The 103078-nt window shown below is 42.0% G+C and overlaps 4 long non-coding RNA genes across 4 annotated transcripts; 2 read left to right on the forward strand and 2 right to left on the reverse strand.

Annotated features, from left to right (window-relative positions):
• Nucleotides 1-17889: 17889 nt before the first annotated feature.
• LOC108396521 (uncharacterized) lies at nucleotides 17890-21444 on the reverse strand. Its single transcript, XR_001852971.3, has 4 exons — nucleotides 21166-21444; nucleotides 20868-20917; nucleotides 20671-20709; nucleotides 17890-18254 (listed from the first exon to the last, which is right to left on the reverse strand). It is a non-coding gene; the product is annotated as an uncharacterized lncRNA (long non-coding RNA).
• On the forward strand, nucleotides 21359-41616 carry LOC118970879 (uncharacterized). Its single transcript, XR_005059067.2, has 3 exons — nucleotides 21359-21486; nucleotides 31275-31386; nucleotides 40106-41616. It is a non-coding gene; the product is annotated as an uncharacterized lncRNA (long non-coding RNA).
• On the reverse strand, nucleotides 32311-100924 carry LOC140843195 (uncharacterized). The gene is made up of 3 exons (XR_012120753.1): nucleotides 100861-100924; nucleotides 100237-100274; nucleotides 32311-34476 (listed from the first exon to the last, which is right to left on the reverse strand). It is a non-coding gene; the product is annotated as an uncharacterized lncRNA (long non-coding RNA).
• LOC140843299 (uncharacterized) lies at nucleotides 48628-51264 on the forward strand. Its single transcript, XR_012120925.1, has 3 exons — nucleotides 48628-48871; nucleotides 49767-49864; nucleotides 51095-51264. It is a non-coding gene; the product is annotated as an uncharacterized lncRNA (long non-coding RNA).
• Nucleotides 100925-103078: the final 2154 nt, after the last annotated feature.

Raw genomic sequence — 103078 nt, forward strand, 5'->3', positions numbered from 1 at the left:
ATGCTCCTGCACGCAGGGGGTCCTCCACGGCCGAATTCCGTTACACTGAGCTGGAGAGGGGCTCAAAGTCGGCTGGAGACTCTGGGCCTCCAGCGCGTGCCTGGTCGTAAGCCTTCTCCTCCTGTGGCCCTCTGACCCCGTTCTCCACTTGCGAGAAGTTGAGGAATCCCTGGGGCAGCCGGGAAATGGGGAGGAGAGGCAGAAGGAAGGAGCCCTGAGAGGATTGCTTTGGGCGCTGCACTTTTCCAGTCACATCTGGAGCATCAGAATGTCCCCTTAAAGTGAGCGACACAAGAACTGTTGCCCCATCTGAAACGTGGGAAAACAGGCTCCCACAGAGAAAAAGTGATTAGCCTTCAGTCGCACAGCTCGTAAATGGCAGAATTAGAATCAGAACGCAGTTCTCTGGGCCCCAAACTTGGAGCCCTTAGGTGGGTGATGTACAGTCAGAGATGACTCACCACTTGGCAAAGGGGCCCTAGGCATCTCTTGGGGGCAAAAATTAAAATGCACCCGCTTAAAGGACTCACATTGAGGCGTTTTATGTGTTGACACTGTAAGATGATCACTCTGTAGAGAGAATGTCTACATACACATTTTCAAAGCAAATACAAAGGCCAAACTGCCCACCCTGGTGCCCTGGTGTTGGGAATGGCAGTAGTGGCAGGAGGATTTTCGTTTTCTCTGTATTGTCCAAATCATTTCTTACTAGCATATGAACCAGAAAGAAGAATAATTCAGTATTTCTGTTTGACAAAAAAAGTAATGCCTCCTCCTTAAGGAACTGGAGAATACAAAAGAGAATGAAGAAAAAAAATTTCTCAGAAATGTTCCTTCCCCACACCCCCATAGATATTGATGTTTTTCTTTCTAACTGTTCATGAACAACATTATCTGTACAGGAATGCTCTGAAGATTGAGGGAGAGAATGTATAGAATAGCTAACATTCCAGAAGTGTTAGCTATTTTTATATATATAACATAATCATCACCATACTATATACATGTTTATATGCTGCTGTTTTCATTTATAGCATTGCTGCACGAAGTTTCCCATGTTAACTATTCTTTTAAATCCTATTTTTAGTGATTGCCCATAATTTCATTATATTTAAGTACTGTACAATTTATTTAACCCATCCCCTATTGTGGATCCTTTAGATTGTTTCCAATTTTTTCCTTTAATTTTTAAATTTTGATATCATTAATGTACAATTACTTGAACATTATGGTTAGTAGACTCTCCCCATTATCAAGTCCCCCCCCACATACCCCATTACAGTCACTGTCCATCAGTGTAGTAAGATGCTATAAAGTCATTACTTGTCTTCTCTGTATATACTGCCTTTCCCATGCCCCCTCCCCCACATTATGTGTGCTAATAGTAATGCCCCATTTTCCCCCTTATCCCTCCCTTCCCAACCACCCTCCCCAGTCCCTTTCCCTTCGGTAACTGTTAGTCCATTCTTGGGTTCTGTGAGTCTGCTGCTGTTTTGTTCCTTCAGTTCTTGCTTTGTTCTTATACTCCACAGATGAGTGAAATCATTTGGTACTTGTCTGTCTCTGCCTTGCTTATTTCACTGAGCATAATACCCTCTAGCTCCATCCATGTTGTTGCAAATGGGAGGATTTATTTTCTTCTTTTGACTGAATAATATTCCATTGTGTATATGTACCACATCTTCTTTATCCATTCATCTACTGATGGACACTTAGGTTGCTTCCATTTCTTGGCTATTGTAAATAGTGTCATGATAAACATAGGGGTGCATATGTCTTTTTCAAACCGGGCTGCTGCATTCTTAGGGTAAATTCCTAGGAGTGGAATTCCTGAGTCAAATGGTATTTCTATTTTTACTTCTCTGAGGAGCTTCCATACTGCTTTCCACAATGGTTGAACTAATTTACTTTCCCACCAGCAGTGTAGGAGGGTTCCCCTTTCTCCACATCCTGGCCAACATTTGTTGTTGTTTGTCTTTTGGGTGTTGGCCATCCTTAATCGTGTGAGGTAATAGATATCTCATTGTGGTTTTAATTTGCATTTGTCTGATGACTAGCGATGTGGAGCATCTTTTCATGTGCCTGTTGTCCATCTGAATTTCTTCTTTGGAGAAGTGTCTGTTCAGCTCTTCTGCCCATTTTTTATTGGCTTATTTGATTTTTGTTTGTTGAGGTGTGAGAGCTCTTTATATAATTTGGATGTCAACCCCTTATCAGATATGTCATTTATAAATATATTCTCCCATACTATAGGATGTCTTTTTATTCCACTGATGGTATCCTTTGCTGTACAGAAGCTTTTTAGTTTGATATAGTCCCACTTGTTCATTTTTGCTTTTGTTTCCCTTGCCCAGGGAGATATATTCATGAAGAAGTTGCTCATGTTTATGTCCAAGAGATTTTTGCCTATATTTTTTTCTAAGAGTTTTATGGTTTCATGAATTACATTCAGATCTTTGATCCATTTTGAGTTTACTTTTGTGTATGGGGTTAGACAATAATCCAGTTTCGTTCTCTTACATGTATCTGTCCAGTTTTGCCAACACCAGTTGTTGAAGAGGCGGTCGTTTCCTCATTGTATGTCCATGGCTCCTTTATCGTATATTAATTGACCATATATGCTTGAGTTTATATCTGGGCTCTCTAGTCTGTTCCACTGATCTATGGGTCTGTTCTTGTGCCAGTACCAAATTGTCTTGATTACTGTGGCTTTTTAGTAGAGCTTGAAGTCAGGAAGCATAATTCCCCCTGCTTTATTCTTCCTTTGCAGGATTGCTTTGGCTATTCGGGGTCTTTTGTCATTCCATATGAATTTTAGAACTATTTGCTTTAGTTCATTGAAGAATGCTGTACATATTTTGATAGGGATTGCATTGAATCTGTAGATTGCATCAGGCTGGATGGCCATTTTGACAATATTAATTCTTCCTAGCCAAGAGCATGGGATAAATTTCCATTTATTACTGCCTCTTTAATTTCTCTTAAGAGTGTCCTGTAGTTTTCAGGGTATAGGTCTCTCATCTCACTTCCTTGGTTAGGTTTATTCCTAAGTATTTTATTCTTTTTGATGCAATTGTGAATGAAATTGTTTTCCTGATTTCTCTCTCTGCTAGTTCATCATTAGTGTATAGGAATGCAACAGATTTCTGTGTATTAATTTTCTATCCCGCAACTTTGCTGAATTCAGATATTAGATCTAGTAGTTTTGGAGTGGATTCTTTAGGGTATTTTATGTACAATATCATGTCATCTGCAAACAGGGACAGTTTGACTTCTTCCTTGCCTATCTAGATGCCTTGTATTTCTTTGTTTTGTCTGATTGCCGTGGCTAGGACCTCCAGAACTATGTTGAATAACAGTGGGGAGAGCAGGCATCCTTGTCTTGTTCCTGATCTTAAAGGAATAGCTTTCAGCTCCTTGCTGTTAAGTATAATGTTGGCTGTGGGTTTGTCATATATGGCCTTTATTATGTTGAGGTACTTGCCCTCTATACCCATTTTATTGAGAGTTTTTATCGTGAATGGATGTTGAATTTTGTCAAATGCTTTTTCAGCATCTATGGAGATGATCATGTGGTTTTTGTCCTTCTTTTTGTTGATATGGTGGATGATGTTGATGGATTTTTGAGTGTTGTACCATCCTTGCAACCTGGGATGAATCCCAGATTTTTCCAATTTTTACTGTTAAAATAACAGTGAGGTTAATGTCTTTAAACATCTCTCCCTGTCAGCATTTCTGATTGCTTCTTTAGATGGATTTCTAGAGGTAGGATTACTGGGACAAAGGGTGCAAATATTTTTCAGGCTTTTGATTCAGGTTACCAAATTGTTTCCCAGAAAGATCTTGCCAACTTACACTCCCACCAGCAGTCTGTGAGAATGCCTGTCCCACTGCACACAAAAGAAAGGTGTTTGGGGTTTGGGTGAGATTTGATTATGTAGTTGGACTGAGAAGGAGCCTTGTGGAGAGGGACAGTTTAAATTTTAGGAGATAGAGGGGATGTCTAATGGAGTGAGGTCCCTGGGAGAAAGGAAGTGGGGTTTGGAGCACATGTATAGGAATTACCTTGGACTTAAGAAGGGTCACCTCATTTTCTGAGACTGCTGAAAGAGGTATCATTGGATGTGGGCATACAGTCACTGTAAGTAGGTAGTTGAGATTCCAGAGAGCTGTCCCGAAGAGGCCTGAGTAAAGTAGAAGGCTGAGTCATTTATTCATAGATGCCACTTGATGGACTTGAGAGGAATGCCACCCTTTTACTTAAGGAGAGGAAGAGGCTTGACAGTCCCCATGAAGTGAACAACCTTGTTTGAGGTGGCACCATTCTTAAGGACTGTGTGTACTTTCTTTACAGTATGCAGCGACATCGGAAAAGAAAAAGTTGTATACTTATTAAACTAAATTCTTCAAAATGTGGTAAACAGTAGAAAACAATGGGGCTGAAGGTGTCTGAAAAGTTTACAAACTTATGGAGTTGGACTGAACCTTCAAGGGATGGTCAATTCCTAGCTTGTATAAGTTTTTCCAGAAAATTAGAAAAGCGCGAAAGCTGTCCAGATCATTTTATGAAACAAGTGTGATCTTGATTCCAAAATCGGTAAAGACAAAGCAATAAATGAAAAGAATAGGCTCATTTCACCTATGATGTAGACATAAAAGTCCAAAGTAAAATCTCAATTAACTAATCAGTTAATCTATAACCCAGTTATATATTTTAAAAAATACATTTCAATCAGGTAGGGTTTATCCCAGGAACTCCAAGTTGACTCTAATCAGAAATCACCTCATTAATAAAGCATAAAAATCATATGATTATTTCAGTTGAAGAAGAATAAGCATTTGATAAGTTAATCACCTGTTTATGATAATAACTTAACAAACTGGATATAGGAAAGGCATCCTCAGCTTGGTAAAGGTTATATAGCAAAAACTTAGAGCAAACATTACACTTAACGAAGATACTTTAAGTACATTCCATTTAAGATGTGGATAAATAAGGAATCCAACTACATGCTACCATTTAATATATACTAATGGAATTTCTAGAGAAAGTTATTAGAGAAGAAAGAATAAGAGATATAGGATTGAAAGAGAAGAAATAACATATCATTGTATAAAGGTAGCATTTTAATTTGACTTGAAAAACAAAGAGAATCAACAGATAAACTTTAAAAATGATCAAGAGAATACTTCAAAATCACTAGATATAGGATTAACCTAAAAAAGCCCATAACTTTTCTCTTCACTAGTGGTAACAAACTTCTATTCACAATTTTTAAAAAGCATGTATAATGGATCTAGAAATGAACTTAACCAAGAATATACAAGAAACCTATAGAGACAGCTTTAAAACTCTAATAAGAGATATAGAAATTAACATGAATATATGGAGGGAAATTTTATGCTCTTGGATGGAAACGACTGGATATGATGCGAGAGTCAGTTCTTTATGAATTAATCTATATACGCAATGACATCCCAATAAGAATTCGAGGTGTGTTTTCCAGGAACTTGGTAATAAATTCATTCTAAAATTTCTGTGGATGAACAGGACTAAGTCAACCTGACATAAGAAGAGTAAAGAAAAGCGTACAACAAAGCCACATAAAAAGCCAGACAGCAACACTGTTCTGGCACAAAACAGGCCAACAGACAGTGGGACAGAATGGAAAATTCAAAAGTCAGACCATGAGTATATGGGTGGGAGGCACTGCAAGTCAATGAAGAAGGGGCAGCTTCAACCAGCTTAGTCTGTGAAGAAAATAAAACAGCGTCCCTGCCTGACACCAAATAAAAGTGCACATTCTAAATTACAAAAGACAAATGTGCAAAATAAAGCTCTAAAGTTAAGAGGAGAAAATATAAGAGAGTATCTTTGGGACCTTGGGAGAGAGACTCCTTATATAAAACTTCAAAGAACAAAAGCAGTTCCCTTTATCCAGTACATCATGTCTCATTTTCAACAAAAAGTCACAACATGTACTCAAAAGCACAAAACAAAGTTTGAAGAGAGAGAGCAAATGCCAGAACCAGACTTAGATCTTGCAGAGATGTTGGAATTTTCAGGCTAGGTTTAAAAATAACTATGATAAACATGATGAGGGCACTGATGGATACAGTAGCATGCAAGAACAGATGGGTAATATAAGCAGAGAGATATAATTTATAAGAATGAATCCAAAAGAAATGGCTATAGATCAAAAAATACTGCGGCCGAAATGAAGAATGCGTTTGCTATTCTCATTAGTGGGCTGGACATGGCCGGGGAAAGGATCTCTGAGCTCAAGGACATATCAGTAGAAACTCCCAAAACTGAAAAGCAAAGAGGAAAATGAGCAGGAAAAACAATGAAGAAGATAGCTGAGGACTATAGAGCGAGTGCAAAAGGTGTGACATACACATAAGGGGGAGACTGAAGAATGAGAGGAAGGAACGGAAGGAATATTTGAAGTAATAATGACTGAGAATTTCCCAGAATTCATGTCAGACACCAAAACACAGGTCCTGGAAGTTTAAGAAAACACCATGCATAAGATTCCTCAAGGGAGGCACTTAAGACAGGCACAGTCGCAGGGGGGCCATCAGGTGAGAATTTGGGGATCAACAGAGGTGAGGCTCAGAACCTCACCCCACTGTTTTGAGAGAAATCTTCTGCATCCGTGGGTGTTTTGTTGCCCTTGTCTAGCTCGGATTAATACTTAGTCTACAGGCACAGACCTGATCATCTACATTTGCTCTGTTACAGCACTAAACTATGTTTTCTACCTTTATCTTGCATCTACCTACCACTTCAGCATTTTATTAAAAATAATAATAATAATAATAATAATAATAATAATAATAAGGGAGAAATGTGGGATTCACATATAAATCAAGTATAAAAATCAAACGAATATTCATATTTGACCTGATTGTTTATAGTTCATAATGCGTGATCAAAACTGAAAGTTTCTGTGATATGACTGCCCTTGCACTGTTCACCATGTAAGAGCTTATTCACTATGTAAGAACTTGTTCACCATCTAAGAACTTGTTCGTTATGCTTCAGCAGAAGATTGGAGACTGTTGAGAATTAGGCTTGGGGTGGATTAATGATTGTGCATTGAGTCCCCTATACAGAATTTTATTGTTGTTAACAACCATTTGATCAATAAATATGAGAGATGCCCTCTCAAAAAAAAAAAAAAAAGAAATAAAAAAAAAGAAAACACCATGCAGGATAAATGCCAAGAAAACTAGAACAACAGAAAAAGCAAAACAAAAACCCAAAAAACTACACCTAGTCATGTCATATACAAACTGCAGAAAGTCAAAGATAAAGAAAAATTCTGGAAAGAATACAAGGGAAAAAACACTACCTATAGAGGAGCAAAGGTGATTACGTTCAGCTTCTCAAGCAAGTAAGAAAAGAAGAAAAGAGTGGAGTGAAATATTTCAAGTGTTGAGAGAAAAACTCCCACTAATTTAGAATTTTGTATCCTGAGAAATTATCCTTCAAAAGTGAAACAAATACTTTCTCAGACAAACCAAAGTTGAGGGGATTTGTTGCCAGTAAACCTGCTTGCAAGAAATGTTAAAAGTAGTTCTAGAATTATTAGGTCTGCAATTTGGAGCTGCATAAAGAAAGGAAGAGCCCTGGAGAAGGAGTAAGTGAAGGTAAGGTGAAAACTTTTATTTATTTTTCTTATTCTTGATGTGACGTGCAGCAGTTTATTCAAAATAATAATAGCAGCAATGTATTCAGTGATCATACCTTGTTAGAAGTGAAATGAATGACAGCAGTGACACAAGCATGGGGGAGAGGAATTAAGAAAACTTGGTTATTATAAGGTAATATAAAAAAAAATGTAAAAAAAGCCAAACTGATACGCTAAGCAAAGAGAGAAAATGAAGACATATAAAATGCTCATTTAACACCCCAAAAGGGGAAGAGTGAAAGACTAAAACAGGAAAAAAGAACAGGGGTAACATACAGAAAACAGTATGGTAGATACTAAGCCAGTATATCAATAATCATTTTAAAGGCCAATAATCTAAATATGTGAAGCAAAGGACAGATTGTCAAAGGTGGATCAAAAAAACACGACCCAATTATGTTGTCTACAAGAAACCCACTTGAAATATAAAGACACCTACAGATTAAAAGGAAAGGGTTAGAGAAAGATACACCGTGATCACACTAATCAGGAGAAAGCGGAGCAGCTATACTAATTTCAGACAGAGAAGACTACAGAGCAAGGAAAGTTATCAGGGATAAAGACAGGCATATGTTACAATAAGGACTGATTCTCCATGAAGACATAGCACTCCTTAAGGTGTATGTGCCCAATAATAGAGCATCATTGCATACGAAGCAAAACTGACAACTGCAATAAGAAATACATGAATCCACTAGCATTGTTGGACACCTCATCCCTCTGTCAGAAATGGAAGATCCACCAGGCAGAAAATCAGTAATGACATAGTTGAACTAATACCAGGACCATCAATAAGTGGATATAATTGGCATCTATGGACTATTTCATCCAACCACTGCAGAATACACTTCTCAAGCCCATACAGAATATTCATCAAAATAGGTCACATTTTGGGCCATAAAACACATCTTAACAAACTTAAAAAATAGAAATCATACGATGTCTGCTTTCAAACCACAATGGAATTAAACTAGAGATCATTAACAAAGATAGCTGGGAAATCCCAAGATACTTGGTCATTAAACAAACCTTTCTAAGTGATGCATGGGTCAAAGAAGAAGTCTCAAGAGAAATTTTAAAATATTTGGAATTAAATAAAAATGAAAATACAATTAATCAAAAGTTGTAGAACACAGTGAAAACAGTGCTTAGAGAATAATTTAGTAGCATTTGATGCGTGTATTAGAAAAGAAGAAAGACCTAAGATCAATGATCTCAACTTCCACTAGACAAAGAAGAGCAAATTAAATCGAAAGTAAGCAAAAGGTAGCAGATCCTATAGAGAAATGGTCTAAGTTTATCAACAGGCAATTTATAAAAGTGGCAATCCAAATAGGCATATGAAGGGAATTATCAATACTTAAAATCATCCATAATCAGAGAAGTTCAAATGAAGGCAACAATGAAATACCACCTTACCCCATCAGACTGGCAAAAATCAGAAAGCTGGGAAATGCCAAGTATTGGCAGGTATGTGGAGTTGTGGACTCCTTCCTGTGCCGTGGGCGGTGAGGGTGGGGGTGGGGAGTGTACAGAACAGTCAGCCTTTCTGGAGAGCAGTCTGGCACTACTCTGGGGTGTAGTGAATTTGTCTATACAAATACAGACAAATTCGATTGATGCATAGTCTAGGACCCACCAAATCAACTCCTGGGTGGATATACCAAACAAATGACCACACGGTCCCTCAGGGGATGTGAATTAGCATGTTCACTGCTGTATCAACTCTGACAATGGACACTCATAGACAACCGGTTGTCCATTTGCAGAGGAGTAGATGGGTGAAAGGTGGAATATGCACCCAATGGGGTACCAGGCAGCGGTTAGAGAAGCAAGGGATGGGATGCATATGTTGTAATGTTAATGGACCTTTAACATAGTGCTGAATGACAAAAATAAGAAGAACGAGATAAATATCTCAATACCATTCATATCAATTAAAATACATGCACATATTTTTGTAATTTACTGTATACATGTTTTTATCAATTAAAAAAATGCATATGGGGCTTGAGTGGAGGGATAATAGGCAGACCCAAGAGGATTTTTAGGGCAGTGAAAATACTCTGCATGATACCATAAAGATCAATATGTGTCATTATACATTTATCCAAACCTGCAGCACTTAGAGCACACCAAGAGTGAACCCTAATGTGAACTATGAACTTAGGTGATTACAGTGTGTCAGTGTTGGCACATCTAGTTTTAACAAATGTATCCTCTAGGGGAGGGTGTTGTAAATGGGGGAGGCTCTGTGTGTGAGGGGGGGCAGGGGGTCCATGGGAAATCTCTGTACCTACCTCTTACTTAATTTTACTGTGAACCTAAAACTGCTCAAAGAAAAGTAAAATATTTTTTAATGTTTTTAAAAGTAAAATTTAAAGAATGAATACACACAAAACTTGAATTGTCAACCTAAAACTGTTCAATTTCTAGAAGAAAAATATAGGAGAAAATCTTTAATTATGGGTTGGGCAAAGATTTTTAGGCTAAAACACAAACACAAAAGAAAAAATCGACACATTCAGTGTCATCAAAATTAAAAACATCTGCTTTTCAAAAGACACTAGAAAATGAAAAGTCAAGCCATGGAGAAACATTTGCAAAACACACATATGAAAAAGGATTGTGTGCCAATTTATTGCAGCTCAGCTCCAAATCCATCCTTCTCCACCTGCTCCATGATCGTGGAGGTGGGCTGGACAAGTATTTCACCTGTGACTTCCGCTATGCCAGTGGAGGATGCAGGAGGAAGGAATTCTCTTCCAGTTTCCCTTGTCCTGCAGAGCGCAGGTGTGCCTGCCCTAGCTTCCTGTATGGCTCCACTTTCTCCATTCCCTGGCTCCTGCAGAGGGCAGTGCCCCTAGCTCCCACTTCTGGTAGCGCAGGGCACCTAACTGCCCAGCTGCTAGAAACTTCCCTCAGCACCTTCTCAAAGTGGTGTGCCTCTGGCAAGTGAGCATAACTGAACTGCTTCCCCCAGTACCCCTCTGATTATCCCCCAAGTTCCAGGGTATGGCATCTCCCTGTGGACAGCATCGCCAGTCCTCCAAAGCACAGATTTCCAGTGTCCACTGGTGGGCCCCCTCAGTGTCCTCCACCACCCAGTGAGTCGTGCTGTGCTCTTTGCAACAGGTTTGGAGCTCCTCCTCAGACACTGGATTTCAGCCCTGCCAGCAGTGGCTGTCCCTGCATTTGCTATTCCTGAATTCATCAGTTACCTCTTCTAAGTCAGTTCCCTCTTACTCCAGTCTCCGGTTAATAATACTTCTGACTGGACCTTGACTAATAACCAAGTTACATCCAGAATGTCTAAAGAGACCTCACAACTCAATAATAAATAAAACAAACAACCCACTCAAAAAATGAACAAAATATTTAAACAGACACTTCACCAAATAAGATATATGGATGGCAGATAAGCACATAAAAAAATTCTCAATAGGATAAACCATTAAGAATTGCAGATTAAAACCAGATACTACTACATCACAAAATGGCCCAAATCAAAAAATCTGACAGTACCAGCGATCGCTGAGGATGCAACATGACTGGGGCTCTCACGCGTTGCCGGTGCGGACACAGAATGGTTTCTCACTTTGGCAATTTCATATAAAGTTATACACTTAATGAATATATCTCATTGTTTTAATTTGTAATTCCTTGGTGACAAATCATGTTGAGCATCTTTTCATATGCTTTTTTGCCATCTGTTTATCTTCTTGGTGAGTTGTCTGTTTAGATGTTCTGCCCATTTTGAAACTGGGTTGTCTGCTCTTTTACTGTTAAGAGTTCTTTGGTTATTTTGTAAACATCATCTCTCAGTTTGTGACCTTTTCCTTCTCTCGACAGTGTCTTTTACATTGTAAGAGCATACATTTTAAATTTTATTAAAGTCCAACCAATCAGGGTTTTTTCATGAATCAGGCTTTTTGATGTTGTATCTAAAAATTGATTGCTAAACCCCAAGTGGCCCTCCTTGTCTCCCTCTAGTTTTATAATTTTGTATTTTACATTTAGGTCTGTGACCAATTTTGAGTTAATTTTTGTGAAAGGAGGAAAGTCTGTATCTAGATTTTTTTCTTTTTTTTTGCATGTGGACATCCCGTTGTTTAAGCACTATTAGTTGGAAAGACAATCCTTTTCCCTTGAATTGCCTTTGTTCCATTGCCAAACATCGGTTGACTAATATTGAATGTAAATTTTACTCCAGTAAAATTGACGCAAGAAAAATCGTGCATACCAAACAAAGATGCCTTTTCCATGTACTTCAAACACAGTGGAATGACCACTAGTATATACGGATGGCATACGATGTGGCTATAAAGGACAGTGAATGAATGGATGAATAGAAACAGGTGAGGGACCTGGCACAGACCATAGACGATAATTTTGGCAGACTTCTGTTGACTGCTAGGCCTTCTCTCCTTCTTCCTGGGACCTGACTAACTCAAGGTAGAAAGAACATTTCCCAGACACCACCCCCTGGCTGCTTGTGACCCCAAGACTGAGTTCTCACCAAAAGGATGTGAGAAGTGATTGTTCAGTTTCCAATTTCCTGTTCTTAAAGACACTTGCTTTGTACTCTGTACGCTTTGCCTTCTGCTCATCAGCAGTGGTTACAACTAGAGCAGCCTTAAAAACCGTACACTGAAGATAGCAGAGCTGCCTTGTTTGTGTGGGTCCCTCCATGACTTTGTGGAGCAGAGCATAACATGGAGGAGGTAAGACCATCTTCCTGGAAGGTGAGACTGAGCATCACCTTGTGTGGGACCTGCTGAAGCGGGGATCAAACAGTGCTGAGTGAGATCAAGAACTGTTCTGTCCTGACAAACAGCCCTGCCCACCCACTCCTCCCATGATCTTCATTCTTAATTATGGCTGTGACAGTGGTGTTTGGCCTGGTGTCCTAGAGGCCCATCAGTCTATTCTGGAACAGTCTGCCTTGGCATTTGTGACATTCTCTGGCCCCAAAGGGTACATACCCAAGTTCTGGTTGTGGTACAAAAGTTGAAAGTGAGTGGCACCCTCCTACACAGCCCCTCTACCAGCACATATGCACATTACACACACATTAACTCCTGAGCACATGAAGGAGGAGAGGAGGGCAGCCTTGAAGGGGTGAGGGATTAGCAAGCACATGTTGCTGACACAGGAGGGTCCATACTTCATCAGTATATTTTGGCATTCTAGGAGAAGTTATTTATCACCACCACTATGCAAAACTGAGAAGTAAGTGCCACGGTTACATTTATAACTCACACGAAGTTCGGGTTAAATGTTTGCATTATGTGTTCTTTTGAACCTTTTTGCAGCATTTTGTTTGGCACATGATTGATCTTTTTTACCCAAACTGTGAGTCTTTGTCTTCTAATAGGGGCTTTAACTCATTCACATGTATTGTTTACATTATGTATTTTGTTTTTGGTAATCTTATGATTCATGCTTGTTCATGACTCTAATTACTTTTTTCCTGCCTTTTGTTATACAGACTGTTTTGCTTGCTTTTATCTTGCTGTAATTTGGAAGATAGATATCCTATTTTCTAGTTCTACTAGTATTTACATTTTTTTTTCCAGGTGTGTTTGTGTGTGTGTGTATATATATATACATTTTTTAAATTAAAGTGTCATTGATATACAATCTTATGAAGGTTTCGCATGAACAGCATGTGGTTTCAACATCCACCCATATTATCAAGTCCTCACCCCGTCCCCCCATTGCAGTCACTATCAGCGTAGTAATAGAGTCATTACTTGTCTTCTCTGTGCTGTACTGCCTTCCCCATGAGCTACCTTTATTGTGACTGCTAATTACAGTGCCCCTAAATCCTCTTCTCCTTCCCTTCCTATCCTCCCTTCCCAACCTCTTCCCTTTGGTAACCACTAGTCCCTTCTTGGAGTCTGTGACTCTGCTATTGTTTCGTTCCTTCAGTTTTGCTTTGTTGTTATACTAATATTTACATTTTTAAAGATATATTTTTTGTTTCAGAAGGACCCACATATCTTTATTACCAAGCCTATTCAAAGCCTCACAAAATTTCAGGTTTCTTCTAAGAAATGTATTTATTTATACATGTCCTTAGCAAGTTGCATCCAAATGAGAAGATACAGGTTTTTTGTCTTTCTTGGCTTGGGGTAGCCTGGTAAGGATCTTGGACTTGGTGCAAAATAAACATGTAATTTATGACACACACTGATATTCAGAAGTCCACTTTTTTTTGTGGTTATTATTATTATTATTATCATTTTTTACTGAAGGGTAGTTGACACACAGTATTACATTAGTTTCAGGTGTACAACACAGTGATTCAACATTTATATGCATGATAATTCTAGCTACCAGCTATCACCATACAAAGTTCTTACGATATTTTGACTATATTCCTTATGCTATACATTACATCCCAGTTACTTATTTCTTTTACAATTGGAAGTCTGTACTTTGTTTTTTGTTTTTTGTTTTTTGTTTTTTGAGAGAGCATCTCTCATATTTATTGATCAAATGGTTGTTAACAACAATAAAATTCTGTATAGGGGGGTCAATGCTCAATGCACAATCATTAATCCACCCCAAGCCTAATTTTCGTCAGTCTCCAATCTTCTGAAGCATAACGAACAAGTTCTTACATGGAGAATAAATTCTTACATAGTGAATAAGTTACATGGTGAACAGTACAAGGGCAGTCATCACAGAAACTTTTGGTTTTGATCATGCATTATGAACTATAAACAATCAGTTCAAATATGAATATTCGTTTGATTTTTATATTTGATTTATATGTTGATACCCCATTTCTCTCTTTATTATTAGTATTTTTAATAAAATGCTGAAGTGGTAGGTAGATGCAAGATAAAGGTAGAAAACATAGTTTAGTGTTGTAAGAGAGCAAATTTAGATGATCAGGTGTGTGCCTGTAGACTATGTGCTAATCCAGGCTAGACAAGGGCAATAAAACATCCATGAATGCAGAAGATTTCTCTCAAAACAGGGGGGGTGAGGTTCTAAGCCCCACCTCTGTTGATCCCCAATTTCTCACCTGATGGCTCCCCTGCGACTGTCCCTGTCTTAGGTTGTTCCTCCCTTGAGGAATCTTACCCGTCTCTGGCTAACCAGTCATCTTCGGGGCCCTACAGGGAAATGTAAAGTTGGTAAGTGAGAGAGAAGCCATATTGTTTGAAAAGGTTAGCTTTTTACTTCTTTGCAGATTTATGCCCTGTGGCTTCTATGCCCAGCATTTGTCTTGAGGTATCTTTACCACTTGGAAGAATTATGATACTCAGTAAATTTGATATGAGGCATGAATTCTATTTAAGGGTTGTAATTAGGAAGGAAGAAGAAAAGCTATAGAAGTAGCAGGCAGAAGAAAACATGGGAAGATTGATTATTTCTTTGACATATCTTCTTGTAGAGTAACTTCAGCATGTATAGGTTTTAAACTACTAATTAAATTGCGCACACACATTGACATAATAGGAGTACAGTTACATAACCAAAGCAGACCTACAATTACCAGCCATCTCCAGTGAAACCAAGAAAACCAGTTAGGCACCTTAGACATTTATGAAAACTTATCTATGATATGGTGGGTATGGTCCAACTGAACTTGAACAGTCTGAGAGAAATCAGACAAATTAAAACAACCCATTCCTGGGGACTGTTCACATCCCATATGTTCTTTTAACAGTAGATAGTCTGTAGTTGTAAGATTTTGGAGCGCTACAATTTGCACTTCTCCTAATTCTTGGTTAAGTTCCCACAGTATAGATCCAGTCAGATTTGTTGTTTTACTGTATGCACAGGCCAGCTTAGATATCTCCTTCTTCATTCCAATGGCAAGTCCAGGAACCGGTGGGATGATGAGTGCATCTACAGCTGTAGCAGCGCGTGCATCTTTGTTGGGGTTTTTTGATGATCATCTTCTGGTATGAGTCTTCCAGAGAGTGCTGATGTTGGAAGTTCTTTTTCATATCGTATCTTAGTTCATGTTCTGGGTAGTCAAATTAGGCTTTGATCCTCTGTATAAACACAAACAGACCCTTTGCCCACACTTTGATATGCCCTTTATACCATTGTGTAGAACTCATTGGAGGTCACCACACAGGAACTGCTTTTTTTTTTTTTAAGAGAAAGGAATATTATCAGAAAAATGTACCTCCATAGCCAATCATCTGATCATCTGACACCCTTTAAGTGGTCAAAATTAAGGATATTTAAAGCATGCATTAATCATTGATTTCCAGTTAGTTTTATCCTATCAGGGAGTAATCCCCCTTTTCTTTCATTTTTTTTTGTTATCATTAATCTACACTTACATGATGAATATTATGTCTACTAGGCTCTCCCCTATACCAGGTCCCCCCTATAAACACCTTCACAGTCACTGTCCATCAGCATAGCAAAATGTTGTAGAATCACTACTTGTCTTCTCTGTGTTGTACAGCCCTCCCCTTTCTCCCACCCCCCCATGCATGCTAATCTTAATACCCCCCTTCTTCTTCCCCCCCTTATCCCTCCCTACCCACCCATCCTCCCCAGTCCATTTCCCTTTGGTACCTGTTAGTCCATTCTTAGGTTCTGTGATTCTGCTGCTGTTTTGTTCCTTCAGTTTTTCCTTTGTTCTTATACTCCACAGATGAGTGAAATCATTTGGTATTTCTCTTTCTCTGCTTGGCTTATTTCACTGAGCATAATACCCTCCAGCTCCATCCATGTTGCTGCAAATGGTAGGATTTGCCCTCTTCTTATGGCTGAGTAGTATTCCATTGTGTGTATGTACCACATCTTCTTTATCCATTCATTTATTGATGGACATTTAGGTTGCTTCCAATTCTTGGCTATTGTAAATAGTGCTGCGATAAACATAGGGGTGCATCTGTCTTTCTCAGACTTGATTGCTGCGTTCTTAGGGTAAATTCCTAGGAGTGGAATTCCTGGGTCAAATGGTATTTCTGTTTTGAGCATTTTGATGAACCTCCATACTGTTTCCACAATGGTTGAACTAATTTACATTCCCACCAGCAGTGTAGGAGGATTCCCCTTTCTCCACAGCCTCGCCAACATTTGTTGTTGTTTGTCTTTTGGATGGCAGCCATCCTTGCTGGTGTGAGGGGATACCTCATTGTAGTTTTAATTTGCATTTCTCTGATAATTAGCGATGTGGAGCATCTTTTCATGTGTCTGTTGGCCATCTGTATTTCTTTTTTAGAGAACTGTCTGTTCAGTTCCTCTGCCCATTTTTTAATTGGGTTATTTGTCTTTTGTTTGTTGAGGCGTGTGATCTCTTTATATATTCTGGATGTCAAGCCTTTATCGGATCTGTCATTTTCGAATATATTCTCCCATACTGTAGGGTTCCTTTTTGTTCTATTGATGGTGTCTTTTGCTGTACAGAAGCTTTTCAGCCTAATATAGTCCCGCTTGTTCATTTTTGCTGTTGTTTTCCTTGTCTGGGGAGATATGTTCAAGAAGAGGTCACTCATGTTTATGTCTAAGAGGTTTTTGCCTATGTTTTTTTCCAAGAGCTTAATGGTTTCATCACTTATATTCAGGTCTTTGATCCATTTTGAGTTTACTTATGTATATGGGGTTAGACAATGGTCCAGTTTCATTCTCCTACATGTAGCTGTCCAGTTTTGCCAGCACCATCTGTTAAAGAGACTGTCATTTCACCTTTGTATGTCCATGGCTCCTTTATCAAATATTAATTGACCATATATGTCTGGGTTAATGTCTGGATTCTCTATTCTGTTCCATTGGTCTGTGGCTCTGTTCTTGTGCCAGTACCAAATTGTCTTGATTACTATGGGTTTATAGTAGAGCTTGAAGTTGGGGAGTGAGATCCCCCCTACTTCAGAAGTCCACTTTTGATCTTCAGAGATCCTTTTGAATTGCAGCTGATCTTATTGTTAGTTTTATTAGCATTGATAATGTGACTTTTCTCAGCTTTTTTTTTATCCCAATGACATACAGGGTGAATGATATTCATGTACAAGGCACATTTTCCTGGACGTAAGTCTTTTTTGAGGAATACTACATTTTGTAGAGAAGTAAAATAAATAACCCCTCATACATTTTTTGGCATGGTATTTATAAAAGCATTTCATAAACATATGGATAGTAAAATCAGCTCTTTAAAAAACTTTTTAAAACCTTGTCACTTTATAAGGAAAAGGATAGAAATAGAAGCAACTTAGTTTTTAAAATATGAAGCTTTATTTAAATTAAAATTTATCTTTTAACAAAATTTATTTTTCCCACGTCTTCACAACATAGGTAATATAAGGAAAGGAACAAGTATGCACTTGCAGAATAAACGAGTTAATCTTACTTTACTATTTAAAATTATAACAGAAGTCACCCATGCGTGCTGAAGTGACTTAAGATCATGACAAACTGCGCTTGCGGCATTAGTTGGTTCGGGTTTGGGAGTCATCCTTGACAGGTGGTTCCTGGTAGAAATGCCCCTCAGGTCACGCTCTTTCCTGTGCCTCTACATGTGGCTGCAGTCTTCGCCCTTCATTCATCTCCCCTGCGTCTTCCCTAGTAAGAATTTGTCTATGGGTAAAATTAAGGAAAAAATGAAAGTTAAGTATGAGAAACACAACTCAGAGGCACCAAGATTATAGATAAACCCCACAGCTATTTGTGGTACCACTGTCAGGGGTAATCATTACTAGCGGAGGCCGAGATAAATTGGGTGGCATGTGCCCTTTCGGGCAGCTCACTATACCAGCTGCGTCTCTGCTTCTCAAGAAAGCACACTGTAAACCAAGGGAGTGAGAGTGCTTTATTATATCTGAATGCCCTCTGAGTTTTCAAGATCAGTTTGTCAGTTAATTAATTAATTAATTTCAAATGAGGAAATTTTCCAGGCAAAGCAATAGTGTGAATTTAAGACAAAGAAAAAATATCCTCTCCCTTAGCTTAAGACAGAAAACATTAGAGAGAATTAAAGCTGAGACAATTAGGTCTCTTTAAGTAAAACAAAACAACACTCCCCAAAAACTCCAACTCCCCAAAAAACATTTATTAAAGAATAGGATACATATGCTAATGTATTTATAATGAATAAATATTTTTCACAATTCAGTTCTGAACCACCACTGGTGATTGATTTCTTTGGCAACTTTGCCTCTGATGATAACATAAGGTGTTGCAGTGATGACTGCTGGACACTATTCCCTGAGCCATTAAACTCATGAATGAACCAGCGTTTTTTGAGTGCTTAATGTCAGATGTCATTTCAACACTTTGTTGAAGAGATAAATGCCAACAATTCAATGTTCAGAAATATAAGACTATAAATGAAAAGTGTGTCTCTTGCTCATCCCTGTCCTCTGATCACTCATGACCTCTTCCAGGAGAAGCAGCCCTGGCTAGTTTCTTGTGTGTCCTCCCAGAGATATCCTATGCAGTCAGTGAATTTTCAAGGTACAGATATATACCAGGGTGCTTAAAACAGAAAGGCCACTATCCTGGCTCAACCGAGTAGGAGTTTTCATTTCTTATTAATGAGAAGTCTGGAGGCAGGAAGGCAGTCAAGGTCACACTGCCATCACAGTCAAGGTCACGCTGCCATCAAAGTCCAGGCTACCTGCCACCTTCTGCTCTGTCCGACTTCATGTGTGGTTTTTGCTTTCTTGCTCATCATCTCAAAAGCACATGTTGACTGCTTCACCTCCACTCACACATTTGCATTTCAGAAGTCAAGGAGGAGGAAGGAAAAGGGAAAAGTGATGTCCTATTAAAGCAAAAACCCTCCCTGGGGCCTTCCTCTGTCTTCTATTTATATCTCTGGCCAGAGTGGCGTCACATGGCCACTTGGAAGGAGCCTGGGAAGTGGAAGATTTTATCTGGGCCCACTGTCACTCTCAACAAATGTCTCCTAGTAAAGAAGAGCCACAAATAATTGCATGCTGTTTCCATCAATCCCACTTGCTTCTTTCACTTATCTCTGTGATTCAGCATGTTTTTCCTTCTCAGAATACAGACTTGCAATTTCAGATTCATTTATTTATTTTTATTCATCTAACAAATAAAAATGTGTTGCTCACTTAGGGGCAGAGACTGCCTTCCAATATCTGTTTCTGCAGTTTTTAGAACCACTGATTTTTAGATGGACACAAGGCCCCTCAGATTAAGGTGAAATTTCCAGGCATCCTTTCAGTAAGGTGTGCTGTAGACTTCAGTTCAGGCCTATGGGATGACAGCCCAAGTGGTATGTACACTTCCAGGCCCTGCCTCTGAAGCAAACACATGTCCTTTTTCCCTTCCTGGCTAGCTACAGACTTGGTGACGCTCCCTCATGCAAATGAGATGCTTCATGTAACAGCAGCTAAATCTACATCCTACCTAATACCTTCATGAATGTGCCAGACACTGCACAAGGGGAACAGTATACAAAAAAATGATAAAATTAACTTCTTGCCTTCTGGGAGCTCAAAGTCTCCTTCTGGGGAAGCCTTACAGGGAATAAATACCTCTGAAGTTATGTGGTCAGTGCTGTGGTGGGGCTAATGACCTTTGGAGCCCAGGAGATGAAGTCGTCTCCCATTCCCTCATCTATCCATTCCTGCAGCTCTCTGGCTGTTTGTTTACATGTATTCATTTACCTGCTTATTCACAGCTGAATTCATCTGTCATCTACCCATTCAGTCTTCTGTACAGCCATCCATCTCTCACATAGCTCATGAGGACCCTGCTGTTATTTTTTGTAGAGTTATGCAGGATGCATTCTGATGTATTTTTCTAGGAATCAAGCCACTCAGAATGGCACCTGTTACCACAATTTTAACAGATGACAGGTACCAAGAACATCACACACATACAGTATCAACATGAAATTTCATATTCAAGTAAAAAAATGTATGTTCCTTTGTGAACATTCCTAGATTTTCCCAGATAATAAAAATTATATATTCACTAGTCTTTTTCAAGCAGCTCCCCAACCCCCCCTTCCCAGCCACTGTACCTGAGTCAGATGTGGTGACAGTCCACAACACAGCCGACCCTGGAAAATGCAGGAAGACAGGAGGGACAAATCCATTTGCTGCAGTCATTTGTGATGCTATAAAATGAAGGGCCACCCCCAGCTGTGTGTTCCCCATAATCTCGAGGGCTAGGGTGAGGTGGGGTGACTAGCAAAGGAAGCCAGTAGGCTTTACTCACCTCCTGGGAATGGGGCTCGTTCTCTTTCTCACTTAGGCCACTTCAACAAACTAAAAAAAAAAAAGTTCTGTTAACAATAAAGAGAAAAACAAGGATACAGATTACAGCAAGAACACAGTCAAAGCATAGAATTTGCTGTTTCATTTAGTGAGAAAATATAGCTGTTAAGAAATAAAATAGCTCACATATTGAACCCTTTTAACAAGTACTAAATGTTATTTATCAAAAATGCTGTGAATTTATTTGGCTAAAAATATTAAATACCAAACTTCAAACAAATCAGTTTCACAGAACTGACCTGCCGTCTGTTGAAATTCTGGGTGGAGATGCTTCCATGGACACCAGGCAGCTGGGCTCGGGGAAGCAGCACACCCCGGAGGGAGCAGCAGCTCCCCAGCTGGTGTCAGGTATCATCTGAGGCTCCTGCCACTCTCCAAAACTCCTCGGATTACCAGGCAAAGTGGCCGTGACAACATTGGGAAAAGGAAGTGCTCCCAGGCTAGCCTCTATCATCAGTTCTGGAGGAGTCTGTCTCCCTATAAAATACTACAACAGGAGACAACAGCCAGCCCTTGCTGGGCTCTGGCTTCCGGATGAATTGAGTTCCACCTCCTCGAACGTGAGTGACCTCTCAGTGCCTGGATTCCCTCACCCTTAAAATGGAAATAATAATAGTAGCACTGACCTCGTAGGGTGTTGTGGGAATTACAGCTCTCAATTGGTGATAACTATCATTACTTAGTTTTTATTAGTTATTATTTATTAGCATTAATTATTATTAGTGCTTCCTCAGAATTGTTGCATGAATTGCAGTAAGTCCAAATAAACAGATTTTAAGGGCCTCTTGAAACTGGCAGTGGGGAGGCAGTATCTGTAGAGGTTAAGGGTGGAAGTTCTCGGCCTGACTGCCTGGGTTTGCATCCAGGATGGCCACTTAGGAGCTGTGTGCCCTAGGGCAAGTTACTTAACCCTCCTGTGCTTCCCTTTCCTCATCTTTAAAACAAAAATAATACTAGTGCACGTTTCACTGCCTGGCAGGAGGCTGAGCCAGATCATCTGCACAGTCCAAAGGACCTGGACCAGTGAGGGAATATTATTCTACTAATAGGATAATTATGTTTTTATATTAACAGCACCTACCTCAAAGGGTAGTTATGAGGAATGGGCATTTGTAGAGCGCTTTACAACAGTGCCTGGCAATAACTATGTGCCATGACTATAAACCCCATTTTGTAGCAAGGGAATTGAGGCCCAGACGTGTTACGAGACCTGACCTCAGGGACCTGCAGCTTGTCTGGTGCTGGAATCCAGGGGTTCTGTCGGGTGCCCCGCGGCTGCCCAGCCTGAGAACCAGATACCCGCCCCTGCTCCCACTCTCCTGGCCGGAAGGCACCCTGAGAATGGAAAGCTGGCCTCCTTCCAAGTCCCAGGGGCCCTGGAGGCCTGGAGCCCTGCCCCGCTCCACCCTCCCCCACCCCGGGAACAAAGTACACTCGCTGGCCACCCGGGAACATTCCAGCCCACTGCAGGCGGGCGGCCGCGCCCCCAGAGCTGCCCTGGACGTCTGCGCCCCGAGCCAAGCCCCCGGAGCCCCTCCCGGTCCCCAGCTCCCGCGCCAGCCGGGTGTGCAGACGCAGTTGCACCGGAGGAATTCTCTTTTCTAACCTCCCGGCCTCAAAACTGAATAGGCTAAAGGACGCGGCGGGTGGCGTTTGCCCAGCAAGCTCCAGTGAAAGCGGCCTTCCAGCTCCCGCGCCGGCCCTGGCCCGGGCGATCCCACGGCCTGACTGTACCCCTTTTTAAGAAATTAACGCACGCTTTTGTTAAGAAAATATGGACAAGAAGAAGCAGGAGAAAGGTCTCCACCAATGCTACCACTCTTGAGACAGCTGTTAATTTTGGTTATGTCCTTGAAGACTCTGCTGTGCACAAAGACACGTAAATATATATTGACGTGAAAGGGATCATGCTATTACGCTGTTTTTAAGTTAACAGATTTTTTTAGTTTCAGGTTTGCAGAAAATTAAGGAGATAGTGCGGAGTTCCCACATACCCTCGTCCCCACCCTCACAGATTTCCCTATTACTAGCATCTGGCCTTCGTGCGGTGCCTTTGTTAAAACTGATGGATGGATATTAACATGATTAACTAAAGATCATAGCTTAATTATGGTTCACTCTTAGCTCTGTAAAGCTCAAAGTTTTGATAAATGCATAACGTCATGTACCCACCATGACAGTATCATACAGAACAGAACAGTTTTAATGCCCCAAAATCCCATGCTTCACCTATTATTCATCCCTCCCTCTGGGACTGGTGCAACCACTCATCTTTTTACTGCCTCTCTCGTTTTTGTCTTTTCCAGAATATAGTTGGAGACATACAGTCAGTGTGGAAGTCACACTAATGTATAGAAAGTACCCTTTTCAGGCTGGCTTCTTTCAAGTTCCTTCATGTCTTTTCATGCATTAATAGCTCATTTCTTTTTATTGCTGAATGGTATTCCACTGTATGAATGTACCACAGTTTGTTTATCCATTCACCTTTGGAAGGACATCTTGATTGCCTCCAGTTTTTGGCAGTTATGAATAAGGCTGTACTGTTTCCTAGCTTGCTTATTTTCAGTGGTATAAATATAGATATATATCCTCATTTCAATGGCTATGTAAGATTCTCTCCTAGCCCCTGTTTAAACAGCCCCTAATGTTGAACATATAGATTGTTGTCTCTGATTCTGACTGCATAAACCTGTCCCGGCCAGTTGGTCTACACCTGACACTATCTTGTAGTTAAGGGTTGGCTGCCTGGGTCTTGTGTTCAAATCCCAGACACTTACTTACTGGGTGACCCAAGGAGGAGCTCAGGGAACAATAGGAAATGGCTGCAGATGAAGTTGAAGTGTAGATGTGGACCAGTTTCTGAGAACTTTCTAACTTAAAAGAATCCTGAAAGTGGCTGTGCAACCTGGGGAGGCAGGGACAAGAGCACCCATCCTGTGCACCTGTTATGGGCCAGGCTCCATACTGGGCTGTTCACACAGTATTGTATTTGATATTTCCAACACCTTACTTCAGATGAGAAACTGAGGCTTGAGTTTTATTTCAGGGGCAGAGGGAAGCCATTGAAGGGTTTTCAACAAGGAAGTAGCGTGGCTAGGTTGATATGGTAACAAGACCCAGCTGGTTGCTCTGGGCGAGCAGGTTTTCAAGGGAGAAACAGAGGGGCCAGTGGAGAGGCTGCTGCAGTAAGCCAGGTGAGAGAGGGAGAATGGAGATGCGGCCGGAGTGCTGGCAGTGGGCGTCCAGAGAGAGCTGGAGCCATCTGAACCGTTTGAGACTGAGAGGAGATGTTGATGGATTGGGTCGGGAAGAGGCGGAAGGAAGCTGGTATATGCTCATTTTAAATGGCTCAAGCAATTTAGGAAAGTGAAAAGAAGAAACAATTTAAAACCCTCTGAACAACTTTCCAGAGAGAACTACTATGGGGAAAATAGAGTGCCTATGGCCGGGATCCTCACCTGACCCTAAACTACTTGATGAAGTAACTGGCCTGCTGCTAGGCTGCTGCTTCCACACCCGTGGGTAATGAGCGATTACTGACTGAGTCACTGTATAAAGAGCTCTGCCCAGTGCTCTGGGCAGAGGCAGAGACGGAGGTGGATTACTGACTGGGAGACTGCTAGATGCAGACGTGATCCTAGCGCCTGACCTGCCACTGAGAAGAAAGCCAGGTATAAACCCTTTTATCCCAAGAACATTCCGTTGTCATTCCTTGGTCTTACCGAATCCATAGCAAACCTGCCCTGGGCTGAAACCCTCAGGTGAGACACCTACTTTTAACTTTTATTGGAACACCCTTCCAGATATCTTTCTACATCCAAACAGAATAACTGAGAGAACTTTCCAGTTGTGAAAAACAAAGATCCACTCAAACATATGTAAGCAGGATCTTGTGAGGAGTCTGCCTTTTTGAAGACCTAGGAGTAGCAAGCGATGCCCAGAACTCAGCCAACTCCCTTTTCTCGCCAGGGCTCACTTCCGGTCCTTTCTGCTTCTCTCTCTGCCTGCTCTGGTCTTCTCTTTCTTCTGGCTGACTGACCTTGGCGTGCATGTGCCTGCCACGGCGGCCTTCCCCGATTTTGTATCACTCCTCCCAATGAAAGCATCTGTTAAGGATGAGCTGATGTCACTCAGCTACAGATCCCATTTTCTGGGAGAGAGAAGGGGATTCAGGGCTCTAGTGATGAGATGGCCCATCCTTTGCAATGTGGAGGGAGGCCGTGGGTACAAAGACAGGTAGGATGTTTGGTGGTGGGAAGGTGAGGTAGTGCCCCTGATTGCTGCTTTTATCTAAAGGAAATGAGTGAGGTTATTAGCTGAGAAGCTAAGAGTGGAGGGGGATGGGTATGGGAGGTTTCCTAGAAGATGAGAGGAGAGGAAATTCATGTCTGAAAGCAGGATATGAATTTATGAGGATTAGTGTCAATGGCCCACTTGAGGTTTGTGGTCACAAATTTAAAGGGAGATGAATGGGCACAGTTGTGTTTTCCTCCAGCCACATCAAGCTGCTTAGGTGCAGGCGTGAGTACAGGGAATTAGCATTTCCCGTTTTTCAGGCCAATGTGATGAAGAAGAGAGGGGCAAGGAGTGGTTAGAGTGACGGAACTGAAAGGAAAAAGTGGGAGACGTGAGCCAAATGATGGGTAGTGAGAGAACGGGGGAGTCTCTTTGGGGTTGAAGAATTATTTGAGTTCCAAACACATGAGCAGGGATGGCCAAAGAGTGGGGTGCTGGAAACAGTGGTTTTTGAAATCAGTGAAAGCAACCTTGATGACAGCAGGGCGTGACCATAGCGGTGAGAGTGGGACGTCACGTGGAGGGCAAGATAGCTGGAAGTAAAGAAGTCAGGAACTGGGCCTCCAGGGGTTCTTACCTGGTGGTATCCACACCCCTTGTGGTCTCTCCACATGCAGCAGGGCTGACCTGTGTGGCAAATGCCTGTGTACGACTTCTGAGGCTAGGTTATACAAGACATCGAGGCTTCTGCCTTGTCCCCTCTTAGGGGAAGCCAGCCACCACATCGTGAGGACACTCGGGGGCCCATGTGGTGAGGACCAAACAGTGATAACTTGCCTGGCATGTCTGTGAACCGCCCTGCTCCTGCCCCAGGCAAGCCTTTGGATGACGGCAGCAGAGCAGGCCCACCGAGTGCAGCAGCCGCAGAGCCCCTGAGCCAGAACCGCTGGTCTAAGGTGCTCCTAAATTCCTGACCCACAGAAACTGTGAGATAATAAATGCTTATTGTTTTACGTTTTGCAGTAATTTGTTACACAATAATAGGCAAGTCACACAGACTCTGTAAAGCTAGGGTGTTGTATGAGTCTCTGATGGATGTTGATTGAAGTCCTAAAGACGGTGAGGTATTAATGGTGGAGAGGCTGAGAGCCGAGCTCTAACATCTTCAGCAGGTGAGGGAGAGGAGCCAGGAAGCTCCCGGAAGGTTTCAACAAGAACAATGGCAGATGTAGGCTGAAGGCACAAGCTTCAGGGGCACAGAGGTTTTGTAGAGAAAAGGAAGGGCAGTTAGTCTAGAAAAGGCAAAGGAGACCAAGGAGGACTCCTACCCGGCCTCCAGGCCTGGGGCGTGATGGGAGAATGCCAGCTGCTGTGTGAGAGGGCTGCAGGAAAAGCCGTGTGCTCAGGCAGAACCCGACCGCAGCGAAAGTGGGGAGGAGTGAATGAGCGGAGGAGAGTGTGGGGGTTCAGGGCACATTGCTGAGCGCAGGCCGTGAGTTCTAGGATCACAGGGGAAGAATGGGGGAAGCAGGAAGAGTGAGAAATTGGATTAGATTCAGGGATGTACCCAAGAGCCTGGGTGATGGTGGATGACCATCAGTGGATGTTGAATTTTATTCTTAAAATTGAAAATCTATCATATGACTGTATGATTCTTCTCCTTTATTCTATTCACATGGTAAGTTTCAATGATTAATTTCAAATGTATACAAACACTACATTCTTGGAATAACATAAACTTCTAGGACGTATTCTCTTTTGTATATATTGTTGAATTAATAACAACTTGTAACAACTAATAACAATACTTTTGCTGTTTTGTTTAGACTTTTTTGCATCTGTATGCATTCGTGAGACGGGCTTGTACTTTGCTTTCTTCTAATATCGTTGTTAGACTTTAGTAACAAGGTTATGCTGGCCTCATAATTTGAGTTTGTTTCCTTTTTTTTCCTCTGGAAGAATATACGTAATTGCAGCATTTTCCTTTCTTAAGTATTTATTAGAATTTGCAGTGAAGCCATCTTGGACCAGAATTTTCTTTGTTGGAAGATTTAAATCATTAATTCAATCTCTATAATAGATACAGTACTATTTAAGTTCTCTATTTCTTCTTTGGTTGGTTTTTGTAGGCTGTAGTTTTCCAGGAACTTATTCTACTCTCTGAAATTTTCAGTTTATTTGAAGACATCAGGTTATTTATAATCTTATTATCTTTATAATGTCTACAATATCTGTAGCAATGTCCTTTTTTTGTTCCTAATATTGGCAATTTATTGTTTCTTTTTTTATCAATCTTCCTAAGGGCTTTTACATCTTATTCATGTTTTCACAGAACAGTCTTCTGACTTCAATCATCCTTTGTATTTATATTTGTTTTGGTGGCATTAATGTCTGCTCTTATCTTGATGGATTCCTTCATACTTTTTAAACTTAATTTGTTGAGACATAGAGTTACCATATGACCCAGCTTTCTACTTATAAATATACCCAAGAGAAATGGAAACATATGTGCATGCAAAAACCTGTCCATGAATGTTCATAGCAGCATTATGCATAATAGCCAAAAAGTAGAAACATTCCACATGTCACCAACTGATAAATGCAAAACAAAATGTGGTATACCCATACTGATCTAGCTTGCTGCCATAACAAAATAGTACAGGCTGGGTGGCTCAAACTACAGAAATGGCCTGTCATCACAGTTCTGGAGGCTGGCAGTCCAGGAGCAAGGTGTGGCTGGTTTGATTTCTCTGGAGCCTCTCTCCTCAACTTGCAGTGGGAGGTTTTCTTGCTGTATCCTCACATGGCCTTTTCTTTCTTCATGGACATCCCTGGTGTCTCTTTCTCTTCTTGTAAGGACACCAGTTTTATTGGATTAGGGCCCTATTCTTATGACCTCATTTAACCTTAATTACCCCTTAAAGGCCGTATCTCCAAATAGAGTCACACTGAGGGTCAGGGGCTCAACCTGTGAATTTGAGGGAAGGGGACACAATTTTGTCCATAACAATATTGTTGCATATTTGTTAATTTTCATTGCTGTATAGATTTTCTTTGTGTGAATATACCGTATTTCGTTAATCCATGCTACTGTGAATAGGCCTTTGGCTAGTGACCAATTCGAGGTTATTATGAATAATGCTCCTATGAACATTCAATGTCTGTTAGGTCAACATTTAACATTTCTGTTGGATATATACCCAAGAATTGCTGGGTTTATTAAGTATCCTTATTTTCAGATTTATTAGATACTGACAAACAGTTTTCCTATAGACTTAATTTACACTCTTACCAGTGGCTAATGAGAGTTCTGTTTGCTCTACATCTTTGCCGACACTTGGCAAAGATAACTGATTCTTTTTCTTTTTTTTTTTTTTAGCCAATTCTAGAGGTAGTGTGGAATGTCTTATGATTTTAATCTGTAGTTCCTTCATGACTAATGGAGTGCCTTTTCTGTGCTTAGTGGCCACTGGAAAATGATTTATCGTGAAATACTTGCTCAGTTCCTGTCATTTTGTTATATTCAGAGATGGGCTGAATTTAGACATATTCCTTTTGTACCCTCTGAGACACAAAATGCCAATAAGAACTCTTCTTTCTGCTGACAAGAGGCTATGGAGAAGCTCTCTGGGGAGAATGCCCTGAACAGCTGGCAAGTGGGACAGATGCTGGCAGCCCTGGGGGGCTACAACGGGTCCCAATGAGACCAAACACTCTGGACTGGGCTTTGCATGGGAGTGGGAGATGCAAACGCTTGGCTACTATAATGTAACTGGCACTGAAGACACGGTACCAATTTGGACCTTTGAGTCACATTTCTTCAAACCAAGGTACATGCTTCATAGCCCATAATGTCTAACAATGGGCAGAGAGAGCTCTCCCTCAGGGTACTAGTTTGATAGAGAATTGGAATGGGCAGTTACAGTACTCGTCTGAAATATGAGGGGATATAGCACTGGCTTACGTATCTCCATGAGTGTGTGCTCGTACGCAAGGGGTGCCAAGGCAGTGTCCCCACCGGAGAGATTCCTCTGCTTTTTTGGTGGATTTGGGGGTGGGAGGATACAGCCTGACTTTACAGTTCTTTCTATGGGGAGAAGATAGTGAGGTCACTGTACTTGTTTTTCCTTCCCACAGCACCTAGATTTCTTTTTCTACCTGAGGTGGTGGTCATAGGAACAGGGCTGCAACTACAAGTACCAGAGAAGGGATGATTCCTAAGGGGGAAACTGTAACTGTAGTTTGAGACCTTTATGCCAGAATTCCTAAGGGCCTGATAGAGCAGGCCGTGCCCTGATCCCATGGGCAGAATTGGGGGTCCCAGTGAATGCAGCTCTACTGCCTGGTGGTAGAAAAAGCCCACTAGTTCTGTACCCGTGTGACCCTGTCCTAGACGGATGAGAGTGCACTGAGGGAGGCACTTGCCAGACTAGTTCTGATGACTGTGATCTAGACCAGCACAGTGGTTGTACCTATCGTCCCTTTGGAATTAGGGATCCCTGTATCGAGTATACCTTTGGAGAAGTTTAGGTTTAAGTGGAGAGAAAGAATAGTAGCTGAGGGTAAAGGAATGAATGAATGAGTGCTGCAATAACTATTACATTAGCACCTTGAAAGAGGCTCAGAGCAAGAGATGATATTGTCTTTTAGCTCAATTACGCCAGCTATCTGAAGGGTTCAGCCATATATGGCTGAGACCACTCCTGGTTTCAGAACCTGTCAGGATGGAATAGAAACCTGCATATCTGAGTGACATTGGCCTAGGACACATTTTGGTCATATGATATGATAACCAACTAGAGTAATATGTACTGTGTCTTTACTTCTGTTTTTCAGGTTATATCTGCCAGAGTGTGGTAATAATATAACATTGGCATTGTTCCAAGATTATAGTGCTGATATTGATGGCCCAATTTTGGGAAAATTGAGTTAAAAACCTCCTTCATGGGCTCCTCTAAATGTTAGGCATATTCTTTTGGACTATTGCTGTATATGTTATATACATGTTATTCCAAATGTAGATGTGCAGACAGGGTGTATCATTTTGTTATAAAGGAACCATGGCCAAAGACAGGGAATAGCCTGTGTTTATAAGAAACAATTTGTGCAAATGACCTGATTAAAAAATGGGCAGAGGATATGAACAGACAATTCTCCAAAGAAGAAATTCAGATGGCCACAGGCACATGAAAAAATGCTCCACAACCCTAATTATCAGGGAAATACAAATCAAAACCACAATGAGATATCACCTCACACCAATTAGGATGGCCAACATAGAAAAGACTAGGGACCACCAATGCTGGCAAGGATGCAGAGAAAGGGGAACCCTCCTACACTGCTGGTGGGAATGTAAACTAGTTCAACCATTGTGGAAAGCAATATGAAGGTTCCTCAAAAAACTCAAAAGAGAAATACCATTTGACCCAGGAATTCCACTCCTAGGAATTTACCCAAAGAAAGCAAGATCTCAGATTCAAAAAGACATATGCATCCCTATGTTTATCGCAGCACAATTTACAGTAGCCAAGATATGGAAGCAACCGAAGTGTCCTTCAGTAGGTGAATGGATAAAGAAGATGTGGTACATATACACAATGGAATGCTATTCATCCATAAGAAAGAAACAGATCCTACCATTTGCAACACGGATGGAGCTGGAGGACATTATGCTCAGTGAAATAAGCCAGACAGAGAAAAACAAGTACCAAATGATTTCACTCATCTGTGGAGTATAAGAACAAAGCAAAACCGAAGGAACAAAATAGCAGCAGACTCACAGACTCCAAGAAGGGACTAGTAGTTAACAAAGGGGAGGAGTGGGGAGGGAGGGAGAAGGGGATTAAGGGGTATTATGATTAGTTCACATGTTGTGCGGAGGTCACGGAGAAGACGGTGTTGCACAGAGAAGACAAGTAGTGGCTCTGTGGCATTTGACTACGCTGATGGACAGTGACTGCAATGGGGTATGGGGGGGACTTGATAATATGGGTGAATGTAGTAACCACATGTTTTTCTTGTGAAACCTTCATAAGAGTGTATGTCACTGATACCTTAATAAAAAAAAGTAGAAAAAATAAAAAAGAAACAATTTGTCTGGTCTTTGTCTTAGGTTCTTGGAACCGTTTCTAAAGCTCTTGGATTTCCCGAGTGATCAGTGTCTTATCTGTGAGCCCTTGGATCACACCTGAATTTACACGAACGATGCACCTCATGCTCAGCCGGTAGGTAGCTTCAGGACGTTGCTGATCTGAGCAGTGTTATAGCAGCTTGACCTCCCAACCTGCAGGTAGAGTGTGGGGCCTGAACACTGAGTTTAGTCCTGTGGTCAGTGATTCAGTCAAGTGTGCCTGTGTAATGAAACCCATCAAAACCTTGAGACACTACAACTTTTGTGGAGCTTCCCGACTGGTGACACCCTGACATGCAAGGAGAGCGATATGCCCTGATTCCATGAGGACAGGGCACAGAAACCCTGTGTTTGGGAGCTTCCCAAACCTTGCCCTGTGTGTTTCTTCATTTGACTGCTCTTTTATAATAAAACTGCAATCATTAGTGCTTTCCTGAGTTCTGTGAGTCATTTAGGTGAAATACTGAACTGAGGGAGTCCTGGGAACCCTCAAATTTGTAGCCAGTTGGTAGGAAGTGAGGTGACCTCGGGACCCCCAGAGTGTGGCTGGTGTCTGAAGTCAGAACAGCCTTGCTGGGAACTGACTGTGCCCTTAAACCGGTGGAGTCTGATGCCAGCTCCAGGTGGTCACCATCAGAATTTCAGTGCAGTGTACCAGCTGGTGTCAGAATAGACTCCAGTCCTTATCTCTAGTCCCAAGAGGCTGTCACATATTCTGCTCGGCATTTCAGCCTCTCCACTGCCTCTTACGGACTCGTCTGAAAGGCAACACTAAATACTGAGCTTATCTCTCTGGGTTTCCTTTTTCTGTACCTATAATTTTTCATGACCTTGTTAGATCTTCAGTCCTCCAATCAGATGTTTTTCATATTCTGTCCCAATTTTCTAACTGTCCTCAGTTTGGTCAGCATTAACCAGTCTACCACTAATTGAAACATAAACCCCTGTTTGTGCAGATTATCTTTCCTTGATTTTTACTGTGGTTAAATATACATTAACATAAAATGTATCATTTAAACCATTCTAACATACAATTCAATAGCATTTGCTACCTTTTCAAGGTTGAACAATCATCGCCGCTACCTAGTTCCAGAACATTCTCATCACCTCAAGAGGAAACCCCACATCCATTAAACAGCCACTCCCCATTCCCCCTCCCCAACCCTTGGCCACCACAAATCTGCTTCCTGCCTCTGTGGATTTGCCTATTCTGGACATTTCACGTATGTGGAATCATACAATATGTGGCCAATATCTGGCATCTATCTTTTAGCGTGCTTTCAAGGTCATACATTTTTATATGTGATGTTTTCCTTGTGTTCTAAATATGCAGTTACTCTTTGGTTTCCTCTTTGACTCAGGAGGCATTTAGGAGACTCTTTTCTAATTTTTGTTCTATTTTTATTATTCATTATCAGTTTGGGTGTACTAAAGTCAGACAACGGGACTGATTCTATTTCCATTTATTGGTAAATCATTTTATTTTTGTGGCCTATTGTACTACTGGATTTTGTAAATATCTTATGAGGGCTTGAAAATAAGATATAGTTTCTGTATTCAGGATGTACACATAGATACACTCTATGTATCTAGTTACCTGCTAGCCAGTTAGTTAGTTATGTATCATCAATCTTCTTAAATATATTATTAAAAATCTCAGAATCATAACTTACTTTTTGTCTATCTGGTTTGTCAAGATCTGAGAGAGGTGAATTAAAGTACCTTATTACAGTTTTATTTCCGCATTTATTTCAGTATTGTGTTCTGTAAGCTAATGTTTACAACTTTTATATTTTTATTTTATATATTTCAATGCTATTATTTAGTATAATGTTTATTTACTTGAGTTTTGCTGCTATGGACAGAACTCTTACCTCCTTTTTGTCTGTATTTACCTGCAACATTGGTAATATTCCTGGTTTCTGAAATACGTTTGTTTTAGGTATCTCTCGATAATATATAACTGGCTTTCATTTTCTTTTAAAAAGTGACTTTGTATTAATTTTATCCACCCTGTGACAGAAAGGCTTGGTCTGCTTCTGTCCTGCTTTGTGGTCTGCTTTTATGCATCTGCGTGGTTGTTCCTATTTGGTGCTTTCTGGCAATTTGGAAGGTATTAAGACTGTTTTCAGTTCTACTGGAGTTTTACCTTTGCGATTTTAAATACCATGTTTAATCAATATTTTTCAGTCTGTCATCTTCAGAAAAGAAACAGTGTCACTTACTCTCTGCTAAGAAAATTATGAACATTGGGGCTTTCAACAATCTCCTTTGCAGCTGCTGTGGAAAATGGTATTTAAAAAATTTTAAAGAGAATTACAGTATGATCAGGGAGCCCACTTCTGGGTATATAACCAACAGAAGTAAGTAAAAGCAGGGATCAGAACAGGTCTTTGTACATCTATGCCGTTAGCAGCGCTATTCAGAAATAGCCAAAAGATAGAGAACCCAGATGTCCCGAATCAACAGATGAATGAATGGGCAAAGAAAATGTGAGACAGATATGCAAAAGAACAATATTCAGCTCTAAAAATGAAGGAAATTCTGAGACATGGATGCATTTGAAGACATTTCTAAATGAAAGAAGCCAGTCACAAAAGGACACATACGTATAGTTCCTCTGCTACGGGATTTCTAATGTAGTCAGATGCACAGAGACAGAAAGCAGAATGGTGGTTGCCAGGAGCTGGGTAGGCGCAATGGGGAGTTAGTGTTTAATGGGTACAGTGTTTCAGCTGGGAAGCTGAAATGGTTCTGGAGGCGAAGGTGGTGATGGCTGCACAACAATGTGGATGTATTTAATGCCAAGAAATTGTGCATTTAAAAATGGTTAAAATGTTGAATTTTATGTTATGTGATTTCACCACAGTAAAAACAAACATTAATCTCTTTTTCCTTCTATTCCCTCCCATTCCTGTTTTAATGACAATTTCGGGATTTTTTTCCTCCTATGACCTATTATCAATAATTAACGACAAAGCATTTAGTAGGTTTTTTCCTCCATAGCTATAACAATTGTGTTTTCCTAGTTAACATAATCATTACAGGTATACATGCTCAACTGTATGTTTACATAGAATGCTTCCCATCAGTCATTTTTATACGTCAATTTCCTCCTATGTAAATTCTTAATTTGGATTCATCTTTTGGCTGTTTATCGTGTCTTCCGTAGAGTGAGAGATTCCTGTTGATAGAAAGAATAAGAATGTTACTTTTGTGCGAGGCCTTTGCTAGAGGATCCCTGCAGCCTGGGGTGCAGGTTGCCAGCTCTGGGGTGCAGCCCCATCCCTTTTGACTTCCCTCAACTCTTGCCTGCACCTTATCAGTGATCTGTGTCCCTTCCTCAGCTCTCCTCAATCACCCAGCTTCTATTTCCAGCCTCCCACCCCTTCTTCCCTCCATGGGGCCCCTTGCCCCCTGTCCCCTGTCCCCTGGCTCTCTCTCTCTTCTCCATCCCCCACTCCTGCCCCTCCCTGGTCTCTTTCTTCCTCTTTCTTGTTCTCCATTTTGGAGCGGGGTGACAGGGAGTATGTAGGTTAGCATATCATACTCTTCATCTGGTCTGTGGCTGCGCTTGTCCCTGGGTGGCCAAGAACAGCGTATTCCTTCTTTCTGAACTGCTTGGGATTCTGGCTGATTTTCAGAATGTGCACCCATCTCTCAGCCTCTCAGAAGCCCCACCCTTGCCCGCAGCCCCACAGAGCTCACGGCTCTGCCCTGTGCTTTTGTCCTTATAGACAGCCCGATTCACTGCCTAGGCTGACATCTAGGGAGGGCGGGTGGGACAAAGTCTGTTACTGCAGTGTCTACATGGAGCATCAGCTAGCCCAGGCCGACACACGATGAGCTGCATTTTTATTGCTTTCCCAATCCTTGTGTGCAGATTTTATTGTGCTAGGAGTTTCAAATGTAATAAACAAGGAGGAAAAAAAAAATGTTTTAAGTCAGTAGGCACTCCAGCCTAACAAAATCCTTAACAGAACCTTGTAAGTCCTGTTGCTGAGGAGTATTTGTCCAACAGACCTGGAACAGTTTTAAAAAGGAGGAATGGGGGTTTGGTTAACATTAAAGAAACACAAAGATTTTTCATTTGGCTCTGGGGAGACCAGAGCCACAGAAGGAACACGAAAAGAAAGAGGGATTGAGCATTTTTGCAAACAAATGATAAAACTGCCTTTTAAAGAAGTGGAGGGGGTAGGGTACCCCTTGTCCAAACAAGACTTTTGCCAGGGTAGGAAATCATTTCTGCAATTGTTTACAATGCTCAGGCAGCCCGTCCAAAGTCAACATGGCCTGGGAGCGTTGCCCTGGGGCCTCCTGCTCTTTGCCAGCCGCCTGCCAGCTCGGGCGCAGCTATTTCTGGGACTTAGTTCCCTCCCTTGAAAAACAAACTGTGGCCCTCACTGTCATCCCCAATAGAACCCCCAAGTTTTTGCAGCCTTAATGATGTTTTCCAGAAGAGTTGTCCAACTGGGGGCCTGGATGCAAAGTGTTAAGTTTGGGGGAGCCCGGTCGGGGGGGATGGGCCTTTCATTTGCAAGGTGCCAAGGTGGGAATTTCCACCACACACTAAGATGGCTTCACCTGTGCTCCATGGAAACCTATTCTGTCTTCAAAGAGAAGACCCTGACTAAAAATGTCCTGAAATGTGTGCCCCTACCTACAGTTTGTTCCACAAATCCAAAGCAAAGTTTGCTTTTACTAAAAAGCGCCCTGATTAGTAGTAGTAATAACCCTTTACATCTGGATACCACGTTTGTGTAGAAAAGACTTTCACTTCTGTTATCTTATTTGATCTCTACCATGAGAAAGGCACCGCTAATCTCATTTATTTAGTTCATCCAGCTATTTGTTTCCTTGTTTTGTGTTAATTACACAGTCACATGGTTTGAAAGTCTTAAAGTGAAATAAAGTCTCCCTTTCACTCTGTGGCGCATCCTCCCTGTCTCTCCCCGACCGTAAGTAACCCCTGCTGTTCATTTCTTGTGTATCTCTCCAGAGATACATATGTGACTAACTTGGAGTGGTGCAAGGACACAGAACTGTGCTGAGACAGACCAGTTCTGCCTCTGTCTCTAAACTGCCGTTTGACACTGTATATGCCATCTTCCCTCTCTGGACCTCACTTGGGTCAGCTGTGAAAATGGGGATACTAAAAGCTAACATTCATTAGGCTTCGGTGTGTCTGCCACTGTGTTAAGCGTTTCCACATGTCCTAGTTGAACCGATCTCACCACAACCTTATAAGGAGACATTATTAACCCCATTTATCAATGACAAAACTAAGGCACAGAGAAATTAAACAACTTGCCCAGATCATAGCTAATTAGAGGGAGAGCCCGAATTTTATAAAACTAGGTAGTCTAACAAAAGAATGCATAGCCACTTAAACCAAAACTGTGCTAATGTACCGGCACTCATTGATGATGTTGATGATATTGACAACATCATAAGACGGCTTAAGGCCAGAGGCTGGCCCTCCTGGGGCCAAAGTTTCCTCCCCAGTCAGATATCTACCATTCTGTGTTCGTTTCCTCTGGCCAGGCAGCTCTGACTCACTCACCCCATTTAGATGGGACGGTGAGCAGCTGGCAAAGAGCAGGAGACGTGGGGCAAGGCTCAGGCATGCACCCTTATGTCAGCCCAACGTCTCCTTCTCTGTCCCTCCAGCGCATCAGGGCGACTCTTTAAAAACAACATTTTTAAATTTGTATCAGAAGTGGTCATGCACGTAATTTAAAAGTCAACTAGTATTCAGAAGCTTATAACAATAAGACAGTATTCCAGAATGACCACTTTGAACCCTTTTGGCTACTTCTTTGTATATTTATCTACATTATTGTAAATCAGAGGTTTACTTTTTCTGTAAAACACAAACTTTTCCTGTAAAGGGCCACACAGTAAATGTGGGCCATTCAGTCTTTTTTTTACTAATTCTCTTTGTAGCCGACAGAAAGTAGCCACAGTCAACAGGCAAACAAATGGGTGTGGACATGTGCTAATACAACTTCATTTACAAAACCAGATTCATTTACAAACATGGACTTGGCCTATGAGACGTGGTTTATTGTTACCTGTTCTAATTGCTTAAACTTCTATTCTTTAATTTTCTTAATTTGTAATTTTAGGCATTACCCATTACTTTTCTATTACGGTTGATAAGAATTCACCTTGCTTAAACAACTCCTCTCTCTGCAGTTGTTTATCCTCATAAGTCATCCTGATAGTGTGATTATAAGTTAAATCAATATTTAATGTTTGTATTATTATGACTGAGTAAATACTGTTGTCTGCTGAGTCAAACTATATACCAAGTGACATTCCCTTCTCACACACCTTTTGTTTTTACCTGGAGTTGGTAACTCCCTCATTCCTTTTTTTTCTATCATTTTTTTATTTACATAGTTTCTTTGGCCTCCAATGCTTCTCCCAGACAGTTTTCTACATGGCTGAACAGATAGTGTATGGGTGCCTTTAAAAAATGTCCAGTGCCCTTGTTGTACTGGAGCTTCCCCTACAGCCGTCCTCTCCTGCCCCAGTGCGGACGGGGTGCTCCCTAGGCCTGGACTCAGCTCTCATCCTGACCGTCTTTCTGTTAGGAAGAGAGGAGAAATGCACTTGATTTGATTTCTGTATTGACCCCCTTTTTCCCAGATCCCATGTCTTCTTCTCTGACTTGTTTCCTCATTTTGCTGGAGAAGATCCCTTAGTAGCTCCTGCGAAAGGAAACCTGGGAGGTGAAATCTTGAAAGTTGATATATATGCAAATATCCTTACCATCACTCTTGAATGATAATTTTGCAGGGTGCAGAATTCTAGATTGGAAATTGTTTCTTTTTCTTAATCTTTTGAAGCATACAGGTTGCTAGAAGCCTGATACTTTTTTGATTCTTAAGTCTTAATAGACAATCTCTTTTTTCTTCTCTAGAAGTTTCCATGGTCTTCACTTTATTGCTAAGGTTCTGAAATTTCAACATGATATGCCTTGGCAAGACCTAATGCGATTATTAACATTTTGTGCATGGTTCTCTGCAGACTCTTCCAGTTTAGACATTCATGTCCTTCAGGTCTTAGAAATTTTTTGAAATATCTCTTTCATAATTTCCTCCTCTCTGTTTTCTCTTTTCTTTCTTTCTGAAATTCCAATTCATTTTTATACCTCTTGGATTAACCCCTTAATTTTTTTCCCTGTTTTGTGCCTTCATCTTTTTTATTTACTTTTGGAGGATATAGTATAATATCCTAGATTGTATCTTACAACCCTTCTATTTAAATCATGTTTACTCTAGCTACCATACTTTTAATTTCTCAAAGCTCTATCTCATTCTCTGTTGCTCCTTACAGCACTGTGTTCTTTTTACAGATTCATGGTATCTTCTCTTACTCTTCTGAGGATATTACGTTATGGGTGGGACCTTTTCATTTGTCAGTTTTTTTCTGCTCCCTGCATTGTCCTTGTTTCATCCAAGTTCTATTTACTGTTTGTTTCAATCGTCTTTAATGTTGGAGGCTTTCCTCAACTTACTCATAATCCTTGTCTATTTTTGCTCAAGAGAAAATCTCTGGAAGTTCTTTATGGAAGTTCTGTAATCACAGCTGTCACCTACTCTGTGGAGAGTATTTTTTGGAGGAAACCCGTAAGTGTCATTATCAACCAAGTATATTATTTTTAGCCTCCTATTCACCTTCTGCATTAGCTGGTGCCCCAGTTACTGAGCCTTTCTGCAGGGTGAACTGGCTTGCTTCTCGTGGTATCACCAATGTACAGTCTCTTAAGAGGGCAGCTTCTCCTACTCTGATAAGACAGACAGACTGGATCCCTCTGTCAGCTTTTCATCCTCCTGACTGGTTGACATCTCTGTTCCCCTGTTGTTTCCATTCTTGTACTCTTCTTCTTGTATACTTTGAGTTTTTCTTACTGCGATGCCCCCCTACATGGTCGGTAGGCTTGCACCCTTGTCCCTTTGCAATCTGTTTGTCCACAACAAGTAAGACGGTCTGTGGGTAAAATTGTAATATATCCAGAATATCTCACCTGGCTTTAGTGCCTACTCAGGGGTGGAGAGAAGTATGACTTTAGATATCTGCTTATCAATAGGCATTCTTAGGAGTGGAGAGAAGTTATTTCCATATCAGCGTGTAATTACCTGGGCAACCAAGGGCTTATCTGAACCTTAAGGGGAGAGCTGTTTGGCTTCTGCTGAAGCAGGAGAGAGGAATGGCCCCGGACTGCAGTTTGTAAGCAATAAATGGGTTTTAAACTTTATTTCTCCCTTTAACTGATTTCGGTTTTAGAGGTATTTTGCCCCAGGATTTCCTCTCCCCAGACTTACAGGTTCCTTTAAATATGTAAGTCAAAATACCAGAATGTGGACATTCCACAGGATCCTGTCCTAACCTCTTTGATAGTCAACAATATGATGAAAAGGGAGCAGGAAACAGGATGAGAGACTGTGCTGGATTCAGATATTTAGGAGACGTACTGAAAAATACAATGTGTGATCCTGAGATAAACAAACCCACTGCAAAAAGACATTGTGGAAAAATTACATATAGGTATGAAATAATCATTAATTTTGTTAGGAATGAGCGTGGTATCATGGTTATGTAGGGTTTATTGTCTAGTGATGCATATTTAATTATTACAAAATGTCATGAAGGCTTGAAATTTTGTTTTCAAAAACTTAGCAAAAAACTAAAAACCAAAGCAGATGAAGCAAACATGGCAAAATGTTAATAATTGTGAAATCCATAGGATATATATACATCATCTTACTTTTCCTACTTTTACATGTGTTTGATATTTTTTACAGGCTACTCAAGACTCTTCATGGCTTCCCAACTCCTTAAAGTAAAACCCAAAGCTCTTGCTGTGACCTTCATGGCCCTGTGAGATCTGGCCCCAGCTGTCCCGGGATCTCAGCGCCTGCTGCTGTCCCCTGTTCTCAGGGTCTCAGTCACACTGGCGTCCTCACTGCTCTTATCAAGCCCATCACTGCTGCCTCAGGGCCATTGCATTTACTGTGGCCTGCCTGGGTACCCTTCCCACAGCCCCATAGTCCGTGGGCCACCCGGTTGCCTCGTTCAGGGCTCTGCTTCAAAGCAAGCCAACTGGGAAGACCTTTCCTGACTCTGTCTAAAATAACATTTTCCCTCTTCCCTACAGCATTTCCTATTCTCTTTTCCCTGTTTTTGTTTCTTCACAGCATTTATTATAACCTGACTTTTTTTTTTGGTGGTAAAATGTACATAACATGAAATTTACCATTTTTAAGTGTATAATTTGGTGCATTAAGTACCTTCACGTTGTTGTGTAATGATCACCACCATCCATTCCCAGAATGTTTTCATCTTCCCCAGTTGAAGCTCTACACCCATTAAACTCTCCGTTCACCCCTCCCCCAGCCCCTGGCAATCACTATTCTACTTTCTGTCTCTATGAATCTGACTACTCATATAAATGGAATCACATAATATTTGTCTTTTTGTGTCTGTCTTCTTTCATTCAGCATAATATCTTCAAGGTTCATCATTGATGTAGCATATGTCAGAATTTCGTATCACCTGCTATTTAATATACCAATTTGTTCATTTGCTTATTATCATTATTGTCTCCCCTCCCATCCATTACCCTAGAAGATAAAGTCCTTGGGGGCAAGAACTTTGTTTAATTTGTTCATCTAAAGCAATGAATGGGCACAAAATAAACTTCAATAAATGTTGGGTAGCTTGCCTCCCATTGGGGCAATTTCCTTTTTCTGCATAGAGCGGGCTTTCTCTGAGCATGACTTGTCCATTCAACAAGCATTTCTAGCTCCTACTGTGCTGAGCATTCTGGGAGACAGAAAGGTACAACAGTGAAACCAATACAGCAGGGAAGGTAAGAGTGATGCAGTGGAAATCTGTTTTCGTGTTTGTTTCTGTCCAATATTTACTCCCCCTTTTCTGATAATAGCAATGGGATTTCCTTTGGGGAGAATCCTTCCCTCCTCTCAGTACGCAGTTCTGAGGGAGTCATCTCATCCTCTGGTTTCCAGCAAACACAAGCAAACCAGGCCTGGACTTTTATTGCAACCCTGGGGAAAGAAATGCAGCCATTCCAGTGAGACTGCAGAACAGAGAGAATGTTAGCCTGGAATTACGATGACCCACTGCATTGAGAGCTTATGTGCGAGAATGAAGACAACATAGATAAGCAGAGTTAAGAGTTGGACAGAAGGAAACTGAATCCTGATATTGTTTGAGCTCCTGAACCCTGCCATGCCTGAAGGCAAAGATCCACTTCTTGGAATTTTCAGCTTCGTGAGCCAATAAATTCTCAGGTTTTACCCCTCACTTGTTGATTAGTCTTACTTTGTTTTGAATTGGATTTTTATTGCCTGCTACCAAAATATTCTTGACCAATATAAGGAAAATGGAAAAATGGAAAGTGGGTAGCGAGAAGCTGCTTGTGGGGTTAGGAAATTCAGAGCTGCTGTCTAGGAAAAGGTTGAAGGACCTGGATATTCACTCTTAGGAAGAGAAGCCTCTGGGAGACAGACTATATCTTCAGATATGTAAAGAGCTGTGACATGGGAAAGGAATCAGATTTGCTTTAGATAATGCAAGAGGGAATACCAGGGGCAGCAGATAAATATTTTCCAGAAAAAGATGTCAGTTGAGTTGAAAGAAAAATGTTGAGGCCTTCTGTGCATCCTAGAGGTACCGTAGTAATATGGGAGGTAATAAGCCCCAGGGTGGGATGTATACAGTGAGAAAAAAGGGTAGCCCTCCATGGGCGTCATTCTAGAAAACCCTTTGGGTCCCTCTAGTCTGGAAATGGGGACCCTCCTGGGCTGACTGATGTAGGCAGAGGATAAGTCTGTCACATGAAGGCTTAAACACATAGCCCTTCCTCCCCACCATCAATGACCCAGAAGTTAATTACAAGATTGCCCAAAACCACAGTGGACAAGGACTGAAAGCCATGTTGGTCCACAGGTTGCAAGAGAACTGGGCTTTTCCAAAGACTTTGAGAAAAGTGGGGATTCTTGTTTTATTTGATTAGCTTTTTCTGTAAAACAATGTCTGGAACCAAAACAGATGCTTTGGCTTTGTTAAGATTTTAATGTGACAAGTTTCGGTCACAGTCCTGGAGAGTTTCTGGATAACAACTGCAGCATAGTCCTGAAAAAAATAAAATGCTTCCAATAGGCTGCTTGCCTCAGCCACACTATTCCCGCTGCGATGTTAGAGGTCTAGGAAGAGGCCTCAAACCCTCACCTGCCTGTCTTCTGTGGTCCCTCAGACCTTGCTTTTGGACCAGCCACAATTTTCAGAAGGTATTTTGAATAAGAAGAAAAGCTACAGTCACAAAGAAAATATGTCCGTCTAGGATGTTTATGGTATGGCAGCGAAAGTTTGGGCTTTGGACTCAGACAAAGCTGGATTTAAATTCTGCATCTGCTTTGCGTGAGTACCTTCAACTTGCCAGAGTCTCAATTTCCTCATTTATAAAAGGAGGAGAATGGTACTTTCTTAACGGGGCATTTTGAGAATTAAAGATGATGCTATTTAGGTGCTCAGTATAGAGGATGAATGGTATGAAAGAATGAAAAAATATAGAGGTAATGATTGCTAGACCAAAGGGCCTTCAAAACCCAAAGGTGGCTCTTAAATGGTTGATTTTCAGGTACAAGGAGAGGCTAGAAAGGAAGAGAAAGAGAGTTATTGTCAAGGACAGCATGAAGAATAGTTAGGGATTCTCAAAGTTTTGACATTCGGGGAGATTCTGCTAGTTACCCAGCCAAATCCGTCTCCCTTCCTTCCTGCGTGCGTAGCTGGATTTTATCTCCCAGCTCCCCTTGCAGTTAAGGGTGGCCATGTGGCCAAATTCTCTCCAGTAGAATGTGAGTGGTAATGATATGTGACATCTGGGGGCTCAGGCCTTAAGCGCAGGGACACGGCTCCTCTTTTCCCTTCCCACCACTGCAACTCAGATGTGGAGGCAAAACCAGCTTCCATCGGGCAGATCGAAAATGGGCTCGGAGATGACAGAGCAGCAAGTTGGAAGGAATCTGGAGCTTGACAGACTGTGCAGCAGAGCTGCCAGGCACCATGGACTGTTATGTGAGGGAAAAATGAACTCCCTTGCTCCCTACGCCATGGTTTTATCAGATCTCTTTGTTATTGCTGCTGAGCCTTGACCTACTATTGGGTATAGACCATCCTGGGTAGGGCATGCATTTCTCAAAGTCGGTGTCCATTTATTTAACAATAAATGATTTATGGTACAGTAGAAAGAGCCCTAGATATGAAGTTTAGAAATTTGGCTGCTTAGTGAAAATAATTAATATTTTGTGTTTTCACTATAGCTGGCAAAGATTCCTCTCTGAGACTTAGTTGTCTCTTCTGTAAAATGGTAACCACAGAAGTATGAGGAGTGTAAGTGAGAATTTCAAATGTCTCACCGTGTCCCGGGCAGTGGAGGGCACTAGATGTGTTCTGTGTCGGCTGAGGGGCAAGGTGGGGCCATCTGAGAGGAGCCAGGGAACAAAGTCTGCCGCCTGGTCTCCTGGACCGCTTGAGAAGCAAGAGGTCAGCAGTGGAATGTACTCCTAGCCAACGAACTGTAAAAATATGCAGAACTATAGATATGAGAGTCTATATAATATGTCATGTGACAAAGAACAATTCCTGAAGAGGAGGGTTGCATTGAAATGACAGCCATGGCAGTCATGAGGCCGCCTTCTGAGATAAATGCTGGGGTTTGGCTTTAAATGCCAACATCCTTAGCTAATCTGAGTAATGCATGAGCAGGAAGAATTTGGTGGCTGGGAGCCCAAGTGGAGTTGTATAAAGAGCTCCAGAGAGCCACTAGTAACCTCCAAGCAGCAGGCCCAAGTGCATGATGGGAAATGTAACATTTATTCAGATCTGGGGGGAGAGGGCTGGGGGTGGGGGCTTGGGCCTTGTCAAGAGGCAGGCTGCTCAGTGGCCTCTGGCAGGGTCTCCACCACATCACAGGTGGTTTTTGTCTCTGGGTTCATTTGTTCTGGGGAAGGTGGGCTCCTTCCAAGACAGGAGTCCTGGATTGAAAGGTCTACCATCCTCTCATGAAAGAGGCCAGAAGGGGCACAGCCAGAAAGTTAGGGGAAAGATTCTTTTTTTCCCCCTGTGGAGAAGGACACAGCCTCTTACCTCTGACATGATGACCATGTGATTTTTTTTGAGCTGGAAAGCCCTTCTAGAGGTCGTTTTCTCCATTCCCCACCTCTCCATGGCCATCCCCAGCTCTCATTCCAGTTGAGGACACTGAGGCCAGGGAAACAGTTCCCAAGGGCACAGAGTGAGTTTGGGTCCTTGGAGCTCATCTCCTCCAGTCCAAAGTACCCCACTGGTCCCCACCCCATTACTCCACAAACATGGGCACTGAGGTACAGAGAAAGTGACAAACTTGATCTCAGGGTCAAAGGGGAAGGAGGAGCCTGGTTCCCTGGTCCAAATCCAGGGGATTTTGACCACCACAGTTCAACATCTTTCCAGCTGAGAGTGATGACCATCAAAGGTTCCTCCATTACTCCAGGTCCCTGGGTCTCTCTGCTGCTCTTAGCAGCTGGGGAAGGGGTGCTTGCCCGACAGGGCGTGTTCTGCTGCCCACACTGGGTCTGATGTCTGCCCTTGAACTCATCAGCTTATGGCCAGGAGGCAGCACAACTGCAGGTGATGGCAGCTCCCTCCATAAGCAAGTAGATGGAGCTAAGGGGAGGTTACTGCCAGTAGAAGGGGACACGGAGCAGACAATTCCCATGGGCGTATATTGCTGCCTCTGTGGCCTTGACTCTTCCCATGTTTAAAATGGGGGCAGTAATTGTGCCCACAGCAAAGAGCAAATGAAGAGGAAATAGCATGATATATGTAGTTTGCTTTCCACAAGCATCTCATACATATTAGTTTCCTTCTCCCTTTGGTTTTTCAGGAGTATTTCTAAAATTGGAAGCTCTCTCCTATACCAAATATGGTAAAGAGAAAGTGAAAATTTGGCCTGAAAACTCCAGTTGGAAGAAGGGGAATGACATGATTGATTTTTTAATGTTAAGGTCTCTCTGGCAGCTGGTGGAATATGGTGAGGAAAGTAGGTAGGGCTGGAAGCAGGGGTAATGGTTAGGAAGCTCTTCTAATAGTCAAGTTAAAAGATACCTGCAGTTTGGTGCAGGGAAGCAGAAATGAAGATGGAGAGAGAGAGGAAATGGGAGATCAGATTGGAGATCTTCTGGCAACATACTTATATTCAGAATATCCAGATATTCTGATAGAGTTGGCATCACTTGGATGTGGGAAATACGAGGCAGGGACAAATCAATATGCGCTCCTCAGTTTGGGGCTTAACGAATTGCTTTCTTAAAAATTTTATCTCCATTTTTCTTTTTCCTGCATGGCTTATTGACTAACTCTTTTTTATTCTCTTAAGAATTATAAGTCCGGGGAACATAAATCCTGGGGCAAAATACCTCTAAAAACTAATATCAGCCAAAGGGAGAAATAAAGTTTAAAATCCGTTTATTGCTCGCAAGCTGCAGTCTGGGGGCCTTCTCTCTTTCCTGCTCCTGCGGAAGCAACACCAGCCCTCCCCTCACCTCTCAGGTACAGATAAGCCCTCCTTGCCCAGGTAATCACCCATTGATATGGAGATGAACTTCTCTCCACCCCTGAGGAATGATGCAAATGAACTAAAGCCATACTTCTTTCCACCTCTCAATGCCTATTGATATGCAGATGTACTAAAGCAGGTGAGATATTCTGCAAATATTACAGTTTTACCCACAAGCCTAAATTGTGCTTCATTTGAAAGAGCCTATGTGATCAATTGCTATTCCTGCTACACTTATGTAAATAATCAAGCCAAGTGGGGTTTTTTGTAAATATTAACTTTTATTATTATTATTATTAAGGTATCCTTGATATACAATCTTATGAAGAATTCACATGAGCAACATTGTGGTTAGAACATTCACCCCTATTATCAAGCTCCCCCACCCCGCCACCCCATTGCCGTTACTGTCCATCAGCATAGTAAGATGCTATAGAGTCACTACTTGTCTTCTCTGTGCTGTGCTGCCTTCCCCGTGACCTTCCTACATTATGTGTGCTAATTATAATGCCCCTTAATCCCCTTCTCCCTCCCTCCCCAGCTGTGGGTAAAATTGTAGTATTTCCAGAATATCTCACCTGGCTTTAGTGCATTCTCAAGGGTAGAGAGAAGTATGGCTTTGGTGCATCTGCATATCAATAGGTGTGACTCAGGGGTGGAGAAGGGTTCATCTCCATATCGCTGGGTAATTACCTGGGCAACGAGGGTGGGGGGGGCGGGGGAGGGCTTATCTGAACCCTAGAGATTAAGGGGAGGGCTGGTTGGCTTCTGCTGGAGCAGGAGAGAGAAATGGCCCCCGACTGCAGTTTGTAAGCAATAAATGGGTTTAAAATTATATTTTTCCCTTTGATTGATTTCAGTTTTAGAGGTGTTTTGCCCCGGGATTTCCTTTCCTCTGACTTACACCAGCCCCTTCCCTTTGGTAACCTCTAGTCCCTTCTTGAGTCTGTGATTCTGCTGCTGTTTTGTTCCTTCAGTTTTGCTTTGTTCTTATACTCCACAAATGAGTGAAATCATTTGGTACTTGTCTTTCTCTGCCTGGCTTATTTCACTGAGCATAATACCCTCTAGCTCCATCCATGTTGTTGCAAATGGTAGGATTTGTTTCTTTCTTATGGCTGAATAGTATTCCATTGTGTATATGTACCACATCTTCTTTATCCATTTATCTACTGATAGACACTTAGGTTGCTTCCATATCTTAGGCCAAGTGTTTTGAAGTTAAACTTATTTTACAAATTAGTCTTAGTACAGTTACCCTTAATAAAAATGAGAGTAATTTTAGAGAAAAAAGAATTATATTTCAATGGTATACCTGTATGGGTATTAAATTCTAATGCTGCTCATTGTGAAATGGATTGGATCCTAAATTCTGGTTTCCTCAAAATATCTGGCTATGACTCTCCAAACATTTCCAGTTTTCTCCCATCATTTCACTACTATTACTAGTCCCCATATTCAGGCCATACATTCTTAATCTCCTGGTCAAGTTTGTTTCCTCCAGATTATGGAAAATACAGATGTGACTCACACCAGGATTTCAACCCATCCCTCACACTGGTGACGATGCACATCAGCAACCCCACAACCTAGCTTCATTGTCCTTTCATGTGCCCTTGTCCATCTCAGCCCTGCTCAGATGACTCCATGGCCCCTCCTCTCCCTGACAGACACAAGGAGCGGAAGGTCCCATAGGCAAGGTCAGCACTCCAAGGATGACCGACACCCACTGAGGGTAGAAATGTTATAGCAGGTGGGTAGCCAGACAATGAGCAGAGTTGGGGACTTTGGCTGGTGTTTACATTTGGTTAGATGTTTGTTTATACTCTAAATATTCCATGTAAACTGTTCTGGAGGGATGTAGGGAGGAAGGGCATAGATACCGGACCTGCCAAAACTGACTGGTTCCAGCATGGAGAAGCTGGCCTTGACTTCACCTCAAAGTACGTTATATGCTCGTTAGCAAACTAAAAATCACACCCCTTGGCACCAGGATAGTTCCACCTGAGCAGACCATCTAAGGACAAAAGGAGGGTGTCACCCTAGTTCCCAGAAATTTCCTCCCTATTCCAAGAAAACCCTACCGAACCCAATGAATATTCCACCTCTGCTTAAACTCTAGCTATAAGACCACCCACCCAAGCCACCCCCCATGCGGCTCACCTCTGGAGCAGGCCCGCACTCCCTGCTTGCGTGTGTGCTTTGCTTTATTAAACTAGGCTTTGCTTGTTTAAAAAAAATACACACACACACACACACACACACACACACACAGTGCTTGTTTTTGAATAGTCAACACTTTCACATGATACAAAATAAAGATATAAAAGGTATACAGTGAAAATTCTCCCTCCCCCAACTACCAGGTCTCCTCCCTGGAAGCAACCCAAATTATGAATTTAATGTATATCATTCCATGGATATTTTATGCATATAGAGACAAATATATATGTGTATATATATATATATATGGATACACATATATACAGATGACACACGCACACGTATACACTTATATAGGTATATTCCCCCCCTTTTTCTTTTTTACAAATAATAACATTATACACATTTTGTTGCACCTTGATTTTCTTTCTAAGAATACATTTGGAAGGTTATTCCTGTCTTAATTATCTGTTGTTGTATAACAAATTACCCCTACAACTTAGTGGCTGTGACAACATTTATATCTCAGTTTCCGTAGGTCAGGAACCTGGCCACTGCTGAACTGGGTCCCCTGCTCACGGCCTCTCAGAGGCCGTCATCAAGGCGTCAGTAGGGTTTGCTGTCATTTCACGGCTGCACTGGGACCCGATGCCAGGCTTCCCCATGAGGCGGTTGGTGGGATTCCGTTCCTGGGCTGCTGTGGGAGCCGGGGGACTACTGCCTGTCAGGTCCTGGCCACGTGGGCCTCCCCAGCATCGCAGCGTTCTTTGGCACAGTGAGCCAGCTGGTAAGGACAAGAGCACAAGTACCTCGAAGTCCTGGGCTTTTAGAGCCTCATCCCGGAAGGGACATCCATCACTTTTGCTGTATTCTAGTTGTTAGAGGAAGGCATTAGTCCATCTGCCTCCCATCCCGCCCCACCCAGCACACACATGCGCACACGCAAGGAGGGATCACACGGGGTCACTGGGAGATATTTCCGGAGGTGGACCACCACCCTCCAGCAGTACATAATGAAACGCACGCTGGGTCGGGTTCAGCCTTCCATCATAGAGATGGGCTCTTGTCCCTTTAACCAGGGCTCCATGGGTAGGTTGATGAGTCAATGTCTTTTAAGCACCCTGGCTGGGAAGCTCATGAGAGCAGGGGTCTTGGGTATATGCTGCATGTAGCTGGCACTCAGTTAATTCTGTGCTTTTTTGGGGGTGTGAAGGGTAGGTTGAACCTGAAGTTTTCCAGATTCTGTCTTAATCAAGTGGGTAGTACATGATAAACCACTGGTTGTTCTTCATGGGTGATTTGAACGGATGTTTTGGAAGATTTTTGGAATTCCAATCTAGAGGACTGTGGAAAGCACAGCAGGACATGATGTGACCTGGAAAAGAGACTCTGAAAAGGGCCTGGATCAGGCTGTGCTGAACATACATAATTTATACACTGCATCCTGGACTGTAGTGAGCATGGGCCATTTTATGTTTCCATAATTGTCCTGCTATTTGCAAAGAGCAAGACCACAGCCTTAGGCAGGGGGTAAATCCCACCGAAGGAAAGTTCCCAGTGCTAGGTCATCCTGGGTGGGAGACTGTCCCGGGACAGAAATTGAGGGCTCAGGGTGTGGGCCTTGGGAATGACAGGAGGTTTGTTCTCTCTCTCCCTCTCTTTCTCTCTCTCTCTGTTGTAAGGAAGCTCAGTCTGTCCTATCAAGGGTAACATGCTCCAAGCCACTCTAGAGGTGGAGCTAAGCTGGAACCTGCCACGTGGAGCAAGCCGGAGCTGGACGGTAGGTGGCCCTGTGAGATTACTTGGGTACTGGCCTGGATCTTTGGGTCCTGAGAAAAACTATATTGATCAAGATTGAGTATTTCTCTGTGTTTTAACTTTCTTCCATGGCCCATTAGTTTGTCAGCTCCTGCTGGAAGCTGGGCCTGGTTTCTGTTAAGTATGATGCATTGATAAAAGGGACCCCACCTTCTTGAGGCTGAGTGGCTAAGAGGAGGTCAGAGTGGTGGGCTCAGTGGTTGCAGCCACCCAGAGAGGTGACCATGTCCAGAAGTCACAGAGGGTGTGCGGACCTACTGAGAAGAATATAAAGGGCAAGCTGGCAAGTGTTACCCAGCTCTGAGTCGCTCTCCAAAATATCCCTACAGGACTTGAGTTTCCATGTGGACCAGTAGGGATCAAAATAAATTGTAATTTGAGTCTTTAATGAAGATAAGACAGTGTATTATCATTGGCTGGGAAGCCTGAGCATAGCCATTCTATTAGATGTTGCGGTAGTAAAGAATAGATAATAGTAACAATCTAGTGTATCAACACTTTAATAGAACTTTCCACTTTTCACAAAGCATTTTTATATATGCCCATCTCTAGTTGATCCTCAATCATATAAGACATGTAGGACAGGCATTAAATTAATTCTTCTTATTAGTTACCAGGATGAACCATATGAAACTGCCATATTTATGGGTCAGATGTAGTTAAATGTCAACAATTCATGAGTCAGCCTAATATTAATTATATAAATATAACTACAATTATTATAAGTAACAACAATAATAAGATTCTTTTTTAAAAAATGTGATGTACCTGGCATATTGCTAAGGTCTTAGCACATGTCATCTCATTCAGGTCTCACAAGAACTTGATGAGACAGGTACTACAGTAGATAAAGCAATAGTTCTCTTGGTCCCCCTTCGGGACCCACACACCCATTCCCAGCAGCTGGGATGTCGGCTGCTGGTGTCTCATAGCTCCTTCCCTCACTGGGAATTGTCTGTGGCCTCTGTGGGAAGGTTGCTGCCTCCGCCCAAGGTGAGGCCCAGTCTCTGAGGGCAGCCTTCAGCCAATGGCTGACTAATGTGGGAATGTAAGGCCTGGCCTCCTTGCCTCCATCTGGGACCCTTTGAAGAACCATCTCAGCTCAGAGCTCCCTGTAGGATCAGCTGAGGTCTCAGTTACACTGCCCTGGGACCAGCCTCTCCCTCTTCCCAAGCCTCTCATTTCCTTACAGGTGTACCTCCGAAGAGCATTGTCTTATAACCCTTCCGTAGACAGCTGTCCATCTCAGAGTCCGCTTTCAGGGAGCCCATATCCAGACGTTTGGTGTCCTAAGTGGTCCCAGGAAGCAGAGATGGGAATTTGTCAGCCAGCTGTCAGTGAAGACCCCGTCGATGGCACAAAAGTAAGGTTAGTCCTGGCACGCTATTAAATGTTCCCGACTGTTAAAACTTGCTGTTGGTGGGCTGGGGCGGGATGGGGTGGAGGATTCACACTGCCTGGTGCAATGTCTCTGGCCACTGGGGGGAAGTCATGAATATAAGGACTATGGGAATGAATGACTGTTGCTGAGCCCATTAATTGGCCAGGGAAGGGTAATGACAGTGTCAAGTGAGAAATCACCAAGGCAAAAGGCAGAAGCCAGAGGGCCTCCTGAGCATCATGTAAGGAAATCCTCCTGCAAAGGGGAGAACCAGACCTCAGGCGTAACAGTCAGATCACACGTGGCTTCAAAGGAGGCAGGCCTGCAGGATAATGCTCGTCTCCCTTGGAGCCTACCTCCACCTCCTTCCTGACCAGCTGGTGGACAAGAGTCAAACTGCCGAAGAAGCTACAGGATCTGGCTACTACATTCAGGCAGGAAGTGGGCACAGAACTGAATCCTGAAGGGGCCAGATCCAGAGAACAGGAAGGTAAAGTTGGGTAAGAGCCAGTGTTGATATGGAAGTAGTCTCCCATGATACAGGATTTAACAGCCCGGCAAGAAACCCCAGAGGTGAAGCTAACACACTTTAAAGATGGATTTTAGAACCTTAGGAAAAGCCATGTTCCATGTGAAGTGAGTTAGAACGTTAGAACTCTCATGGCAGAGAGTGGAGGAAGAAATCGAAAGACTCACGGCAGTGGGCATGCTAGAGTGTTGATAGAACACAAGTCAGAAAACCCACCAGCCAGCTCAGTTCTGCAGGAGGCCCTGGAGAACACTATTTATCAAAGCAATGAGGAATGAGGCGGGGGCAGGGTGCCAGCTCTACTGGCAGTAGGAGATGCTGTTACAGAACTGGCTCCCTGATATCCACGGGGACTAGAGAATCCCAAAATAAGAGAGGTCAGGGGGTGGTGCTTAACTTTTAGAACCCAGGTGGGAGCAATTATTGCAATAAGCAGCCAAATCAGAGTTGCAGGAGGGCCTGACCCACAGAAGGAGATGGAGATGGTTAATAGAACACAGTGTTCCTAGAGGCAAGATAGGTGGGTGGCCAAGAGCATATTGCTTAATTTAGACAAGGATGGATGATCAGGGGGCTGAAGGCAGCCACCCCCCAGTGAAATGTCATGATTCCTTCATCCCATTTCTGGACCTGAGCCACTGACTGAGGCCCTGCAGCATCTTGGCAAATGTACTCAGTAGTACTTTTCCCAGATCCTTTTCAAAAAGAACCCATGGCCATTTACTTGTGTAGCTGAACATGCTAGAGGGGGAATAGCAGGGGCTTTGAAGAATCAGAGGCCACAGCGTCTGAACTGACGCTGATAGCTGTTGACCCAAGCCGCCACGATGACCCAGTATGGGGGTGAGGTGCTATCGGAGCCCTGGCCTTGCTGGGCCCACTGTGGTTATACCCCTGCCCCAGAGTGTGTAATTGGAGTGGATGTCCTTGGTAGTTGGTAGAACCCCAACATCGGTTCCCTGGCCCATAGAACGAGAGCTAGAATAGTAAGGAAAGCCAACTGAGGTCTCAAAAATGACTCTTTCCCTGCCCAAGATAGTAAATCAAATACAAGACTGTCTCCCAGGGGGAATGGCAGAAACTAGCATCACCCTCAAAGATGAAAGAGTGTGGGGATGGTGGTGTCTGTCATGGTCCCATTTAACTTGCCAGTCTGGCCCCTATAAAAACTAGACAAAATGGCTAATGAGAGTAAAGTGCCACAAACTTAACCAGTAGTAGCCCCTAAGTATGGGGCTAAGTACATTGTCTCCTCCACAGAGGAGTTGTGGTAAGTATGTTATCTTTGCTGGCGATGTCAACAGGGCCCCCACTACATAGAGCACGGCCATCGATCTTTTTACTGCCTTCTTTTCTTTCCCACCAGAAAGGAGCAGCAGAAGCAGTTGACATTCACATTCAGACACCAGGACAGGTTGCGTCTTGCACCAGGGTCGTGGAAACTCTCCCGCCTTCTATCGTGATGTAGTCTGAAGGCACCCAGGCCCTGTTGTCATTCCAGAGCATCGCAACAGTGCACCATGTCACTGACATCATGTCAGTGAGGCCAAATGAGCAAGAAGTGACAAGAGTGATGCCTTCACTCTAGAGGGTGGGAAATAAATCCTAGATTTAGGGCCCAGATACATCAGTGAAGTGTACTGAGGTCCAGTGACCTGGGAACAGCCTCTCCAAAGTAGAGACTGTAAAGAACAAATGGCGGGACAGTGCCTGCCCAGGTGGGTCTGAGCTTGCATGAGACTGTCTTCCACAGTGCAGCTCACGTTGCAGGGAAGTTGAGTAGATGTGACACAGGGCACTAGAGGTGTCTATGAAATCCCACTTTACAGATGGGGCAACTAAGTCCCAGAGAGGGTAAATAAATTGTCCAAAAAGAGCGCTGGCAAGTGGTGGATTGAGAATTAAAACCTAGATCTGTCTGACTTCAAGGCCCATATTCCTTAGTACCTCTGTCAAATAGCGAAGGAGCTTGGATGCAGAGAAAGCAAGTGGCCTCTTGTCGCATATTGGGTTCCCTGGGAAGCAGGCTCTGACACAGATCGTGTGCATGGAGTTTATTGGGAAGTGGTCTTGGGAGCAGCACCCCAGGGCAGTGAAGAAGGCAGGACTGGGCAGAGAGAGAGGCTGGGCTGCGATGCATCCCTGCAAAGGCCTCAGATAACCCCGCAGGTGGCTCTGAAGCTCAGTGGCTCTGCAGAGCAAGAGCGGGCCAGCCTTTTATATTCCTGCATGGAGGTAGTCCTTGGGCCGCCCCAGGAAGAGAAGGTCACCTTGAGAAAGGTGTCCTTTTCGGCCAAGTGCAATTCCCCCAGGGGACTTAGCTGAGAGCCCTCAGCCTCCACCACTTCCGGATGCTGGGGGAACACCACTCCTGCCCTGGAGGAGGACCTGGGGGATGCACACAGCCTCCACTGCACCTCTCCAGGTCCCTGCAGCTACTGGCTGAGCAGGAACACAAATGGAGGTCCTGTGGCTCCAAACCTAACACGCTTAGCCCTGTTTTTCCAGCTCTATCACATGTTCCATCAACTGTATCTCAGGATGCAGGGCCCAGACCATGGACTCTAGCTGGGCATCTTTGATTGGAAAGAACAGTAACCCACTCAAACACACTCAAAGTAGAAGGAAGGGGTGGTGTTAAGTAGAAAGAAATCTCACTGGCACATGAGAAGGGAGAAGAAATTGCATTTGTTCAAAGAAATGTACAGTGTGCTTACCATAGTCCAAGCTCTGCTCTGAGTGCGGGGAAAGGAGAAGAAGGTAGACAGAGGCCCTGCCTTGTCGGGCTTCCTTTCTCCACAGACAACTGAAGCCCTGGTCCTCCAGGGCACCAGGCCTACTGGCCTTTGGGGAAGCAAAATACTCTCACCATAAAGAGCCTAGAGGAAAGTGACACTGGTTGATTTCTTATCTGATTATCTACCATATATAAGCAAATGAGGAAGGAAGGGTTGGTAACAGTTCTGCCAAATGGGGGAGTAAAGGGGAACTTTACTTTTCTTTCTCTCCCTCCCTCCTCCTCCCCGCTTCCATCGCCCTCCCCTCCCTTCCTTCTGCCATTTCCGACCTGCCCTGCCTGCCGGGGGTGCTCTGGGTGGAGCTGCTGTGCACACAGCCTGGGGCTCAGCCGCCCCTGCTGCCCCCCAGCTCCTGTCTCAGGTCTGGAGGGGCAGTTGGAATTTCTCTGCCTGTCTGTTCCGTGGCTCTAGGGACTCCCATTGCTGCTGATGGAGAAGGGGAAGCAGGTGCCTGGAGATTCCGTAGAATGAGGCACATGTTTGGGAGTTCGGGGAAGTGAGAGAGTCATTTTACAGACTTCAATTTCTTCCTGTGTATAGTCCTGCAATACTCGAACGTTTTATAGCATGTGTGATCCGTACATTGCATGTCTAGCTGTTGCTGGTGTGAGTTCCCCTTTTTCTTTTCCTTCCTTCCTTCCTTCCTTCCTTCCTTCCTTCCTTCCTTCCCTCCCTCCCTCCCTCCCTCCCTCCCTCCCTCCCTCCTTCCTTCCTTCCTTCCTTCCTTCCTTCCTTCCTTCCTTCCTTCCTTCCTTCCTTCCTTCCTTCCTTCCTTCCTTCCTTCTCCTTCCTTCCTTCCTTCCTTCCTTTTCTTTCTTTCTTTCTTTTCTGTTACAGGAAGTAGACTCTGACTGCCAAACCAGGCCTGCTCAAGACTTCTCAAGAGTAAAGACCTCTAGGCCAGCACCTGCCTGTGGCCAAATTGTGAAGGTGGTCAGGCTGCCCGCAGGAGCCCAGGCCTCTCTTCAGTTCTCCCTTTGTAGCCACATTCCCTCCCCTCTCTCACTGAGACCCACTCCCTCGAATGGTTCTGGTCCTGATATGGGTCATCCTGTTGAGGACATAGGTCTGTCTAGATGGTCTTTCTTTCCCCTGGGGCTTTCGCACCTTTTGCTGGTATTTCTGCTTGTGGTGGGAGGTTCTGCGTCCTGAGACAGGGGCACTCGGCAGCAGCTGGTGATGTGGTGACCGGTGATGGCAGGCTCTTCCTAGGGATGGCCTGTGAGTGCCCTGGAGAGAGCTAGGCTGGCTTTGCGGACACTGTGGGATCTCCAGTGCATAGCTATGAGTCGCTCCTGTCCAGCATTCAATGCCTACTTTTCTGACTGCCAGCACCACAATTTTGCCTTAGTAATTGACCCCCTTTCCCTTGATACAGTTTTGGTGGTGCTGTGCGACCAATCCAGACACTCTCTCTTAGGAAGCTGAATCTTGAGCAGATGATATAAAAAAACCAGAAGATATTTGGGGCCAATTCATCCCAGTTTTGGTGGCTACCCTCCAGTGTCTGCATCTCTGAAACTGGCCCTCTACCCGATCTGGAGCCTGGGGCTTCAGCTTTTCCTTCAGTTGTCTGTGGCTTCTTATCTTCCAATAAAGTACTTTCTGAGTAAGTTACCGAGGGTAGGTTTCTGTTGCCTACCACCTAAGACCTCTGATGAATAGCACAACCGTGCCACCTGGCTCTTTCAAGCCCCCATTTCCTCCCCGAACAGAGGTTTGGGCTTTTCAGTGTGTGAGTATGCGTGTGTGTGGTCTTGCTAACTCTGGCTGTGTTTTTTTATGTGAATGTGATGTGGGCAGTGGTTAACCAGGCCAGGTTGGGTGTTAGGAGCTAAGAGAGGCGGTGGTGCCAGCCAGAGTCACACCCCATTCCTGGGCCATGCTGGCATTTTGGGGTTGCACTGCCTCCAACGGAGCCCATGGCAGACACAGGCGGAGCATGAAGCCCCAAGCTGAGCACACTGTGTCTTCTGGGGTCTTCAGTCTGAAGATTTTATGGGGTGGGGAGGCATGGTTTTTTAAATTTCAAATTAAATACATACATATCTTGGAATAGAATATATGAATCTGCAGGAATTTTTATGAGAGCACAAGTGTATTCTAAGAAATTTCCTATTGGCAGAAAGCCAATTCCATATGCACATCTAAACCCTTGGCAGTATACTTTCCTCTCTGCCAGCTATAATGAGTTCTTTGGTAGAAATTTAGAGAAACACAGACCAGTGGGGCTGGGAGCTTTGATTAAACTATACAGATGGTTCTAATCCAGGTCCCTCACTCTATCTACCTTCAGATTCTACTTTTGGTAGAACATCAAAAAGATACCTACCTACCTTTTGGTTTCAGCTAGAGGTGGGAGCCTCTTAGAGTCCTGTTATCCCTGACATAGACCCTAATTACTGCTACTTAGTCAAAAATGGGCAACCTTGTTAAAAACCATTCACCAAGGAAGACAGCCTCTTCTTCCATAGGTAAATGCAGGAAGTTTTAAATCAGTGTGGTGAGTCTCATGATGGAGAATGCTGTCAGGAAAGAAAGCCCAAATCTCTCTTTTATTGTGCCTAAGATTCTAAATACATGGATTCCTATCTTGTTCTGGGTGTTTCCCATATTTTTTTTATTGAAGTATAGTTGATACACAATCTTACATTAGTTTCAAGTATACAACACAGTGGTTCACCAGTTACCAACATTATTAAATCCTCACCTCCACTAGTGCAGTTACTCTGTCAACACAGAAAGATGTTACAGAATCATTGGCTATATTCTCCATGCTGTACTACCATCCACAAGACCAACTTATATTATAATTGAGAATTTTTGTGCCCCTTTATCTTACTCACCCCTCCCACCCATCCCAACCCCTCCCTCATGGTAACCACCAGTCACTTCTCACTGTCTGTGAGTCTACTGCTATTTTGTTCATTTTGTTTTGTTTTGCTTTTAGATTCCACAAATAAGTGAAATCATATGGCATTTGTCTTTCCCCACCAGGCTTATTTCACTGAGCATAATACCCTCTAGGACCATCCATGTTGTTGCAAATGGCAGGCTTGCTTTCTTTGTTATGGCTGAATAATATTCCATTGTGTATATGTACCCCATCTTCTTTATCCATTCATCTATTGATGGACATTTTTGGTTGCTTCCATATCTTGGCTATTGTAAATAGGGTGGCAATAAACATAGGGGTGTGTATATCTTTTCGAATCAGGGATTTTGCTTTCTTTGGGTAAATTCCTAAAAGTGGAATTACTGGGTCCTATGGTATTTCTATTTTTAGTTTTTTGAGGAACCTCCATACTGCTTTCCACAGTGGCTGCACCAATTTATATTCCCACCAACAGTGTAGGAGGGGTCCCTTTTCTTTGGCAGCACTTGTTATTTCTTGTCTTTGGATAGTGGCATTCTGACTGGTATGAGGTGATAGCTCATTGGGGTGGCCTTTCCCATACTTAATCATAATGGCTTTAGACCCCTGGTATAGATGAAGGTGCTGGGGCTCGGCAGGGTTGAGTAACACAAGGTCACACATCTAATTAGGTCATCTTCTTGTATATTTTTCTTGTTCCAGTTCCCTTCTTGAGATGGCACTCATGCCTTGAATGAGGACACATTTAGTCCTCCAAACTTTAGCCTCAGTGGGTTTATTGTCTGCTGCCTTCCTCCTAATGGGGAGGCCTCTGCTCACCAAGAGGGCTGGGGATGCTGGAGAGAGGCAGAGAGAGGAGGAGGGGGCCTGAAGACAGTTCCCCCAATGTCCTGTAGAGGTTAATATCGTTGGCTTTGAAGACAAACAGGACTGGCTTTTAGACTGCTCTCCTTCTCACTGTGTAGTCAAGAGGAAAGGGGCACAGGGTACAGAGGGGGGGAAGCCCACCATCACCATAAAGCCTTGGACTACAGAGGCCACAGCTGCACTCAAAACCAACTCTATTCCTGGTGTCTTTATAAAGAATAACAGCTGCTATACCTCCCACAACATGTGATCCAGTGTTCTGCAGAGTGCTGCCAATTGCAGAGAAGCTGATGGCAAAGGGGCTGTGGATGGGCCTGGCATCCTACTGCCTGGCCACTTGTTCTCATGACCTCAGCCTGACCCAAAGCGTCTACCCTGCAGGCACTCCTGCCTCTTGGCTGATACCACGGGCATGGGTGCGCAGCCTGGAGCCATGGCTGCAGGATACCCTCCTGACTCCTGCTTGGAGTCCATGGTAGTGACTGCTCCTTGCTGAGGTCCCTTTTGTGGTGAGAGTATTGTCTCCACTCCAAGCTTTCCCAGGAAATCTGTGCAGCAGGGGCCGGCAACGCTCAGGCTCAGGCCTGCGAAGGGCTCAGGCCCCTGGGGCAGATGTCCCTTATAGCCAGGCCCTGAGCAGTCTGACCCCAAACATGGAACCCTTGCAGCTGGGGATCACAGTACCCTCTACACAGAGGAGCCAGAATCAGTGACTCTATTGCTAACTTTAAGGTTCTTTTTTTTAAACTTCCTTTCCATTACATATTTCTTTTAAGGAAAGAAATTCCACTGTGCGCTGTCACACTGACCCCTCTTACGCTGCGCAGAGTCCTAGCGGGGCATATTCAGGCCCTTGAGGGAGTGCCTGCTGCTGGCGGCACGGGGCCCTGTATGAGATCCACGGGTGCTTCCACCTGGAAAGGCCCCTGGAGATGGTCCCGTTCAGCCCAGAAAGGGGAAGGAGCTTGCTTGCCCAAGAGCCCATGGCTGGGCAGGGGCGCCCGGTGGCGCGAGCAGCTGTGTCTGTGCTTGTAACTGCTGCCTGACCGCTCCCAGCACAAGGCCTTGACCAGAGCTGACCCTCAGAATATTTGTGATGAACGACTGATTGAAGGACTGAACAGACCACGCAGACCTTGGACTCTGTTCTCTTCTCAGGAGGTCACGCCTTGACCTTGCCTCACCTCTCAAGAGCTGCTTTGACTGTGAATCGAGGCCAGACCAACTGCCCAGATGGCAGCTAAGCCCCTCATGCTGTCTCCTGTGACCTCACCAGGGGGGCTACATCTTGGTGTCCCCATCGCCTAAGAAGCCCCATCCCCACAGAAGCCTCTGCTGAGAAGATCCACAGACGAAGTTGCCTGGTGAATGGATTCATCGAAAGGGTGCGTAGATGGGATGTTCTGCCCTTCTGGCTGTTTCTCTGCTTGGAGAGCATGGAGGCGGCTGGATCCCTCTAAAGCACACCCGAAGATAAGGGTTTGGTAGGAATTACTTATCTGGGAGATGAACCCAGGAATTCAAGGTGAGTAGTGAGGAAGGGAGCCAGGGAAGACAGGAAAGACACACCTTTATGGAGGATATTGATGAACAGTTCATTCCTCTGGGCAAATGGGACTCAGTTCCAACAGAGACCTCTGATGGGCCAGGAAGCTGTTATCTATGAACAACCGTTCCAGTGGGGGTGAGGTGTACATCGGGGGCTGTTGATTTTCTACGCTTTCGGCCTGTTTCATGAGCCTGCTGCTTGAGAAAGCCCACAGATAGAGAGAAGCAGGCTTTGAGATAGAAAGCCCGAGAATGCAGGAACTGTCTACCACAGCTGTAGACGGCCTGCAGGGCGGGCCACGGGGATATGGGTGGGACACCGGCAGTGTCTGCTGGAGAGGTGTCACACTGTCATCCCTACTACCTCACAGCCAGTCCTGGCGGTCTGCAGGTGCAGCCGGTCCAGAAGGCAGGAAAGCTGTCTGATGGGCTCAGCCTGAGTCTGTGACCCTGCACATCCCAGCCGGACAGCCGTCTCCCTGCAAATAGTTCCAGAATGCCCTGTTGGGCTGATGGTCCCAGCTGCTCTAAGGGGCTGGTGGATCATGAAGGTAAAACACTTCCTCCTTTCATGTTGCTGTGAGTCTCCAAGCAGGGGAAGTCAGGTACCAACACACCCTGGAGGTGAGCTGTCAACTGGCCCAGGGTGTCAGTGTCTGTCACTAACTCACTGGGGGACCTGAACACATCACCTGGCCACTCTGGGCCTTGGATGGTTCATCTAATAAAAATAATGATATTCTATATATAATGAATTAATAGTATTAAGTGTGTTAAGTCATTTTTGGCCGCAAGGCATTTTATAGTTTACAAATTGTGTTCACTGGTGTGGACTCTCATCAGTCCCCTACAGAGTTGAAGCAGGTATTTTTAACTTTATTTTTGAGTTGAAACTGAGGTCTAGAGAGGGCTAGTGATTTTCTTAAGATGACACAGCTAAAAGTGCCAGCACAGATCTCTATGGTGCTCTTTAGGTAACATGAGCCCTCCTCCAGGGCCAGTCTTTTGGTGAATTATGGTGAAGAAAATGGAGACAGGATCGCATAGTGAATGACATGATGACCTTGATGCGGAGTGACCTTTAAAACATTTTTGGAACCTTGGTAGAAACATTGGTTTCTCCTTTCATTCATTTAATCGTGCACCTGGACAGCATGTGAAGGTACAGGTGCATGGGGGATACAGAGAGGAATCAGCCCTGAGAAATTCAGTTTGTAGGAAGACAGACGTTGAGACACAACCATAACAGAATGTTGCTTATTTATTCTTTTAATTTGTGAAAGCTTTTCACTTTTCCAAAAGCCCTTATGAGAAAAACAAATACTCATAAATAGACCTCCTAGGGAGGTGGGGGTCACACATGGGCTGGGGGTAGGGGTTTGAGCACAAATTTCAGCAATGCACAATTGTGTTGAGGGTCATGTGTGCATGTGTGTGTGTGTGTGTGCATATGTGTTTGGGGTGTGGGAGTGTGCCTGAGAGCAGTCACCAAGATCAGAACCCCTCCCACCACATTCCTGATCCCGTCTCCCAGTCACAGAAACTTTGTAATCACATCCAGCCTGGGACTTAACCAAACACAGCATTCCACCACCCTATGCAACCTCTTTGTTTGATCTTCCCCTTGGAGACGCAGGTCACGGGGAAGGGAAGGGGGAGGCAAACCGCAGGGGGCGTGTGGGGAGCTTCCTCTGAGTCGTCCTTTAATTCAGCAACAGCACTTAAGATGCCGATTCCCAAGGCCTCCTGAGTTAACATTACCCCACATTAAAGGAGTTCAGTCACAGAACCCCAGAGCAGGGGCCACTGGGGAGGTCACTAGTCCAGCCCACAGGGTTTACAGAGCCCAGAAAGAGGTGGTGACTTCTTTGATGTCACACAGCAAAGGGGAAAGTTTTGCTTAAGGTAGCCACTCATTGAGCATGATTTCAGAAGCCATGGGGAGAGCCTTCCACTTCAGAGGCTTCCCCACCACTTTCTGATGACATCCAAGCAGCCCAGCAGAGGAGCCAGTCTTCTATTCCACCCTCAGAGATCAGCCTAACAAGCAAAAGCACCAGGGGAGAGGCGTGGTAATGGGAACTCATTTATGCTAGGGCATAGATGATTGATATCATGATTTTGACACCAAGAGGTTTAGGAAGGGGGGCAGCGGGAAGGAGATCAGAAAGGCCCTGGGTCCTGAAAAGACATGAGGTGGCAGGCTCAACCTGGAGGGAGAAGGGCAAAGAGCCGGGAGACTTACAGCACTAAAAGGAGACTTATGAGCTGCACTGCAAGCCCCAGATCCTGTACCTGACTGTTTCTTTCCTCTGGAAAGAAAGCTGTGAGCTTTCTAAAGGGTCAAATCATTCTTCGAGGCTAATCCCGTTGCCTTCTAGAGAGAATGTGTTTGAGATTTATTTTCAAACTGCATCTAAAGGTATCTGCAGGGTCATTCATTTAGGCTACTGGGTTCGGTGGAGGCCTCCGCTTAACACGCACAGCGGCGCTTCCTTCCTGCAGCCCTGTGGGAAATGAGGTATTTCTCAGGGTGAGGTTTCTGTTTTGTCTCTGTTTTGTTTTTTAATAATTTAAGCTCCCTGCTTTATGTATTTAATCTCTTCATATTTTTAATATGAAAATAGTTCTAAGGGCATTTTACATCCTCTGAGTGTGTTGCAATTGTTGTTTATAATTTAAATTTAATTTTATCTTTTTCTTTCTTTTCGTGTTTTTAATTACTTAAGAAATACATACTCATTGTAAAGGATTCAAAAAATGGAAAAGTATCTGAACTAAAAAGTAAGCATCACTTTATTGCTTTCTACTGCTGGAGATAGCCACTGTTAGTATGTTAGTAATTTTTTTTCCTTTTCTTTTTAACATAAAAGGGATTATATGCTATATCAACGGTTCTCAGAGGGTGGCCTTATGAATCCCTGAAGGTCTCTGAGACCATTTCAGAAGGTCCACAAGGCAAAAGCTTTTTTTTTTATAATAACACTAAGACATTATTTGCTTTTACTCACAGTGTTGACGTGCACTGATGTTACAGAAAGCAAAAGTGGGTAAAATGCTAGTGTCTTAGATCAAGGTGGTGGTACTAGGCTGAACCAGTGGTCTTTGCATCCTTCAGTACCACACGCCCAGAATAACAGAAATGCCAGTTTCCTTAAGAATATCCTGATGAAACAGTTAAGACTATTAATTTTATTGAATCTCAACCCTGGAGTACCTGTCTTTTGAAAATTCTGTATAATGAGATGAGAAGTACAGATAAGACACTGGGCTGCCTCCCGGTGCACCTTGCCGTCTGGGGCAGTAGTGCTTAGGCACGAGATTGACTTGCAAACTGACTCAACTGTTTTTTTTGATGGAACACCATTTTTACTTGAAATAATGACTAACAGGTATTTTGGTTCAGATCTGGGAATTTTTTCAGACATTTTCTCAAAGATGAGTAAAATGAGCCTGTTGTTTCAAGGAAACTGACTTATTTATTTATTTATTTATTTTAATTAATTAATTAATTTTTATTTTATTTTATTTTTTTTATTGAAGGGTAGTTGACACACAGTATTACATTAGTTTCAGGTGTACAACACAGTGATTAAACATTTATATACATGATAATTCTAGGTACCAGCTATCACCATACCAAGTTGTTACAATATTTTGACTATATTCCTTATGCTATACATTACATCCGGGTTACTTATTTATTTTACCATTGGAAGTGTGTACTTTTTTTTTTTTTTTGGTGAGGGCATCTCTCATATTTATTGATCAAATGGTTGTTAACCACAATAAAATTCTGTATAGGGGGGTCAATGCTCAATGCACAATCATTAATCCACCCCAAGCCTAATTTTCGTCAGTCTTCAAGGAAACTGACTTTTTATTACTAATGATGAAATTCAAACTTTCAAGAAAAAAGTAGAATGACTTTTAATTGGAAAGGGGGTTCTGCACTACATCAGCAGTTCTAAAAGGGTGCTATGCTCTATGACTTAGATTTGTCATTGTGAACTGGACAGTTTCCCAACACTTAAAGACTTTAGTGATGAGAATGGTGATGGTATTAACAAATGAAATGTGGTTTTTGATATTGTTAATAAAAATGGTCAGTGTTAGAAAGATCGACATGACTCAGTGAACCAATATTTTTTAAATGACCAGTATACAATGTTACAAAAAACGGGAATGGGTAAAAGGATCATTCAAAGTAGAAGACAGACCAATGGATTTTAATGTAAAAGAATACAAAAAGTTCATTGATGTGGTTTCAGAATTGCTACTAACCTTTGAGAAATCACCACTTGCTGAATTTTGGTGAACTACCTAAGAAGAATATCCACAATCTGAGAAGGCTATTAAAATACTCCTCCCTTTTCTACAACTACATTTGTGTATGAGGCTGGGTTTTCTCCCTGTACTTCAACCAAAACAACGTATCACAACAGATTGAATGCAGACGCCGATAGGAGAATCCAGCTGTCTTCCATTAAGCCAGATATTAAATATGCAGAAATGTGAGACAGTACCAGCCTTCTTACTAAATTGTGTTTTGATATAGTTCATTTTCATGAAAAGGATGTGACTTATGTAAACATGTCGTGAGTTTATTATTAGTAGTACTTTAAATAAGTACATTTTTAATGTCTTAGTTTTCATTTCTTAAATGGGAAATATCAATAGACATAACCTACATATATAAAATTTCTTTGGGGTTCTCATTAATTTATGAGAGCATTAAGGAGTCCTGAGACCAAAAATGTTGGGAATTGCTGCTCTACACATTGTTCTGTGCTTGATCATTATTGCACATCATTAAACATGAGTTTACCTCACTCCTTTTAGCTATTGCATACTTTTTTTTTTTTGCTATTCCTTGGTTTTTAAAAAAAAATTAAACTGTCATTGATATGCAATCTTATGCTGGTTTCAAATATACAGCACAGTGGTTCAACAGTTACCCATATTATTAAATCCTCACCCCCTTTAGTAGTACACACTTTTTTAATAATTTAGTTAACCACTCCCCTACTGATGGACATTTAGATTGGTAATTTTTCATTATTATTTGAAACGAACAATGAATGTTCTTGGTGCTTATAGCTTGCACATGTTTGCAAGTATTTTTGTAAGAAAAATTCCTAGAAGAATCATTGAATCAAAGACAATGTACATTCAAAAAATTTAATAGACACTTCCAAATTATATTCTAGATTATATCATTTTAAACTTCTATCAAAAGTGTGTGATTTAAACTTCTATCACTTTCTTCTCTTCTGAAGTCAAATATTTTGTTTTTTTCTTTCCCTTATTTGTGATTATTTTGCCTCAGAAGGGATTGGTGTGGGCTTGCAATAAAAGCCAGAAAGAAGGGTAAATAAACAAAGCTAGGTAAGGGACAGGACTGTGTGTGCAGCAGGTCAGGACATTATACTACTAAAAGTCTAGATAAATGGGAGATACGTAGCTAAGCACTAAATTTTGCCCTGCCCTACTAGGTACTGTACCTAAGACAAAAAAGAAATATTGTGGTTTATATATCTTGCCTTTTCTTGCAAGATGATCTTTCATCACAAGATATCAACAAGCACCCAAAGTGAGAGAGATCTATTCTTTTCTTTTCTTTTCTTTTCTTTTCTTTTATTACGTGCGAAGTACACAGAGAAGCTTTATTATTGTTTTTCCCTTTCATCAGTCTTCCTCCATGCCCCACTTCATGATTAAAACACTGGTTCTCAACTCTACTTGCACATAATTAGTATTACCTTGGAAGCTTTTCAAAATGTCAGTGCCTAAGCCCCACCCCAGAACAATGGAGTCTGCATCTCTAGAGGTAGGGCTAAGCATGTACAGTTTTTTTTTTTATTAAGGTGCCAGTGATACACAATCTTATGATGGTTTCACATGAGCAACATTGTGGTTTCAACAGTCACCCATATTATCAAGTCCCCCCCACCCCATTGTAGTCATTGTCCATCAATGTAGAAAGATGCTATAGAGTTATTACTCATCTTCTCCGTGCTGTACTGCCTTCCCCGTGGCCTACCTATATTGTGAGTGCTCATTATAATGCCCTTAGTCCCCTTCTCCCTCCCTCCCCACCCACCCCTTTCCTTTGGTAACCATTAGCCCCTTCTTGGAGTCTGTGACTCTGCTGCTGTTTTGCTCCTTCAGTTTTGCTTTGTTGTTATACCCCACAAATGAGTGAAATCATTTGGTACTTGTCATTCTCCGCCTGGCTTATTTCACTGAGCATAATAACCTCCAGCTCCATCCATGTTGTTTGCAAATGGTAGGATTTGTTTTCTTCTTATGGCTGAATAATAGTCCATTGCATATATGTACCACAGAGAGAGATCTATTCTTGGATTTTTCCCCCTTTTTATCTTTAAATTTTTTCATTTATTTTGTTTATTCTATTTTATTGGGTAGCCAATACATTTGGTATCAAAATCTAAATATTATTGAAAAGTACACTCTGAGAAGTCTCAGTTTCATGTCATCCCCATCCAAGAGGTGCACATACTAGCCACAGAAGGCTATTTAAATTAAAATTAATAAAATTAAAATTTAATTCCTTGATTGAATTAACCACATTTCAAGTGCTCAGTAGCTGCATGTGGCTAATGGCTACTATGTTGGATAGAGTTGATTATTTCCCTTATTGCAGAAAGTTCTTTTGGAAAGCACTGCTTATGAAGATCTTCCTCACTCCTTTTTACAGCTAAATAGTATTCCACTCTGTGGTTGTAACATAGTTTATGATACCAGTTCCACATTGTTAGACATTTGCATTGTTCGCACTATTTTTGCTGTCATAAACATGCTCTATTATCACATGAAGCTTTTTTGAAGTTGCTTTTTAAAAAAATGTTATGTACAGAGAGCTAGCATTGTTTTTTTCACTGGGTAGATATTTTCAATGATCCATTCAAGAAGGATCACTTAGTTCAACTTGCTTGAGTCTTGTATCCTCCATGTACTGACAGAAGCACTGGTGGCATATAATAAGGCAGTATTTCCAGAGCAGACGGTGCCATTTGAGCAGATGCAATAAGCGTGAGAACCCTGGTGAAATTTCTGTGGGTGGCTCCATAATGCTGGTGGTGACTGGTGGCCCATCTCACTTAGAAGAATGCAAGGAGGCAAAAGGTGCATGGATTTTTATAGAAGGGGCTCTGTAATGACAAGAGGCGTGGTGAGATAAGGCTATCACCCAAGAGAGTGATCCCTCCGCAGGGTCGGAACGCTACTTTCACGGGTCTATCCATCCAGGTCTGGAAATGCTCAGGGCCAAGTCACATTAGCCACACTCATAAGACACTGATGGGCATCCAAAAGGAGCAATTAATTGATATTCAATGGAGATAATTCTTTAGATTTACTGAAATCCTCATGCCTCTTGCCTAGGAAGGACACTGCCTTCCCAGAAGGCTTCTCCCACCCAGGGGAAATGGATCATCCTGACAGATATTTCATGCAGACTTGACAGGTTCCTGTCTCCAAACCAAGTATGCCTCTCCTTTGATCAGATAAGTTGTGTCCACTGGGTCCATCATTCTCTGCCTAGTATTATCCTTCTGGGCTATTTTTTCATAGATGCCTTGGAAACGAACCCCCTTCTGTTAACATGCTGTTTGCTGAGTCAGAGCACAGTGTGCTTGGAGGTTTTACCTTTCCTGGTGATGGTCAGTTTTCAGTGTAGTTTCAAGTCTCCCCCAAACTTTGATATTGTTGTTAATTTTAGTTTAAATAACCATATGTAGCCAGCAGCTCTGCTATTGGGCAGTGCTCCTCAATACATCGGTATCACGTGATCTCCAGGACAGACTGTTACGTGAAAAAGCAAGATGTAGGAAGTAAGACCAGTGGAGAGCGAATGTTGCTTTTTGCGAATGAAAGGGAGAGAAATAGAAAATATAGTTATATTTGCATTAATTTGCACAAAACCACTGATAGGATAAATCCGAATGGTTACCTCTTGACAGAGGGGACGGAGTGGATGAGAATGGAATGAATCTGACCCTCAGGAAGAGTTGGCTGCAGATCGACCAGCAGCAAATGAGACAGTCCTCAAAAGACACCAGTAACTAATGGAACCGGTTAGACCCTCTCTTTTGGGGAGTTTGAATGTGGGTCTCAAGAGGACATCTCATGCTGAAGAAGCCGAGGAGGAGGCAGAAGCCTGCAATGTGCAGAGAGGAGGCAGCGAGCAGAAGCCCCGCGGCGGAGGAAGGCCGTGAGAATAATAGTGGCCGAGGCCCAGAGAGGCTCTGTCAGCCGATGGTGGAGCCCTGGAGCCAGGGGCAGCAGATGCCAGGCGCTGTTGGGCAGTGCTCCAGGCAGCAGAGCTGCAGGGCCCTCTGAACCACGTTCTGTTTCCTTCAGGGCTTTTTAAGGAGAGAGAGTTGGGCCGGGTACGTGCTCCTGTGTACCTGGTCGCCTGGGCTGTTTTTGTTTGTTTGTTTAGGAAGGTAAACTACGGAGAGGTAAGGAACTTAGACTTGCTCTACCCAAAGCTTCTTTACTTTCTTGATTTTTAAAAATTTACGCATTTGATCTATGGAGCCTGGAATAAATATTAAAATTCACTCAAGAGGAGACATACTTTTGAGCTGAGGTCCTATTTTCCAATTTCTTTTCCTTTTGCTTTGGGTTTGGCAGGAGGTTTTTATATTGCTTTCCAGGTGCAGGGACCAGCCACTATGTAGTACTTGTAAAGAATGCAATGGCTTTTGAGAAAAATTAAATGAAATTCCTTTCCAAGATACTGTTGGCTTTAAAACCCTTATTCAGAGTATCAGCTAGCACACTTTTAGATGATCAGTTCAAGGTCATGGGATTCCTTTGCCTCCCCATCTCTGCCTTCTCAAGCCTTGGGCTCCCCACCTTCCCAGCTGCTTTCGCTGCCCCCTCAGGCTCCCTCGGCTCCCCAGCTCTTTCCTTTCTCTGTGTTCTTCTAACACGATGCAATACTTCCCAGCACCAGACATTATGACATCGTGTTAATAGAGAAGGAACCCGAAGTGTTGGTGTGAAGGGCAGAGCGGGGCTCAGGGAGGACATTCGCCGCCGACCGCCTCTGGGGAGTGGATGGGGAACACAGCTCCAGGCCCAGCAAAGCCACAAAGGGAAGGCTTTCTAAACAACCCAAAAAGAAACCCAGAATCATAAGGGAAAAAGGAACACATCTGACTACATACAATATTTACAACTTCAGAATGGCTACACGTACCGTAAATAAAGTCAGAAGGCAGACAGGTGGAGAAAACTACTTGTAATACATGTAACAGACAAAAGTTAAATGTCCTCCTCTACAAAGAGTACTCTATAACTTAATAAAAAGTATGAAGAGCCCAATAATAAAATGGGCCTAGGTTTGAATGGGCGATTCACAGAGGAGAAACCGCACCATCCAAAAGACATAGGATGATGCCTGACCTTACTTCGGTCAGAGAAATGCAACACAAAACAATGAGGTGCTGTTTTTTGCCCATCAGATTGGAAAAAAGTGAAGAGAACCAGCTGTACCCATACATTGTTCATGACATATTAAGTGAGGAAAGCAAGGTGAAAAATTAGACAGATAGAATGATTCCATTTCTGTACTTTAAGAAAGCATGAAGAGAGAGAGTCAATGAGCAGGTCCACTTAAACTTGAAAAGAATAAAGAAGGATACACAGCAAAATTAGAAAGTGTGGTCTTGTGAGTCTTTGTGTAGTTCTTTCCTTTTAAGCACATTTGGGGGTATGTATGGTTTTGCTTTATATGTTTTCACTAATTTTCAAACAAATTGTAAACGATGATACCAGGATGAAATGCGGTACCGTTGCAAGGGTACAATGATATGTTTGTGATCAAGCCTATTTTGCTTTAGGCGCCATACTAGGGCATTTCCACGTGTTAATTTGTTTTCTCCTCCCGGCCCTCTATGGAAGATACTCTTCGAACCATTTTGCAGGTGAAGAAAGTGGAATTTAAGAGCCGAAGTGTGTGACTTGTCCACACATTCTGACCATGGTCGTGACTTACAGGCATTTCGAAGAAAAGGTGTGCTTAACATAGGTAACACCCAGGTTGTTATAAGGACTGTATTTAAAGCCTCCAATCTGATGAACCCCCTTTGAAGCACATGAATAGTTTTCAAAAACTGGGACTCAAATGTATCCTGCCTCAGATGAGGTCAAGTCCCTCTCCTTTTGGCTTTCCATGTCCTGCCTTTCAAGCATGACCATATTTCAGCCAGGGGACCCTGGTGAGGGTGGAGTGAGAGTAGGGGTTTTAAGTCCCAGACACTGGAAGGCGACTTTACCTCCCGCCCACTCTGTCCTGGATTGAGCAAAACCACATGTTAGTCCAGGTATGGCAACTGCCCACATTTTCAACACTTCCAGCTCTTCCTCTCCATCATTCTCAGGACACATCCCCAGCTGGGAAATTCTCAGAAGCCCCCTTCCACAAAGCTGGCAGCCCTTGCCCAGGGCTGTGTTAATGACACCAGATCTCTGGAGCATCTAAACCTCCTCTGCTAAGCTTGTGTGTAGGGGAGGGCGTGCTGGCTTTCCGTGCTGGGGATGCGGAAAAGGGGGGTGTCTGTGTAGGGCCAAAGCTGCCAGGAGGAGTTGGAACCAGGGGAGCAGGTGACACCCAGATGGGAGGGGTTAAAGAGAAGAGAAAAGCCAGTAGTTCTGAAGTGAGTCTGCATGTATCATTAAAAAAGGGGGAGTGGGGAGGGTTCTGGAGCCACACAACCACCCCAGGGAATAAGGTAGTCTGGAAAATACAATACTATGAAAGAGATAGCTAAATGCCTGAGACAGGCCCTGGGTTTGTGCTTAAATGATCCCAGTGTGTGTCTGTGTGAGGGGTGGAGTCCTCCAAGTTCTGATGACTTGATTCAAGTATCAGGTCATCTATTCCACCGTTTCAATCTCCCCACCTTCTAGCTGATGAATCTTCCCTCCTCCCTGACTCCAGTCCCCAGTGCAGGCTACTACACCAGCTTTGCTGGCAGATGGACAGATTGCCCGACCTCATGCAGTCCTGCCCACCCAGTTAGGGTAGGCAGCCCTCCTCAGCTCTGCCCAGGGGCCTTTGGAGAGTCCTGTGGCCTTCAACCTTTTTTTTTACTGCAACCCTCACTTAGAAATGCATGTTATATCACAAGTACATAGATATGCACCGGCATACACAGCTTTGTGCTAGCATGAGCTTGCACACATGCACACACACACACACAAACTGAAATAGAAGTTTCAACAAACAGTACTTAAGACTTACCCTAATAATCTATGATGTGCTCTGATTGTTTTCCATTCTATTCTTTTCTTTTTCATATTTCAAAATGTTTGTAACTGCTCACAACTCACTCAGTTGATTTCAAGGCCAATGGATTAAGATTGGCAGTTTGAAACACACTCAAGACAACTGAATTATGCTGCTACTTTGGAGAGAAAACCTGTTTGCCACAGCCAAGTGTAATATAGGAGAAACTAGCATGAAGGGCAAGTTGTGGTCCAAGGCCAGCTCTTGACCCCTCATTGGTGAGAGAGTCTCAGCCACCATAGGGTTGATTGTATTGAGTCAGATGATGAAAGGGATGATTGTAGTTCTAGAATAAACATGAAATTAATCATTAAGGGCTTTCTATGTGCCCGGCATTGTTCTAAGCACTTTACTCCCAATGAATGCATTTAATCCTCACACACCACCATGCCACATGTAGTATTATTAATCCTTGATGGACAGTTTGAGAACTTAACCTCCAGAAAAGAGCTAACAGGTATGGATGTAGGAGTCAAAGCCCAGAAGACTGGCTCCAGAGCCCCCAACTCTTAAGTGCCTCACCTATCTCCTCCCTACTCAGACATTCTCAGGCCCATCACTACTGGTTAATTTTGCCATCCTTTCAAAGAATGCCGTCCAGTAATGCGCTCGGCAGACTCCGAAGCCCACTGCGGACTTAGACTCCAGCTGCAGCTCTGACATGATCACCAAGCCAGGACCCTTTAATCCTGGTAGGCTCAGCAGGGCATTCTTTCAACACCCATTTACTGAGCACCTCAAACTCAGATCAGGATTGGAAGTCATTTCAGAAACTACCCAGATGCTTTGGGACTTTCTATGGGATAAGATGGGCATACAGATGCCCATTGCCCAGGGACTTCCAGATACAGAGGTTCAGATAACAGAGTTTCTACATAAGCTCATACTTGAACAAAATAGTTTTGCTGTTGAACCAAGTTTGTGTATGGAGAGGTAAGCAAACATTTTAGGGAGTTTTGGAAAACAATTCTTCGGATATTTTATTATTTTGGTAAAACACGCACAATGTAAAATTTACCATTAGTGACATTTAGTACATTCACAATGTCGTACACCATTCACCACTATCTACTGCCAGACCGTTTTCACCAACCCAACAGGGAACTTCAATCATTCCCCATTACCTTCCTTCCTCAGCCCATAGCAAGCACTAATCTACTTTGTGTTGATGGACTTGCTTATTCTGGATATTTCATATAAATGAAATCACACAATACATGGCCTTTTGTTTCTGGCTTCTTTCACTTGGTATAATGTTTTCAAGGTTCATCTATGTTGTATTATATATCAGTATTTCATTCCTTTTTATGGGTGAATAATATTCCATTGTACAGCTATACCACTATACATTTATCCATTTGTCAGTTGATAGACATTTGAACTGTTTCTACCTTTTGGCTTTTGTAAGTAATACTGCTATGAACAGTTGTGTACAAGTTTTTGCTTGAATACCTATTTTCAATTCTTTGGGGTATATACCCAGGAGAGGAATGGTTGAGTCATGTGTTTAAGTTATTGAGGAACCACTGTAGTGTTTTCTATAGTGGCTGCACCATTTGTACTCCCATCGGCAATGTAAGGGGTCTGATTTTTCCATATCCTTGTCAATACTTGTTATTTTTTATTTTTAAAAAACTATAGCTATCCTACTAGGTATGAAGTAGTGTGGTTTTGATTTGCATTTCCCTAATGACTAGTGATACTGAGCATTTTTTTTATGTTCTTATTAGCCATGGTATATTTTCTTTAGAGAAATGTCTATCAAGTCCTTTGCCCAGTTTTTTATGGGGTTGTTTGTCTTTTGTTGATAAGTTGTAGGAGTTTTTTAATATATTCTGGATATAAGTCCTTTATCAGGTGTATGATTCGCAAATATTTTGTCTCATGGTGTGGGTTGTCACCTGGATTGGTAACTATCCTGATTGCATCTTTAGTTTTTAGTCTAAGAATTTTTAGTATTGATAAAGGCCAATTTATCCATTTTTAAAAATTCCTTGTGCTTTTGTTATTTAAAAAAAAGAACACTGACAAATCTGAGTTCAAGGAGATTTACCCCTATGTGTTCTAAGATTTTTATGGTTTTTAGCTCTCACATTTAGGTCTTTGATTCATTTTGAGCTAATTTTTTATTGTGGTGTGAGGTAGGGTTCAAACTTCACTCATTTGCATGTATATATTCAGTTTTCTCACCACATTTGTTGGAGAGACTCTTTCCCCATTGAATAATCTTCACATCCTTTGAAAATCAATTGACGGTAGATGTATGGGTTTATTCATGGATTCTCAACTCTATTCCATTGATCTATCCTTATGCCAGTTCCACACTGTTTTGACTGTAGCTTTGTAGTAAGTTTTGAAATCAGGAAAGGTGAGTCCTCCAACTTAGTTCTTGTTCAAGATTGTTTTGGCTACTTGCAGTCCCTTGCAATCCCATATGAATTTAATGATCAACTTGTCCATTTCTACAAAAAAGCCCTTGGGGTTTTGAATCCAGATTGCTTTGCATAGTATTGCCATCTTAAATATTAAATCTTCAAATCCATGAACCTGAAATTTTTTTCTATTTATTTAGATCTTTTTTTTTCTTTCAGCAATGTTTACAGTATACATCTTGCATGCATGTCCTCAGTTAAATTTATTCCTAAATTTAAAAAAAAATAGTGGTTTGGGGGATAGTTTTAGATTTACAGAAAAACTGAGCAGAAAGTGCAGAGAGTTCCAACAACCTCATATTTTATTCCTTTTGATGGTATTATGAATGGAATTGTTTTCTTAATTCGTTTTGGGTTGTTAATTGCTAGTGTACAGAAATACAGCTGATTTTTGTGCACAATCTTATACCCTGTAAATTGTTGAATATACTTGTTAGCTGTAATTACTTTTAATACTTGACCTTTACTCTAGTCTATATACCTTTTCCCATCTGCATCTAATTGTTGAAGAAACGGAGTAGCTGGTACCTGCCCAAGGTCCTGCTGCCCCTTACGGCTGAGTTTTGGCCCACCCTAGAGATGGCCTTTCAGCACTCAGAGCTCCAGCTCACTCCCTTAATTGAACCTGGGACTTTTCAGTGTAATTTGCAGGCGCAAATTCCAGTGTGTTCCCTCTACAAAACCTCCTGTCCCTCCCTTCCAACTCCCCAATCTCCTCTCCCCTCAGGTTTGCCCCCGTTTAACCATTATCATGAGCCCAGCTGGACTTTCACCCCAACCCTGGTCCCCAGCTCTGGCTGCTTGGTCTAGAGGAGATAATTTGTGATAAATTAAACCCCAGGACCCTTTACCCTGACTCCTCTTGGAGCAGAGAACCACAGGGGGCACCCGCCTGCTCTGCTACCTGGGACTCCCCAGCAACCTTGGTCTCCCCAGCACCAATGAGACCATTTCAGGCCTCGCAGAGCTCTGCACAGGCTGCCCTGGCAAGGTCAGACCCTCTGCCTGCAATACGCCTGCCAGGAAAACAGGCAAATTCAGCATGCACACCAGGATTATTTTAGGAGTTAGGGGCCGCTGTTTGGAATCTGGTTTCCTAGCTCACAAAAGGTAGTCCTAATACTAGAACTCCTTTCTAGTTCTAGAGAAACTGGGGGCAGAGAGAGAGGGGTGGGAATTCGGCCTGGAGTTTGAGTGGGTGGGGAAGGAGGGGGAAGGAGGAACCTCAGCCTCAGAGCCCCGCCCGGTTGCCTAGGTGATGGGAGGGGGGTTGGAAGCAGGAAGGGAGAGAAGGGGCTGAGTGGGCTGAGTTAATCCAAGCGGCTTAGATCTTAACACCATGTGGTAGCAGCCACCTCTGCTTCTGCTCCCAGTAGCTTAGCCCCTGCTGGGGGAAGCGGGGGGGGGGGGCGGGGCTAGCTTGGGGGAGTCTTTCCCACCCTTTTACCGTGGTACCCAATGTCCTGCCATTCTTGGAGAAATAAAATGTGAGCCCTGGAAAAAGGTTTGTGAAACCTCCTGGCCCAGTGGTTTCCAAGCAGGTTTTGTAGCAATAGATCCTTATTCCAAAGGAAATCTTACCCAGAACCCCAATATGCAAAACAGACCAGAAGGAGCTGCTCGCCCCACTCCACCCTACCCAGGACAGTAGGGCTGCAACACACACAACATGAGAATCTGTGGTCTGAACCCAGACCCTCAGTGTACACGTGGGAAAGCTGAGATCCCCAGGTGGCCAGTGACTTGCTCAAGGACAACCAGAATGAGAACCTGCCTCCCTGGCACCGTAACAGAGCCAGCAAAAAGCAGCAGAACTCTAGAGGTAACAGAGCACAGAATTTGGAGTTTCCAGATTGGCTGGGACAACACAACTCCCTCATTTGACCAACAAGGAAATGGAGGACCAGAGAAGGGGCACTGACTTGTTCGTGCAGTGATCCTAAGAGGTAGTAATATTCCCTTAGAAAGAAGATTTGACCATTTGGCTTTTTGGCTAGCTCAGGCAGTCTTCGACAAAATCCTGCGGGCCGGATGGCACAGGGGGAGGAGCGCTGGCCTGGGAGTCCATCCCCCTTGTTACAGACCAGCCCCACGACCTTGGGAGATTTATTTTAAAGAGCCAAAGGATCATCCCCTGGTTTGTAAGAAGTCCAGAAGCAGGATTAAGTGGTGCTTCAGAGTATTTTATACTGTTTCTAAATGTCAAGGCCTCCTTTAGGGGGAAGGGGAGTAAGCACACTGTTCTTTACAGATTGAATTTAACAGTGGATTTTTAAAAGGGCCTTTATTTTTCTTTTCAGATTTTCATGGCTAATTACAAATTAACACATGGCCATTCCAGAAAATGTCTAAATATAGGAAAAAAAGAAAACAAATAATAAAATCACCCATAAACACATCACCCAGCACAACCATTGCCCAACATCGTTGTACATTTCCTTTCAGTGTTTTTTCTATGCTTTTTTCCTTGTATAGAGTATATCATATTGCAATTTTAAAAAATGATTTTGTTTAATGATTAACAAAACAGTGTCCTTTTCCGGGTATGTCATGTCTGGCTATTAAGAAAAATCACAAAGCACACCAAACGCAAAAACTGCAATTTGAAGAGACAAAGCAAGCATGAGAGCCAGAACGCGGCAAGGAGGTTGGAATTCTCAGACTGGATATTTAAAATAACTATGATGAATATGCAGAAGTTTCTAATGGATACAATAGAAAGCATGGAAGAACAGATGGGTAATGTAAGTAGAGAAATGGAAATCCTAGGAAAGAAGCAAAAAGAAATACTAAAGATAAAAGCACTCTGACAGAAATGAAGAATGCCTTTGATGGGCTTACTAGTAAACTGGACATGGCAAAGGAAAGAATCTCTGAGCTAGAGGACATGTCGGTACAGTCCTCGAAACCAACAAAGCAAACAGAACAAAGACTGAAAAAAAACCGTAACAGAATATTGAAGGACTGTGAAAAACTACACAAAGTATAATATATACATGTAATGGGACTATTGGGAGGAAAAGAAAGAGAGAAAGGAACAGAGTAAATATTTCAAACAATAATGAATGAAAATTTCCCCCCATTAATGCCAGATACCAAACCACAGATTCAGGAAGCTCAGAGAACGAAAGCAGGAGAAAAAACCAAAAAAAAACCTGTATCTTAGAATATCATTTTCAAATTACAGAGACTCAAAGATAAAGTCCTGCAAGAATCCAGAGGAAAAAAACACCCTCCATATAGATCAATAAAGAAGAATTATACCCGATTTCTCCTCAGAAACCGCGAAAGCAAGAAAAGAGGGAAAATATTTAAAGGGTTGAGAGATAAAAAACCTGGCCATCTAGAATTCTGTACCCTGCAAAATTATCCTTCAGAAGTGAAAGAGAAGCACTCGCTCAGATAAATAAAAATTGAGGGAATGTGTTGCCAGTAGACCTGCCTTGCAAGAAATTTTAAAAGTTCTCTAGAGAGAAGGAAAATAATAATAATAAATGCATCTACATAAAGAAAAGAAGAACATTGAAGAAAGAATAAGTGAAAGTAAAATGAAACTTCTCTTTTTTATTCTTAATTGATTTAACAGATAATGGTTTACTCAAAATAGCAACAATGTATTTGATTATGTATGCTTATATTTATATCATATATATATATTCATATGTATGTTGAGAGATGAGTCAGAAATGGACACATGTACCAGGCACCTAATCGGGAAGGACATAGTCAAATTCAACACCATCAATCAATAGGTATAATTAACATATAGACTCCTTCATCCAACCACAGCAGAATAAACATTTTTCTCAAGTTCATATGGAACATTCACCAAGAAAATAAGATGAGTAGCTTTCCTTCCTTTAGTTTCTCTCAGTTTATATAAGATAGGAAGTCTGTAGCTTATACAAAAAGGTTCCCTTGTAATAGAACTCCCAGAGGAACACATGGACCAGTACCTTCTTTGTGAATAGATCTGAGACTATCATTTCAATTTCTTTTATAGTTGATAATTTATATTTTCCTGTTTCCATTTCATCTGGGTTTCGTATTTATTTGCATAATGTTGTTTAGTAGTTTTTAAATAAATTTAAGTTCTCTTCTGAGTCAGTAGTTTGTAGTTTGACCATTTTGTTCATCTATATATAATGTTAGTTTGCATCCTCTTGTTTCAAGTTTGAAAAAGTCTGTCTTAAGTGTTTTTGAGGAATAATTTTTATTTATTAATTTTTTCCTATTTCAGTGCTTTCTACTGCAGTATTACCTTCCTTTATTCTACTTTCTTTATATTTTGTAGGGTTTTTTCCAATTTATATCTTGTCAGAAGCTGGCCTGTGTTGAATAGTGTCCTTCAAAATTAATGTCCACCTAGAACCTCTACAAATGTGACCTTATTTGGAAATAGTATCTTAACAGATGTGATCAAGTTAAGGTGAGGTCATAGTGAATTAGGATGGGCCCTAAATAAAATATGGCTGGTGTCCCTATAAGAAAAGAGGGATTTGAACCCATAGACAGTCACACGAGGAAAATGCCATGTGATGATGGAGGCAGTGAGTAGAGTGATAGGCAGCTGTAAACCAAGGCATACCAGCGACTGCCAGCAATCACCAAAAGCTAACAAGGGGCAAGGAAAGATTCTTCCCTAGAGCCTTTGGAGAGAGTATAGCCCCGTCAACACCTTTATTTCAGCCTTCTATCTTCTAGAACTGTAAGACAAAAAATTTCTGTCATTTTAAGCCACTCAGTTTGAGGTACTTTGTTATGGTTACCCTTACACAAAAGCTAAGTTTGTTTACCATTAGACTTTTTTGTTTTATAATAAGTGCATGTAACTCTATGTATTTCCCAAAAACTACTTTGCATCCCAAAGCAGATTTCATTGAATTCTAATTTTATTATGATTTTTTTCTTTAACACATTATTTAGACCTTTGCTTTAAAATTCCCAGATGTGTAGCATTTCTAGCCATCTTTATTTTGTTGTTGACACCTAATTTATTTCTGTGTCATCAGTGTTTTATATTACATCAATTAAAAAAATTTTGGGATACTTCCTGTGTAGCCTAATATTTAAGTCAATTTTGGTAAATGTTCTATTTGTGTTTGAAAAGAATGTGCATTCTCTGTTGGGTTCAGAATTCTACATGTATCCATTAGATGTACAAGTTGTTAATTACTGTATTAAAGAGTAGCTAACTGACAAACAAACCTGTTTCCACCTTCTTCCTGGGTATACAACTAGGCTACATTTCTTGACCTTTCCAGCATTTAAGGGGCCGTGTGACTGAATTTCAGCCAGTAGATTGTGATCCGAAGCTATGTGTCACTTTCAGAACCAGTTCACATGTAATTCTCCATTCCCTCTATTACCATGACTGTTGGCTGGGTCTCAATACTCAGGTGACCTTGCAGTCACATTTGGAAGCTGGCAGAGTATTGATAAACTTGAATCCTTGAATTACTGTATGGAGCAGAGATCCTTCATCAGTACCCCATGACCAAAGACTGGTCTTTACATGAAAGAGAAATACACCTCTGAGGTTACTCCTGATATTTAAGGGTTTAGTTGTTACAGGCTAATGTGACTTAAACTAATACACTTTTCTCTCAGGTAGTCCATATCATTATACTTTCTGTCTTACTAATTTGTCATAGATATGTGTTAAAGTCTCTCAATATAAATAGAGATTTATAAATTTCACTTTGTAATTCTGTGAAATCTTGCTGTATATTGCATAGCTATGTGGTTAGGTGCATGCAACTCACAAGTGTTATGATTTCTTGGCAAAGAAGTTATATTTCTTTTATCAATCTGAAAAATGTTTTTGCCAATTATTTGCCAGGTATTTTTTCTTTTTTGATTTTCAACTTTCCTGTTTAACTTTTTAAATTTTATTTTGGTATCATTAATCTACAATTACATGAGGAACATTATGTTTACTAGGTTCCCCCCTTCACCAAGCCCCCCCCACAACCCCCATTATACTTTACTGTCCATCAATGTAGTAAGATGCTATAGATTCACTACTTGTATTCTGTGTGTTGCACAGCCCTCCCTGGGCCCCCCTCACCTTATACATGCTAATCATAAGGTCCCCTTTTTTCCCCCACTTATCCCTCCCTTCCCACCCATCCTTCTCAGTCCCTTTCTCTTTGGTAACTGTTAGTTCATTCTTGGGTTCTCTGAGTCTGCTGCTGTTTTATTCCTTCAGTTTTTTCTTTGTTCTTATACTCCATATATGAGTGAAATCATTTGGTACTTGTCTTTCTCTGCTTGGCTTATTTCACTGAGCATAACACCCTCTAGCTCCATCCATGTTGTTGCAAATTGTAGGATCTGTTTTCTTCTTATGGCTGAATAATATTCCATTGTGTATATGCACCACATCTTCTTTATCCATTCATCTACTGATGGACACTTAGGTTGCTTCCATTTCTTGGTTATTGTAAATAGTGCTGTGATAAACATAGGGGTGCATCTGTCTTTTTCAAACTGGGCTGCTGTATTCTTAGGGTAAATTCCTAGAAGTGGAATTCCTGGATCAAATGGTATTTCTATTTTGAACTTCCTGAGGAACCTCCATACTGCTTTCTACAATGGTTGAACTAGTTTACATTTCTACCAGCAGTGAAGGAGTGTTCCCCTTTCTCCACAACCTCGCCACAAACCTGTTGTTGTTTGTCTTTTGGATGGTGGCAATCCTTACTGGGGTGAGGTGATATCTCATTGTGGTTTTAATTTGCATTTCTCTGATGACTAGCGATGTGGAGCATCTTTTCATGTGTCTGTTGGCCATCTGAATTTCTTCTTTGGAGAACTGTCTGTTCAGCAACTCTGCCTAATTTTTAATTGGATTATTTTCTTTTTGTTTGTTGAGGTGCGTGAGCTCTATGTATTTTGGATGTCAACCCTTTATCGGATCTGTCATTTATGAATGTATTCTCCCATACTGTAGAATGCCTTTTTGTTCTATTGGTGGTGTCCTTTGCTGTACAGAAGCTTTTCAGCTTGATATAGTCCCACTTGTTCATTTTTCCTTTTTTTCCCCTTGCCTGGGGAGATATGTTCATGAAAAAGTCACTCATGTTTATGTCCAAGAGATTTTTGCCCATGTTTTTTTTCCTGTTTAATTTTTAAAATTGTATTTTCTATACAATGTATAACTGTATTTTTTAAAATTCAAAATGAAAACTATCTTATAATAGATGAGTTTAACCATTCACACTTTCTATAATTACTGATCTTCTTGCACTCGTTTCTGACTTTCTTGTTTGTATTTTCTACTTTCATGCTTTCTCTGAGTTTCTTTTATTTTTTTCCCCACTCTCTTCGACTTTTTTTGGAATCATTGTTTAATCTATTCCATTTTTTATTCCATTGTTTAAACTTTATTGTTTAATCTATTCCATTTTTTCACCTACTGATAAAAAGAAAATTGCATATTCTATTCAGGCATTCTAGTGGTCAACATTCTTTCTTATTGTGGTAAAAAATGTATGTACATAAAGTAAAGTTTACCATTTTAACCATTATTAAATGGATAGTTCTGTGGCATCGTGTACATTCACATGTTGTGCAGCCATCACTCTCCTCCATCTCCAGAACTCTTTCATCTTCTCCAGCTGAAACTCTGAACCCCTTTAACATGACTTTTGCATCCCCTTTCCCATAGCTCCTAGCAATCAACATTTACTTTCCATTTCTATGAATTTAACTACTCTAGGTACTTCATATAATTGGAATTACACAATATTTGTCTTTTTGTGACTGGCTTATTTCACTTAGCATAATGTCTTCAAAGTTCATCCATGTTTTAACATGTTTGAGAATTTACTTTTTTTAGACTGAATTATATTCTATTGTAACACTCATTTTTTATAGTAGCTTTATTGATTTGTAATTCATGTACCATAAAATCCACCCTTTTCAAGTATATAACAATGTTTCTGGCATATTCATAGAGTTGCCAACTATCAGCACTATTTAATTTCAGAACATTTTAATCATCCCTGAAAGAAATCCCATAACAATTGGCAGTCACTCTCCATTCTTCCCTACTCCTTTCCCCTAGCAACTATTAATCTATGTTCTCTCTTTGTGGTTTTGCTTCTTCTGGACATTTCATATAAGTGAAATCATATAATATTTGGCCTTTTGTGTCTGACTTCTTTCATTTAGCGTAATGTTTTCAAGGTTTATGCATGTTGTATGGATCAGTAATTCATTTCTTTTATGGTTGAATAAAATTCTACTATATGAATATGCCACATTTTGTTTATCTCTTCATCAGCTGATTGACATCTGAGTTGTTTCCACTTCTTAGCTATTATGAATAATGCTGCTGTGAACATTTGTGTGCAGGTTTTTGTGTGGACACAGGTTTTCAATCCTTTAGGGTCTATCCCAGGAGAGCAATTCTTAGATCATATAGTAACTCTATATCTAATATTTTGAGGAAATGTCAAACTGTTTCCTAAAGTGGCTGTACCATTTCACAATTCCATCAGCAATGTATGAGGTTCCAATTTCTCCACATACTTATTATTATTTATCTTATTATAGCCATCCTAGTGGGTGTGAAGTGGTTTTGATTTGCATTTTCCTAATGACTAACGATGTTTGTTGAACTTCTTTTCATGTGTTTATTAACATTGATTTTTAACACATATATGCAAATATGTGAAATTTTAGTTCCAGGTTGTTATTTTATAACTTTTTAGGGAAGTCCTTAAGATTTCTTAAGTTCTTGTTCACCTTTGGTTTTGTATGACCCTTTGGATTTGGTTTTTTCTTTAACTGGAGAAGATCTAATTGTTTTTTGTTTTGTTTTGTTTTGTTTTCACAAACGTTCTGGGAAGGAGGAGGTGAGTCAACTTCCTGAGTATGTTTTTATCTGAAGATACATCTATTTCTTCCTCACATTTAAATAACAATTAGCTACTAAAAAATAAATTTAAATTTTCCTATCTTTAGTATTTTGAAGATGTTGAACTAATGTTGGCAAAAAGAAATCTGATGTCATTCTTTTGTGGTAAGTAAATCTGAATTTTTCTAACAGCATTTAATTTAGAATTTCTTCTTTATCCTTGATGTTCTGAAATTTCACTGAGTCCAGATATGGATTAAAAATTATCTTATTGGTACCTGGTAGACCTTTTCAATCTCAAGACTTAACCCTTTTTTTCTAAATTAATTCTTAGAAATCTCTGGTTATTATTTCTTTAAATATTGTTCCTCTTTATTATCTCTATCCTATATTTCTGAAAATCTTACAAGATAGATATTGGCACTTATGAACCTATCCCCCATATCTTTAAATTTTCTTTTGACCATCCATCTCTATTATTTTTGTTGCCTTTTCAAGGATTTCCTAGATCTCATCTTCCAGTTCCCTGATTCACTCTTTAACTGTGTTCATTCTATTAGCCCATCTATTTTTTTAGTTTCAATAGTTACATCTTTTATAAAAAATTTCTAATCATTTCTTTTTTTACAACCAGCTATTCCTGTTTCATGAATGATATACTCTTCTTTATCTGTTTGAGGATTTAGAATTACACTTGTTTTTAAATCTAATTCTGATTACCCTATTAACTGTTTCCTCAGATGTGTATTTATCTTTTTGTTGGGTTTATGATTTCTTCTTTACAATATTGCACATCACAAGCATTTGGTGAGTCTCAACTCTGTGTGCATTTTTGCAGTTGCAGTGTTTTGTTAGGCTGATGGCTGCCTCTGGTTAAGCACTTTGCTTATAGGGAATGGCAAAACAGCTGCTGGAATTTATACTCCATACTATTTTGATGGGCAAGACCTGCTGCTGGGCGGGAACTTCAGCAGCTGGTCTTCTAGGCTTGGATGTTTCTCATTCCTTCCAGACTTTGACAGCACTCAGGACATGGCCATTTCTCATTAATCCAAGTCCTTACCCTCAAGGCTTTTACACACAGGGTACATGGAGAAACCAGAGTCAGTAGGCTTGGCTGTTCCTGCTATTGTTCCCAATGAATTCCCCTCTCAGTTTCCCCTGGACCCTCTTATTTGCAGTCCTCTCCCATCACTTCTGGACGTGGAACATTTTGGAGCTGCTCTCTCCTTTCAGGAGATTCACTGCAGCTGCTGCTCTAGCTCCTTTCTTCTCTAACCCAATCCTGTCTGCATTCAGTTTCACAGAGATTCCTCACACTTTTGAACAACAGAGAAGGCCCGTACTTGAACATGTATCTCATCACCGCATCTTTTCTAGGGTTGGACGTGGACTCAGTCTGCCATATATAAAAAGTCTGTATTTTTCCACTTAATATGGTATTGAAAACATATTTTCAGATATATGTGTTTCCCAGCTGTAATTGCTGACAGGGCCCAGAGGCAATGACATTTTAATAGCAAAGACTATGCTTATTGCCCAAACCTTGGTTTCTAAATACTATTATCTACTAAAAATAACCAAAGCTTCTTTGGAGAAGGAACCAGTTCTAGGACTGAGACATGGACAGGACAAGAGAAGCCTGGAACATCTTGTTGCATAAAACAGTATGGAAGTAACCCCCGCAAATGATGGCGTTAATAACAAAAGGACACAGGAGTCTGTTGGAGGAGCTCCCCATGGCTAAATCTGGGATAATTTGAGCATAAAAATAAATAATGATATAATAAATAATAATTCCTAGACTAAACATAAACAAGAATCCATGCCTATATGAAAGCAAACAAATAAATAAATAAATGAGAAAAGAGGGGAAGCTGTTCCTTAGAGTAATTCTTACAACTAGTAGATGAAGAAGGATTGATGGAACCAGATAACTACCATTTGGCAACCACCATAGTAAAACAAGAATGAACAGATGCTAAATCTAGGGGGGGAAATTGAGCAAGATACAGGATACTTACATGGTCTCAAAGCATCTCCCCACAAGATGCTTATTCGCTATAAAGGGAAAAGTAGTAAGTTTATAGCAGGGAAATCTGACAGTCACCAACTTAATCAAGTGATCAAAGTTAATACACCATCACTTCCCTTGTTTCTGACAAAAATGCATAACCATGAATCTAATCATGAGGAAACATCAGACAAACCCAGATTGAGGGCCGTTCTTCAAAATAACTTCCCTTTACTGTTGCAAGGTACCCAAATAACAAAGGCCACGAAAAGAATGAGAAACTGTTGCAGATTAAAGGAGACTAAAAAAATATGACAACTAAATGCAATGGAGGATCTTAGATTAAATCCTCGATCCGAAGAAACACTTTTTCCCCTTGCTGTAAAGGATATTACTGGTGAAATGCTTTTGTCTTGGATTAAGTAATGGTGTCATATCATTATCAATTTTGATTATTGTTACGTAAAATAGTTTGTTTTTAGAAAAAACACACCAGAGTATTTAGAGATAAACAAACTAACACACACACATGCACACACACATTTTTATGCCATTAAAAACTCTTACATGAACATCCACTGTAGGGCCTGTATAACTCCACTGACTGGGTTCATTGTAATTTACTTAATCATAACCTTCATGTTGGGCATTTCTATAATTTCCAATTTTTCCCAGTAATAAATATTACTGAAGTGAATACTCTTGTATTTAATATTCTGCTCACATTTCAGATTTCTTCCTTTGGATAATTCCATAGAAATGTTAGTTACTCTCTGGTGGATATGATCATTTTAAGATTTTCTTAATACATACTTGATTCATATGAATTGGAATAACCCAATCATGTTCATGCATATTCTCATTCTTTTAAAAGTTTTGCTAATTTGAGGGGGAAGAGAACAATCATATTTCATATTGTTTAATTGGCATTTCCTTAATCACTGGAGAGGATTTTTTTTTCTCCCAAAGAATAGAGGATTTTGTGTTTGTTCCTAGTTCCTGAAGGGATTTGTGACAGTCACACATTCCTCTTGGGACTGAGAATAGCAAAGCTGTTTGTAACTTCTAAGAAGTAATAAATAGTGATTACCATACTTCAGCATTACCATCAAATCACTTGTGACACAACCCAGTACCACACAGGATTGAACCGACAATTTATTTAGACTCCTAGAAAGAGGGAACACAGTACCTCCAGGGAAGGGTAACGAGCAGGAGACAAGGGGAAGTAATTTTCTTGTCTGTTTACTTACTCCCCTTTTTTCCTGTTCACATCTTCCTCCCCTCTCCTGAATATATGTATGTATATATACTATATTGTGTATATTACATGAAATTTGTGTTTAATGTAATGTTATGTATTATTAATAACATAATCCATGATAATATAATGTAAGCATGACTTTGCCAGGCATCAAGAGGATTCAGAGATATAAGGCCAGGTGTCTTTCATCTGGGGCATACACTTGAAGATATGTGCTTCCTGAATCCAAAGCAAGGGGACTAAGCTTAGCTCCATCCTTGTGTTGTCCACTCATCAGAGCTCTGCCTTTTCTTCAAAAAGCTCCTTGCTTTTCTTCCTCAGGGTCTTGGCTATGTGTGGAGTTCTCTTCACTTACTACTCCTCATCTAACCTGATCATCCTTCAAGGCCCACTCAGAAGACACCTATTCCAAGAAGCCTTTTCCAAGCCCCACGTTAGATGCAATGGTATCTGAGCTCTCTGTACTCTCCACCTCTCCCATGGCACTCGGCACTTTAGATGTGGCACTTCAGCTGTTATTGAACTTATCCTATGTCCTCCACTGGGCTGTGAGCTCTTGAAGAGCTCCTCTTGGAAGAGAAGACAAGGCCCTCCATGAACATCAGGATAAGTGAATGAATGAATGAATTGGTTTCACAGTTATCCCACATCATCTGCAATGCACACAGTGTGGGTACAGCGCAGACTGTGTTTGTTTATCCCCTCTGAGTGAGTGCACCCAGATTGGTTTGTGTGTGAGCTCCCAGAGGGAAAGCAGGAACTGGGCATGTGAATGTGCAAAGGGACCTGGACTGGAAATCAAGAAGCCTGGGTTTCTATCCCAGACCTGCTACAACCCAGTTGTGTGAACTTGGAAGTTCCTTTCTCTTCTTGGGCCTTCACATACCCATCTGTAGAATGGGGGTGGGGAGGTGTCCAAGGACTTTTCCTTCATACACATTCACCTTTCTGACACAAAATGGGTCAATTGCCCTGCAAGCTCCTGAAAGCCCTTGGTGCTCACAGACTAAACTAGGAAAGAGAAAGTAGCTGGAAGCTAGTGGAGGAACATGAGCTCTCTATTTTCTTAAAGGCTGTGGAGTTTCAATGGAGATATTTCCCATATGATACCTTTTCTCTGTTAGATTTCATAAATTATTTCACTTATATACGTGTGTATACACATGGCCTGTCTTAAAAAGTAATCATGAATGTGAAGGGCAACCCCAGGCATAGCCCAGAAGATCACCTGTCCAAATATAGAAATGAGTCCATTTTCTATGGGAATATATACAGGAAAGGGCAGAAAACTTTGCACACTGAACTGATGATAACGGTTTCCTCTGGGGAGGCAGAGAGGGTGCTGGAGTCAGGGGTTCCAAAAAGACTTTAGCCTGGCCATCAGTGTGCAATATTTTTTATGTGGAGAATGTATCCGGGTATTATTTGAATAATCAAAAATTAACTAATACTAATAAATTAAAACACCCAGGTGTATGTAATGCTGCACTGCCATAATTTTGGGTCTTGATACCTATATATCTGTTAATTTTTATTTTCCCACCTCTCTGTTCCTCTCTCTCTCTCTCTCTCTATTGTCTACCTAAATATGAGGATAGGAAATCATTACATTTCTACATGGGATCCAACGTTCAAATTATTAATATCATTTAAGTTCAGCAAGGGATTGGTTAAATAAAGCTGCTTCAATTCACAACAATATTCTGCACGCATTAAAACTCCTATCTCTTCAGAGGATATATTTTCATGGAAAAGAAGCAGATTAGGTGGAAAAAGGAATCAAGAATCTAAACTTTCCAGTGAAGGGCAAACTTAAAAAAGAACAATAACATGGAGAATGCAGTCTGGGAGGAGAAGATGGCAGACACACTCACTAAAGAGGTCACGTGTTTGCTGGGACTGGGCACAAAATGTGCTTGAGCTTCCTGGCAGCCAGGGAGGGGAAGGGAAAGCAATTCCTTCCATAATGCTTCTTATCAGAAAGAAATGCATACCAATTATGCAGAGGGGGAAATCCTGCAATGAAGTTCTAAACATAATTTCATGTAAGTATCCTTATTATTGGTCCCACAAGGAAACTGAGGCTCAGAATGATTTAGTAACTTGTCTAATATCCCATAGCCAGTAAGTGATATGGCAGGAAATTGAATATTGTTTTCCCATTTATTATCTTGCTTAATCCTTGCAAAAGCAACACGAAGTAGGTGTTATTCTCCTTGTTTAGAGATAAGGTTCACAAATGGTGCTGTGCCCAGTGGAACAGAAGGAAAAGCTGAACTAGGATTCAGACTCATGTCTTAGGACTCCAGCTCCAGTAGGTCATGAAGGGTCTCTGCAGCACCTCCTCTCCCCCGAAATCCCTATCCCCACCAAAGTGCTATCCCCAAACACCCCACTGTTTGCTCTTCAGTAGACACATGGTTCTTTTCACCTGTAATTCCCATTACTGGAATGCTCTTCCACCTCTGCACTTTTAGAAAAGTCCTATTCTTCAACATCTATATTAAATTTCACCCCTTCTTGTTCTCCCTGGTATTCATGACCATGATTTCATTTAAGCATGCATCAGGACATAATAGAATTTTATATTTACAAATCTATTGTCATCTCTAGAGTTTGAATTACATAAGAGTCTGCATTTTATCTAAGTCATCTTTAGATGTCCTGAATTTAGCATTGTGCCTGGCACAAAGGAAGTGTTCAATGAATATTCCATGAATGCATGTATAATATCTATAAACCGGTCCTTGTTCTGAGGGGCAGAGGGAATACGATGACATATGATAGTGAGCCTATCCCAGAATAATTTATAACTTTATCGAAAACGTCAGAAATGATACCCATGAAACAATTTGGGAACAAAATATATGCAGTCAGATGCCAAGCAGTATGGTTTAAAATTCCATATTGATGAGGAAAAGAGGGGTGAGATCTTTGTGGGCAAGGGTGCCAGAGGAGGCTTAGGGACCTGAACTGGTCTTGGGCATGGAATAAAGCCTTCTAGTTGGTGGGTGCCAAATACTTTTTCCACAGCAATATTAGTGGGTTAAATAAGTGAAAGATAAGCTGAGCCTCTAATACATTGATAGGCAAATAAATCTCCATGGGATCATGGAATCTTAGACTTTTTAAACTAGCAAGAATGATAATAAAAATTGTTCTGCCAAACCAAAGGAGAAAGGGAGGCCCAGAGAAATCAAATTCTGTTCATTTCAACCAATGTTCTTTTTGTAAAACTTAATTTGTTAGAAGCTCCATGTATTTTTAAATGTTTAAAGTACCTTAATGCATGATTAGAATTTTAATAATTAATAACCTTAATATCTATAATTGAGAGTTAAAATTTGATAAGCTATTTAATTTCTAAACCTGACACCTCTATTTTCTCACAAAGTGAAATGGGATTACTTGCAGGACCGACATGACCTCCTTGGTTTGTGACTGAGAAGGTCACTGACGGTCATAATTTTCTCCTCCTTAATGGGCAGATGAGACATTTCTTGAAACACTTTATACTTGTCTAGGGTTTCTAAACATGTCATATTAATTGCTTTTGTTCTTATACTAACACATGTTGTCCTATAAAAATATAAAGCTCTTTAAGTACCATGATATATTTAATGCAATGAAGCAGAAGGGCGTCAAACCAAGAATACTCTACCCGGCAAGGTCATCATTTAAATTTGAAGCAGGGATTAAACAATTTCCAGAGAAGCAAAAGCTGAGAGAATTTACCTCCCACAAACTACCTCTACAGTGCATTCTGGAGGGACTGCTATAGATGGAAGTATACCTAAGGCTAAACAGATGTCACCAGGGGAAATAAAACCACAGCAAAATAGAACAATTAATTACTAAGCATATGCAAAAGCAAATCAACTACCCCCAAAGTCAATCAAGGGATAGATAAAGAGTACAAAATATGATACCTAACATATAAAGAATGGAGAAGGAAGAAAAAGGAGGGAAAAAAAAGAACCTTTAGGTTGTGTTTGTAATAGCATACAAAGTGAGTTAAATTAGACTGTTAAATAGTAAGGGAATTACCCTTGAACCTTTGATAACCACGAATGTAAAGCCTGCATTGGCAACAAGTACATACCTATTGATAATCACCCTAAATGTAAATGATCTGAATGCACCAATCAAAAGACATAGAGTCACTGAATGGATAAAAAAACAAGACCCATCTTTATGCTGCCTATAAGAGACTCATTTCAAACCCAGAGACATACACAGACTGAAAGTAAAGGATGGAAAAAGATACTTCATGCAACTAATAGCGAGAAAAAAGCAGGAGTTGCAGTACTTGTATCAGACAAATTAGACTTCAAAACAAAGAAAGTAACAAGAGACAAAGGACATTACATAATGATAAAGGGGTCAGTCCAACAAGAGGATATAACTATTATAAATATCTATGCACCCAACACAGGAGCACCTACATATGTGAAACAAATACTAACATAATTAAAGGGGGAAATAGAATGCAATGCATTCATTTTAGGAGACTTCAACACACCACTCACTCCAAAGGACAGATCAACCAGACAGAAAATAAGTAAGGAAACAGAGGCACTGAACAATATATTAGAACAGATGGACCTAAAAGACATCTACAGAACACTCCATCCAAAAGCAACAAGATACACATTCTTCTCAAGTGAACATGGAACATTTTCCAGAATAGATCATATACTAGGCCACAAAAAGAGCCTCAGTCAATTCAAAAAGATTGAAATTGCACCAACCAGCTTCTCAGATCACAAGGGTATAAAACTAGAAATAAATTACACAAAGAAAATGAAAAAGCTCACAAACACATGGAGGCTTAATAACATGCTCCTAAATCATCAATGTATCAATGACCAAATAAAAAGAGGGATCAAGTAATATATGGAGACAAATGACAATAATTCAACACCTCAAAAATCTGTGGGATGCAGCAAAGGCCGTGCTAAGAGGGAAGTATATTGCAATACAGGCCTACCTCAGGAAAGAATAACAATCCCAAATGAACAGTCTAAACTCACAATTAATGAAACTAGAAAAGGAAGAACAAATGAGGCCCAAAGTCAGTAGAAGGAGAGATGTAATAAAGATTAGAGAAGAAATAAATAAAATCAAGAAGAATAAAACAATAGAAAGAATCAATGAAAGCAAGAGCTGGTTCTTCGAGAAAATAAACAAAATAGATAAACTCCTAGCCAGACTTATCAAGAAAAAAAGAGAGTCTACACACATAAACAGAATCAGAAATGAGAAAGGAAAAATCACTATGGACACCACAGAAATACAAAGAATTATTAGAGAATACTATGAAAAATTATATGCTAACAAATTGGATAACCTAGAAGAAATGGACAACTTTCTAGAAAAATACAACCTTCCAAGGCTGACCCAGGAAGAAACAGAAAATCTGAATAGACCAATTACCAGCAAAGAAACTGAATTGGTAATAAAAAAACTATCTAAGAACAAAACTCCTGAACCAGATGGATTCACCAATGAATTTTATCAAACATTTAGTGAAGACCTAATACCCATCCTCCTTAAAGTTTTCCAAAAAGTAGAAGAGGAGGGAATACTCCCAAACTCATTCTACAAGGCCAACATCACTCTAATACCACAACCAGGCAAAGATACCACAAAAAAAGAAAATTACAGGCCAATATCCCTGATGAACATAGATGCAAAAATATTCAACAAAATATTAGCAAACTGAATTAAAAACTACATCAAAAAGATCATCCATCATGATCAAGTGGGATTCATCCCAGGGATGCAAGGATGGTACAACATTCGAAAATCCATCAACATCATCCACCACATTTACAAAAAGAAGGACAAAAACCACATGATCATCTCCATAGATGCTGAAAAAAGCATTTGACAAAATTCAACATCCATTCATGATAAAAACTCTCAATAAAATGGGTATAGAGGGCAAGTACCTCAACATAATAAAGGCCATATATGACAAACTGACGGCCAATATTATACTTAACAGCAAGAAGCTGAAAGCTTTTCCTTTAAGATTGGGAACAAGACAAGGATGCCCACTCTCTCCACTTTTATTCAGCATAGATCTGGAGGTCCTTGCCATGGCAATCAGACAACACAAAGAAATGAAAGACATCCAAATTGATAAGGAAGAAGTCAAACTGTCACTATTTGCAGATGACATGATGTTGTATATAAAAAACCCTAAAGAATCCACTCCCAAACTACTAGATCTAATATCTGAATTCAGCAAAGTTGCAACAAAATTAATACATGGAAATCTGTTGCATTCCTATATACTAACGATGAACTAGCAGAAAGAGAAATCAGAAAAACAATTCCATTCACAATTGCATCAAAAAGAATAAAACACCTAGGAATAAACCTAACCAAGGGACTGAAAGACCTATACTCTGAAAACTACAAGGCACTCATGAGAGAAATTAAAGAAGATACCAATAAATGGAAACACATCCTGTGCTCATGGATAAGAAAAATTAATATTGTCAAAATGGCCATCCTGCCTAAAGCAATCTACAGTTTCATTACAATCCCTATCAAAATACCAAAAGTATTCTTCAATGAACTAGAGCAAATAGTTCTAAAATTCATATGGAACCACAAAAGATTCCAAATTGCCAAAGCAAACCTGAGAAGGAAGAATAAAGCAGGAGTAATTACACTCCCTGACTTCAAGCTCTACCACAAAGCCACAGTAATCAAGACAATTTGGTACTGGCACAAGAACAGACCCACAGGCCAGTGGAACAGACTAGAGAGCCCAGATATAAACCCAAGCATATATGGTCAATGAATATACGATAAAGGAGCCATGGATATACAATGGGGAAATGACAGCCTCTTCAACAACTGGTGTTAGCAAAACTGGACAGCTACATGTAAGAGAATGAAACCGGATTATTGTCTAACCCCATACACAAAAGTAAACTCAAAATGGATCAAAGACCTGAATGTTAGTCATGAAACCATAAAACTCTTAGGAAAAAACATAGGCAAAAATCTCTTGGACATAAACATGAGCAACTTCTTCATGAATATATCTGCCCAGGCAAGGAAAACAAAAGCAAATATGAATAAGTGGGACTACATCAAACTAAAAAGCTTCTGTACAGCAAAGGATACCATCAGTAGAACAAAAAGGCATCCTACAGTATGGGAGAATATATTTGTAAATGACATATCTGCCAAGGAGTTAACATCCAAAATACATAAAGAACTTACATGCCTCAACACCCAAAAAGCAAATAATTTTATTAAAAAATGGGCAGAGGAGCTGAACAGACACTTCTCCAATGAAGAAATTCAGATGGAGAACAGGCACATGAAAAGATGCTCCACATCGCTAATCATCAGAGAAATGCAAATTAAAACCACAATGAGATATCATCTCACACCAGTTAGGATGGCCAACATCCAAAAGACAAACAACAACAAATGTTGGCGAGGATGTGGAGAAAGGGGAACCCTCCTACACTGCTGGTGGGAATGTAAACTAGTTCAACCATTGTGGAAAACAGTATAGAAGTTCCTCAAAAAACTCAAAATAGAAATACCATTTGACCAAGGAATTCTACTCGTAGGAATTTACCCTGAGAATGCAGGATCCCAGTTTCAAAAAGGCATATGCACCCCTATGTTTATCGCAGCACTATTTACAGTAGCCAAGAAATGGAAACAACCTAAGTGTCCATCAGTAGATGAATGGATAAAGAAGATGTGGTACATATACACAATGGAATATTATTCAGCCATAAGAAGAAAACAAATCCTACCATTTGCAACAACTTGGATGGAGCTAGAGGGTATTATGCTCAGTGAAATGAGCCAGGCAGAGAAAGACAAATACCAAATGATTTCACTCATCTGTGGAGTATAAGAACAAAGCAAAAACTGAAGGTACAAAACAGCAGTGAACTCAGAGAACCCAAGAATGGACTAACAGTTACCAAAGGGAAAGGGACTGGGGAGGGTGGGTGGAAAGGGAGGGATAAGGGGGAAAAAGGGGCATCATGATTAGTATATATAATGTACGTGGGGGAACACGGGGAAGGCAGTATAACACAGAGAAGACAAGTAAGTGATTCTATAGCATCTTACTACACTGATAGACAGTGACTGTAATGAGGTGGGGATTTGATAATAGGGGGAGTCTAGTAACCATAATGTTCATGTAATTGTACATTAATGATAGCAAAATTTAAAAAAAGAAACAATATCCTTTTTTGTGAAAGAAACAGACAACAGTGTATAATATTACCTTTTTAAACTATAGCCTTACCTTTGGAAAATAGATCTTGAAAAGAAGAAACAAAACAAAGCAAAACATAAAGCCCTTCTTGTGAAGAGTGGGAAACTCTTATGGGTGCTTACCAAGACCCTGAGAGTAAGGACATCCTCTGTAATGATCGGGGTCCCAACAAGAAGTAGAATGCCCCCCTGGTTCTAATGAAGACACCTGATAGAAGGAGATACTTGTGAGCAGAGTTCAGGGAGCCACCACGGGCTGTTGGGGCACTCAGAGACTGGCACCTGAGAGAATAAGGATGCTGTTACCGCCCTTAGGCCTGAAGCAACGAGAGGAATGAATAGTGTTTCTTGGGCCCCATATGAGCTTGACCAGGAGGAAGGGACGGCCCATCAGGAGCTGCAGCTATGGATGGGGGCAGCCACTGCCAAAGGTAGGCCATCACAGCAGGGAGATGATAGAAGGAAGGAAAAAGATCTGGCCCATATCTCTTCCTGTCCCCAGTCTCCTGCCAGCTAGAGTGAACCTGCATCCCCAGAGGCAGACCTTGGGGCATGGGGTAGGGCACAGAGTAGATCTGGGGAGGGTGTGTGTGTTGTCAGGGATCTACGGTGGCTATGCCATCAGCCACTCTAAAGCAACCTTTTGTAGGAGATGAAAAGGGCTGAGCACTCCCAGGATTCTAGCCACAGGGCTTTGGATGTCATTCCTGGGAGGCAGAACTGGAATGTGATTTCAGCTGAGGAACTTGGCTGAAAATTGATTGCATTGTATCCAATCCGGGAGTTATACGAAGTTTCAGCAAAGAGTATGGACAGCTGGAGTAAGAGGACTCAGAGAACAGAATTTGGCCATGTATTTCAACACTGCCAGGAGAGAAGGTAGCTCACCGTAAGTCCCCCTTCAAACTTGCTCCCAAAGGGGGATGCATGCATCAGACAGTCACAGCTCAGTAATGCCTTCCATGAAGGCCCCTTGCTCCCTCCCGTGGCTCTGAATCCAGACTCCCCAAATAGCCCTGTGTTTAGCATTTGACTCCCCATATAGCTTACCTGTAGGGAGAGAATGTGCTGATCAGCCCATAGAGTTCTGATTCTCCTGACAATTAAAACCCGTTGTAAATTAATCATTTGGCCTCTGCTGTATGTGATAAACTTGGGAATTCTGAATCAAGGTCCCCTTTACAGCTCCGTAACAATCTTCACCTCCATTTCCAGGGCCGAGTCACATGCAGATTCAAAAACTAAGTGTCTGAAGCTGTAGTGTGGAGGACCAGGTTCTGGAGTGAGGGCCTTGCTTCTCTGGACAACCAGCCAACCTCCCCAGAACACATCTTCACTTCATCCAGTCGTGATGAGCTGCTGGCAGTCCATACTCCATCTACCTTTTCAATACTTGTTCTTATTAGACTTTAGAACCCAACGCTGACAGAGGGCTGTAACATCAGCCATTCCACTCGCCCTTTTTTTAATCCGAGAAGAAGGCAATCCCAGAAATAAGGAATAAGCACATTTTGATGGCTCACCTCAAATCCTTTATCATAATAGGAAGGATTATAGTGAATGGATTGATGGAGATAGATTGGGTGCATGGATGACGCATGGATGCGTGCATGTATGAATGGTGCTGTGGCCAGAGCTACTCCTCAATACACACTCTGTGGCAGTTGTGGCCAGGTTCTCTGTGTCACCACTGCAGCCGTGATGGATATTTCCATGCATACTGACAATGTTCTATTTCAGCATCTCACCCCTTTTTCTGCCCCAAGTCTTCCACCTACCCTGCAGCTCACCTCAAGTGCAGGGCAGCCTTGAAGTGCATAGAAGTCAATACCCCAAGGGGTAACCTTCTGCCATGGAGAATAAAAATCAGGGCTTAAATGCCCCAGCCTCCCATCCTTCAAAAGAACAATTCTGAGATGCATTTTACGTGATCCCTCAGAGGTTTGCCAGCAGAACTGAAGCCCGCCTGTCCACAGCAGTAACCCACTAACACTCTTTACTGGGTTTCCCCCTTCCCTACCTCACTCTGCCCATTCCCTCACTCCTGCTTCCTGGGATCATCTCCCAAAAAAACTACCTGTACCGAGTCCTTGTCTCAGGCTCTGCTTTCAGGAGAACACAATTTAAGACACTGGTCAAACTAGTTTACTTCTCTTCCCCTGGGAGAAAGATGCAATGCTGCTATGTATTCATACATTTACGCCATCCTTTCCAGATGGTAAATTTAAGGTTCAGAATGATTAAGTAACTTTCCCAAATTCACAAGAAAATAAGTAAAATTGCTGTGGTGGGTGGATACCAACTCACAGGACAATTTCCAGTTATGTACCTTCAGAATCTCACAGATAGAAGTACTCTTAGAATCATCTAGTGCAGTATTCTTAAACTATTAGTACCTTCCCGAGAGCCTTTTTTAGACATTTTTCCCCCTAATCACTGCCACCAGGAAATTTTAATACCACAGATATATTGACTATCCATGTATGTACTTGTGCGCGTGCATGTGTTTGTGTGTGTGTGCATGTTGCTTGGCTAGATATTCTTTCAGATTTTGCTGACATTTTTTCTTTTCAGCATGACGTAACTATTGATGGGTTGAATAATTTATTAGAATGAAAGAGCAAAACATAAACTATTTTTACTTAATTCTCAAAGCCCAAGTCACACACAAAAGCACTGAGAAGTAAGCATAAACAACACCCACAGGACCACTAATGGCAGCCCATAGGCACGCATGAGCCATCCCTCATGAAAGGACTTTCTGATGGAGCAAGTGATGAAGAGAAAGTCCCCCCTCACAGCCATCTATCTGTCATAGCTTTGCAGCACTGATCTTGCATGCATTTTGCATGTCTTCCATGAACTTAGCATCAATGCTGTTTCTTTTTTTGTGCTGTTCTTTTGATACTGAAGAAAACACAATGAGAGAAATAAATTAAACACTAAGGAATGAGATTCTTGCCTGATCAGGTTGAGCTTTGGAAGGCCATAAACCACTGAAATATCTAAGATTTTTTTTTTTGCCTCCCAAGAACCAATCTTCACCCACTTGAGTGTGAAGAGAATTCATGACTTAGCTATGTCATCACTTTATACATTAGAGGGACATGGAGTAGTGACATGATGTGACCAGGCAGGGCTAGATTAAAAACCAGCTCTTCTGATTCTGAGCCCAGAACCCATTCTCTATTACTCAGGAACCTGGCTCACCAACCAATGGAATTGGGCCTGGGTTCAGCCAGTCTTGGTGCTCCCTGGCCCTCAATTTATATTGAAAAAAAGATCTTCATTTTGCTGTGGAATGTACTGTGATTATTAAACTTCATTACAATTGCTCCCCAACCCAATTTCCACTGGTGCATATAAAAGCAGAGAGCTAGTTATATGATAGTAATTACCTGGAAATTATATGTTTATTGGTTTTTCCACTAGTGGATACTACTATTTTTGAACTTCTCATTGTTCTACTCAGTGACAGGAGTCACACTGTCTCTACACTAAATGTTCCCTCCAATCCCATGATTAGCAGACTTTTTAAATGGAGCCACTGCCGGTAGCATGGAAAGCCTCCAGGGTAGGGAAGGGAGCATGTTGACTCAGTCCAGGCAGGAGGTACCCGGAAGTCTCCGTTGCCCACATTCACATGCACCTCACTTCTCAACAGGAGCCCTTAATAATAAAGTGCTCAACATCTTCTGGTCTAAATGAAGCACATTCCTATCTTTGCCCTTGAATACTGGGAATAGTATCCAATAGGAAGGGGCCTCATCTGCCACTGGATTTATTTATCTAACCTTCAATTATGTGCCTTGGTTAATTGTCTCTTTTCTACAAGTTCTTACGACAGAGATCCTGAGCTTCGCCTGTAATTATAGTGAGGAAATAGATCTATGAGCTTTTAAGAGGGAAGCCTAAACTGGGTCAAAGCACTGGAGGTGGAAGGTCATGGAGCAAGGGTCGAACCTGGCTTTATTCTGATCATCTGGTTTCCTGGGGCCTTCAGAGCTTTCTGCCACTTGAGGACTCTTGCCTGAAATCCCACCATCAGCACGTCATCCTATTGGTATTATTATTACAGTTAAGATTGATAGACAGCATCTGCAGGAGGATTTTACAGATTACAAAGTGCTTGTATGTGAAGTGCCTCGCTTATCTTCTCTACAAATGCTGGGAGCAGTTAGGAGACTTGGCCACACTCGCCCAGCCATTAAAATGCATCTCCTTATGCCTCCAGAAGGGCCATGGGGCAAGCTGCTTCCAGCCCTGTTTGTGCTTCAACATGGGTAAAAAGCCCGCTTAGAGCACTGGTAGCTCTGTTTGTGTCTTTTCTTCACAGTAGGATCTCAGCACTTAGCACAAGCCTCGACACATGATTGGACCCAGGAAATGTTTATGAAGAGTGAATGCGTGCATCTAATGGAGAAATTTATGAGATTATTGTTAAGTGTGGGTCCTCTCCCAAGGCAATAGTTCTCACCTCCATGCCATTGCTAATTAGGCCTGCTTGGAACATCCTCCTGCTTTTCTAAATGTGGCCATTGGCTTTGGCATGAATTCTACTAGCTTAGGGACCCTCTCAAGGCCACACTGCCCACAGGACCCCTTCATTTCCTATACTCTGCCAGCTCTTCTCCCCCAAATTGCCACTCCACTCAGCCTTAATATGAGGTTGGAAACCAGTTAATCACCTGCCCAAGCACCTCATTTAATCGATGAAGAAATAGGTCTACAGAGGTAAACAGCCTTGCCCAAACCCCAGACAACTCAGTGAGTCAATGGCAGCATCGAAACCAGAATCCAGGTCTTTGATTAGGTGTCCAGCATCCTTCCCATTACACCAAGGGGAGGAAATAGGTTTCATTACAACTGTCAGCTTTGCCCAAGCTGTGGTGGCTGCCAGGAGTGATGGACTGAGAAGGTTGGTGAGGGAGTAGTCTGGCTCGGTGGGAGGGAGAGCGGGCTGTGATTTTTCATCCCATCTACCTGGCTGTGGGACGGAGCAGTGTGTGGGATGGTAGAGCGGCTCACGTTGCAACATTTGGGACCTCCGGTTAACCTGACCCAGACCCTCCACTGCAGCTAACGTTAGCTGCCCCTTCACTCCCCCGAGTCTTAGTTATTCAGGGCAACTCCCTTTTGCTCACCCTGAAAAGAGCAGCACAGTGTGCAGGCCAGTCCCAGGACCAGGTCAGGACCTCTTTTCTGCTGGCTTAGTGATAAGGAGATGGTGTTACCTGCCCTCCCCCAGTCTTGCTCCACCCCTAGGGATGGTTTCAGAGCTTTGACCATATGCTTGTATAGTTAGAAGAGCAACCTTTAAGAGCCAAGTGGCTCAGTAATGGCATTTTTAAATTACCACAGCCAAGGAAGCCTATTTGAAAGGAGGAAGGGGGTTGAGGAAGAGATAAGCAAGATGTCAATAATAAAATGCAGTACCCACTCCATGGAGAGAGAAGCAGGTCTACAAATTAGGGGACAAGTAGGAAAATGTTCTCTTCTTTGTGGGCTTGGAAGAGTGGTTGCAAATAGAGATGCCTATAGGGACAGCACAGATAATACAAATGAGTCAGCCTGGGTGCAGGGCACCCGGAAGCTGTGGTGACTGTGGCTAACAGAGAGAGCACGCCCGGCCTAAAGGAGTTCAAATTCTCAAACACTTCTGAAAACACAGCACTGGCCAAATAGTAGATGTTTTCAGACTTCATTTAGCTTTAGGCTTTAGACGGAAAACTCCGCACATTAAAGAGAGATGCACATTAAAGAGAGATGCGTGTGTATCCCATCTAACAGTTAACCACTGGTTAATGAGAAATATAAAGGTGCAAACCTGATACTCACAGGGTGGTGGGAGTGGGAGTGATGGAGAGGATCAAACAGAGCCTGGTGAGGTGTTCCCCAACCTCTCTGACTATTTTATAGGTAGGGAATATTTTGGGGTGAGATTAAGCCCTGGATTTGAAGGTGGGATTTCCTAAAAAGTGGGAGCGGATTTGCAAGCAGAGTGGAAAGATTTGCCAGTCAGATGCTCATGGCAGAAGTAAAAAGGAGGAAGATTTCTCAGAGAAATATGAAACTGGGGCACAGGGTGAGGGATTGGCAAGGCCCCGGGTAGGGCTGAGCTGTGTAGCGTGGTGGCCCTGGGGGCTTGAGGTACCCACACACATACCTGGGGTGAAGTGTTTAACTTCCTGGTGCTCTCTCAGTCTGTGGGGAAAAGATCTTATTTAGCATGCATGTTTCACATTTTTTCCATTGCTGCGATGAGATTCCCCCTAGGTAACCTACCACCCCCACCCCACCCCAGTTTAGCCTGTGGAGAAGAAAGGGAGGGAGCACGAGGGTAAGGGTGGCCTGCCCTTCCCAGTGGAGAAAGCGGCTTGTTCTCCAGGGGCTGATGAACAAGGTTCCAGGAGGCCCCAGACAGGGGCGAGCGCATGGTACTGGAAGGTTCTCGCCATGCAAACCCCCTGCTTTCTAATACACAGTGGAGGACTGTAGCCCCCCAAGGGGGGATGCCCCTGAAGCTTGGAGCAGCTCAGCTCAAGCAGCCTGCCTCATCTCTGCCCTAATCTTCAGAAGGAACCAGAGATAATACATGCTGGCTCCCTCCCAGGAGGGCTGGGTGACTCAGTGCCGTGGAAACTAAAATCCTGGGGAAAATAGAAAATGCTGTAAATGCAAAATATTATTATGAACCCTCTCTCCCCACACACTTTTCACCTTCAGGAGATGTTGTCTTCAAGGCCCAGTCAGAATGATTTGCGTTATAAGATTATTAAACTCAACTGACCTGACAAGCAAACATTGGGAGGAACTCCAGGCCCCTGGAAACAGCAGCTCTCGCATTGTTGTGGCGTCTCTTCCCTGCGAAGGGAGGGCAGGTGAGCCAGTGGGAAGCGCATGCACTGGGGCCTCTGGCAAGTCTGGGCTTGAACCTCAGCTTCACAAATGGTGGGCCTCACCCTCTCTGACCCTGTCTCCTCACGACTTTTTTCACAGGGCTGCTGTGAGGCTGGGTGAAATAGTCCTTCAGAGTCCCTGAGACTTTCAGCAACGAAAGTGGTATAACAACTGAATTTATACACAGAAGGAAGGGCGAAGGTCTGTTGGATTCTCAGATGGTGTTTGTGCTGTGGGTACAATTCAGCTCTTTCCCCAAGGGACAGACCAGGGACAAATGGGCTGTGTCCCCAGTAAGACAGCGTTCTTTCAATACAAGGATGAATTGTTTGCACAAGGGGCCTGTCAAAACAGCCTCTCGGGCAGTTATGGTCTCTGCTGCCCTTGAAAGCCTGAGAGGTCAAAGGTCAAGGCCCAGAGACATGGTCCTATTCCAGGATTTGGGTCAGAGGGGTTGCTCACCCCTGGGTCCTGCTGACATCTGCACTCCCCTGGGCACTCCTTGCAGCAAAGCTTCCCTGCGACAGGAGCCAGGGAAGCAACTGTAGCAAACACCTTGCACCTGTTCCCCAATGGCTTGTTCTCTGAGACACAGAAAAAAGCACAGCGACCCCCAACAGTTGGGCCTACCTAGGAGGGCAGTAAGAGGTCCTGAGTACTGGAGGGCTCAGAACCACTTCTTGTGACGTAAGAGAAGGTCTCCACTCTGTCTACAGGATAAAGTCCTCTTTGTCTGTAGAATAAAGTGACTGGAGCCTGCACCCGGGGCTCCCTCAAATAGCTCCAGCCCACTGACCCAGCCTCATCGTTAGCCATGACCCCTCATTGCATCCTTAACACTCAAACTTGGCTGGTCTGTCCCCACATCACGCCCCTGGCAAGCACGTAAGAGCAATCAGAAGAGAAGCAGACCTAGCATGTGGCTCCAGCCTGGAGGTTCCTGTGGGCCATCCTGGTTCCCTAGATCTGGGGCTCTGTGTGCCCACAGTGAGAGCTGCTGCTCAGACCTTTGTCTCGTCCACTGTAGGACTTCCTGGCTCTGGACTTTGGTTTTCTGCATGGATCCTAGAGTTGGTTCAATCTTCTAGTTTTCATGGCCCAAGTATCTGTGATAGGGAATCCCCTGCCCCTGCCCCAGATTCTCAGGCCCTCACTCAGCTTTCCATTTTCAAGGGAGGAGTCAGGCCAGTCCTTTTATACTCCCCACCTTTTTGTTCTGGAACATCATTTTGTCTTATAATTATTTGTCTTCATGACTGATCCCCTCCCTGGGCTGTCAGTGATTTGAGGGCAGAACTATGGCAGAGTGGGTATCAAAACGTATTTCGTAAGTGAATGCATGAATACATTATGACCAGTTTCTTATGATATTTAATATAAGGATATTTTAGTGCAATGAATTACACAGAAAATCATTTTTTATCATCCATGACTTCCATTTCAAGCTTCCAAAGAGGGAGGAAACAGAATCTCTGCCTCTGTGGCCCTGCGTGGAGTCAAGGGAGTATTTTAATTCTTTTCCTTGTATTTTTCTGATGCAGTAATTTCTTCTGGACTCGTCCACCTTGGTTCCTAGTTTGGATTCGGATTAAGGCTGTTGCTTAGTTATGCATTTTGAACTTCTTAAATTGGTGATGGCTCATTGCTATTGCTTCACATTTCATCTGTTCTATTTCCTCATTTATTGCTTCTATAGGTTATGAGCTGGGATAACAACATCAAGGTAGAATCACCCCAAGCCAGTTGCAGCTCTGGGAAGCTGGCACAGGGCTGTCAGAAACTGGCTGGGTGCCACCGAGAGCAGGAAATGTTCTTCCATGTTGCCAACCTTATCAAGCTTCCTACAAGTTCCCTGCCAAAATTTTAGGAAAATGATGATATACTCCCCTGGAGCTACCCTGTATGTTTCTATAGGTGGGGAGTCTTTCAACAGGTATTTGACTCTAAATACCTCTCATGTTTTTTTCAGTGGATTAAGTCTGTAACTTGAGCTCCATATTGTGAAATACTGACACAGAGATATTAACCACTGGGCATAGTTGAGATATCACCGTCATCAGCATCAGCCAGTCACACTAACTGCAGGTTTATAGCATATGGAATCCCGT

Source organism: Manis javanica, chromosome 8, assembly GCF_040802235.1.
Source record: "Manis javanica isolate MJ-LG chromosome 8, MJ_LKY, whole genome shotgun sequence".
In the NCBI taxonomy this organism is placed as follows: Eukaryota; Metazoa; Chordata; class Mammalia; order Pholidota; family Manidae; genus Manis; species Manis javanica.